We start from the raw sequence: 123,286 nt of genomic DNA on the forward strand, positions 1-123,286 counted from the left end.
CAGAAAATAAACCAGAATCAAACACTAAGGAACACTGCAACTTCTTAAATGAGTTACCATATTTAAAGTACCTACAGAGTAAGCATTCGTTAAATGCTGCTTATTATTCCCTAGATGCTAATTTTTAAGATAAACGCATTTTCTCAAACTTAAAAAATAGGTTGCAACCTCAGTATAGCGAAGTATAATCCAAGAGAATATAGAACAAATAGGAGAGAGCAATCCTTTATTTTTAGACACTTTCACAAAAGGGTTTTCAGTACGTAAAGTTTCCAACAGAGAAAAGAGAACGTGAAAATCAGCCTCCAGCCACCAGCAGCTGCTCTGCTCAGGGCCGAGGATCCTCCTTGCCCAAGTGCTGAGGTGGAGGTGTGTACTTCCCTTCCTTTATTAGCTTATCCCGCTGCCTCTTGATGGCACTCAGACGTTTCATCTGTCAAAGGAAGAAAGTATTTAAACTTGGGGGAGATATGCACTGGAAAGTGAGGGCTGGAGAAGCTGAATAAAAAATTGGTTTCATTTTTAAACTATGGAAGTCTTTCATCCCAGAGGGCCTCGGGGATAAATCCCTTCTTTAAAGAACCAATTTCCCAAGCTTTTAACAAATAAATTTCTGTTATATATAATAATATCTCCTTGAAAACTAATAACTAAAATGTTCCTATGATATACAGGAATACAGGTATTTACAAAAACAGTACAGATCCAAAGGCTTTAAGAGGTATACTTGTGCATATTAAAATCTTTTAAAATATTAAAAGCTGAGATCATCTCACAGCTTATATATTCCTGACCTCTCTATGTGAAGGTGGCACTGCTGCTGGTGACTGTTCACTGGGTATGAATGAAGCAGAAATAGCCAAACGAGGTCTCTGGACCACACTGAAAGAAAGACGTGGTATGTGCTCAGCTACTAGTCACTCGGATAGGCAGAGCCTTGAGTTCTGCCTCTTCTCCTCAGTAGGACATTCCCAATAGAGGAAAGCCATGCTATTCAAGATTGTGTGAGAACCCTAATTCATGGATTCTGTGACATGGAAAACAGACTTACTAATCCTGACTGCACTATTCCGTGGCTCAAAACCCAATGGCTGGGCTTTCCTGGTGGCGCAGTGGTTGAGAGTCTGCCTGCTGATGCAGGGGACACGGGTTCATGCCCCGGTCCGGGAAGATCCCACATGCTGTGGAGCGGCTGGGCCCGTGAGCCATGGCCGCTGAGCCTGCGCGTCCGGAGCCTGTGCTCCGCAACGGGAGAGGCCACAACAGCGAGAGGCCCGTGTACCACAAAACAAACAAAAAAAAAACCCAATGGCTTTCATCTTACTGAGAGGAAAAGCTGACTCCTTCCCTGGAATGACTTAAAAAGCCCACGTCTCTGACTTTATCTCTTAATACCCTTCCCCTGGCTCTCTGCTCCAGCTCAGAGACCCTTCCACTTGCTGTTTCCTCTGCCCGGAACATTCTTCCCTCATGTGCATGTGGTTCACTATCTCAAAGTCTCTGCTCAAATGTCTTCTATCACTGAGCTCTTTTTGTAGCACTCTATTTAAAAGAGCATACATGCCTTCTCCTGCTTCCTATCCTTCTCCTATTTTCACCACCGCACTTACCCACACCGGACACACTATCTTCCCTTGTTTGTAAATTTTCTGTATCCAATGGCTCACTGTCACCCCCACCCCTGCCCCACTGCCCTGCATATAAGCTCCATTGGGGCAGAGACTTTTGCTTACTGCTATATTTCCAGTACCTGGAATAGTTCCTGACAGAATAGGTGATCCAATAAATATTTTTTGAGTGAATGACTAGGTTTTCACAAAGGCATGAAGAGGTAGTCTGTTCAATTAAACATCCCATGAACTTTAAAGAATTAGTTAGGATGTAACTTCAGTAGGGAAAAAAAAAAAACTCTAGGTATCCTAAATACTAATATAAACAATAACCATTTTAAAAACTGTATTCTTAACATTTCTCTATTAAAGAGTCTCCCAACAGGCTAGTCATGGCTGAGCTATCACACCATCATATGTCAAATCTTTCTCCCAGCTAGAACCAATCACCACTTGGTGTTCTGGATACAAGCACAGGGTCTGGAACCAGCACTGCCAGGTTCAAATGCCATTTCCACCTCTTACTGGGCTATATGACCTTAGGTAATAGCCTTAGTATTTCCCTGCTTCAACTTGTTAATCATACAGTGGGGAAAATAAACGTAATGCATCTCACAGGAGATTATTGTGAGAAATATATACATTATTACATTCTAAGAACTTAGAACACTGCTTGATTCTAATTCCTTGATTCACTAGCTTCTTCACTTAGATGACCTCCAAAATGGTAACATATCTATTCATAAACTCACAGGATGAGGAGTGACCTTAGTGTAACACTTTATATTTCCAGATAAGGAAACCAAGACTAGAAGAGAAATGACTTGCTCAAAGTCATGAAACTAGTGGTGGCAAAACCAGCATCAAAATCAAGCTCTTCAGGGCTTCCCTGGTGGCGCAGTGGTTGAGAGTCCTCCTGCCAATGCAGGGGACACGGGTTCGTGCCCCGGTCCGGGAACATCCCACATGCTGCGGAGCGGCTGGGCCTGTGGGCCATGGCCGCTGGGCCTGCGCGTCCGGAGCCTGTGCTCCGCGACGGGAGAGGCCACAGCAGTGAGAGGCCTGTGTACCAGAAAAAAAAAAAAAAAAAATCAAGCTCTCTAAACTCCCAATCTAATGTTCTTCCCGCCTCATCACACTGTCTCTTCTTGGTGTTAATTTTCCATAATGAGTAAAGTCTTAATCTGAGCAAGGAATAAGTGGGGCCCACAGAAGACGAGACATATTATGAACTGAATAGCTGGTAGGTGGCCAACCATGACCCACTCCTTGTCCCTCAGTAATACTACAATATTACTCAATGATCAATATTCCTTTAGAGATCAATACAAAATTATTACCTGACACCCCTTCATTCCTTCCAAATTTGGCTTCACATAATCCAAATGCCAAGAGCAGATTATAAAAGACAAGAAATTTTAAAATTTTGATACAGCTAACTTTGAGAAACATCTAACTGAAAATCTAAATTGTATCCCTGAACCCCAAGGAGTTAAGAGTAATAAAAACATTTATATTTGTTATACCTGGAGCACAGAAATAGGCAAAATGATGGCCCACAGCCAAAGATTTCTTCTCTAAGGGAGAACAGGGCCCTACACGTTATGCAATTCATTCAACTCATGAGGAAGCAGACACCATGCTATTAACTTTTTTTTCCCCCTGCATTTTTGGTCAGGCTCACCTAAAGCAATCTCATTAACACCTCCATCCTCCCCAGAGTAGAAATCAATCCAGAGATTGTTTTATCAGTTTCAATGTAATAGATCTACAGGATTTTAATCTCTTCCCCAATGAGGGTTGGATATATATATTGGGTTGAAATATATTCACCCAAAGATTTTCAAGGACGAACACCCAATGCTGGTTGGTATTCTTTACTTTATAGTCTACGCAAAAATGGAAATATACACATGAAATTTCTAACCTGGTGGCTGCAGCAGGGTACAATGCTAAGGAAAATATGTGAGAACATTAGGAAGAACACTGAGGAATAAGAGGCCCTTCTCAGACCTGAAGGCTTTTAACTTCCTTGACATGGTACCTAAGTACGGAAGGAGTTTCACCACAAAAGTTTTGCCAATTCACATTGGGCAAACTAATGCCCAGTGACCAATTAAAAGTACTTAAAAGTAGCCCCAAAGAAATGAGGAAGTAATTCAGTGCCTATCTCCATCACTTCCTCACCGTCTTCTGTCGAAGTAGACACTCTACGAAATCATCAAATTCTATCTTGCACTCTTTCTCCGCGCGAATACCACCAATACCATGGGCACACTCTATCCATTCTTTTTCAAAAGCATGGCATCGACCTGGAATCTTGTGAGGCTGCTCGGCACTCTGGATTGTCATCCAGCGGTCTAAGTCAAGACCCAGTCTTTTCTGCACATCAAAGAAAGGCATGGCTGAAATGGAAGAAAAAGAAAGAAAGTATGCCGTAAAATTGCAATCAAATGAGAAACTTCTGAGAAAAATGAAATAATTTAGATACTTAGCTCTCAAGAAAGATATTTTATACTATCCTCCCAACTACTTCTCCCCAGACTTTTTCATTAGACAGGTTCTTCCAGTTTATGGTAGATGAGCGATTTCTGTGCTTTCACAAAACTCAAGGAAAAGACAACTAGAACTAAAAAACAATACATTAAAATCCTCTATATTGATAAGGTCATTTTTATCAAAAGCTAAAAAAAGTGTTTCTATTTTGACTCAGTAATGCCAATTCTTTAAGATAGATCTGAAGAAATAACTGAAATAAACAAAAAAGCACAAGCATGAAAACATTTCTTTACATTTTCCGATCCATATAATTTAGATGACACTTCTAAGAAGCCATCCTGAAATGGTTATGTCCCTCCTGTGTTAGCACAGCATCATCGACTTTTCATAGTACTTCGCACACCCCTGTAATGCACTATCTATATGAATGCCTCCCCCATTGAACAATGAGTGCCTTGAGGGCAGTGACCAGGTAGGAGCTCAGTAACTGTTGGAAAAAAAAAAAAAAAGAATTTCAAACAACTTTAAAGTGCAACAATAGAGAAATGGATAATCAAATCTGGTACCTATCTGGTAGAACATGAGGGGAAAAGAATACACATGAAATATACACTTGAATATTGAATGAAAAAAAAGGGGGGGATTACAATAATGCCCCACCAAAAAAACTGTATGCAAAAGAAGACTGGAAGGAAGCACCAAAAAGGGTCAATAGTTACCTATGAGTGGCAGATTTACAAATGAATGTAATCTAAAAATTTTCTACCCATTCTTTCAGTCATTTACTTAGTAATAACGTTCCAGACACTGGGATGAGGAGGAAAAGCAGTGCAACCTAAGCACTAAAATGGGGACACACACGTGGAATTGGGAACCCAATGGAAGAGCACAAGAGGTAGAGCTCGAAGGAGGAAGCACCAATTCTGCCCAGGAGACTGGAAAATGCCTTTGAGATGGGTTGCGCTTGCCAAGTGAAGCTCCGTGAGCACAGCATTCCAGTAGGGCACACACAGCACGAGTTACACCCGGAGGTGCTGGGTATGTCTGGGGGACAATGAGCACCCAGACGTGGCTGGAGCGCAGAGTGCATGTCGAGAAGAAGAACGAAACGAGATTAAGAGGTTGACGAGGCCCAAATCCCGCAGGGCCATGCAAGCCGGGACAAGGAGCGTGGACTTCAGGTTAAGAAACAGAAGGCCAAAGTATGAGTCCGTCACAAAGCTACGTTAACCTGGAAAGAGAGCCGAGAGAGGCGCGGTCTACAAGCTTCTATGACACTAGCTGTGTGGACCAAGGGGCCTGGAAAAGCAGAAAACACGGCCAGGGCGAACGGACACCCAGCAAGCCAAGAGGAAATCTGTTAAAGAGATCTCGGAAGGAAGCGCCTTAGGCTCAATCGCCCCGCAAACAAACGCAGCCCCTACCTTCCAGCAGCCGCGCCCTTGACTCCTTCCTGATCGCAGCTACTAGAAGATCCTCAGGCGACAACGAGGCCTGCCGCAAAGCAAGCCCGCAGCGCGACGCTTGCAGCGCGACGACGGGAGCCGACCTGCCTTCCGCAGTCGCGCCCTGGAACCATAGAAACCAAGCCTGTCGATCTGCGCCTGCGCGACTGGCTGAGTTGGCCTCCAGAGACTGCGGGTAAGCCGACCTTGCCTGGATAACTGAGTGAGAGGTGGCCCGGGGGTTAGTGATTTCTTGCTGCCTCCTCGTGCTGTACCTTGGATTCTCACGACAGCAGTGATTGGTGAGGGACTTAACCAAGGGAGCCCCCCTCATCCCCCTCCAGTAGCGGTTAAGCTCATGGAGTGTGGACCCACCCAGGGTGGGTTCCAATTCTGGCTCCGCCACTTCTGTGTCAGCCTGGCAAAGTTTCTTAACCTCACTGTGCCTCGGTTTCATCTTAAGATAAAAATATCTTAAAAGACAATAATGGTACGTACAGAGTAGGGTTGCTTTGGGGATTAAATGAGTTATATTAAAGCACTGAGGCGTTTCCTGGCACGTGGAAAGCGCTCTAAGGCAATTGCAGTTCTTTGATGTCTCAGTCTGTTTTTACTTTGCGGATTCGGGAAAGTGTCAGAGACCATGCCCCTCCTCTGTTTCAGAAACTCCAAAGGCTCCCTTTGATTACATCAGGGGCTCCGAAGTGATGGGGGGGATGGGCTGGTAGGGAGGTAACATAGGCAGTGTGTGATATGATACGTTGCAGGAGTGGGAAGAAAATACTAGAATATTTCTAATTTTTGTTTTTTAATTTCTTGTTTGTGTGTTAATGTTTATAAAAAGCATAATGTTACATTAGTTGTACATATAAATAACTTGTAAATAAATATTTATTTTGGAGGGGTTTGGGCTGAGAACTTCTTTTCCTTTTTTATTCCGCTGGAGACAGGAGGTTTTATTGATGCTTATAGGAGTAGGTGGGGCCCCCTGGAGCCCGGAGGGGGTGGGGGTGGGGCCGAGTCGGTCAGTGGATGCAAAAGGCCTGAGCACACGGGGGCGGGTGCGGGGGGTGGGTAGGTTAGGGCACATTCATCTTCTTAGGATTCTGTGGTTCCTTCTCTGGGGAAGGGAGAGAGTATCTTGAGGGGGGTGCAATTTGAAGAGCAGCAAGGGAGAGGTTAGGGATGGCTGAGAGCTCCTAACCTGAGAGAAGTCACCACAGTAGGCAGTAACATCTGTGTGGAAAGCTGGATCAACTGGTCAGTAGAGGAAAGTGGGGAGGGGGCCCTGGGTTGGCTTCTTGGGGAGGGGTCTGACCTTGGCCTGGGTGAGCTCTCGAGAATACCTAGTGTTCCCAAGCAGAGTGGGGCAGGTCCCAAAGCCCCTTTCCCTGTGGGCCTCCTTAAGGAGAAAAGGCTTTTGGGGAGCCCCCTTGGCAAGGGGTGCCAGAATTAGTCGTAAAGGCACAGCTGGGGGCAGACAAGGCACAAAGGCACAACTGGTGGGGGGCGGGGGCAGCCTCCAAGCTGAGTGCCAGCGTCACAAGAGGACACAGGACCACCCACGCTTGCTAGGCATGGGGTTGACCACGGCCTGGACAGCCTCAGCAAACAGTTCCTTGACGCCGTCCTGCTGCAGGGCCAAGTACTCGAGGTAGCGCACAGTATGGATCTGCTTGGCCAGCACCTGGCCCTGCTCCTTCGGGCGTCATAGGGGGTCAGGCTGGGCTCTCAGGTCCTTCTTGATGCCCACCAGGAGGATGGGCACATCGGGGCAGTGGTGGCACACCTCTGGATGCCACTTGTGCCACACATTCTCATAGGAGGGCGGACTGGCAATGGAGAAACAGATGACAAACATATTGGTCTGAGGGTAGGAGAGTGTGTGGAGGCGGCCCTACTCCTCCCAGCCCGCTGTGTCCCACAGGTGCAGGTTCACCATGTGCCGGCTCTGCAGGCACTATAACTGTTGAACACTGTGGGGAGGTACTCCTTGGGGAAGGCGGTGGTTGTGTAGCATATAAGCTGGCACGTCTTGCCCACAGCCCCACCGCCTACCACCCCACACTTGATGCTCTGCATGGTGGGTGCAGAAGCTGCGGTGGAGGCTATGCCTCCTTCCCCTTCTGGGCCCCTCTGGATGCAGTGACCTGGTGCCCTCCCCGCCACAGGGGAGCTGGGGGCAGCAGCAGCAGCTCGGGGCTGGAGACTTCTTTTCAAGTGATGTGCTCTCAAAACTGTTTAGAGAAGTCTGGCATTCCAACCTTGCCAGCCTCATTGTCCCAAATCCCCTGCCTAATGCTCCAACCAAGAGCTTGCTCTTCCAGTGTCTTCCAGGAAAAGTCCTGCCATCCAGTCTCTTTGATTTTTTTTTTCCTCCCTTCTCCTGGAATGACACCATTCCCCCCATCCCGTCTCCATTTTTGCATGCCAAATTCCTGCTCTGCTTCAGGACTTTTGCATAGGTTTTCCTCCAAAATGGATTAACTGTCCCCAAGCCCCGGGTTCATCCATTCTGGAGAGAATTCCTAAGGTCCCACAACGTTGTGGTTTTGTTCCAGCATTCCAATTCTCCCTTCCTTCCCCCCTCATCAGGTATACCCAACCTGAGATCAGTTTCAGTTCAACTAGAATTTCCTGGGCACCTAATGCATGCCCGGCACAATACTGGAGGATTATGGAATTGGTAACTCATGGCCCTTGCCCACAAAATACTAGAGGTAGCAAGGTAGTGATCACCACCACCCCTTCCACTTCTCCCACTTTCTTATGTTGGTGATATCATCTTCCCAGCCATTCAGGTAGGAAACTCTGAAGTTGTATTTTGCCTTTTCCTCATCTTTCAACCAATGTTTAATTACTGGCCAAACTCTTTCAAATATTCCTTCAGTAGATTTCCAATTTCTTTCTTCCTTTCTGCCTCCCGGCTCCTCACTTCAGTCTGTTTTGCACTGACTAATCTTTCTAAAATACCAATTTCATTGAATCACTCCTTGGATACCAGGCAGGATAGATTAGCACAAAGATGGGCAACTTAAACACCTCCAAGGCCAAAGAGAGCTAGCTCACTGTAAAGAAATGAAAACAAAAGCATCATGATAAATGGTAGCTGGTACTTGGCCTCAGTTTAAGGGATGAAAGGAGTGTTGGGGAATGTGACAAACTGAAGAGCATATGTCCTGTCTAAAGGGGGCAGCAGCTACTCAGCTCCATTCTGTTGCTGTCAAGAATCAGGGCCCCAAATTGTCAAGTCTTCAAATTTTTCAAGAGAAGCCAGAAATCTTTTGTTATTGTTTAAGTGTGAAACATTCCACTTTAAAAGTGTGGGGCAATTAATCTTTTTTTTTTTAAAGCGCTGACCAAACAAAACCCAGGATGGAAGTGGCCTTGAGCTGCCAGATTTCAACCCTTGGTTGGAGGGAAAACTGAAGGCTGGAAAAGCAATTTACTTTGAACTCTGATGATTTTTTACATCCAGCCTTGCTCTCTTCTTACCCTCTCTTCTTAATGTTGCTAATTGCTTTTCTAAAAACTGAAATCTGATCATTCAAAAAACACTTCCTGAGCTCTTATCACAGGGCCATGATCCTTGTTGAGCTCTTGGGATGAAGACACAGCCAGAGTGCTGTGGTAAGTGATAAAACAAAGATGAACAAAATAAGGGAGAACGCAAAGAAGGGGGTCATTCATATTGCTTGGGCTGCGTGTGAGGTGTATTCAAGAAAATGTCCAAATTCTTGGGTTTGGTATTCAAGACCATGATCTGATTTCTTCCCATTTCTAAATCATCAGATCCATTGTTCACCAACCCCTACTCAATACCCTCGTGTTCTCAGCCATCCAGAATTGCTCTCATGCTTACAAACTTTGTAGGAGCAGCTTCTTCTGCCTGTAATGATCCCACTTGCTACCTTCCCACTGTCTCCCAGGTGAATGCGTAATCCGTCCGCATCGGTTATCGCACGGTTTTCTGTGAAAGCTTCCCGAATTCCTGAGCATTTACTAGGCCTTTGTTGAGGTCCCACCAGCCCTGTTATATATTGTTTCCTATTATAGATGTTGTTAACTGTTGATACGCCGACCCCCTCCACTGGACCGTGCATTCAGCCCCGGTGTCGGCGCGGCTGTGCAAAGATGTCGGTGACAGGTCGTCTCCCCTCCCGCAAAGATGGGAAAACTACAATTCCCAGAAAACCCTACGTCAGAACAGAGCCTGCGCCGTTGCTATCCTGACAACGGACGCCCGCTTGTATTCCTGCGCTTTGCGTTACGAGTGTTGTAACTCGGACGTCAGGGGCGAGTTGCCAGCTCTTGTAACGCCCGTCATTTATCTTTTATTTTCCTTGTTCTAAGATCCTCACGTGGAAGTGTAGTTTTACAACGAAATCAAAGGGTTTTATGCGCAGAGACGCAAGCCTGAGCTGTCGCCTTCTTCATTCTGTATTCGGGAACCCGAAGCTCGGAGACCCGGTGGAACAGGACTAGGCGTTCGCCGCGGGGTCCAGCGACATGTTCTTCCGCGACAGAGCCTTGCTCCCATCTTCAAAGCATAAGAGGATGGCTCAATGTTAATTGAAGGCCCCTATTCCCACTCCTCTGAAAACTAGCCTCAGCTGCTGCGTGGACGGTCACAGGCCATTTAACGTCCCCCTGCGTCTCCATTCACTGGACTTCTGTCCTTGACCTACAGGATTTCATGTTTACACACCTCAGTCATAACCCGAGAAAAGCTTTTAACGCTACCTTTCTACAGGTAGGCCACTATAATTTAGCATATTGGGAACTTTAGGTCTGTATCTGATACCACTGTCACACAGATTTGAATAAACTGGGTAGCCCGAAGATCCTAGCACATTTGGGGAAGACAGTGAGTTTGGAAACTTACCCCACAACCTCACCCCCAAGCCAGAGCTATAGAATACTTTCAACAAAAGCAATAAGCAACGTAATCTGAAAGAAAACGTAATGGGTCCCAAGGCCTGGAATATAATGGAAATCAGAGTGACTGTTTAAGAAAGTAAAAAAGGGACTTCCCTGGCAGTCCAGTGGTTGACTCTGCGCTTCCAATGCAGGGGGTGTGGGTTCCACCCCTGGTTGGGGAACTAAGATCCCACATGCAGCGTGGTGTGGCCAAAAAAATAAAAAGTAAAATCATGCCATTTGGGGGTAGACAAAATATCAAGTCGAAGATGCAACAGAACCAGGAATCACTGAAGCAAACTGAAGTGGGGAGGAAAGCTGTGCCAGGCTTGTGGTAGGGGTAATCTGATGTTGGTAAACATTCCATCCCTAGAATTAAACTCCCCTCATTCTGATATGTGGAGCTATCTCTTGACTTCAATTAAGCTTCCCAAGTGATATGATTACATGAAGAAAACACACTAAGGCCAATGAGGCAGTCTACTGCACCTGACATATTTCTCATTATAAATTAACACACTGGAGTCTGGTTTTATAGACCAATATAGCTTTACTAGTCAGCTTTCCTGAGAACAGATCAAGGTAATTAAACTACCTGGAGGGAAGCTGCCGAGAGTGGCCTTCCCCTGGAAACACCCTAATTTCTCTGTCCAGGTGCACAGAATACTAACCAAAGCAAGTTTTATCACATTCCTGCCCAGAGACTCGGAGCCTCTCTAGGGTAAGGACGGCATCTCTCTTACCTTGGCTGCAGAGACAACCTGCAGAAGGCTTAAAGTAATTTGATCTGAGAGTTAAGGAAGAGTTTCAGGTAGTGCACTGACTACTGGAAAAGGGGAGGAGTAGCCATATAATTCATTTAGTCACTCATCATTTAAGAGCCAAGAATAGATAGATAATAGCTCAAGGTGCTACTAAGGGCTCAGTATAGTGGAAGAGTCATGTAGACCCATAAATGCATTACACGATTACCTTCCTCAGAAAGGTCTCTCTTACCACCCAATTTAGGCGTCCAGTTACTCTCTCTCATTCCCATTTTATTTTCTTCAAACACTTAAATCTTGGATGAAACAGTGTACTCGTTTGCCTTTCTTGCCTCACAACAGTGTTAAGCACCATGAGAAGGGACCTTGTCTGTTCAGCTCAGTGATATATTCCTAGTGCCCAGAACAGTACTTGGCAAACAGTAGATGCTCAATAAACATTCACCAAATGACTAAGTAACACTGCCTTTAAGAAGGGAGCAGAAAGACAACTGCCACTTGAGTAGGCCATTTGTCAAGTGAGAAGGTGTTAATTCCAGGCAGAAGAGCAGGAGCACCATGAAAAATGACAGTTTGAGAGGAAAATTTAATAATCCATGCAAGAGCTAACCAGAACCTTTAAGAATAGGTGGATTGGGCTTCCCTGGTGGTGCAGTGGTTAAGAATCTGCCTGCCAATGCAGGGGACGTGGGTTTGAGCCCTGGTCCAGGAAGATGCCACCTGCCGCGGAGCAGCTTTGCCCGTGTGCCACAACTGAGCCTGCGCTGTAGAGCCCGTGTGCCACAAGTACTGAAGCCTGCGTGCCTAGAGCCCATGCTCCACAACAAGAGAAGCCACCACAATGAGAAGCCTGTGCACTGCAATGAAGAGTAGCCCCCCACTCGCCGCAACTAGAGAAAGCCTGCGTGCAGCAACGAAGACCCAACACAGCCAATAAATAAATAAATAAATAAATAAATAAATAAATAAATAAATAAATAAATCTTAAAAAAAAAAAAACAGGTGGATTTTAGTCAATCTGTGAAAAACAAAACACAAAACACATCAACAGCAGCAGCTATGGAATTGGGCTGGATTAAATTGGGGGCACAGACAAGCCAAGCCAAAAGAAAAAGGATCTTTGGAAAATGTGCCAGTGGGAATGTGTGCCATGCTCTTAGCCAGGCAAAGCCAGAGCCATGTTTAATCATCCTTCCCAATCAATGTTCATGCCTTTGTTATCTCCAACTGGACAAAAAAAGAGGCCCTTAACTGGTCAATCTGTCTCTAGTTTGGTATTTGCCCTTCTGTACTCACCTGTTTCCCCCAAACTCTTCAGATTCCTACAGAGGAATGGTCAAACTCCTAGTAGTAAAAGCCCTTCATTATCTAGCCCCTACTACCCAGCTTCTAGCTCTTTTCCCAATTTACATGCATTTCCTACTCTGGCTGAAACAAGAATGTTGTCCCTGCACACCAGCATGATTTCCCACCACCCAGCCTTTGCTTATTTCAAGCCCCAATTACTACTTTTGCCTGAGCCCTATTCACCCTTTAAAACCTCACTCCAATGGAGAACAGGATGGAGGTTCCTTAAAAAACTAAAAATAGGGCTTCCCTGGTGGCGCAGTGGTTGAGAGTCCGCCTGCCGATGCAGGGGACACGGGTTCGTGCCCTGGTCCGGGAAGATGCCACGTGCCGCGAAGCGGCTAGGCCTGAGAGCCGTGGCCGCGGAGCCTGTGCTCCGCAAAGGGAGAGGCCACAGCGGTCAGAAGCCCGCGTACCGCAAAAAACAAAAACAAAAACAAAAACAAAAAAAAACAAAAAAAAAAACTAAAAATAGAACTACCATACGACCCAGCAATCCCACTACGGGGCATATACCCTGAGAAAGCTGTAATTCAAAAACAGTCAAGTACCACAATGTTCACTGCAGCTTTATTTACAATAGCCAGGACACGAAAGCAACCTAAGTGTCCGTCGACAGATGAATGGATAAAGATGTGGCACATATATACAATGGAATATTACTCAGCCATAAAAAGAAATGAAATTGAGCTACCTGTAGTGAGGTAGATGGACCTAGAGTCTGTCACACAGAGTGAAGTAAGTCAGAAAGTGAAAAACAACTACTGTATGCTAACATCTATGTATGGAATCTAAAAAAAAAGGTTCTGAAGAACCTAGGGGCAGGACAGGAATAAAGATGCAGATGTAGAGAATGGACTTGTGGACACAGGGAGGGGGAAGGGTAAGCTGGGATGAAGTGAGAGAGTGGCATGGACATATACACACTACCAAATGTAAAATAAATAGCTAGTGGGAAGCAGCCGCATAGCACAGGGAGATCAGCTCGGTGCTTTGTGACCACCTAGAGGGGTGGTAGAGGGGCAGGATAGGGAGAGTGGGAGGGAGATGCAAGAGGGAGGAGATATAGGAATATATGTATACATGTAGCTGATTCACTTTGTTATACAGCAGAAATTAACACAACATTGTAAAGCAATTATACTCCAATAAAGATGTTAAAAAAACAAACAAAAAAAAAACCACCTCACTCCAAGTCTACCACCCTGAATGAAGCCTTCCCTGATCACTGTTGCTTACTTAGAACCATCTACCATGTCTTCTTTTTCTTGGTCCACTACCTATACCATTTGCCCAACACTTGGCAGCTTTTACCTTGCTTGCTTACATTCTTTGCTAGATGGAGCTCCTTCTCAGCAGTCAAGATCCATCTGAGTAAGTATTTATTTATGTTAATTCCAAGTCAGATACTGGGGATACAGGACTTCCCTGGTGGCACAGTGGTTAAGAATCCATCTGCCAATGCAGGGGACACGGGTTCGAGCCCTGGTCTGGGAAGATCCCACATACTGCAGAGCAACTAAGCCCGTGCGCCACAACTACTGAACCTGACGCTCTAGAGCCACAACTACTGAGCCCACGTGCCACAACTACTGAAGCCCACACGCCTAGAACCCATGCTCCGCAACAAGAAAAGCCACTGCCAACGAGAAGCCCACCCACTGCAACGAAGAGTAGCCCCTGCTCGACGCAACTAGAGAAAGCCTGCGCCCAGCAACGAAGACCCAACGCAGCCAAAAAAACAAAAAACAAAACAAAAAAGATACTGGGGATATAAGACAGACTAGGGCTACTTAACAGAACTTGTCAGGCTTTTAAAACTCATAGGGTATTCCCTGGTGGTCCAGTGGTTACGACTCGGTGCTCTCACTGCCATGGGCCCAGGTTTGACCCCCGGTCAGGGAACTAACATCCCACAAGCTACTCACTGTGGCAGAAAAATAAACAATAAATAAATTTTAAAACACATATATCTGTCCTCCATAAATACATAACTCAGAAGACACCAGTAATGCTTGCTGAATGACTGAAAAACATTCAAAGCCAAATAAACATGTCTTTCCCTACTTTTCTCCCATTAACATGAAGGCACACTGGGTACCATGCCTCAGGAAATGCGGATCAGCCTACTGCTAAGACCAACTAGACAACAGTTGCAATATAAAGATCATTTTCTTAAAAGCATAAAAAGGCTAACTAGGTAATGAGGAATTACTGAGCCAAAATCTAGATAAGAATCCAAAGAGCCTAGAACTCAAAGCATCTCTTTCTCTTAAGGCATTTGCCAATCTGGAAAAAGCCCCTGGGTGCCTGAACTACGCTTTTAGGAGCCTCATGGACTGATAGGGACAACTGCAGCTATAGGAGACTACACATACTTTGAAGGCCTTTTCAAGGGAAGAACCACCAGGGCAGCACAGAAGTCACTGTTCCTTAACAGTATTTAACAAACTATCTTTAAACCCATGCTATCTTCTGATAAAATTCTCACTCACCTTTGTAACTAAAATTTCAAAATTAAGTATACTAAAGATAAAACAACTGCTCATTCTAAAGAGTATGCTCCCTGTCCTCTTCCAAGAGAATCATTACTCTAAAAAGTTCATTAGCTCTTTCTGTAAGATGTTCACTTTGGCAACCAGTTTACATTTGTAAGCAGAATTTTTCATCATACCTCAACCTGAGGTGTGACTCCCCCATCCATGATGCACCAAATTTGCCTTGTTTGTGAGCTTTCTCAAGTGTCTATCAATGCTACAGTGCAGGGGCCCACACACTTTTCTATAAAGGGCCAGAGAGTATTTTCAACTCTGTGGTCCATACTGTCTCTTGCTCTGGAGTTGCAGTATGAAAGCAGCCACAGATGCAAACAAATAGGCGTGGCAGTGTTCCAATATAACTTTATTTACAAAAAATAGGCCATAGTTTGCTGATCCCTGCTGAGTAACAAAATACAGATTCACTGAAAGCCATTACTGAATTCATTTGTCATTTATCTTTTATTTTTTAGTCAAACACTTAAAAAGTACAAATTCTAATAAGAGAATGTGAGATTTGGTGTTAACAAGGGGCTATTCGTTCTGGAAAGTTGAGAATCACCAAGGCAGAAAGAAAGGTTTTGGTCTTCAGATCTGATGAAGACCACTGTAAAGAAACCTGCTGTAACATTTTCAAGTGCATATTATATGCCCCAACCTGTGCTAAATATAAATACTTTCTTTACATGGACTATTTAGTTTATTTGAAAGCAAACCCCAATGATGTACATACAATTAACCCTCATTTTACAGATAAGGAAACCGTGGCTCAGAAAGTTCAGTAGCTTGGCAAGGCTCACATAGCAAATTAGTGGCAGAGCAGACTAAACTCTAGGGCTACAAACATCCAAAGGCCATTCCTTTAGCTACTAAACAACCAATCCTCCCTGGTGGGCAGAGAAGATTCACCGTGTGTGGAAGGTTGGCCCAAGTTCATGTGTCTTCTGATGTTCTTCTCCTGAGAGCTCTTGACAATTATGACTGCCTCACAATTTTAATCTCCCCTGTACTCCTCTGACCTAGGTATACATGGACACTTACTCCTTTCATTCCCCTTAAGGTGAAGACTTTACTAAAAGATAATAAATCGAATTCAAACAGAAAAAGTTTTTAACTAGCTCACTAGATACAGATCTTCTGAGACCGCAGGTCCTGGCCCATCCTTACGGTCTCTGTAGGTTGACTTCTTCCCTGGGCCTTGACCTATTTCCATGAGACAAAGACACTTCCCTACCTGGGAATGCCCCTAAGTTCAAGCCCTAGAAATCAAGGTCTAGGAAAAAACACCTTTCATTAGTCTAAGGCTTACCTTACAGGTCCCCATTTTCTGACCTAGGAGTCATCTTTTCTCTGCATAAAACATTAAACAGACATGTCCAGTCCCTTTTGAGATCCCAAAACCCAGCCATGGTGGCGTGGTCTTACTCTGTGGCCCCAAAGGGCAACCATATGATAATAAAACAGCCTAACAACACTAGGTGCAGTGAGAGGGTGTCTGTTATTTTCCTTATAGAAACCTACTCTATTTCCCACCCAGCAGCCATTTCGTAGGAATGGGGCTGACAACTGCAAGAGTGAGTGAACGTATCACACTGATTTTGTAACAAGAATACTTCAGTGACGCAGCGTTGCCCATTCCTGGCCCATCCTTCAGGGCTTCGGATGGCCCCCACAGCTAGCTGCCCTCCCCTTGTTTTGGGGTGACTATCCCACTGTAAGGCCACTCCCATTACAGCCACTGCTATTCTCCTCTTCCAGGAACAAGTAACTACCCTGGAAAAAGAGATGAAACACACTGCCCTTCAAATATGAAGTAAAAATAATTCTTTAATTATTAAAAGATCACTTCTGGGCTTTAAAAAGTCTTTAAATCTTAAATGTAATGTTGAAATAGGGAAATGGTTATAGCAGCCTCACATAAATTATTTGAATTAAACATTATCACAGTATTAAGAAGGCAAGGTAAACAAATAGCTTAAGTATTTTATTTGTTTGCAACTAAGCTTGTTAACACTATATAATGAAAATGTACAAAGAATAATGTTGCAGTTTTTGGTTAGATTTAAGTCAAAGACATTCATTAATAAGGAATCTTCGAATGTGAATATTCCAGAAACTTCTCTAAGCCATCTGATCAGGACAACTGTCTCTGAATATTACCTTACCTTGGAAGGTACTGGCATACATTTGAATTAACACAGTTTTTTTTCAAAATAAGCCTTAATTAAAAAAACTATTCTATATTCAAACTAAAACAATTTTAATAGAACTTTCCTTTCCAGAAACAATAATAAAGGAAACAAGGCATTTTGTAAAACGTGGTCCTGAACAAGTCACAGTAAAAAATAAATGTATACTTAACTTCCACCTCCTCAAAACAGAGGCTACTTTCTGTTCCTCAGCCTTGGAAATAAGGTGAAGAACAGTCTGTAAGCAACTTCGGGCAGGGGGTTGCCAAAACAAAGCTCAAGCAATTGAACATGGACATCTCTTAAAAGAATTTGGGGGAACCTGACCAAAGGATCCAAATTCTATTTCTAATAACTGATACAAAGGTGAAGTGGTGCCTCCCAAGTAGCAGTGCCTCCGGGGCATGGCCCAGCCCCAGGCTCGCCTTTGTCATGCTCCCAAGCAAAGCCTGATGCTCCTCCTCCAGAGGAGACTCTTTTCCTTCTTAGAGGTTCAGTGTCCAGGGAGCTCCTTGTGTGAATGAGGTGAGCACAGACTCCACGTGGGTATTTTAAGGCTTGGAGTCAAAGTAATGTTCTAACACAGCTAGGCAGAGTCATGTGTCAAATGGCCTGTCTCGGGTTTGTTCTAATTCCTCACCACGCATCTGTAGACCTAGGACCACAGACCTTTGCTATGTCGTCATAATCACACCTAATGTCCATCCTAACTTATGATTCATATTCTGTGCCTGGAAACAGTCCCTGTATTTAACAATAACACCTACACAGAAAACAATCCACTGTTACAACTTATATGGTCACAAAACATTAATGATCTTCTGTAGACCAAGGAAATGTTTTTAACCATAATTGTCGTGCATCAAATTCACAGCCAGAATCCCCAAGATCAAAAAAATTTGCACAATACAAATAATAACTTAAAATACACATACACACACATACACACACTCTCACACACACTTCTTACAGAACTGTGCTTGGGGAAACTCCATTTGTTGAGTGCCACTGAGGGCATATTTTGCTAAACTGCTGCTCCAGGTATTTTTGTTTGGAAAATCTATCACAGTAGGGCACAGCTGTTTATTGGATGAGCAGAAAAGAAAGATATGCTTGTGGCAACCGGAAAGTTTTAAGGTCTTTCAAGTTGTATAAAATGGACCTGCAGAAACATTTAAGTGTTCTCAGGATGCAAAGTTGGAGCTGAAATGTGATATCAAACCAGTTGCAAAAAGTGTACAGCAGCCATCTCTTGAGGTCAAACCTGGTACCCAGATATGCAAGAAAGCTTCAGGACACATCTATAAATTAGGAATAAAAAACAAACGAGTGTAAGAATACTAAAAATATAGTGTCATGCTTTTTTAATATTAACTAACGGTAAATGTGATAAACAGTAGAGGATATCAATCACCACTAAAGAAGTCCTAAATTCGCAAGAATTTAAGAAACCTGACTCAGATTCAGTTTACATATATAGCTATTTATAATTTGTTTTGAGTAACGGGTAGTTGCAAGATGTTTAGAATTAAGAGATTCTGACCACACACTTGATAAGCTAGCTTAAGGACTCAACTTCCATAAATTAACAATTGAAACCATCTTTCTGAGGGAAAAGCCAGGTATTAAACAAATTGGCACTGAAGTCAGACCACCTGGGGTTTTAATCCTGGCTGAACTACTAGCTGTATGAGCCTGGACAAATTATTTAAATTCTTTAAATGCTATCCTTACCTGTAAAATGGGACTAGGAATAGTTCCTCCCCCACAGCGTAATTGTGGATTAAATAAACTTTGTGAGGATTTAAAGGGTTTAGCACAGTGCTGGACATGTAAGTATTCTTTAAATGTTATCTATTATTTTACTTCACAGGGGCTTTCTGCTCTCAGCAGACAAGGTACTCGGTGTCAAAATCTTGCTCTTGGAAGTTGAAAAATTCAATGAAAAACTTGGCAATACTTACAGCTTGTTGGCCTTGTCCCATATCGTCGCATAATCTGATCATGTGTGAATTTCACAAAAGATTCATATTGTTCTGTGAGGGGAAAGACAGTATATACTATCCCCAGAAACTCTCACGCAGTTTTTCAAGAATCAAGGGTCAGAATCACATCTAGCTTCCCAGTTTATATTATCCACGCTCAGGCACTGCTTATAATGGTCACTCTGAGATCTGTTCCTTTCTCTTAGGTCCCAGAGCCAAATCCCTGGCTCCTAGGTTTGGTCACTGATCATCGCCAACATTTTCCTAATAATCTCACCCCTGCTGTAATTCCATCTCCTGCTAATGGCTTCCCAAGATAGACAGCTGTGCTCACTACCACAAGCCAGCAAATTTTAGTATATCTCCTATAGGACATGAAGTTTGAAGCTCTTTTCTGCACTCTATCTTTTCTATAAATTTCAACATACACACTGAGTGACAGAGGTGGAATGGCTAGAAAGCTAAGAGAAAATTCCACATTACCTAGTTGCAGACAGTTTCACAGAAGTACCTTCTGAAGGGAAACTCAGTAGAAAGACAGAAGGTAGTCTGACATCCATGAACACAGAAGTGACTTACAGCCAGCTGGTCTAAACAATTTTGGAGTGGGGGTAGAATAGGGGAATGACATACTACAGCTACTTCTTATAATACACACTGTTAGTATATTAAAGGATCAAAAAATGTTACTATAAAGAAATTCATTTAACTCTGGTGTTAAATCAACAGTTCTCAATTTAAAGCCAACCGATTAACATTCTGTGGTGTGGGCCACCACATGAGGAAACAATACTGTTACAGGAAGAAGCTGTTGCCTAAAACCTCTCTGATCACAACATCACCCTCTTTCACTAAACGGGTACTACTTCCTATTCCTGATTTAGATCCCTTCCTTTCACAAAAGGGTCTACTGGTTGCCATCACTAATCACTCTTTGTTCTAGCCTGAGCGGTGCTTTCCAGACTTTAAAGTACCTCTAAATCACAGGATGGCTGACTTCCCACATCCACAAAGTGACTCCCACCAGGAAGTCTGAATGTGTTGACTATACTCTTCCCAACCACCTGTTGGGAGGTCAGCATGATTCCTACCACCTGTTTACCCATCAGCTTGCCCGAACAACCTATTTGATGCCTTCATTCATATGGAAAATTCTGGAAAGAAAAGCTTGGCTTATCTTGTTTCAGAAATGTAAATGAAAAGTCCTTCCATATAATGTATAAATAAAATGTTTAGAATCCAAAAGAAAGCAACCAAAGAGAAAAACTTCATACTCAAAATTAATTAAACCTTCTGGAATTAAGTCTTATGCTTTTTCTAAGTTACCACTTACTTAACTGGGATTAATCCTTACAGAACCTTATTAACAATGGCATAGCCGCTGCCTCAGCCTACCTGCTAGTTTGGTATTGAGGATTTGCTCATATTCCTCCCGAATTTTATCTTCATAGTCTTTTAAGAGACGCTCACATATTATTCCAACTTGTCGGAGGGTAAAGGTGGGCTGGTCCTTCTTCATCCAGGAGGAACCTGGACAAAAGACATATCTAGTTTACATAATACATTCTAGCTCTAGGGTTCTGAATTAGTAACTATGCAGAGTCCTAGGATATAAAAATTGTTTAGAAAAATGATATTTTCCACTACTTTACATGGAATAGTTTCATGAAATTCTGACATTCATTCTACAAGGCAAGGCTGAAGGTAAATTAAGAAGTAGGAGGGGGCTTCCCTGGTGGCGCAGTGGTTGAGAGTCCGCCTGCCGATGCAGGGGACACGGGTTCGTGCCCCGGTCCGGGAGGATCCCACATGCCGCAGAGCGGCTGGGCCCGTGAGCCATGGCCGCTGAGCCTGCGCGTCCGGAGCCTGTGCTCCGCAACGGGAGAGGCCACAGCAGTGAGAGGCCCGCGTACCGCAAAAAAAAAAAAAAAAAAAAAAGAAGTAGGAGGAAAGTATATTCAGGTGTGCTAAATGATCTGCACAGAAAAATAGTTCTGATGCCATAACGATCCGAGCCCATACAGAATGCTCACTTGGTAAAGAACAAGAACAAAAAGGTTAAAGCTGATATAAAGCCTCTAGTCTGAATTAGAGAAAGTAGATTCACAATATAAGAGCTATCCAGATCCTTGGAGATCATCTACACCTATGTTTAATCATGGTGGTGCATCGTAATTATCTGCAGAATTAACAACAAAAAAGATACATATGCCGATTTAATTCTGGGGTAGGGCTTAGGCATCTTTTAAGTTCCACAGGTGATTCTGATAAGTAATGGCTGACTTGCCCAATATAAAAAACTGTTAGCTAAGTCACTGACGAATGACGAAAGGAGATGATTAGGCACTACACATCTCATCCTTGATCCCTTTTGAAACTAGGTTGAGAAAAATGAAATGTTCATGAGATTGCAGCTGGAAACCAAAATTTCCCCTGGGATGCCAGATGGAAATTGGCTTCCTGATCATGATAAAAGCAGCAGCTCTGTTGGCAGCCTGGTTCTGAGTTTTCCTCAAAGCTCAGCCTGGATTCTGTTTCTTCAGCCCTCTTAGTCTATAAACCAGTTAACGTCTTGAAACAAATCGTTTTTTTGCTTAAACCAAAATTTTTTCTCTACAAATAAAACCTGCAAAACATCTAGTCAGTAATTATTTATAATTGTTTCTCTACCCGTAACATATTTTATTACTTCAAAATGATATTACTAAAATCCGAAGAGAATATTAAGGAGAGACGTGCTAGCTACAAACACTGAAAGATCTATCACTCGTGTATGGGCAAGAGCAATTAATTGGAAAGGGTGTTGTTTGAGGGTCAAGACCTTTGGGTTATAAGAGGACAATATTTTTTTAATGTATTTATTTTTTATTTATTTATTTTTGGCTGCATTGGGTCTTTGTTGCTGTGCGTGGGCTTTCTCTAGTTGCGGCGAGCGGGGGCTACTCTTTGTTGTGGTGCATGGGCTTCCCACTGTGGTGGCTTCTCAGGTTGTGGAGCATGGGCTCTAGGCACACGGGCTTCAGTAGTTGTGGCACGCAGGCTCAGCAGTTGTGGCTCGTGGGATCTAGAGCGCAGGCTCAGTAGCTGTGGCGCAGAGGCTTAGTTGCTCCACGGCATGTGGGATCTTCCTGGACCAGGGATCGAACCTGTGTCCCCTGCGTTGGCAGGCGGATTCCCAACCACCAGGCCACAAGGGAAGTCCCAAGATGACAATTTTTTAAAAAATTATTTGAGGTGAAATTCACATAAAATGAACCATTTTAAAACTGAACAATTCAGTGGCATTTAGTATAGTCATAATTTGTACAACCACGACCCCTATCTAGTTTCAAAATATCTCCACCACTCCCAATAACACCCCTTACCCATTAAGCAGTTTGTCCCCATCCCCCGCTCCCCCTATCTCCTGGCCAACATCAATCTGTGTTCTGTAAGGAGACAAGTTTTTTTTTTTTTTTTTTTTTTTTTTTTTTCTTTTTGCGGTATGCGGGCCTCTCACTGTTGTGGCCTCTCCCGTTGCGGAGCACAGGCTCCGGACGCGCAGGCCCAGCGGCCATGGCTCACGGGCCCAGCCGCTCCGCGGCATATGGGATCCTCCCAGACCGGGGCACGAACCTGTATCCCCTGCATCGGCAGGCGGACTCTCAACCACTGCGCCACCAGGGAGGCCCATGGAGACAAGTTTTAATCAAGGTAATTTTTAATAACTCTCAGAACTGTTATAAAGTAGAATATTCTGTGGGGAAACAAACTCCTCTACTGTTAAAGTAGGCAGAGTCCACCACCAGTGGTGATGTTTGGGCCCTGGCCTGTTGACTATTTACAGGGATATGGCAGGCAAGACTCATGGCTGAACTATGTGACCATGACAGTTCCCTCCAACGCTGAGATTCTATTTTTGAGCCATCCTCTCTGACCACCTGTCAATGTTACAGAGCAGTGCGGTCACACAACTTTCTGCAGTTACGGAAATGTTCTGTAGTGCTGTCTAATACAACAGCTACACGTGGCTACTAAGTACTTGAAATATGGCTACCACAGCAAGAAACTGATTTTAAATTTTAGGTAATTTAAAATTAAACAGCTACCATGTGGCTACTGGCTATGGTATTATATGCTGCAGTTATAGAGGGTACTCTTGAATTGGGTGGAAGGAAGCCCAGTCAAATTAATCTAAGGTCTTTTGCAATTTCATGACTCCATGGTTTTAAAAGTATTTATAAGTATTAATACAATGAATACTTTACCAATTTTATTACTTTAGAAGAAATCAATTCTGGTTTAGGAAACCATCATTTTAATTACCACTTACAAACTTATATGGATGGTGCACACTAAAACGCGCTTACCTGGCGAACTAGGTGCTGTGAGTGCTGAGGAGTGAGGCTGACTTTCCGAAGTACAAGCTTCACTCTGATTAAGAACAACTTCTAAATGTCTCCACCTCTGATAACGACTATATTCTTGTTTTATGTTCTGAAAAATTTGCTCTAATAAAAAAGAAACACACTTGAGCATTCACTTTACTGTTACTTCTTCAAGCTTCTTGTCCCTCCTCCCATGTTATATTAACAAATGTGTTTATACCAGATAAAGCACTCCTCCTATAATCCCCAAAGTGTTTCCTCTTGTTGCCATTATTTCAGTAATACATAGGATAGCAGCTATTTTGGCATAAACCACCCAGGTAGTTCCCTCTGCTTCTTTTCCTGTGACAATGAAGACCAGATCTGCTGTTTGCTGTAGGATTAAGTAGGACAACTTACAGCAACAAACAAACAAAACAAAACCATCCTTAGCTCCTTCACCTAAGAAGCTATTTTTGATCTCCTCTGAGTTGCACAACTTCACAAACAAGGGTATTAGGAACGAGTCTCTTATACCAAGGCCTTCTAACAATGAAACTCTTGTCCTGTTTGGGATTCAAGATCTTTGGGGAAGAGGAGAGCAGAAACCATTATGTTCACAGCCTGGACACTGACTAAGAGAAGACCTGAGGTTACTGCTTGCAACTGATGTCAGAGCTTAGAAAATAATTTTCTGATCCTATAAGAGGCAATATTTGGTAGGATTCAGATTACTATTCTGTGTCAAGGTAATCATAAACTAATTTGTTAACGCTATTAAACGGAGTCCAGGACACACAAATCACTAACCACCTTGAAGGCCACTCCTAGAGACAACACAGAATCTGGAAAGATGTGGTTTTCAACAAGTTTTTTTGGGTTTTTTGATAGAATATGTATTCACTTTCCAGATCATAAAGACTCCTTATAAAAAAAAACCAGGAAATTATATCACCCCCCCACTCACATTATTCTAATAGATACTTTGCTATAACAATTTTTTTTAAATGGGGGGTAAGCGTTAATAATGCCATTTTGCTTCTTCCTATGTGACTATGACCTTGGGAAATCATTCAGGATCTTCAGCCTAGTACTTCAAAACAAATGTTAAATGCCTACCCAATAAAGTTGTGAGAATCAACACCAAAGACATTAACAATGCCATAACAAGTGATGGTACAGTCCAGGGACTGACATGAACTCAAAGTAGCTCCACACGTAGCTAAACTCCAGAACTCTCAAGCCTGAACACTGGAACAATGCAGGATTAGCAAAGCTTTCCTTTCAGAATGCTATGAAGTTCATATTTTAGATCCCTGAATTTATGAAGTCTTTGTTTCATCTTTAAAATGCATTATTCTCCAAGCACATACTTGCCAGAATCAATACAAAGATGTAAGGAACTTCAAAGAATTGAAACAAGAAAGGACAAGTATGAGGACAATGCTCATGAGAACAGAAGGTCTTTGATAAACTTCTAACTGCCTCCTGTACAGCAAAGTGAACAAATGGAAAGATACATTAAGGCTGGTAGAAGGACTGGGAAGTCCAAGAATCTAAACATGGTATGCACAGGAGAAAAAGAAGTAGCTGTGACTTTCTTCCCAAGCAGGCCAAGGCATTTTTTTTAAAAAAAGAAAAATGCAAATTTCTTTTTAACAGTGGATAATAATTTAAATTCTTGCCTGTTATTATTTGAGGTTGTGCTTCCAGCTTATATCAGACTAAGCCCATCTTCAAATTTTACAATGACTCCTAGTTACTACAGACCAAATTCAAACTCTTGAACGTGGCATTCCATGCCTTCCAAGACTTGGCCCCAAATTATTTTTCCAGTTCCACTACAACCGAGCTGCATTAAACTATCCTTCCCTTAACCTGTGGGTTTTCTAGCCTTTGCTCTAGCAGTTTTCCTTTGCTTGAACTGGGGCGATCTCTCCCCCTCAACATTATTCAAGACCCAGCTAAAATGCTACCTCTTTCTGGAAGTTATTCTCCAACCCTCAAGTCATGATCAATTAACTGCTTTGCATCTAGACTCCCTCCATGTTTACAAACATTTCCTGGAGGTCAGCAAACCCCTTCCATGTCTGGTATCCATCTAGCTGCTTTAAGCAATGAAAGGCTTAATTTTATAGGCTCCTTCCATAAAAAAGTGCTATGATACGTATCTTTTTTTTTTTTTTAAGTTTAGTAAGAACATAGTTTCTTGACTATTTCTGAGAGAACTTCTGAGTTAACGAGTAGGATATTTTGATATGAAATCACTGATTTTTAAATTCACTTTTCTATTAGTTGGCTTTATTCTTTCTTTTTGTATAGCAATTAATATTTCCTCCCCCATTCTTCCTTTTTAATCCAGAAGGCATCTTTCACTTCAGCCAAAGAACCAAATTATTCAGTTTCTTTCATGACAGAACCATAACTGATCTATCTTTACAAATGAGTATTTTTAATAAAATATTTTAACACAAAAAGATCAAGAAATCTATGCAAAAATTAAATTTTAAGATTAAAAAAACGACGCCATTACAGCACCCTGCCATATTTAGGCTTCCAAACACATTGAACAGTCACTTAGTAAGCATTTGCTATATTATGAACTACCATAAAATTAATCTAGAGGGTAGTATTGGGAGAAATAAAACATTTACATAAATTCCACTGAGACAGATAGGGCAAGTACTAATTCTATTTTGCAGAAGAGAGATCCAGAAAGATTATACGACTATCCTTGGGTATCTGTATGAGCAGTGGAAGAAAAAAATATCACTTCAAGAGGACATCTATGTACCCCGCTTTTGTAAACATTATTTCATTCAGTACATAAGGCTTTGCAACAATAAGTGATCAGGGAATTTAAAGTAGAATAGAGTTTCTTATGGAGCAGGGTTAGTCAGGTAATGATGGAAGACTTGAAGAAATGACTGTATTTGGATTAGCAAACAAGGTGAAAACACATGATGGAAGACAGGATACAGGCACAGCCAAGTGGGTCTGGGGGAAAAGAGCAAAGGCACAGTTTGGGGAAAAAATGTATAAAAGACTGACTAGGTAAGAAATGGTTAGAGTTGATAAATCCTTTGAATGCCAGGACAAAGAAGAGATAAGGTGAACACGAGTAAGGATACAGTGCCTAGGAGAGCCTGGCTGGCAACTGCTGGGAGCTCGGTGTGAGACGATGAGGGCCTCAAATCTGCATCGTGGATACACAGAAGGAGGAGGAAATAATGGCTAACGACACTGATAACTGAAAAGGGGCAAGAAAAGAATGATTTTAAGGCAACCGTAAGGTTTTGACAACGCTTGAGGAATAGAAAAACCCACACAAAGAAATGACTTGCCAAAGTCCAGTTTTGAGGCACCCCCCGCCCCGCATTTCCGGGAGCCCTTTAAAACTGCTAACTATTCATTCTGATGCACTTTCCCCTCTACTCCTGCGCAATGGTTAGGGGTTCGGGTTTTTTTTTCTTCTTTTTTTTTTTTTTAACTTTATTGTCACACCAGTTCTCCCTCTTTCCTTGGCCTATGTGGAATCCCTATTGAAGGAGAATCTCTCTGTTACGGATGGTTGAATTCCTGCTTCCGGAACCTCTGTATGTTTAAGGATTCTCAAATTCTAGCTAACGACCTACCGATTTCAAGCCATATATGGTACAGGACCACAGCCATACAATAAAAGAACAGGGCCGGTCTCTTAGAAACAGATTGAAATCGGATTCCACGCCTTCGACGGCGGCCTGAAGTCCCTAAAGACTTCTGGAAATCAGGTCTCCCTACAAGCCACAGCACGCACTCAGGCCCCCTCCCAGCAACCCGCCCCCAGCCCCACACCCTCAAGGCCGGGTTCGTGAGCGGAATCCAATTTTCCATGGCCCACTGCATCTGCAGGGTGGCTCATGCAGGCGCGGGCAGCGGACGCAGGAAGGGCTACGGGGGCTTGCGAGGGCCCCGAGCGGCCGGGGGGATATTCCCATCTTCCTCCCGCTGCCCACCCGTCTAGGCTCTCCAGCTCCAAGAAAACCGAAAACCGACACTGTGGCCCCCCTACGCCTCCCGGATGTCTCCCATCCCCGGAAGCGACCAGGCCCAGGGACACCCCAGTTCCCTTTTCTCAGGGCAAAGAAGGGGTCCGCGAGTGGATTAGCCTAGCGTTCATGAGCTTCCCTCCCCCACCCCCTTCAAAAAAAAATGCCTGGGCCTGGCTTCCTGCCAAGCCTGCAGCGTAGGTTACCCGGGGTTGGAAGGCGCCGCTCGCTGCCGGGCGGGGCGGGCTGCTGCAGAGTCGGCGGTGGGGTCTGCATCTGAAGCAGCGGCGGCGGCTCGGCGTCCGGGGGCCTGAGGCCCGGAGTGGGGCCGGGCAGAGGGGCGCAGCGCCGCCGCTTCGGGGAGCCAGGGCTCAGCAGCGCCGCCTCGAACTCCATGGGCCGCTTCAACGTCGCCCCGCACGCCATGCCGCTGAAGGGCCAGGGACCAGGAGCCGACGCGACTTTAACTGCGGCCCAACCTCCCGCTCCTCAGCGGAGCCCGCAACCCAAGCCGGCTCCAATGGCGGCTCCAGCACCGGCAAAGGCGCTGGCCCCGCCTCCTGGGACGTCACGGGCCCACGCCACCGCCCAGAACAGGGGGTGGAAGCCGGAAGGGCCGCTCTGGGAGGTCGGTCAGCACGTTCCGGCCCGCGGCGCCCTCTGCTGAGGAAATGGAAAGGCCTGGGCGGAGAGCTTGGTCACCAAGCAAGATCGGGAAGGCCCCAGCCACTGCCTCTCCCAGGGTCCCATCGTCCCCCCATCTTCCTGAGCAGGCGCGCCGGGGTGGCATCTTAGGTTTTCGCACCTGCGCGAACGGGCATGGGGGAGGGGAGAGTTGGCGGGGCTTGTCCAGAGGCCGCGGGGTTCTGTTGTCTCCCGGTACGTTGTCTAACCGTTGTCTAACTGTTGTCTAACCTCGTTCCATCCAGAACGCTCTAGGCCCTGTGATGAGAGAGGGTTATTCTAAAGGGTCTGCAGGGGCATCCCCCGAGTCCAGGAAAGTCTTCACTTAAACATAACCCAAAGTATGAGGTGGACTTCAGGAAGTCCACCAACCCTATGAAATTGTGTGCAAAATAGCATGTGTGTGTGGACGTATTTTGGGATAGATGACCCATATGTTCGTCAGCTCATCACAGGGGTCTGTTACTCCAAACAGTTAAAGAACAAACAGAAAACAACCCACTGGCTTAAATCGTCCAAAAATGGTGTCAGAGGGTTAAGAACTTCAGCTGATAACTGATTTGCCAGTCTCCCTGTCTCACCTGGCAGCCCAGATGCTTCTTCAGGTCTGTCCGAATTCTTCAAAGCAGTGCCAGCTATAAAGTGCTTTTGATATTCTGGAAAGATAATAGTTAACAGGAGGGTTCTGCTTTCGGGAACCGTATGTGCATGTCTAGTACTGGGAAGCAGGTTCAATACTTTCAAGAGATCATCAAAGGGATCTGTGATCCAAAAAAGGCTAAAACCTTTCTATAACTATTCATATACATATATATATATATATGTATGTATGTATATATATATATATATATGTAAAATAATGGCCATGCCTCCTGGGATCTGTCCACCTAACCACATCTCTGGGGTTTTCCAAAACAGTCCAAATTTCAGATACTCTCTTTTACTAGACCTTATGCCAGATCAACGTGCCCCAGTATTTGAGTTGGAGAATATGAGCGATACTACCTCAGTCCCATTCTTTGTCCCTTTTCTGTTGCTCTTCTCTGTCCTCCCCAATTTCTCCAAATTTTATTAAGTTCCAAACATAGGTTAAGTTTTCTTGCATTTATCTTTGACAAATAGCAGAAATAACTCTAAAATGACTAAGCATACCAAATGTTAAATTTATTTTATCCCATTTCTTTTCCATAAGAACATAAAGGTTTACAATAGGCAAAAACAAACAAACGACAGCTAGAAATAGAACATTAGGGCCAAAGAAAAAGGAGATCACAATTATCCTGGGGTTAAACATGACTGTGACTGAATTTGGTATTTTAGTTCTCAGTTTTCTGGCTGCCAGGGCAAAAATTAAAACAGAGTACATGTTGAATAGATTTTGTCATCTGAAAAGTCAGTTCATCAGAGGAGACAGACCGTAGATTTTTTTTCATAACACTAAATTTTAAAGGTAGTTTCTCATGTGACTTTATTAGAAACCAATAAATGATGTAATAAAGCAGTTAAGAAGATTTGAACAACAAATGCAAAGGAAAAATTAAATCGATATTTCTTGTTATGTCCAATAAAAGCCAAGGACATAAAACCAACCTAGGGATGGTTATTTTTTTTATTTTTTTTTATTTTTTTCTTTTTGCGGTATGTGGGCCTCTCACTGCTGTGGCCTCTCCCGTTGCGGAGCACAGGCTCCGGACGCGCAGGCCCAGCGGCCATGGCTCACGGGCCCAGCCGCTCCGCGGCATATGGGATCCTCCCAGACCGGGGCACGAACCCGCATCCCCTGCATCGGCAGGCGGACTCCCAACCACTGCGCCACCAGGGAGGCCCAAGGGATGGTTATTTTTTAAGAGGCTTGTCTAATGTGGTCCAAGCAGATTGCTTTCTTGTGGTCTGAACTGGTCCAAAGTTAGAGCTTAGAAGGTTTGAAAAGTGTGTCCCCTGGGTCATCATTCTAAATAGCATCTCTTCTAGCTAGGGTTTTGCTAAATGCTTTGACAGACTCTACTCTGTGATCCTTTAAAACTTTGAGAGTGCCTTATAATATTAGTGTTTTAAAATAGGAAGTTATAATTTGTTTACACATCTGACTGTGCTTCAAAACTATAAATTCCTTGAGAATAATACCCAGGCCTTATTCATCTGTGTTTCCCCATGCCCAGTACAATGTTTGAATACAGGAGGGGTAGGCACAGAATAAATATTGTTCGAATGAATAAATAGTTATTATTTCAAGGTTGTTCTCTGTCCCTGAAAGCTGATAGTCCACATTGCTGAATGAGGGTGGATTCAGATGATTCAGAAACCAAACAAGTAGGTGGCATATCCTATTATAAGCTGCAGTTGACAGTGGCCCAACCAGAGGGATGTCCTTGAGGGAAGCAGATGGGCTGCTCTGACAGCTTCTCAGTGTGATTTCTCCTTATGAGGTCACCACAGTCCGGGTCTGCTTTGCTTTGTGTATTCAGACACTTGACCAGTTACAGACATACACACACATTACTAATTACCTTTCATGTGCTGGGCACTATGCTAACATGGGTGAACATACTATAAAAAGAGATATGGTTCCTGCCCTCCTAAGGCTTCCAGTCTATTAGAGATGGCAGACATTAATCAAATTGTAATGACAACAACTGCATAATCACAAACTGTGACAAGTGCTATGAAGGAAAAGGACAGGATATTACAAGAGAGTGCAGCGGAGGTCTTAACGTGTCTTGGAGAGCAATGAAGACTTCTCTGGAGAAGTGACATTTGAGCTAGGAATTAACTAAACAAAAAGAGAATGAGAACACCCCAAGCGGAGGGGACAGCATGTCCAAAGTCCAGTGATAGAAGAGATATAATGTGTTGGAAGAGTCAAAAGAAGTCTCAAGTGGCTGTGGTACAGAGCGCAAATGCAGAGTCAGAGGAGAAAAAACTGATGCAGAAGTCTGGAGCTTGAGCATTTAATGCCTGTAGGCTTCAAGATTTTTTACCTTTATCTTAAGAGCAGTGGGAAGCCACTTCAGGGATTACAATAGTTTTAAAATGATTTACATTTGAAAAGATTCCTGCCTGTTGTTTGGGGAACAGGTTGGAGGTGAGCAGGGGTAGATGGAGGATATGCATGCCTTGTAGCATTAGTTTTATAGTATTACAAGGAACCTCCCACCTCCCCGCACACACAAATTCTTTCATATCCCCACCTGGGGTGTTTCTATGATATTTCATTCACCCTGTGGATGCTCAGCAATAGGTCTGAGGCTCTGTTTACAGGTGCCAGCAATTGTCTGACCCAGGAGCATGGCTGGGCTAAAGTTGGGGCTGGGAATGCAAGGAGAGAAGGATATCATCTTCCAAAATCTTCTGGGATTCTTTGCGCAGATTTCTCAAAAGAGTTATCTATAGTGGCTATCTCCCACCCACCATCTATCAACCCACACCAGTCTGATTTCACCCCTCCCATTCCACTAAAGCACCAATGATCTCCAAGCTATGGAGGGAAGTGGACAGACATGAGGAAAGTTTAGAAGATGAAATGAACAGATCTTGGTGAGGATTAAGTATGAAGGTAAGAGAGATGAAAGATTCAAGTGTGATTCCTAGGCTTCTGGCTTTCTCAGCACCATTTTCTGAGAAAGATTTCATTGGACAAGAATCAGACTAGGAAGAAGATATGAGCGTGGTTTTGGAAATGTTGTATTGGAGGTTCCTTTAAAGCACTACTTGGGATTCTCAAGTGTGGAGTGTGTAAGTGTGTATGTGTAAATCTGTGGGTCTGGAATTCAGGACAAGCATGGACTGGAGAAAAAAAATGACAGTCATTACTGTAGAAATGGTCATTGAAGTTGTAGGGGCAGCTGGGATTGTCTAGAGCAAGCATTCTTTTTTTTTTTTTTTTTGGCTGCATTGGGTCTTCGTTGCTGTACATGCGCTTTCTCTAGTTGTGGCGAGTGGGGGCTGCTCTTCATTGCGGTGCACCGGCTTCTCATTGTGGTGGCTTCTCTTGCTGCAAAGCACGGGATCTAGGTGCATGGGTGTCAGTAGTTGTAGCTCACAGGCTCTGGAGCGCAGTCTCAGTAGTTGTGGTGCATGGGCTTTGTTGCTCTGCGGCATATGGGATCTTCCCAGATCAGGGCTCCAACCCGTGTCCCCTGCATTGGCAGGCGAATTCTTTTTTTTTTTTTCTTTTTTACAACTTTATTAGAGTATAATTGCTTCACAATGGTGTATTAGTTTCTGCTTTATAACAAAGTGAATCAGTTATACATATACATCTGTTCCCATATCCCTTCCCTCTTGCGTCTCCCTCTCTTCCACCCTCCCTATCCCACCCCTCCAGTGGGTCACAAAGCACCGAGCTGATCTCCCTGTGCTATGCAGCTGCTTCCCACTAGCTATCTAGTGGGAAGTGTATATATGTCCATGCCTCTCTCTCTCTTTGTCACAGCTTACCCTTCGCCCTCCCCATATCCTCAAGTCCATTCTCAAGTAGGTCTGTGTCTTTATTCCTGTTTTACCCCTAGGTTCTTCATGACATTTTTTTTTCTTAAATTCCATATATATGCGTTAGCATACGGTATTTGTCTTTCTCTTTCTGACTTACTTCACTCTGTATGACAGACTCTAGGTCTATCCACCTCATTACAAATAGCTCAATTTCATTTCTTTTTATGGCTGAGTAATATTCCATTGTATATATGTGCCACATCTTCTTTACCCATTCATCCGATGATGCACACTTAGGTTGTTTCCATCTCCGGGCTATTGTAAATAGAGCTGCAATGAACATTTTGGTACATGACTCTTTTTGAATTATGGTTTTCTCAGGGTATATGCCCAGTAGTGGGATTGCTGGGTCATATGGTAGTTCTATTTTAGTTTTTTAAGGAACCTGCATACTGTTCTCCATAGTGGCTGTACCAATTCACATTCCCACCAGCAGTGCAAGAGTGTTCCCTTTTCTCCACACCCTCTCCAGCATTTATTTTTATTTTTTTTTTTTCCATTTTTTTTAAGTTTATTTATTTATTTTTTTAATTAGTTTCTGCTTTATAACAAAGTGAATCAGTCATACATATACATCTGTTCCCACATCCCTTCCCTCATGCATCTCCCTCCCTCCCACCCTCCCCATCCCACCCCTCCAGGCGGTCACAAAGCACCGAGCTGATCTCCCTGTGCTCTGCGGCTGCTTCCCACTATCTATCTACCTTACGTTTGGTAGTGTATACACGTCCATGCCTCTCTTTCGCCTTGTCACAGCCCACCCTTCCCCCTCCCCATATCCTCAAGTCCATTCTCAAGTAGGTCTGCGTCTTCATTCCCGTTTTGCCCCTAGGTTCTTCATGACATTTTTTTTTTAAATTCCGTATATATGTGTTAGCATACGGTATTTGTCTTTCTCTTTCTGACTAACTTCACTCTGTATGACAGACTCTAGGTCTATCCACCTCATTACAAATAGCTCAGTTTCGTTTCTTTTTATGGCTGAGTAATATTCCATTGTATATATGTGCCACATCTTCTTTATCCATTCATCCGATGATGGACACTTAGGTTGTTTCCAGCTCCGGGCTATTGTGAATAGAGCTGCAATGAACATTTTGGTACATGACTCTTTTTGAATTATGGTTTTCTCAGGGTATATGCCCAGTAGTGGGATTGCTGGGTCATATGGTAGTTCTATTTTAGTTTTTTAAGGAACCTGCATACTGTTCTCCATAGTGGCTGTACCAATTCACATTCCCACCAGCAGTGCAAGAGTGTTCCCTTTTCTCCACACCCTCTCCAGCATTTATTGTTCCTAGATTTTTTGATGATGGCCATTCTGATTGGTGTGAGATGATATCTCATTGTAGTTTTGATTTGCATTTCTCTAATGATTAATGATGTTGAGCATTCTTTCATGTGTTTGTTGGCAGTCTGTATATCTTCTGTGGAGAAATGTCTATTTAGGTCTTCTGCCCATTTTTGGATTGGGTTGTTTGTTTTTTTGCTATTGAGCTGCATGAGCTGCTTATAAATTTTGGAGATTAATCCTTTGTCAGTTGCTTCATTGGCAAATAGTTTCTCCCATTCTAAGGGTTGTCTTTTGGCCTTGTTTATGGTTTCCTTTGCTGTGCAAAAGCTTTTAAGTTTCATTAGGTCCCATGTGTTTATTTTTGTCTTTATTTCCATTTCTCTAGGAGGTGGGTCAAAAAGGATCTTGCTGTGATTTATGTCATAGAGTGTTCTGCCTATGTTTTCCTCTAAGAGTTTGATAGTGTCTGGCCTTACATTTAGGTCTTTAATCCATTTTGAGCTTATTTTTGTGTATGGTGTTAGGGAGTGATCTAATCTCATACTTTTACATGTGCTTGTCCAGTTTTCCCAGCACCACTTATTGAAGAGGCTGTCCTTTCTCCTCTATACATTCCTGCCTCCTTTATCAAAGATAAGATGACCATATGTGCATGGGTTTATCTCTGGGCTTTCTATCCTGTTCCATTGATCTATCTTTCTGTTTTTGTGCCAGTACCATACTGTCTTGATTACTGTAGCTTTGTAGTATAGTATGAAGTCAGGGAGCCTGATTCCTCCACCTCTGTTTTTCGTTCTCAAGATTGCTTTGGCTATTCGGGGTCTTTTGTGTTTCCATACAAATTGTGAAATTTTTTGTTCTACTTCTGTGAAAAATGCCAGTGTTAGTTTGATAGGGGTTGTATTGAATCTGTAGATTGCTTTGGGTAGTAGAGTCATTTTCACAATGTTGATTCTTCCAATCCAGGAACATGGTATATCTCTCCATCTATTTGTATCATCTTTAATTTCTTTCATCAGTGTCTTATAATTTTCTGCATACAGGTCTTTTGTCTCCTTAGGTAGGTTTATTCCTAGATATTTTATGGCAGGCGAATTCTTAACCACTGCACCACCAGGGAAGCCCTAGAGCAAGCATTCTTACCTTTTTTGTGTGTGCTATAAAATCCTTCTCTGAATGTTTTTAAATGTATACAATAAAATTCATATGATTACAAAGGAAACCTCGTATATTTCTTTAGATTCATTTTCAGATAGTCTATCAATATCCATTGAATATCCGTTGGATACTGATAGACTACCTAAATATATAATATATATTCATTGGATATTAATAAACTCTCTGGAACTGTATAATATGAAGGCTAAAAAAATTATTAAGATGAAATAGAAGAGGGAATTACCTGGTGATCCAGTGGTTAGGACTCCACACTTACACTGCCGAGGGCCAGGTTCAATCCCTGGCCGGGGAACTAAGATCAAGGGTGGGGGAGTAAGGAGAGGAGTGGTAAAACCCATCCAAAGGTTTAATGAGGGTGGAGAATGGGGAAATAAAAGTAATCAAAAATATCTTATCTTTTGAGGGGAAGGGAAAGAAGTAGGGGAAGAAAGCATCTCTATATGGCAAATAGTTGATATTTTTTTACATGACAGTAGAAAAATATGTGTGCATCAATAAGCATAGGGAAAGGAAAAGAAATCATAAGTAAAATGGAAAAATATAGTAGAACTCAACAAATAACAAGAAAAAGGGGGAATGAATGGTAATTTGATAAAACCAGAGGAATCAGCAAAATTAAATAAATAAAAAACATAGTATCAGTTAAGTGAGTGTTATCAATTGCCATTAAGTGTAAATAAACTGAATGATCCCATTGAAAAACTGACTGTCAGACTGAGTTAAAAAACAAACCCAACTGTGTACCGCATATAAGAAACAGATTTAAAACAAAGTGATAAAGAAAAGTTGAAAATAAGAGAGTGGGCAAGTCATCCCTGGTGATGTTAAGTAAAGTAGAAGAGGCAACATTAATATCAGGAGGAATCTAAAGAAAAGCATCGGGCTTCCCTGGTGGCGCAGTGGTTGAGAGTCCGCCTGCCGATGCAGGGGACACGGGTTCGTGCCCCGGTCCGGGAAGATCCCACATGCCATGGAGCGGCTAGGCCCGTGAGCCATGACCACTGAGCCTGCACATCCGGAGCCTGTGCCCCGCAACGGGAGAGGCCATAACAGTGAGAGGCCTGCGTACCGCAAAAAAAAAAAAAAAAAAAAAAAAAAAGTCAGGGAGAACTTGATAGAAATACAATCATACTGTGATTAAACAGATTTAGTACAGAATAGGCAAAATTTAGAGGAACCGAATAATTGAATTAATGAATTTGATTTAGTAGTCATTTATGGAACCTAACATACATTGCATATAAATATCCTTTTTTTCATATGTGCGTGAATCATTTACAAAATTAGACCATATACTTGGTTCACAAAGAAAACATTTACACATCTCTAAAAAAAGTTTATAGGGCATACTCTAATCGTAATCCAATAAAATTACAAATGCATAATAAAAAGGTGATTAGAAAACCTTTGAATGCCTGGAAATTAAACAGACTTCTAGATAACAGTGAAGTCAAAGAGGACATAAAAACTAAAATTATAAACTATCTAGAAAGGAATGAAAAAGAGAACACTTCAGATTATAACACATAAAACACACATAACACATATAATTATAGAACACAGTAAATTCTTCCTTTTGTAGCCAGGGGAAATTTTATAACCTTACTATCTTTATTACTGAAAATGAAATACTAAAAATATACATGAACTTAAAACTCGTCTTAAGAAATTAGATGGAATTCCCTGGTAGTCTAGTGGTTAGGATTACGGGCTTTCACTGCCGTGGCCCAGGTTCAATCCCTGCTCAGGGAACTGAGATCCCACAAGCCATGCAGCACCGCCAAAAAACAAAACACACACAAAAAAACCCGGAAATGAAAAAAGAGAAGGAAAGCTATAATATAACAATCATCATAAAAGAGAACTAAAGGTGATTAGACATCTACCATGTAATAAAAGAATCAGAACCTGATAGTTTCCCAACTCAGTTCCATCTAACCTTTAAAGAATACGCAATTCCACTGTAATTTGATCTACTAGTCTGGCCAAAATTTGGAAAGCTCCCCAATTCATTTTATAAAGCTGACATAATTTTAAAACCAAATTCTGGTAAAGATAGTTCCAAAAAAAAAAAACTATGGCCCACCTTTACTAGTGAATAGAGGCAAAAATTCCAAATAAAATATTAGCAAATGAAATTTAGCACACGAGAATAATACACTGTAACCAAATTGGGTAATTTCAAATATTTGAAGGTGGTTAGAATTTCAGGAAATGTATCAATGTAGTCCATAAACTTCCTGAATCAAAGAAGAAAAGTCTTAAGATGATATCAGTAGATGCTGAAAGGCTTTAATAAAATTCAATAGCCATTCTTTTTTTAAAAAAATATTTATTTATTTATTTGGCTGCTCTGGGTCTTAGTTGTAACACACAGGATCTTCATTGAGACATGCAGGGTCTTTTAGTTGCGGCATGCAGACCCCCTTCTTCTTTTTTTTTTTTTTTGGCTGAGTTGGGTCTTTGTTGCTGCATGGGGGCTTTCTCTAGTTGCAGCTAACAGGGGCTACTCTTTTTTTTTTAATAAATTTATTTATTTTATTTATTTATTTTTGGCTGCGTTGGTTCTTTGTTGCTGCATGCGGGCTTTCTCTAGCTGCGGAGATGGGGGCTACTCTTCATTGTGGTGCACAAGCTTCTCATTGCGGTGGCTTCTCTTGTTGCGGAGCATGGGCTCTAGGTGCACGGGCTTCTGTAGGTGTGGCACAGGGGCTCAGTAGTTATGGCACATGGGCTCAGTAGTTGTGGTGCACGGGCTTAGTTGCTCCGTGGCATGTAGGATCTTCCTGGACCAGGGCTCGAACCTGTGTCCTCTGCATTGGCAGGCAGAATCTTAACCACTGTGCCACCAGGGAAGCCCAGACATATTTTATCATGTATAAATTAAGCTCTTTTTAAAAAATAAATTTATTTATTTTATTTATTTATGTTTTTTGGCTGCATTGGATCTTCGTTGCTGTGCATGGGATTTTCTCTAGTTGTGGCGAGCAGGGGCTACTGTTCATTGTGGTGTGTGGGCTTCTCAATGTGGTGGCCTCTCTTGTTGCGGAGCACAGGCTATAAGCATGCGGGATTCAGTAGTTGCGGCACATGGGCTCAATAATTGTGGCTCGCGGGTTCTAGAGCACAGGCTCATTAGTTGTGGCACAAGGGCTTAGCTGCTCCACGGCATATAGGATCTTCCCGGACCAGGACTCAAATACGTGTCCCCTGCATTGGCAGGTGGATTCTTAACCACTGTGCCACCAAGGAAGCCCTTAAGCTCTTTTGTATGCTTAAAAAATTGTAAACAGATTAATTGATGAGAAATAGGTTAGAAAAATACATATTTTCAATTTGGGGCTTATGCATAGGGAATTAATATTTATAATATAAAGATCTCACTAACTGATAAGAAAAGAAAAGAATAATCCACTTAAAATGAGCAAAAGACAGGAAGAGATAATTCACAGAGGTGCAAATCTTAATGACCTACAGCCATTTGAAAAGATGTTCAAACTGACATGTTAGAGAAATGTAAATTAAAGTTCAATGAAATACTACTTTAGACCCATTGGACCAGTAAATATTAAAAATCAGGGCTTCCCTGGTGGCGCAATGGTTAAGAGTCCGCCTGCCGATGCAGGGGACACGGGTTCATGCCCCGATCCCGGAGGATCCCACATGCCGCGGAGCGGCTGGGCCCGCGAGCCATGGCCGCGGAGCCTGTGTGTCCGGAGCCTGTGCTCCGCAACGGGAGAGGCCACAGCAGTGAGAGGCCCGCGTACAGCAAAAAAAAAAAAAAAAAAAAAAAAAAAAAAATCAATAGCACCTATTACTGGAGGGGTTTTGAGGAAAAAGTAACCCTCATATATTGCTGTCGTAAACGTAAATTTTTTTAGTTCTTTTTGGAAAGCCGCCTGGCAGCATCTTCTATAATTAAAAATATGCAACCATCGATCCAACTCCTGCAAAATCTATTCTATACAAATAAAAGCACTCATATATAAAGACAAATGTATAATAATGGGTGTATTCGTTTGCTTGGACTGCTATAACGAAATACCACAGACTGGGTGACTTAAACAACAGAAATTTATTTTCTCACAGTTCTGGAGGGTGGAAGTCCAAGATCAAGATGCTGGCAGGTTTGGTTTCTCCTGAAGCCTCTCTTGGTTTGGCTTGTATTTGACCACCTTCTGGCTGTGTCCTCACATGGCCTTTCTTGTGCACTGCAACCCTGCTGTCATTTCCTCTTCTTGTAAGGACACTAGTCCATTGGATTAGGGCCCCACCCCTATGACCTCACTTAACCTGAATTACCTCTTTAAAGATCCCATCTACAAATAAAGTCACATTGGGGTTAGGACTTCAACATAATGAGTTTTGGGATGGGACACAATTCAGTCCATAACAAGATGTTTACAATGAAATTGTTCATGGTGATAAAATACTAAAAATAAAAAGAATGTTTATCAAGCATAAGAAGTAATATTAAAAGTCTCTTTGTAGCTGCTAATGTGTTTTGTCCCCCCATTCCAAGTCTTTCCTCTACATCAGAATGGCCACTATCTTGATTTTTTTCATTTTTTCCTACTTATCTTTATAGTTATTTTTTTAAATTAATTTTTATTGGAGTATAGTTGATTTATGGTGTCGTGCTAGTTTCTGCTGTACAGCAATGTGAATCAGTTATAAATATACATATACCCACTCTTTCTTAGATTCTTTTCCCATACAGGTCATTACAGGGTATTGAGTAGAGTTCCCTGTGCTATACAGTAGGTTCTTATTAATTATCTATTTTATATATAATAGTGGGTATATGTCAATCCCAATCTCCCAATTTATCCCTCCCGCTCACCCGCTTCCCACTTGGTAACCATAAATTTGTTTTCTACATCTGTGACTCTATTTCTGTTTTGTAAATAGGTTCATTTGTACCTTTTTTTTAACTTCTATTTTAAAATTTTATTTATTTATTTATTTATTTATTTATTTATTTGGCTGTGTCGGGTCTTAGCTGTGACATGCAGGATCTTTGTTGCAGCCTGTGGGATCTTTCCTTGCAGCACACGGGCTTCTCTAGTTGCGGTGTACGGGCTTCTCTCTAGTTGTGGCATGAGGGCTCCAGAGTGCACGGGCTCAGCAGCTGCAGCGTGAAGGCTTAGTTCCCCTGTGGCATGTGGGATCTTAGTTCCCCAACCAGGGATCAAACCTGCATCCCCTGTATTGGAAGGTGGATTCTTAACCACGGGACCACCAGGGAAGTCCCTGTACCATTTTTTTTAGATTCCACATATAAGCAATATCATATGATTTTAGTCTTTTTCTGTCTGACTTACTTTGCTCAGTATGACAATCTCTAGGTCCATCCATGTCATGTAGTTGTTTTATAAATAAAAATAACTAAAAAATATATATGTATATGAATGTATAGTTGACTCGTGAAAAACTCAGGTTTGAACTTCCAGGATCCACTTATACAGATAAGGAAGGCTGGCTAAGTTATATGCTGATTAACCCCCTCCTTGTTCAAGAGTCAGCTGTAGATATAGATATAGATATCTGTGTATGTATAAATATGTGTGTATATATAAAATCTAAACAGTATTTTGGAAAATATTGTTAGATTTGTCCTAGGTACTTTATAGTTTTCAAAAATATAGTTAATGATATATTCTTAAAATATTATAATGATATCATTTAAAGGTCTTTATATTAATTGCTGAAATGTAGCAATTGAATTGGCTTTTGAATATTGATCATAAAGCTGGTAAACTTCCTAAATTATTAATTCAAATAAATTGCATGTAGTTTTTTTTTTGGGGGGGGGTTCTATATAAGTAAGCATATTACCTGCATGTAGTTTGTTTTGTTTTTTACGTTCCAATTCTTCAAAAAGAAAAAGTTTTCTTTTTTTACTTTTTCTTTTTCTTTGCCCATGAATGCCATGCAGCTTACGGGATCTTAGTTCCCCAACCAGGGATTGAACCTGGGACCAGCAGTGAAAGCACTGGGTCCTAACCACTGGACCACCAGGGAATTTCTCTTTTTCTTTTTTTAATGTATAGTCTATCACCTCCAGCATAATATTGAGTAGAAATGGTGATGATGGGCATTCTTGTCTTATTTCTGATTCTAAAGAAAAAATGCTTTTAATATTTCACTATTTGTAGTAGTGGGCCCCTAAGGTGGCCCTCAAGGGTCATTACCACTTAAGATTCACACCCTTGAGTAGTTTCCTCCCTCAGTGAATCAGGGCTGGTTTCTATGATGGTAGAAGTGATGAAGTGTGACTTTGACGCTAGATGATAAAGGGCATTGTGGCTTCCACCTAAGTACATTGGATTGTTTGCTTTGGGGTAAGTCAGCCACCATGCTGTATGAACTCAAGCAGACCTGTGCAGGGGTCCACAAGGAGAGGAATGAAGGCTTCCTGCTAACAGCCTGCACCAACTTGCCGACAGTATGAGTGAGACACCTTAAAGTGCATCCTCTAGCCCCAGTCAAGCCTTTGGATGACTGCCACCTCATTAGAGTTTCTGAGCCAGGACCATCCAACCAAGATGCTCTTGAATTTCTATCCCACAGAAAGTATAAGAGATAATAAATGTCTGTTGCTAAAACTAAATCACTAAGTTTTGGGGTAATCATTTATATAGCAATAGATCTTTAATGCACTATTTAAGTATATTATTTCTCTATAAGTACTACTTTTGCTGCATGCCGAAAATTTTGGCCTGTAATAGTTTGGTTTTAAGTGTATTCTTTTTTCTTTAATTTATTTTTTATTGAAGTATAGTCAATTTACAATATTGTGAAGTATTTTCTAATTTTCATGATGATTTCTTTTTGACCATTGGTCATTTGGAAATATGTATTTTAAATTTCCAGATATATTTTTTGTTTTGTTTTTATTTATCTTTTTGGGGTTTTTCTTAAATGTTTTATTCTGATAAAATATACATGCCATGAAATTTGCCATTTGAAGCATTTTTAAATGTACAATTCAGTGGCATTAATTATATTCACAATGTTGTAAAACCATCACCACTAGCTATTTCCAAAACTTTTTCATCACCCCAAACAGAAGCTCTATAACCATTAAGCAATAACTCCATGTCTTCCCCACCCCCCAGCCCCACCCCTGGTAACCTCTATTCTATTTTCTGTCTCTATGAATTTTCCTTTTCTAGATATTTCATTTAAGTCGATTTTTTGTTATTAATCTTTAGCTTAGTTATACTGTGATAAGAAAATGTGATTTGTATGATATGATTTCTCTGAAATGTTTTGAGACTTGCTTTATTACTTAATATAAGTCAATTTTTTTTTTTTTTTTGCGGTAGGCGGGCCTCTCACTGTTGTGGCCTCTCCCCCTGCAGAGCACAGGCTCCGGACGCGCAGGCTCAGCAGCCATGGCTCACGGGCCTAGCCGCTCCGCGGCATGTGGGATCTTCCCAGACCGGGGCACGAACCCGTGTCCCCTGCATCGGCAGGCGGACTCTCAACCACTGCGTCACCAGGGAAGCCCAATATAAGTCAATTTTTATAAATATTTTTATGTTCCTGGGATGATAGGTACAGTGTTTTATTTAAGTCCATTAGATCAATCTTGCTAATTATGTTATTTAAGTTGTTTGGATAAGTGTAGGGATATAAGAAGTTAATAAATGTGTTATTATAGTAAGATATTTTAACATACTCCTCACAATCATTAATATGTAAATATTCAATTAAATTTATCAAAACTAATCAAACAGACTTGAAAAGGAATCCAATAAAATGTACAGAAAGAAAAAATGTAATAACCGACATTAGAAATCCATTGTATGGGTTAAATCACAGATTAAAAATGAAAGAAAGATTTAGTGAATTAGAAGCTGTGCGTGAAGAAGTTATGCAGAATACAACACAGAAACCAAGAGAGAGAAAATATAAAACAGAAGTTTAAAGACAACGAGTGGACAGTAAGAAGATCCAATGTCCATCTAATCAGAATTCCATCCAGAAGGAAATAACAGAGACTGAAGGAGAGACGCTCTTCAAAAAGGTCATTGTAAGAATATTCCAGAACTGATAAATAATATCAACTCATAATCAGGAATCCAAATGAATACAAGCAGAGTAAATAAATAGAAAGTCATAATAGTGAAACTTTAAAACATCAAAAACAAAGAGAAGGCTTAAAAAGCAATGAGAGTCCACTGAGATGTACGCTTAAAGATGGTTACAGTGGTAAATTTTATGTTATGTATATTTTATCACAAAAAAGTTCTGAGAAACTTACAAAGATCAGCAGTTCTAAATTAAAACCTTCAGCAATCTCTGTAACCTGTGGCATGGTGAACTTCAATACTGTGATCTCAGCCAGGCAGCATGCCCCATATTTTAATCCTTCCATTTACCCAACTGTTGGTTTTCTGGCAGTTCAAGGGTTCTTAAATTTCTCTAGTGAAATTAAACAAGGGAAAATATCGAGGATTTTTAGAATGTCTTGTTATTTGTCTAGACTTATTGTCATTGCTATTTACTTTTTCTTGGTTGTACTTTTAATTCCCTCTTTAATTTATTTCAACATATTAAACATAATAAAATTATAGTTTATAGCTGATAATAGCAGTATCTGTGACCTTTTTTTTTTTTTTTTTTTGCGGTACGCGGGCCTCTCACTGTTGTGGCCCCTCCCATTGCGGAGCACAGGCTCCAGACACGCAGGCTCAGCGGCCATGGCTGACGGGCCCAGCCGCTCCGTGGCATGTGGGATCTTCCTGGACCGGGGCACAAACCCGTGTCCCCTGCATTGGCATGGACTGTCAACCACTGCGCCACCAGCGAAGCCCATATCTGTGATCTTTATGGGTATAATTCTCTAGTTGTTGCTTCTGCTTGTAGGCATTTGTTTCTTTGTGTAGTTAGAGACTTCTTAAAAAAATTGTGAGTCATGTTGAAACTTTGTGGGAAAATGTTTGAGGCTTGGAGTTAATGATATTCTTCAAGAGGAAGTTTGGGTTTGCTTCTCCCAGATGTCTGTCTGTCCTACCAATCCAGAAACACTTTAAATTTTCATCTTGGAGTGTTTTGGGTCACACAGCTAAAGTGCGTAAGTCCCTAGGTAAATATATATGAGTGGAGGTATGGGATAGAGAATTCTTGGGATAGAGAATTCTCAGGAGAGAGAGTTTTTTGTTTGTTTATTTTTTACTTTACGCTGATCCAAGTTAAGGTAGACCTGCATCCCCACCACCCCCCGTTTTTGTTTTTTGTTTTTAGTTTACCCACTGCCCACGAGGATATTAGTGGTTTGGGGATTGGAGAGGCTCAGCCTTATCCTCTGATTTTACTTTCTGCTCTCCTTAGACTCAGGCTTCCTTACCTCAATAACCCATGAAAACACAGATGCTGGATCACTAGGAATCTGTATATGCCACTGGGGCAAATACGATTATCACAATTACTTACTCCTATTTTCTCTTAGGGATTCCTCACATCCAGTCAAGGTCAGTCATGCATTAAAAAAAGATTTCTTTACATTTTATCTAGTTTTTGTTTATTTTTGTTTTGTTTTTAAGTTCTGCTGTATTGGGTTTTCTGTGAATGGTATGTCTTTTTTCATAAACAAATATCTTTTTAACAACTTATTTTTCCTTTAGGCATAGAATGCTAAAAACCATAAGGAAGGGACTTCCCTGGCAGTTCAGTGGTTAAGACTTCGCCTTCTAATGCAGAGGGTGCGGGTTTGATCCCTGGTCTGGGAGCTAAGATCCCACTACATGACTAGTGGCCAAAAAACCAAAATGTAAAACAGAAGTAATATTGTAACAAATTCAATAAAGACTTTAAAAATGGTCCACCTCAAAACAAAAAAACCCAAAACAAAACCATAAGGAAAGCTAATTTATTGGGAGGCTTATGTTTGCAGTTCATTTGACACATTGAGGAAAGAACTCAGCATTTGGGGAACATGCTCCACACAATCTGGAAGAATACAACGAGTAACTTGTTGCAGCCTACTTTAAATTGCTTCCTGTTAGAGCCTGACACACTAGGGCCTCAGAGCTGTCCAGGTGGTCACTCTGCATACCTCTAGTGACTCACCTGTACTTTTACCACTCACTATGGATCAGACAAGTAGCTTGGTGGCCAGAAGCCACAGAGACATGTCCTGACACCTGCTAGTGGCTGAGGGAGCCTTCCCCTGGAAAAGGTGGGAACCTCATTTATGTTGCCTAGTTTGAAAGTTCAACAAACATTCATTGTTTCATACTTTGTGTCAGATTTGGGGGATAATTGCATGGATACAATGATGAAACAGTGAAGGTTACTGTTCTTGAAGCATAGTCTCATGCCCTTTAGCAGGGAAAGAGAAAGACACACACTCAGGTACTTTAAATACATTGTGGTAGGTGTTATGATGTGTGTGAGATAATAGAACATATGTGTTGGTCTCTGCACCCAGTTCCTGGCACAGAGCTGCTAAAACCCTTGTAATTTCCTAAGTGATAAGAGCATTTATCTTTCTTTCTAATGGGGTGACTCTGAGTGGGCTCCTGGATGGGGGCTGGTCACCAGAAGAAACAAGCCATGATTAGAAGCTTGGAATTTTCAGCCCTACCTCCCCACCCCCACTTCTCTAGTAAGGGTAGAGGGATTGGAAATGAAGTTAATAATTGATCATGCCTACATAAGTAAGCCTCTTTAAAATGCCAATAACATGGGGTTCTGAGAGCTTTCAGGTTGGTGAATACATCCATGTACTGGGAGAGAATGCACCCTAACTCCATGGAGACAGAAGCTCCTGCTCTTGGGACCCTCCCACACCTCGTCTTATATGTCCTCACCTGCCTGTTCATCTGTATCCTTTATCATATTTTTTAACAAACTGGTAAATATAAGTGTTTCCCTGAGTTCTGTGATCCACTCTAGCAAATTAATCAAACCCTAGTAGGGGAACGTGGGAACCTGCAATTTGTAACCAAGTGGATAGAAGTTATGGGTAAAAATGTAAAATGGATGGCTAGTGGGAAGCTGCTGCATAGCACAGGGAGATCAACTCGAAGCTTTGTGACCACCTAGAGGGGTGGGATAGGGAGGGTGGGAAGGAGGCTCAAGAGGGAGGGGATACAGGGATATATGTATACACAGATTCACTTTGTTGTACAGCAGAAACTAACACAACAATGTAAAGCAATTATCCAATAAATATATTTAAAAAAAAAAGAAGTTGTGGGTAACCTGGGGACCCACTACTTGGGACTGGCTGTCATCTGAAGTGGGGATAGTCTCGTGGGACTGAGCCCTTCACCTGTGGGATCTGACACTCTCTTCAGGGCGATAGTGTCAGAACTGAGTTAAATTGTAGGACACCCAGCTGGTGTCACAGAAAATTGCTTGGTGGTCACACATTTGATGACCGGAAGTGTCAGAAGTCAAGTGTTCTCTATGAGTAGAAGAGGAGACACACGGGGGGAAAGACTGGAATTTTCTCCATACACTGTGGCAAGCTCAGAGTTCCAAGAAAATATTTCTTTACCCCGCATCTCCACACAAGGAGCTCTCTGCAGCTCCCAGGTTAACTTCTTTTAGTTACAGCTATAAGAAGAGACAGAGTAGAGTCTCTCTTCCCCTATGGCCAATTTTTAGGAAAAGGAAACGAACTGGCCCAGCCTGAGTCAAATGTCCTCCTTCTGTGGTCCAATCACTGAGACCAAGCTGAGCATGGGTTACATATATGACAGCCAAAGTCTTGAGGGACGGGGTGGGGAGGGGCTGGGTGTGGTGAGCTGGAAAGATACTTGGCCCTTGTCTTCCTGTAGCACCCAAACCCAAATCAGTCTTACCACCCTACTATGTTCTTTGCCAGAGCAGCTAATAGCTGTAGGAGGGGGGGAAAAAAGCCACACAAACAGTTGTAGAAATTTCAAATGCAAAATCTAAATGGGAAAAGATACTTTTTTTTTTGGCTGTGAGGCTTGTGGGATCTTAGTTGCCTGTTCAGGGATCGAACCCAGGCCCCTGAAGAGGAAGCACAGAGTCCTAACCACTGTACTGCAAGGGAATTCCCAGGGAAAAGATATTCTAGGTCTCATGATATTGGTTGGGTGAGGAGGGATGGTGCTAGGTGTGGTGCTTTACAAAGAAGACTAGTTCACTGACCCCACTGGGCCATGATCTTTATATACAATGGAATGCTACTCAGCCATAAAAAAGAATGAAATAATGCCATTTGCAGCAACATGACCTACAGATTATCATACTAAGTGTAGTAAGTCAGAAAGAGAAAGACAGGACTTCCCTGGTGGCGCAGTGGTTAAGAATCCGCCTGCCAATGCAGGGGACACGGGTTCAAGCCCTGGTCTGGGAAGATCCCACATGCCGCGGAGCAACTAAGCCCGTGCACCACAACTACTGAGCCTGTGCTCTAGAGCCCGCGAGCCACAACTACTGAGGCTGCGTGCCACAACTACTGAAGCCTGTGCGCCTAGAGCCCGTGCTCTGCAACAGGAAAAGCCATTGCAATGAGAACCCCGTGCACTGCAACATAGAGTAATCCCCGCTAGCTGCAACTAGAGAAAGCCTGCACACAGCAACAAAGACCCAACACAGCCAAAAATAAAAATAAAAATAAATAAATAAATATATTAAAAAAAGAAAGAAAAAGACAAATACCATATGATATCACTTATATGTGGAATCTAAAATATGACACAAATGAACTTATTTACAAAACAGAAACAGACTCACAGACATAGAGAACAGACTTGCAGTTGTCAAGGGGGAGGGTGGTGGGGGAGGAATGGGATTGGGAGTTTGGGATTAGCAGATACAAAGTATTTTATATAGGATGGTTAAACAACAAGGTCCTACTCTATAGCACAGGGAACTATAATAAATATCCTGTGATAAACCATAATGGAAAAGAATATGAAAAAGTGTATGTGTATAACTGAATCAGTTTGCTGTACAACAGAAATTAACACAACATTGTAAGTCAACTATACTTCAATAAAATAAATTTTTAAAAGTGGGGGTATGACCCTGGCGTTCACCACAGTCCAAGGTCAGGCTCTGAATTTTTCAAGCTTAGAAACATGAGCTTGTCAATATTTCAGAACTGAAGTGATTTGTAGGTACTGATCCACATGAATGAGATCATAAGCAATCAATGTACAAACCCTGAATGAGAATTTATTAATTTACAAAATGTATTTAAGGGTATATCAGCCCTCCCCAGATCTGTTTTTCAAATACCTTTTTGAACCCCAACTCAATGCCGAACCCTGTGCTGGGTGCTGGGGACACAGAGATACATTAGATACAGGCTTTGCTCTCTGAGAGCTCCCTAACTTACGTGTGTGTTGGGTGTGGGCAGACACCTCTGCTCTCTGAAATCACACGTTGGGAAGCCAAATCACAATCAGGAAGCAGCTTGTTGAGGGTGAAGGAAGAACAAGGGAGGTTGGTTGGAGGGTTGGACTGCTCAGTGAGTGGTGTCTTCGGCAGCCTGGGTCCTGCTTTACTTGGTGGGGAGAACTGGGTACTGGAGTTGACCAGGCACAGCCGCTGTCCCTGTGCAGTTCTGCGACCCAGCACTGCCACTGTTGGCCTCAGATGCTCTTTGCACTTTTATGGCTTCCCTCGGTCCTTTTGAGCAGGACCTTCTTTCTGTAGACAGTTCCCATCTTATGGGAAAACTCCCTCCAGTCCTGGGAGCCTATGGTGTTGGTGGCATTCCCCATGAGTCTTGTCCATTTCGCAATGATCTTAATGTCATATCACTCAGGACAGTATCTGCTTTCCCTGGTTTCTCACTCCCTGAGGGCCGCTCACTCTTGTCTCTTTGTTAATCTATGTCACTCTTTTTTTTTTTTTTTTTTTGTGGTACACGGGCCTCTCACTGTTGTGGACTCTCCCGTTGCGGAGCACAGGCTCTGGACACGCAGGCTCAGCGGCCATGGCTCACGGGTCCAGCCGCTCCACGGCATGTGGGATCCTTCTGGACCGGGGCACGAACCCGTGTCCCCTGCATCGGCAGGCGGACTCTCAACCACTGCGCCACCAGGGAAGCCCCCAAATCTGTGTCATTCTGATTGGGTTCTCACCACCCCTCTGTGAGCCTCTACATTACTTTGGTCATGCTTCTCTCGTCCTAACCATTTTTTCAAACATTTGACAATTTCCTTCAATCTTTGATTGAACCTCTTTCCCTCTAACTCCAAACAGGTGACCTTGCCACCTACTTTAGTTAGAAAATAGGGATGGGGTGCAACTCCCTTAAGCTCCTGACAAAAGGCTCTAGTGTTTTGGGGCATCTCCAAGTGCCACCCCTCCCCCTTTCAGCCTACGTGCTCTGTTCCTTCCAGTTCTCATCTGCTTCTATGGCCTTCCTGCTCAATCCCCATCGTGGACAGGATGCCTGGCGCTATAGACTGAATTGTGTTCCCTCTCCCTCCCCTTCATGTGTTGAAGCCCTAAGCCCCCCGTGTGATGGTGTTGGACATGGAGCCTCTGGCGGGTAATTAGGTTATGAGGGTGGAGCCCTCATGAGGGGATTAGAGCCCTTCTAGGAAGAGACAACAGAGAGCTTGCTTCCTCTCTCTGCTTTCCACCATGTGAGGATATGGCGAGAAGGTGGCCATCTGCAAACCAGGAAGAGGGCTCTCACCAGACACTGATCTGTCAGCACCTTGGTCTTGGTCTCCCCAGCATCCAGAACTGTGAAAAATGACTGTTTGTTGTTTAAGCCACCCAGTCTGTAGTTTGTTATAGCAGCTCGAACTGACTCGAACCCTTGGTTCTCACTAGTGGCCTTTCCTCTTTCTTTCCCCTGCTCCATGCTCTGCACGTCCCTTGGTGTTTCCCAGAGTCCTGTCCTAGATTTCCTTTTCTCCTTTCTCTGGTTTCTCTCCCTGAGTGATCTCACCCACTCCCAGGGCTTCAGTTGCTATTTCTGTGCAACTCCTAAATATCTTTTTTCCAGCTGTTTGCTTCCCCTCTGTGAGATACTAGAAAATACATGTATTGGTCTCTGTCCCCGGTTCCTGGCACCGAACTCCTAAAACTCTTGTAATTTCCTAAGTGATAAGAGCGCTGCAAGCATCTTTTTGTTGTAATATTTGGTCTTTGACTCTGTCCCTGACACAGGGCTCTTAAAACCCTTGTAAACTCCTAAGTCCAGATAAGAGCACAAGGAGCATCTTTTGTTCTAACAAGGCCACTCTGTGTGGGCTCCTGCATGGGAGCTGGTCACTAGGAAAACCAAGCCAGTATTAGAACATTGGAATTTTCAACCCGGTTCCCTCCACTCCTTTAGAGAGGATAGAGGGGCTGGAAATGGAGTTAATAATCGATCATGCCTACATGAGGAAGCCTCCATAAAATCCCAATAGTAGGGGGTTCGGGGACCTTCCAGGTTGGTAAACACATCCACCTAGCGACAGGGTGGTACATCCCAACTCCACGGGGACAGAAACTCCTGTGCTTGGGACTCTCCCAGACCTCGCCCTATATATCTCAGGAAGGGAACACGAGAACCTCTGATTTGTAGCTAAATTGGACAGAAGTTGTGGGCAAGCTGGGGACCTACTTCTTGCAATTGGCTTCTGAAATGGAGGGCAGTCTGAGCCCTTCACCTGTGGGATGTGACACTCTCTTCAGGTAGGTCATGTCAGAACTGAGATAAATTGTAGGACACCCAGCTGCTGTTGCAGAATTGTTTGGTGTGGGGAAAACCCACACATCTGGTGTCAGAAGTGTTGTGTGGTAGTCCTACGTGAGTAACGGAGAAACACAGGAGGGAAGACTGTTTTTTTTTTTTTCCTTAGTCACCCTTCCGCCATCCATTCTCTCTACCAGGCTCTGCCTTGCTGTGTGTCTTGGGGCGCTGACCCCTGCGGATGGCATCAATAAGCTCTCCTGCCCTCCGGCTTCTTGTTGAGTTGAGCCAGTGAGAAGAATCAGGAAATAGGAATGCGGGAAAAGAAAGAAGCCCTCCTGCTGAGGTCTTTCCCCAGAGGAGAGCTAAGAATGCCGGGCAGGAGACCCAGGAGGGTAGGACTTGGAAGAGGATTGGAGTTCAGGGCCTCGGCCAACTAGAAAGAGCCAAGGGGCGGTCACAGGCTCTCTGGCTCAGACCCAGGCAGGCGGAGCGAGAGGACTCATTCATCCAGGGCCAGCCCAGGGCTGAGACTGCCGAGCTGGCTGGACCGGCCCAGGCCCGTCTCAGGGCAGGGAGGGGATTTCCTAGGACTCCCTCCCCCGGGGGCTGGGCCGGAGGGAACCAGGGACCTAGGAGTGCCTGGCAGGGCGGGAACTTCAGGGCAGCTGAGGCAGTCCCTTGGCCTGGAACTCAGGGAGCAGCCTGTCCTGCCTGGAACGACCCTTGGCCTCCCCGAGGTAAGCTGCGAGAGCTGGTAGCTGGTGGACCGGGTCCCTCTGTCTGGCGGGTGGGGGGAGAGCCCGAGGCCCAGAGCCAAACGTGGGGTGCTCCCTTGGCAGCCTCCTTCCGCAGTAGACTTCATGAGTGGCCGCTTGGGATCCTGCTACTTTCATTTTAAAAGTTGGCAGCACGTTGGGCCAGGAGTCAGGGGGCTGGCTCTGACTCACCCCCTCCCCCATGGCCGGAGGACCAGGTAATGCCATTGCCCCTCCCAGCGCTGGTCAATCACTGGCCTTCTTTCTCTCCCTTCATCCCATTCTCCTCAGTGACTTGCCTCCCAGTTTTTCCTCCCTCCAGCTGAGCCAGATCTAGTCCTCCTGTGCTGCCTGACCTCTGCCCCAGAGACCACAGCCAGGGGAGACATCTCTGGCTTCTTCCTACACAGCAAGTCTCCAAGGTTATTTGTTTCCTCCTTCCTGGTACGGGTGTCTGAGCGATTCTGTTCACTCCTTCATCTGTTACTATTCATTTGTTTATTCATCGTTCTTTGAGCAAGTGGCTGGATTCTCTCTGGTGGGTAGGGCTGGGGTTGGGTAGGGGTGGGGTTAGTTTGGGGTGGGACACACAATTTCCACTCTTCCTGGGAATAAGAAAACTGAAATTTATTTCACAAATGTGTAGTGATCACCTATAATCTGGTGGCCAGCGTGGCAGAGTGGAAACTAATTTTGGAGTCATAGACACACTTGGATTTATATCCCACCTCTTCCTGAGCCTCAGTTTCTGTATCTCTAAATAGTATTGTTATGAAGATGACATGAGACGATACATGTCAAGCACAAGCCGAATGCCAGGCACACAGTGGGACCTCAAGAAACATCTCTACTCTTCTTCTTTGGCCCCCTTCCTGCCATGCCCCTCCCTAACTGCCACCTTCTTTATCTTGTAAAGATGTGTCAGACGCCCGTGGCCTTGAAGGCACTTGGGCAGACCTGGAAACACTGAGCTGGGAGTGAAGAAGGAGGTGGTGAAGGGAGGGGCTGAATAGGGAAAGCACCTCCTGCCGGTTTGAGGTAAGAACACCGACCAGGGCTGGAACCTCTAGTTGGAAGGAAAGGAAGGCTCTCCTGCTGTGTTTCTGAATTTGCATACTCACACCCGAGCCAAAGATAGGAACTACCAGTTCCTAAAACCAACTCTGCCTGGCCTCAAGGTACAGGCTTTTAAATGCGTAATCTCATTTAATCATAACCCTGTGACATTATTAACAGCCCCATTTTACAGATGAGGAAATGAAGATACAAACAGACAAAGGGATTTGCCTAAGGTCACATGGCTAATAAGTAGTGCATCCAGAATTCAAATCTAGCTCAGACACAAGACTCCATGGGCTTTGTTTAACTCCTTGCTGTCCTTCAAGCTTCTGTGTACCAGAAAGAACAAAAGGACATCAGCATTCCCCCAACTTCCTAGACACTGGCTTCTCACTTCCTCTACATCTCCTGCTCTGGGCTGCTTCATCCAAGTGGGAAAGAGCACACTCCTTCCCTGATTCGTTTATTAATTCACTCATTCATATTTCATTCGTTTAGTCAAGTGCTCTGTTAGTCCCAAGAGGGCAGGGGCAGTGTCTGTGTTCACAGTTTATAACAAGCACCCTATATGTCCCTGATAGAGAAATGTTCAATGAATCCTTTGTGAGTAAATGAATTCAACAAACGTTAATTGATGCATTCTGTGGGCTCCATAATAGGGATTCAAAGATGAAGAATCCCTATTAAGAATCTATCTTCAGGGCTTTCACAGCCTTGTGGAGGAGACAGTGATAATGCAAAGAAGACAACCGTACCTTAGACAGGAGCAGAGGTTGCTGAGGGGACTAAGAGGGGCATTTAATTTTACCATGTCTGCTTTGTTCGCTACTGCATCCAGTGCCTAGCACCATGGCATGCACATGGTAGATGCTTAATAAGGCTTTGCAGAGGAGGTTTAGGACAGTCTTGAAGAGAGCGTTAGGACTTTGCCAGAACAAATTAGAAAGAGAAGATATTCTAGCAGATGGAGATGCTCCTGAAAAGGCCTAGTGGAGGGTGGGAGCTGGAATTGTAAGAGGCTTAGTAAGGGTGAAACTAAGGGTTACCAGTGGGGAGAGGGGAGGGGGAGGGGGAGGGGGAAGGGCAAGATAGGGGTAGGAGATTGAGAGTTTCAGGCTACTCTGTGAAAAATAAGCTGCAAGGATATATTGTGTAGCACAGGGAATATAGCCAATATTTTATAATAACTTTAAATGGATATAATCTATAAAAATTTTGAATCACTATGTTGTACACCTGAAACTAACATAATATTGCAAGTCAACTATACCTCAATAAAAAATCAATTAATTAAAGGCAACAAGAAAAAAAATGAAGGTGGATTCTCTCATAGACAGAAAATTATTCTGGTTTGACTCACTGGCTTGACAGTGAGGACTTTTTTTGACAATTGGATTGTATGGTAGACATTTTCCATAAACTGAACAGGCTAAATCTGTAGCTCCAAGGCTTGGATGAAGATATATCTAAAGCGTGTCTCTAATAAAGACTATGCCAGAAAATTCTGTCTTGGAACCAATTTTAATTTGTGAGAAATAATTTTAGTTGTTGACTTAAAAATGTATGAGAGTAACATAGCTTGTCCAAAATTCTTATGGGGATTCATGAGCAAAAAACATGAAGACTACAGGTGTATGGCATAAATAACATCACCGGCCAGGCGCATCGTGGTGGGGATCCTGATCAGGTGAGGTGAAGTGGCTTGCTTGGAGGTATGCAGGGAGCAGAAGCGGAGCAAGAACCAGGGTTTTCTGAGTGCGGTAATTGTAGCGCTCTTTCTATGACCCCAAACTTCCTCCTTCCTTCCTTCTTCCACTTACTTGATGGTTTATTCAGCAAACACTTAGTAAGGACCTTTAGATGGTGTAAAAAAAAGAAACATTTCCTACCTTCCTGGAGCTTACAGACAACAAATAAACAAACCAGATATTTTTAGATAGTGGTAAGTACTAGAAGTGAGTTAGCAGGGGGATATGATAGCGAATGTGGGGTGGGCGGAGGTTGGCCTGCCACTTCAGAGAGGCCCGAAAAGGAGCTAGCCTTGAGGCCGGAGAGAGCTTGGTGTGTGCCTGAGACAGGAAGACACCCCGTGGCTGCAGCACAGAGATGTTGGGGGAGTGGTAGAAGGCTACAAAGAAGGCAGGAGCTAGGTCACGCAGCATTTATCAGCCATAGTAAGGATCCTGTATTTATCTTGAAGACAATGGGAAACTGCTGAAGGATTTTTTTTTGTTTTTTTGCGGTTCGCGGGCCTCTCACTGTTGTGGCCTCTCCCGTTGCGGAGCACAGGCTCTGGACACGCAGGCTCAGCGGCCATGGCTCACGGGCCCAGCCACTCCGCGGCATGTGGGATCTTCCCGGACCGGGGCATGAACCTGTGTCCCCTGCATCGGCAGGTGGACTCTCAACCACTGCGCCACCAGGGAAGCCCCTGCTGAAGGATTTTTAAGCAGAGAGTTGATGTACTCTGATTTATGGTTTGGTTTTGTTTTGGAAGGGGGGCAGGAGCAGAAGCAGAGATGGAGACTATCTGGGAGGCTCATGCAGGTGAGACACCTGCAGTCTACTCTGCTGAGGGGTATGAAGATGAACAGTGTTAATGGGAAGGCAGAATGGTCTGGGATGTCATGTCGTCTTCTAGTTCTCCTGAGGAGTGCTGGTAGCTATTGCTGTATAACAAATCACCACGAAACGTAGTAGCTTCCAACAACAGCCATTTGATTTTGTCATGATTCTGTGGGTCTGGAATTTGAGTTCAGCTGAGCAGTTCTGCTGCATGTGGTGTCAACTGGGGTCATTCCCTTGGCTGTATTCAGTTGGTGGCTGAGCTGGGCTGGAAGGTCCAAGAAGGCTTCACTCATAGGTCTGGCACCTTGGTGCTCTTCTATGTGGTCTCTCTCTCCATGTGAGTGGCTTGGGCTTCCTCAAGGCATGGTGGCCTCAGTGTAGGTTGACCTTCTTATATGGTGTCAAGCTTCAAAGAGGGAGCATTCTAAGAAGAACAAAAGTGGGACTGCAGATCTCTTCAGGCCCGGCCTTGGGAGGTACCCAACACTACCTCTGCTGTGCATTATCAGTCAAAACCAGTCACAGGACTGGCCCAGATTCAAAGTGGGGAAACAAACCAACCTTTTAGTGGAGGAATGGCAAGTAATATGCTCCATCTCTAATCTGCCACACTGGGCTTCTGGAAACTGAATAACCGCAACTACCCTGATGATGTTGACCCACTTTTAAATCTAAACCACAGTTTAGTAGTCTCGCCCTCTTACCTGCGGTTTTGCTTTCCCCTGGTTTCACTTACCTGAGGTAACCTTGGTTTGAAAATATTAAATGGAAAATTCCAGAAATGAACAATTCATAAGTTTTAAATTCTGCATTGTTCTGAATAGCTTGATGAAATCTTGAGCTGTCCTGCTCCATCTGGCCCAGGACGTGAATCATCTCTTTGTCCAGTGTATCCTGCCTGTTCACCCAGTAGCAGTCTTGGTTATCAGTTGAGGTATCGCAGCGCTTATGCTGAAGTCACCCTTATTTTACTTAATAATGGCCCCAAAGCACAAGAGTAGTAATGCTGGCAATTTGGATGTGCCACAGAGAAGCCATAAAGTGCTTCCTTTAAGTGAAAAGGTAAAAGTTCTCCACTTAATAAGGAAAGAAAAATGGGGACTTCCTTGGCAGTCCAGTAGTTAGGACTCTGTGCTTCCATTGCAGGGGCACGAGTTCTATCGCTGGTAGGGGAGCTAAGGTCCCACAAGCTGCATGGAGTGGCCAAAAAAGTAAACAAGGAAAGAAAAAAAATCGTATGCTGAGGTTGCTAAGATCTATGTTACAAATGAATCTTCTGTCTGTGAAATTGTGAAGGAAAAAGAACTTCGTGCTAGTTTTGCTGTCTCACCTCCAACTGCAAAAGTTACAGCCACAGAGCGTGATAAGTGCTTAATTAAGATGGAAAAGGCATTAAATTTGTACAATAAGGTATTTGGAGAGAGACTGCATTCACATAACTTTTATTACAGTATATTGTTTTAATTATTCTATTTTATTATTAGTTATTATTGTTAATGTTTAATTTATAAATTAAACTTTATCATAGGTATGTACCTATAGGAAAAAAAACATTGCATGTCTAGGATTTGGTGCTATCCGCAGTTTCAGGCATCCACTGAGGGACTTGGAATGTATCTCTGTGGATAAGGGGGGACTACTGTATACTGTGTTGGAACAATTTATAGTCTTTATTCCCCACTGGATAGGGAGGGCCTGGGGAACAGGAAGTGGTTTTGTTTTTGTTTTTTTCTTTGTGTTTCCAGAGCCTAACATATACAAGGCATTCAAGGTATGTTGTCCAATGAAGTCACACATCACATAAGAATTCATTAGTTATCAAACCATAGTGTATATGAGAATCCCCAGGGAAGCTGTTAAAGAGACAGGCAGATTCCTGGGCAAGACCCCAGCCCAGAATCCAAATCTCTAGGGCAGGGGGTTTGAGTCTTGGCAGCACATTAAAAAATCCCAGTGCCCAGGCCCTAGCTCCAGAGGCCCTAATTCCACTAATCGGGGTGAGCTCAGACATCAACACTGTTTTACAGTCTCCTCAGACAATACTGATGTGTATCCAGGGTTAAGAACTACTGCCCTAGGATTAGAACCAGCCATCTTCACCTGACTTCTCCAGATGATTCTGAGGTAGATGGTGACCAGCTGTCCTTGGTGTGCCCAGGACTATCCTGATTTTAGCACCCTAAGTCCCATATCCCAAGAAATCCCTAGTCCTGTGCAGATCAGCACAGTTGGTCATTATCAACGGACCACTGTAGATGAGGCAGTGAAAGCCTTTTTGAAAAATACCTGGAAATATCTAATGAAAGCAATGATTCTGCCTCCTTACTTAAGGGACTGAAAGAGTATCATAATGTTATCAAACAGAGACAACTCCCTGAATTAAGGAGGGTTGTTGCAGAGCACTGTGCTCTGGTGGGCTGGGTCATTAACCTAGTTAAATAGTGTGTCTGTCTTTGGGAATTCTTCCAGACTCTATTCCTTAGTGTACATGAGGCAGCTTTGAAAGCCTGACCACAATGAATAAGAATGATGTGTTGAGGATAGTATCAGATACAAGATGAAGTTTTTGTCTCTACACCAGTACGTATTATTATTACTATTATTCATATTATAATAGAGTACACAAATATATGTAATATCTTAAATAGCTCTGTAGGGTGGCAGTGGGGTATAGTAGAGCAGATCAGGATCTAGCCTCAGAAGAATGGGATTTTGCTCTGGCTTTGCTATGACTAGTTGTGCAATCATGGGTGCCTCTTTTTGCCTTAGTCGTTCATCTGTAAAATGGGAATAAAAATGGTGTCTTCTTCACAAGGCAGCTGGGAGGCTTCATCAAAATAACATGAGCGGGGGCTTCCCTGGTGGCGCAGTGGTTGGGCGTCTGCCTGCCGATGCAGGGGACTCAGGTTTGTGCCCCGGTCCGGGAGGATCCCACATGCCGCGGAGTGGCTAGGCCTGTGAGCCATGGCTGCTGAGCCTGCACATCCAGAGCCTGTGCTCCGAAACGGGAGAGGCCACAACAGTGAGAGGCCTGCGTACAGCAAACAAACAAACAAACACAAAAAAAACATGAGTGGGATTTCCCTGGGGGTCCAGTGGTTAAGACTTCACTTTCCAATGCAGGGGGTACGGGTTCGATCCCTGGTCGGGGAGCTAGGATCCCACATGCCTCGTGGCCAAAAAACCAAAACATAAAACAGAAGCAATATTGTAACAAATTCGATAAAGACTTTAAAAATGGTCCACATCAAAAAGAAAAATCTTAAAAAACAAACAAACAAACAAGTGATGGGAATTCCCTGGCAGTCCAGTGGTTAGGACTCAGCACTTTCACTGCCGTAGGCCCAAGTTCGATCCCTGGTTGGGGAACTAAGATCCTGCAAGCTGCATGGCATGGCCGAAAATTAAAAAAACAAACAAAAAACAAGCCAACCAACAAACAAATCCCCACAAGTGAAAGTGGTTCTGTGAGTTGGGAAGGGGAGGTATTGTGACTGTCTTTGAATGGGAGAGACACAAAGAAGTTATTCCACTGAGAGGTCTTGAACGTGACCAAGGTCCTGGTGCCCCGCCCTGTGCAACCGCAGCCACAGCTGTGGGATTCCCTACCTTAGCTGCCCTCACAATTGAGGGCAAGTTTGCTTTGCTTCAGGAAGAAGGAAAACTTTTGGAAAAGGCGGTTTGCGAAGGCATTTTTTTCTTTTTGTGTTTTAAAATCCTTTGCCTATTTGTTTCAAGTGTATCCTCAGAGATGTAGCGAAAAGAAAACAACCACAACCACAAACCCATACATTTGAAAAGCTGTATCTTAATTTCTGGAGCTAAAAAAGCACTTTTTCAGGCTATAACCACAGAGCGATTGCTTCAGGCCTCTGGGATGGGGCATAATAATGGTTTGCAGTGTGATGAAGGAGGCTGTTAGTTTCTGTGGCCCCTAGGCCAATGTGGCCTCTCCAATTACCAGGTTGCCTAGCAACACCACCGAAAGTCTCCCCATTAGGCCCAGCTGGGCAGCAGTTGGGTATACCCAGCCTAGTCTGTCGCCCAGCCTCCTGGGCACCCTGGCCACATCAAGGCTGGACTCGGCCTCTGCAAGGGCCCCCCTGGTACCAAAGAGTGGGTGGGCCAGCTGTTTAAAAAAAAAACAGTTCAGATGTTTGAAACCTACTTGTTTGAATGCAGCTGGGAAACAGCACAAGTGAATGATCGAAAGCCTCTTCTGCCAAAGAGGAGTTGTCCTAAGATTGGTGCCCTTGGCAGCGCTCTCTTGGGTGAGGTTAAGAAGGGAAGGTGAGCCTGACTTAGTCCTCGGGTTCTCAGAGAATCAAATCATTTTCCTTTCCTGGACGCCTGTCTCCATCTTGATTCCCTGTGTCAGTAATGGGAGTGGTGGGGATTCCCAGCCCTGCCTGCCAGTTCTTCTGTAGCTCCCATCTGGGAACTCTCAGGGTCTAGTCTGGGCCTGTTTGGGGAGCTGGAAGAAGAAGAGGGAGGTTAGGGAAGGGGGAAGGATGGGATGAAAATAATCAAAATAAATATGCACACTTCTTTTTTTTTTTTTTTTTTTTTAATACACGGGCCTCTCACTGCTGTGGCCTCTCCCGTTGCAGAGCACAGGCTCCGGACGTGCAGGCTCAGCGGCCATGGCTCACGGGCCCAGCTGCTCCGCGGCATGTGGGATCCTCCCGGACCAGGGCATGAACCCATGTCCCCTGCATCGGCAGGCAGACTCTCAACCACTGCACCACCAGGGAAGCCCTATGCACACTTCTTGAACACTCGTTACCTAGAGATCACAGGGCAGAGCAACACACGGGGTCTTTGGAGTCAGACACCTTCAAAGGCTCCTATCTTAGCCTTCTCCTCACTAGCTGTATGACCTTGAGCAAGTTACTCTGGAAGCCTGAGTTTCTTTTTCTTTATCTATAAAATGGGGATGTTATTATCCCACCTTACAAGGTTGTCGTAAGCAGCAATGAAGAGAGCGCTCGTAAAGTGTTTAGCATAGAACCCGGCACACAGTAGGTGCTCACTATTATGGCAACTCTTTCATTTGATTCTTTGGGGTTTTTTTGGGGTTTTTTTGCGGTACGTGGGCCTCTCACTGTTGTGGCCTCTCCCGTTGCGGAGCACAGGCTCCAGATGCGCAGGCTCAGCGGCCATGGCTCACAGGCCCAGCCACTCCGCGGCATGTGGGATCTTCCCAGACCGGGGCACGAACCCGTGTCCCCTGCATCGTCAGGCTGACTCTCAACCACTGCACCACCAGGGAAGCCCTATGGCAACTCTTTCATTTGATGCTTACAATAATTCTGTAAGATATTGAGCGAAGTAGAATTCGGGTCTTCACAGTGCCAAGCACAAGGACTGGTGCTCCTCAAAGACAGGTGACAGTCCCTTTTGTAACCCCTACGGCATGGTGGCTCTGCAGGTCTCCTCTGACAGCTCAGTGATGGCAGAATGATGATGGCGGGCGGGGGTGTGTGGGGGGGAGGGTGTGTGCAGAGGAAAAGTGTGAGGGGAGGTACTTTTCAATATAAAGTAACACAAAACTCTTAGTTAACGTGTACGTGGAATTCCTTTCTCCTTCCCTTCTTCCTTCCAGTATTCTTTTAAATAAACTTCATATTTTGGAACAATTTTAGATTTACATAAAAGTTGCAGAGAGTTTGTTTACCTTTTACTCAGATACAAGTATTTTCTGAACACCTGTGCACCAGGAACTTTCTGGGCATGAGGAATACAGCAATAAAACGGTATCTGCCTTCCATTGGAAGATCACAGAGATTGTGAGATGGAGTGGACCTTGGAGAGCCTTGTCTATGGTTCTCAAAGGTGCTGAGGCCTCCACTTTACTGGTATAAGTGTCAGAAATTTGCTAAATCTTATTAAATTAGTTTCTTCAGGACTGGGGCCCAGGAATCTGTATAAAAGCAAATGTTGAAAAACAAAGGCCTGAGGGGATTCTAAGGCATAGCCAGTGTGGGGAACTGCTGGTCTAGTCCAAAGTGTTCCCTGTGCAGGTGAGAGGACTGTGGCTCAGAGCTGGGAAGGGGCTTGCTCCAGGTCACACAGCCAGGAAGTGGCAGAGTGAGACCGAAAAACAGATCCCCTAGTTCTGTGCTGTCCTTACACTGTGTCTCCCAGACACAGAGCAAGAAGTGAGTTTAGCTTGCAATAGGAAGACCCCAGATAGAGTTTAGAAGAATTCCTTGGCTATTTAGGTATAGTAGTTAGGTTCTTGGTTGTAAGGGATTCTGATTCTGATTCTGGCTGATTACACCAGTAAATGAATTTTATTGAATGCCCATTGGGTAGTAAAATTTAAAAAATCTATTTTGCTCATCGTACTCACATTTCTGGCACCAAATGTGTGGGTTTTCCATGCCATACAATTCTTTTTTTTTGCGGTACGCGGGCCTCTGACTGTTGTGGCCTCTCCCGTTGCAGAGCACAGGCTCCGGACGCGCAGGCTCAGCGGCCATGGCTCACAGGCCTAGCCGCTCCGCGGCATGTGGGATCTTCCCGGACCAGGGCACGAACCCGTGTCCCCTGCATTGGCAGGCGGATTCTCAACCACTGCGCCACCAGGGAAGCCCCACACCATGCAATTCTGACACTGGCTATCCCACAGATTAAGGGCTCTGTCCCATAAGACTGCTTCCTACTTCAGATGCCAACTGCAAGCCTGGGCTTCCGGTGCTTCTGACCAAATGGCCATAAATTCGGGGTTTCTGTGACCTCCCCCCCGCTTGTGTTCTATAATTTGCCAGAATAGCTCACAGAACTCAGGAGAGGGCATTACCTACTATTATCAGTTTAGTATAAAGATTACAACGCAGGAGCAGCCAAATGGAAGAGGTGCATAGGGCAAGGGGAAGGGATGCAAAGCTTCCGCACCCTCTCTGGGTGCATTACCCTCCCAGCACCTTGATCTGTTCTCCAAACTGGAAGCTCTCCAAACCCATTTGTTTAGGATTTTTATGGAAGTTCCATCACACAGGGATGATTGATTAAATTATTGACCACTGGTCGTTAAACTCAATCTCGAGCCCTTTTCCCCATCCCACAGGTGGGGACTGAAAGTTCCAACCCTCTAATCACATGGTTGTTTCCTCTGGCAACCAGGTCCCACCCTCTAAGAATCACTTCATTAGCATAAACTCAGGTACAGTTGAAAAAAATTTACTATGAATAACAAAAGATACTCCTCTCACCCCTATCACTCAGGAAATTCCAAGGGTTTTAGATCAGTGCCTGGAACTGGGGATGAAGACCGAATATGTACTTCTTAGTATATCACAATATCATGTTAGGTTACAAAATCACTGGAAGGAAGCAAAGTTTGGGAAATAAGCAGAAACACACGGAGACCAGGCACCTACAAGTACACCAAAATCACAGAGCCAGGTAGGCCCCCTTGTCGCTGCTGCATGCTCGTTGCTTCAGCCTGCATCAAAGACACAGATGGCATTGGATTCTGGGTGCCACACTGACTCCAATGGCAAGGCTGGATGGACACCAGATAGCGCTGCCACCGCTTTAAAGTACACTGCTGTAAGAATCTTCCCAATCCCCAGCTCCAGTCCCCAAAATTCTAAGCAAATGCAGCTGATTGTTCAAGCCTAGGTCACATACCTGAGCTCTAGCTGCCTAAGGACCTGGAAAAGTGAGTACTGAGCATTTTTAGCTTTTGTACTGGGAAGTGGTCCCTGCTGCCCACCCAGATTCATGAGATGAGGAATTCGCCGAGAAAACTGACAAATGACCATTACATGTGTTATCAAAGGAATACAGTGGAAGTGTTATACAGCCAAACCTGGGTTGACTCGCCTACACGCTAAAGTCAATCTACTGACACCAGGTTTTGGTGAAGGAAAGTGCAGTGTTTACTGCAGGGCACCAAGCAAGGAGTCCGGGGCAGCAAGTGCTCAAAACACCTGAATTCCCTGATGAGTTTCAGCAAAGCATTTTTTTTTTTTTTTTTTTTTTTTTTTTTTGTGGTACGCGGGCCTCTCACTGTTGTGGCCTCTCCTGTTGTGGAGCACAGGCTCCGGACATGCAGGCTCAGCGGCCATGGCTCACGGGCCCAGCCGCTCTGCGGCATGTGGGATCTTCCCAGACCGGGGCACGAACCCGTGTCCCCTGCATCGGCAGGCGGACTCTCAACCACTGCGCCACCAGGGAAGCCCAGCAAAGCATTTTTTAAAGGCAAGGTGAGGGAGGGGTGACCCAAGGTATGTGATCAGCTGGTGTACACTTCTCTGATGGTGAGGTAACAGGGTGGTGTCACAGGAGTTAACATTATCAATCCTTAGGCTCCAGGAGGCCTGGGGACTATGTGGTCATGATCATCAGGTAGTTAACGTCTTCCATTTGGTGGGTGGTTTAGCATCTGCAAAACAACTCAGGAAATGTGCATCAGATACTATTACCTAGGTATGTCAGAGAGGAGCTAAAGCAGAGGATATGAGGGAGAGGTCTGTCCCGGGAAGGCCCCATAGGGTCCTGCTTTGTTATGGATGTCACTGACTTAAAATTTTCTGGCTATAATTTATAACAATTTTGGGAGACACTATGTGGTATTGAAACTGCTAAGTGGCATTTCAGGGGGCTCTGAGGACCTCCAGTCCTTTATGTCTCAGCACATTAAGAATTCAGCGAGAGGCAAAGTGATAGATAAGAAGTGATTTATTAGAATAGGACGCTTGTGATGCTTACAGTCGGGCAGGTGAGAAGGTGCCGTGCCGGAAGAACTTAGTGAGCTACAGTTTTATAATCAAAGGAAAAGTGGGGAGGGGGGAAAGACCACCTTCCTCATTTTTGAGTAGACGTCACGCTTCCATCATCAGCTCCTCCTCTATGTTGGGGCGGGGAGTTTTCTTGTCCCTATGTGGTCAAGCCAGGACTGTCATGGCACTATGGAAACATTATTTCAGGTCTCAGTACAATGAGGGTCTTTCACTTTGAAATGTCACCTTTCCATAAATTATTGTTTTTTTATGTGTGCAGAGAGCATGTCCTAAGGGTCGTTAACTTACTGAGCTCACTGGACAGCATGTGGGTCTCATGCCACCATTGTATTATTGTTTGGGGGCATGTCTCATGCTTCTGTAGCATGGTTTCACTGCTAAGCAAGCCTGCTTGGTTTTATGGTTAAGCAAACCTGCTTTCTTGAGTGATCATTAACTTACAGGGGTCTCCCATAATTTTTTCTTTACTTACAATCCTCTGGTGGAAATAACTATTTATCTACTTTGTCCCTTTACTCTGTCCATATCAGTATATAGTGAATGAGGGCACCTAAAAGGTCTTTGGAAAAATCCCTTGCCAATGTCGAGTCTCCTGGGTAAATCTTTTTTTTTGGCCACACCACATGGCATGCGGGATCTTAGTTCCCCCACCAGGGACCGAACCCACACCCCCTGCGGTGGAAGCACAGAGTCTTAACCACTGGACTGCCAGGGGAGTCCTAAATCTTCTTATGGAAATCTCTTTCTCTACAGATTTTTTTTTTTTTAGAGGTAGATGATTGTTCTGGATAAATGAGCACAGCCTGCTCTTTCCAATCCTTGGCCAACACACTGGCTACATGACTCGTAACACGAGCAATGCTTATACCAGGTAAGGTCAGGAAGTAGGAAAGTTCTTTCCACTTTTCCTCTTCTTAAGAATAATTGCTAACTTGAAGGGAAGGTCTTTGGTTCTTGAACGTCTCCATTTTTAACCAGAAGGCTATGAGTCTTTTCTACTCTTCCAACATTCTTTTTAACAATCCACCCCCAGTTGTTCCCTAAGGGTAGGATGAGAACATTTCACGGCAGGGCCACCCACTTTTGATCTGAATGTGTGTGTGTGTGTGTGTGTGTATTTCAACAAAGAGTTGGCAGCCACTTGCTACAGATAAAAGGTAGGAGGTGAGGCATAATATCAAGTCAACATTAAAGAAAGCTCAAGAAACCTGCATGATCTTTGCTTAATGAGTAAGGAAGCACAGTCAGTATAGTAAACAGTTTCACTCAATGAGTAACACTATGACGAGAGTGACCAAGTAAATAATTTGATAGCTGTGGATGTTTTTATATTTCTGTGAGACTGTAATGTGTTATAATCTTTGCTGGCTTGTTTTGAGGCTCTTGTGCTGTCAAACTGAGCCTCTGAAAATTCTGGTAATCTAGAAAATTCAGATATTCTATCCCAACTATGACCTATAGAACCCATGGAGTATACAGGCCACACCTACACAATTAATGACATGATCTTCGATTAGACTTGCTTTGTGAAGCCCTAGGGAGGGAAACCTTTGACCCAGGAGCAGAAGGTCTGGTGAGCAGATTTCAGCACAGTATAAGGATGAACTACCTAAGAAGTAGAACTATCAGAAAATACAACAAGCCAATTAAAGTACGTTCAGGTTCTTTGTAAGTTTTCACTACTCTGAATAGTTCTGCACTGGGCATCTTTGAAAGATAGCCTTGAGTATTCGCTCAAATACATTTGTAGCATAGATTTCTAGAAGTAGAAAGGTTCTGTTGAAAGGTATATGCATTTCATATTTTATAGATACTGCCCAATTGCCTTGTGAAAAGGCTGAATCAATTTATATCTCATAAATTGCACCCATTTCCACACAGCCTTGTAAGTATGAATCAGTCTTTTTCATTGTTGCCAATCTGGTCAGTAATGTTTCCAATGTGGTGAAGTGTGCTCAGAAACTCAGGTGTGGATGCAGAAGATAAATAGGAATGGCAGGGACGGGGAATGTCAGACTAGAAGCAGCACCTGTGAGCATCAAGCACTAGATGCTGGAGATGAGATGAACCAGAGAGAGGCCTCTGTCCCAAGGAACAGGCACACAGAGAGGTACAGAAGTCAAAGTGTGACAGTGTCTGACCGAGAAGAGAGGTCAAAACAAAATGCCACTATCACTACCAACATGTTCATCTGTTTCTGGAATCTACAGTAGGTAGGTCTAGATGTCAGATCCCTTTACTGCACGTGCCAAGGAAGAAAGCAGACACACAGTGAGTCTTAGCTAAACTGAATGGGTCAGATACCTTTGCAGCACAGGAAACATATTTCACTAAAATATCTAAAATGATGGGCTTGCACTCTCACCACTCTTATTCAACATAGTTTTGGAAGTTTTAGCCACAGCAATCAGAGAAGAAAAGGAAATAAAAGGAATCCAAATTGGAAAAGAAGAAGTAAAGCTGTCACTGTTTGCAGATGACATGATACTATACATAGAGAATCCTAAAGATGCTACCGAAAAACTACTAGAGCTAATCAATGAATTTGGTAAAGTAGCAGGATATAAAATTAATGTACAGAAATCTCTGGCATTCCTGTACACTAATGATGAAAAATCTGAAAATGAAATCAAGAAAACACTCCCATTTACCATTGCAACAAAAAGAATAAAATATCTAGGAATAAACCTACCTAAGGAGACAAAAGACCTGTATGCAGAAAACTATAAGACACTGATGAAAGAAATTAAAGATGATACAAATAGATGGAGAGATATACCATGCTCCTGGATTGGAAGAATCAATATTGTGAAAATGACTCTACTACCGAAAGCAATCTACAGATTCAATGCAATCCCTATCAAACTACCAATGGCATTTTTCACAGAACTAGAACAAAAAATTTCAAAATTTGTTTGGAAAAACAAAAGGCCCCGAATAACTAAAGCAATCTTGAGAACGAAAAACGGAGCTGGAGGAATCAGGCTCCCTGACTTCAGACTATACTACAAAGCTACAGTAATTAAGACAGTCTGGTACTGGCATAAAAACAGAAAGATAGATCAGTGGATCAGGATAGAAAGCCCAGAGATAAACCCACGCACATATGGCCAACTTATCTTTGATAAAGGAGGCAGGAATGTACAGTGGAGAAAGGACAGCCTCTTCAATAAGTGGTGCTGGGAAAACTGGACAGGGACATGTAAAAGTTTGAGATTAGATCATTCCCTAGCACCATACACAAAAATAAGCTCAAAATGGATTAAAGACTTAAATGTAAGGCCAGAAACTATCAAACTCTTAGAGGAAAACATAGGTAGAACACTCTATGACATAAATCACAGCAAGATCCTTTTGGACCCACCTCCTAGAGAAATGGAAATAAAAACAAAGATAAACAAATGGGACCTAATGAAACTTCAAAGCTTTTGCACAGCAAAGGAAACCATAAAGAAGACCAAAAGACAACCCTCAGAATGGGAGAAAATATTTGCAAATGAAGCAACTGACAAAGGATTAATCTCCAAAATTTATAAACAGCTCATGCAGCTCAATAGCAAAAAAACAGACAACCCAATCCAAAAATGGGCAGAAGACTTAAATAGGCATTTCTCCAAAGAAGATATACAGACTGCCAACAAACACATGAAAGAATGCTCAACATCATTAATCATTAGAGAAATGCAAATCAAAACTACAATGAGATATCATCTCACACCAGTCAGAATGGCCATCATCAAGAAATCTAGAAACAATAAATGCTGGAGAGGGTGTGGAGAAAAGGGAACACTCTTGCACTGCTGGTGGGAATGTGAATTGGTACAGCCACTATGGAGAACGGTATGGAGGTTCCTTAAAAAACTACAAATAGAACTACCATATGACTCAGCAATCCCACTACTGGGCATATACCCTGAGAAAACCATAATTCAAAAAGAGACATGTACCAAAATGTTCATTGCAGCTCTATTCACAATAGCCCGGAGCTGGAAACAACCTAAGTGTCCATCATCAGATGAATGGATAAAGAAGATGTGGCACATATATTCAATGGAATATTACTCAGCCATAAAAAGAAACGAAACTGAGCTATTTGTAATGAGGTGGATAGACCTAGAGTCTGTCATACAGAGTGAAGTTAGTCAGAAAGAGAAAGACAAATACCGTATGCTAACACATATATACGGAATTTAAAAAAAAAAAAAGTCATGAAGAACCTAGGGGCAAAACGGGAATGAAGACGCAGACCTACTTGAGAATGGACTTGAGGATATGGGGAGGGGGAAGGGTGGACTGTGACAAGGCGAAAGAGAGGCATGGACGTGTATACACTACCAAACGTAAGGTAGATAGATAGTGGGAAGCAGCCGCAGAGCACAGGGAGATCAGCTCGGTGCTTTGTGACCGCCTGGAGGGGTGGGATGGGGAGGGTGGGAGGGAGGGAGATGCATGAGGGAAGGGATGTGGGAACAGATGTATATGTATGACTGATTCACTTTGTTATAAAGCAGAAACTAATTAAAAAAATAAATAAATAAACTTTAAAAAATAAAAAATAAAAAAAAAAATAAAATGATGGGCTTGAAGTCGTAACATTTCTGGAAATTTTGAAATCTGGAAAAAAGAAAAATTGTGGGAAAATGTAATCCTTGTTTTTCTAGCTCCTTTTATAGATATAAAGTTGTGTTATTCACAATGTGGAACTTTCCTCATGAAATGATCATGTACGATATTTAAATTTACAATAGGGCTTATTAACACAATGTTAATCACTCCTAATTGAACTTATTTTTTAAAATGCCTTAATATTTGTGTTTAAGAGCTGCTGATCTTAAATCCATACTCGTTTTGCTATTTATGAGACATGAAAGAAACTATAAATAACCATCAATATGCAAGGAAAATTAATAAAATAGTTATCTCTACAGACTTAATGTCTGACCCTGGGAGGCTGGGTGAGTGGGAGGTAAGAAGCCTTTATTTTCAGCAAAGTTACTGGGGAAAAATAAATAAAAGGGGAATTCTCTTTTCCTTAAATTTATTGGATATAACCTACTGTAATGTGGGACCTTGCCTAATGGAATACATTTGAAAATGAATTGTGACCTGATTCCTAGTAACTTGCAGCGTGAAAATAGACCCCAGACTCAGCCCCATCCCTTCCGTCTGTCCATCCATCCATCCACATACCCACTCATCCATCCATACATAGCCAGTAATAACTAATAATTATGGAGTGTTTACTATGTGCCAGAAACTGTTCTAAGTGCTTTACATACATTGTCTCAAATAATTTTCCCCATAATGCTATGAGGTAAGTGCTATCATGATCCCGACTTTAAAATGGGATCTGAAGATTTTCCAATAAATTAAACATAGAATTACCATATGACCCAGAGATTCGACTCTTAGGTATATACTTAAAAGAATTGAAAACAGGTATTCAAATAAAAACTTGTATGGGAATGTTCATAGCAGCTCTATTCACAGTAGCCAAAAGGTGGAAACGATCCAAATGCCCTTCAACAGATGAATGGATAAACAATATGGTTTTGTTTGTATATCTATCTATACAATGTAATATTATTCAGCCATAAAAAGGAATGATGTACTGATACATGCTACAACACAGATGAACCTTGAAGACTTTTCTAAGTAAAAGAAGCCAGACTCAAAAGGCCACATATTTTATGATTCCATTTATATGAAATATCTAAAATAGGTAAATCCATAGAGACAGAAAGCAAATTAGTGGGTGCCAGGGGCTGGAGGGAGGGGGCAATGGGGAGTGACTGCTTAATGGGTATGGGGGTTTTGTCTGGGGTGATGAAAAAGTTCTGGAACTACATAGTCATGATGGTTGCACAACACTGCAAATGTATTTAATGTTACCGGATTGTACACTTTTAAATGGTTAATTTTATATTTATTTTACCACAATTCTTAAAAAATGTAATTTGAGGCTCAGAGAATTTAAGTGACTTACTTAAGGTTACTTTACAGCTGATAGGTTGTAGAGCTGTGTTTTAATCCCAGTCATCTGGCTCTATGGCTCATGACTTTAAAAAAAATTCCAGTGAAAAACTTTATTTTGGGCCATTTAGGAAGTGTAGATACACTGGACTAAGCTGAAGATATCAGTAGTATTGGATACCGTTGATTAAGCCCATGCTGGTGACAAACAGTATATTCTATCTAGTCTTCACAGTGACTTTGAAAATTTAATATTATTGTTTAGTTTGTGTGTGTGGTAAAATATACATGACATAAAATTTACCATTTTTACCATTTTTAAGTGTACAATTCATGGCATTCACTGCATTTACACTGTTGTACAGCCATCACTATCATCCATCTCCAGAACTTTTTCATCTTCCCAAACTGAAACTCTGTATAGTACCAATTAAACATATAACTCCCCATTCCCCCTGTCCCCCAGCCCCTGGCAACCCCCATTCTATGGCTCAGGGTCCCAGGTCCAGGGCTATTGTCTGGGGTTGCACATAAAAATAAGACATGACCACTTTCCAGGTCTGTCTAGCCTGTGTACCTGCCCTCTAGTGACCTTGACACTGTGTCTTTCTCCACCACGTTAGAGAAGTCCAGTTGCAGGATGACAGGTTGTTGAAGTGTGCAGAGGATCCTCTGTGGCCTGTGGCTGGGGAGTGGGAGAAGGAAGCCAGGAGATGGAATATGGTTGGGATGAAAGGCAGGGATGAAGGGATTGCAACAGGAAGCTCTGTGAGGAAGGGTGAAGATGAGAATTGGGAAGATACTGCTTGTCTTCTTTCTTCCCGGATTGTTCGGAGGAGTACGTGAGAATTTGCATGAGGATGTGCTTTGAAGAGACTGGGGAGCTCTGCACACTTCCTTAGGACTCACATCATGACTGAAGTGGACTTGTTTTAAGGGCAGAACTCAGCAGAGCAGTTTCAGTGGGGGATGCAGATGATAAGATGTTTAGTGGATACTAACTCCTCCTTCAAGACACCAGGCCACAAGGGGAGGGAAGAAATAGTACAGTGCTTGAGACTTTAGGGTCCAGCAAAGGTCTCATAGATATGACTTTGTTTTTATTATATCTTATTTTCTTTAAGTTTAAGGTGTACAGCATAATGATTTGACGTACATATATCACGAAATGATTACCGCAGTAGGTTTAGTGAACATCTGTCAACTCATATAGACACAACATTAAAGAAATAGAAACAATTTTTTTTCCTTGTGATGAGAACTCTTGGGATTTACCATCTTAACAACTTTCATTTATAATGTACAGCAGTGTTCATTATCTTTATCATGTTGTACATTACATCCCTAGTACTGTTACCTTATAACTAGGAGTTTGTACCCTTTGACTACCTTCATCGAATTCCCCCTCCCACCCACCCCTTTGGTAGCCACAAATCTGATCTCTTTTTGTATGAGTTTGTTTTCGAAGCATAATTGACCTACAACACTGTTAGTTCCTGGTGTACAACACAGTGATTCGTTATTTCTGTACATTTCAAAATGATCACCATGAAAAGTCTAGTTGTCATCTGTCACCATACAAAGCTATTACATAATTATTGACTGTATTCCTCACACTGTACATTTCATATCTGTGACATTTATTTTGTAACTGAAAGTTTGTACCTCTTAATCTCCCACCTTTTTCTCACCTCCTCCCACCACCACCCCTCTGGCAAACACCTGCATGTTCTCTGTATCTATGACTCTGTTTCCGTTTGGTTGTGTTTGTTCACTTGTTTTGTTTTTTATTTTACTTTTTAATTTTTATTTATTTATTTTGCTTGTGCTGGGTCTTAGTTGTGGTATGAGGGATCTTTAGTTGCGGCATGCAGACTCTTAGCTGTGGCATGCAAGTGGGATCTAGTTCCCCAACCAGGGATTGAACCTAGGTCCGCTGCATTGGGAGCTTGGAGTCTTACCCACCGGACCACCAGGGAAGTCCCTGTTTTGATTTTAGATTACAAATATAATTGAAATCATACAGTATTTGTCTTTCTCTGTCTGATTCATTTCTTTTAGCATAATACCCTCTAGGTCCATCCATGTTGCTGCAAATGGCAAGATTTCATTCTTTTTCATGGCTGAGAAATATTCCTGTGTGTGTGTGTATGCACACACACACACCACATCTTTATCCATTCATCTACTGATGGGCACTTAGGTTGCTTCCATATCATGGCTGTTGTATATGATGCTGCAATGAACATAGGGGGGCATATATCTGTTCTAGTGTTCTCTTTGGATAAATGCCCAGAAGTGGAATTGTTGGTTCACATGGTAGTTCTTTTTTAAATTTTTTGAGGAACCTCCATACTGGTTTCCATAGTGGCTGCACCAATTTACATTTCTACCAACAGTGAAGGAGGGTTCTCTTTTCTCCACATTCTGGCCAACACTTGTTATGTTGACTTTTTGATAAGAGCCATTCTGAAAGGTGTGAAGTGATTAGCAATTGTGGTTTTCTTGGTTCTTGGTGGGGGTGCCCGCACCTCACGCCTTTTGGGATCTTAGTTCCCAGACCAGGGACTGAACCCTCGGCCATGTCAGTGAAAGTGTGGAGTCCTAACCAATGGACTGCCAGGAAATTTCCCTCATTGTGGTTTTCATTGCCTTTCCCTGATGATTAGTGGTGTTGAGCATCTTTTCATGTGCCTGTTGACCATCTGTATGTCTTCTTTGGAAAAATGTCTATTCAGGTCCTCTGGCCGTTTTTCGTTTCTTTTCTTTTTTTGAATTTTTGAATTTTATTTTATTTATTTTTTTATACAGCAGGTTCTTATTAATTATCCATTTTATACATATTAGTGTATATATGTCAATCCCAATCTCCCAATTCATCCCACCACCACCACACCCAGCCCTGCTTTACCCCCTTGGTGTCCATACATTTGTTCTCTACATCTGTGTCTCTATTTCTGCCCTGCAAACCAGTTCATCTGTACCATTTTTCTAGGTTCCACATATATGCGTTAATATACAATATTTGTTTTTCTCTTTCTGACTTACTTCACTCTGTATGACAGTCTCTAGATCCATCTACGACTCTACAAATGACCCAATTTCGTTCCTTTTTACGGTTGAGTAATATTCCATTGCATATATGTACCACATCTTCTTTTTTTTTTCTTTTTTTCTTTTTTTTTCGATACGTGGGCGTCTCACTGTTGTGGCCTCTCCCGTTGCGGAGCACAGGCTCCGGACACGCAGGCTCAGCGGCCATGGCTCACGGGACCAGCTGCTCTGCTGCATGTGGGATCTTCCCGAACCGGGGCATGAACCCGTGTCCCCTGCATCGGCAGGCGGACTCTCAACCACTGCGCCACCAGGGAAGCCCCCACATCTTCTTTATCCATTCATCTGTTGATGGGCATTTAGGTTGCTTCCATGACATGGCTATTGTAAATAGTGCTGCAATGAACATTGGGGTGCATGTGTCTTTTTGAATTATGGTTTTATCTGGGTATATGCCCAGTAGTGTGATTGCTGGGTCATATGGTAATTCTATTTTTAGTTTTTTAAGGAACCTCCATACTGTTCTCCATAGTGACTGTATCAATTTGCATTCCCACCAACAGTGCAAGAGGGTTCCCTCTTCTCCACACCCTCTCCAGCATTTGTTGTTTGTAGATTTTCTTATGATGCCCATTCTAACTGGTGTGAGGTGATACCTCATCATAGTTTTGATTTACATTTCTCTAATGATTAGTGACGTTGAGCATCTTTTCTTATGTTTGTTGGCCATCTGTATGCTTTGGAGAAATGTCTGTTTAGGTCTTCTGCCCATTTTTGGATTGGGTTTTTGTTTTTGTAATATTGAGCTGCATGAGCTGTTTATATATTTTGGAGATTAATCCTTTGTCTGTTGATTTGTTTGCAAATATTTTCTCCCATTCTGAGGGTTGTCTTTTCATCTTGTTTATGGTTTCCTTTGCTGTGCAAAAGCTTTTAATTTTCATTAGGTCCCATTTGTTTATTTTCCATTTCTCTAGGAGGTGGATCAAAAAGGATCTTGCTGTGATTTATGTCATAGAGTGTTCTTCCTATGTTTTCCTCTAAGAGTTTTATAGTGTCCGGTCTGACATTTAGGTCTCTAATCCATTTTGAGTTTATTTTTGTGTATGGTGTTAGGTAGTGTTCTAATTTCATTCTTTTACATGTAGCTGTCCAGTTTTCCCAGCACCACTTATTGAAGAGATTGTCTTTTCTCCACTGTATATCCTTACCTCCTTTGTCACAGATTAGTTGATCATAAGTGTGTGGGTTTATCTCTGGGCTTTCTATCCTGTTCCATTGATCTATATTCTGTTTTTGTGCCAGTACCATATTGTTTTGATCACTGTAGCTTTGTAGTATAGTCTGAAGTCAGGGAGTCTGATTCCTCCAGCTCCATTTTTTTTCCCTCAAGACTGCTTTGGCTATTTGGGGTCTTTTGTGTTTGCATATAAATTTTAAGATTTTTTGTTCTAGTTCTGTAAAAAATGCCATTGGTAATTTGATAGAGATTGCATTGAATCTGTAGATTTCTTTGGGTAGTAGAGTCATTTTCACAATATTGATTCTTCCAATCCAAGAACATGGTATATCTCTCCATCTGTTTGTATCATCTTTAATTTCTTTCATCACTGTCTTATAGTTTTCTGCATACAGGTCTTTTGTCTCCCTAGGTAGGTTTATTCCTAGGTATTTTATTCTTTTTGTTGCAATGGTAAATGGGAATGTTTCCTTAATTTCTCTTTCAGATTTTTCATCATTAGTGTATCAGAATGCAAGAGATTCCTTTGCATTAATTTTGTATCCTGCTACTTTACCAAATTCATTGATTAGCTCTAGTAGTTTTCTGGTAGCATCTTTAGGATTCTCTATGTATAATATCATGTCATCTGCAAACAGTGACAGTTTACTTCTTTTTTACCAATTTGTATTCCTTTTATTTCTTTTTCTTCTCTGATTTCCATGGCTAGGGCTTCCAAAACTATGTTGAATAATAGTGGTGAGAGTGGGCATCCTTGTTTTGTTCCTGATCTTAGAGGGAATGCTTTCTGTTTTTCACCATTGAGAATGATGTTTGCAGTGGGTTTGTTGTATATGGCCTTTATTATGTTGAGGTAGGTTCCCTCGATGCCCACTTTCTGGAGAATTTTTATCATAAATGGGTGTTGAATTTTGTCAAAAACTTTTTCTGCATCTATTGAGATGATCATACGGTTTTTCTTCTTCAGTGTGTTAATACGGTGTAGCACATTGTTTGATTTGTGTATATTGAAGAATCCTTGCATCCCTGGGATAAATCCCACTTGATCATGGTGTATGATCCTTTTAATGTGTTGTTGGATTCTCTTTGCTAGTATTTTGTTGAGGATTTTTGCATCTATATTCATGAGTGATATTGGTCTGTAATTTTCTTTTTTTGTAGTATCTTTGTCTGGTTTTGGTATCAGGGTGATGGTGGCCTCATAGAATGAGTTTGGGAGTGTTCCTTCCTCTGCAATTTTTTGGAAGAGTTTGAGAAGGATGGTATTAGCTCTTCTCTAAATATTTGATAGAATTCGCCTGTGAAGCCATCTGGTCTTGGACTTTTGTTTGTTGGAAGATTTTTTTTCATCACAGTTTCAATCTCATTACTTGTGATTGGTCTGTTCATATTTTCTGTTGCTTCCTGGTTCAGTCTTGGAAGTTTATACCTTGCTAAAAATTTGTCCATTTCTTCCAGGTTGTCCATTTTAGTGGCATAGAGTTGCTTGTAGTAGTCTCTTAGGATGCTTTGTATTTCTGTGGTGTCTGTTGTAACTTCTCCTTTTTCATTTCTAATTTTATTGATTTGAGTCTGCTCCCTCCTTTTCTTGATGAGTTTGGCTAAATGGTTTATCAATTTTATTTATCTTCTCAAAGAAACAGCTTTTAGTTTTATTGATCTTTGTTATTGTTTTCTTTGTTTCTATTTCATTTCTTTCTGCTCTGATCTTGATGATTTCTTTCCTTCTGCCAACTTTGGGTTTTGTTTGTTCTTCTTTCTCTAGTTCCTTTAGGTGTAAGGTTAGATTGTTTATTTGAGATTTTTCTTGTTTCTTGAGGTAGGCTTGTATTGCTGTAAACTGCTTTTGCTGCATCCCACAGGTTTTGGATCGTCATGTTTTCATTGTCATTTGTCTCTAGGTATTTTTGGTTTCCTCTTTGATTTCTTCAGTGATCTCTTGGTTATTTAGTAACATATTGTTTATCCTCCACGTGTTTGTGTTTTTTACGTTTTTTTTCCCCTGTAATTGATTTCTAATCTCATAGTGTTGTGGTCGGAAACGATGCTTGATATCATTTCAATTTTCTTAAATTTACTGAGGCTTGATTTTTTTTTAATTAATTTTTTTTAAATTTATTTTTATTATTAATTAATTAATTAATTATTTGTGCTGTGTTGGGTCTTCGTTTCTGTGCGAGGGCTTTCTCTAGTTGCGGCAAGTGGGGGCCACTCCTCATCACGGTGCGCGGGCCTCTCACTATCGCGGCCGCTCTTGTTGTGGAGCACAGGCTCCAGACACGCAGGCTCAGTAATTGTGGCTCACGGGACTAGTTGCTCCGCGGCATGTGGGATCTTCCCAGACCAGGGCTCGAACCCGTGTCTCCTGCATTGGCAGGCAGTTTCTCAACCACTGCACCACCAGGGAAGCCCTGAGGCTTGATTTTTGACCCAAGATGTGATATATCCTGGAGAATGTTCCATGCACACTTGAGAAGAAAGTGTAATCTGCTGTTTTTGGATAGAATGTCCTATAAATATCAGTTAAATCTATCTGGTCTATTGTGTCATTTAAAGCTTGTGTTTCCTTATTAATTTTCTGTTTGGATGATCTGTCCACTGGTGTAAGTGAGGTGTTAAAGTCCCCCACTATTATTGTGTTACTGTCAATTTCCTCTTTTATATCTGTTAGCAGTTGCCTTATGTATTGAGGTGCTCCTATGTTGGATGCTTATATATTTATAATTGTTTATCTTTTTCTTGGATTGATCCCTTGATCATTACGTAGTGCCCTTCCTTGTCTCTTGTAACATTCTTTATTTTAAAGTCTTTTTTATCTGACATGAATATTGCTACTCCAGCTTTCTTTTGATTTCCATTTGCATGGAATATCTTTTTCCATCCCCTCACTTTCAGTCTGTATGTGTCCCTAGGTCTGAAGTGGGTCTCTTGTAAGCAGCATATATATGGGTCTTGTTTTTGTATCCATTCAGTGAGCCTGTGTCTTTTGGTTGGAGCATTTAATCCATTCACGTTTAAGGTAATTGTTGATATGTATGTTCCTATGACCATTTTCCTAATTGTTTTAGGTTTGTTTTTGTAGGTCCTTTTCTTCTTTTGTGTTTCCCACTTAGAGAAGTTCCTTTAGCATTTGTTGTAGAGCTGGTTTGGTGGTGCTGAATTCTCTTAGCTTTTGCTTGTCTGTAAAGCTTTTGATTTCTCCATCGAATCTGAATGAGATCCTTGCTGGGTAGGGTAATCTTGGTTGTAGATTCTTCCCTTTCATCACTTTAAGTATATCATGCCACTCCTTTCTGGCTTGTAACGTTTCTGCTGAGAAATCAGCTGTTAACCTTATGGGAGTTCCCTTGTATGTTATTTCTCATTTTTTCCCTTACTGCTTTCAATAAGTTTTCTTTGTCTTTAATTTTTGCCAGTTTGATTACTATGTGTCTCAGCATGTTTCTCCTTAGGTTTATCCTGTATGGGACTCTCTGCACTTCCTGGACTTGGGTAACTATTTCCTTTCCCCTGTTCGGGAAGTTTTCAACTATAATCTCTTCAAATATTTTCTTGATACTTTCTCTCTCTCTTCTCCTTCTGGGACCCCTATGATGCAAATGTTGTTACGTTTAATATTCTCCCAGAGGTCTCTTAGGCTGTCTTCATTTCTTTTCATTCCTTTTTCTTTATTCTGTTCCACAGCAGTGAATTCCACCATTCTGTCTTCCAGGTCACTTATCCGTTCTTCTGCCTCAGTTATTCTGCTATTGATTTCTTCTAGTGTATTTTTCATTTCAGTTGTTGTACTGTTCATCTCTGTTTGTTTGATCTTTAATTCTTCTAGGTGTTTGTTCTTTAATTCTTCTAGGTCTTTGTTAAACATTTCTTGCATCTTCTCGATCTTTGCCTTCATTCTTTTTCCAAGGTCCTGGATCATCTTCACTATCACTATTCTGAATTCTTTTTCTGGAAGGTTGCCTATCTCCACTTCATTTACTTGTTTTTCTGGGGTTTTATCTTGTTCCTTCATCTGGTATATAGCCCTCTGCCTTTTAATCTTGTCTATCTTTCTGTGAATGTGGTTTTTGCTCCACAGGCTGCAGGATTGTCCTTCTTCTTGCTTCTGCTGTCTGCCCTCTGGTGGTTGAGGCTATCTAAGAGGCTTGTGAAAGTTTCCTGATGGGAGGGACTGGTGGTGGGTAGAGCTGGGTGTTGCTCTGGTGGGCAGAACTCAGTAAAACTTTAATCTGCTTGTCTGCTGATGGGTGGGGCAGGGTTCCCTCCCTGTTGGTTGTTTGGCCTGAGGCAACCCAGCACTGGATAGTACCAGGCTCTTTGGTTGGGCTAATGGCAGACTCTGGGAGGGCTCACGCCAAGGAGTACTTCCCAGAACTTCTGCTGCCAGTGTCCTTGTCCTCATGGTGAGACACAGCCACACGCTGCCTCTGCAGGAGACCCTCCAACACTAGCAGGTAGGTCTGGTTCAGTCTCCTATGGGGTCACTGCTCCTTCCCCTGGGTCCCGATATGCACGCTACTTTGCGTGTGCCCTCCAAGAGTGGAATCTCTGTTCCCCCCCCCCACCCCCGTCCTGTCGAAGTCCTGTAATCAAATCCTGCTAGCTTTCAAAGTCTGATTCTGTAGGAATTCCTCCTCCCTTTGCTGGACCCCCAGGTTGGGAAGCCTGACATGGGGCTCAGAACCTTCACTCCAGTGGGTGGACTTCTGTGGTATAAGTGTTCTCCAGTTTGTGAGTCACCCACCCAGCAGTTATGGGATTTGATTTTATTGTGATTGTGCCCCTCCTACCATCTCATTGTGGCTTCTTTGTCTTTGGATGTGGGGTATCTTTTTTGGTGAGTTCCAGTGTCTTCTTGTTGATAATTGTTCAGCAGTCACTTTTGATCCCTGTGCTCTCGCAAGAGGGAGTGAGAGCATGTCCTTCTACCCCGCCATCTTGAACCAATCTCTCCCTATGGCCGTTTTTCAATCCAGTTGTTTGTTTTCTTGATGTTGAATTGTATGAGTTCTTCGTATATTTTGGATATCAATCCCTTGTCAGATATATCATTTGAAAACATCTTTTTCCATTCAGCAGGTGGCCTTTTCCTTTGCTGATAGTTTTCTTTGCTGTGCAAAAGCTTTTTAGTTCGATGTAGTCTCGTTTGTTTATTTTTGCTTTTGTTTACCTTGCCTGAGGAGACATATCCAAAAAAATATTGCTAAGACTGATATTAAATAGCAGACTCCCTGTGTTTTCTTCTAGAAGTTTTATGGTTTCAGGTCTTACATTTTAGTCTTTAATCCATTTTGAGTTTATTTTTGTATGTGGTGTGAGGACGTCTTTTCCCCATTGTATATTCTTGCCTCTTTTGTTGTAGATTAATTGCCTGTATAAGTATGAGTTCATTTCTGGGCTCCTTATTCAGTTCCATTTATCTACGTGTCTGTCTGTTTCTGTGCCGGTACCATACTGTTTTGATTACTGTGGATTTTTATATAGTTTGAAATCAGAGAGTGTGATACCTCCTGTTTTGTTCTTCTTTTTTAGGATTGTTTTGGCTGGATTACTTGTGAAACTAATAAAGCTTAATCTTCAGACTTCTACTTGCATGGGTTCCTTCTAAAGCAGTGTATGTACATTTATAATTTTTTTATTTTGTAATTTTAATTTTACATTATTTTTTCCAAAGAACCCCCCCTCCCTAATTGTTTAAGCTTCAGGGTACACAAAATCTGTACCTACTCCTGCATAGAGGACAAAAACCTAGTGAAATCCTATCATGCAGATATAATCATGGTTAATTCTCCAGATGTTTTCCTGTGTCACAATATATTACTGTTTACAAAAATTGGATTGTATTCTTTTTTTTTTTTTTACATCTTTATTGGAGTATAATTTCTTAACAATGGTGTGTTAGTTTCGGCTTTATAACAAATTTAATCAGTTATACATATACATATGTTCCCATATCCCCTCCCTTTTGCGTCTCCCTCCCACCATCCCTATCCCACCCCTCCAGGCGGTCACAAAGCACCGAGCTGATCTCCCTGTGCTATGCAGCTGCTTCCCACTAGCTATCTACCTTACATTTGGTAGTGTATATATGTCCATGCCTCTCTTTTGCTTTGTCACAGCTTACCGTTCCCCCTCCCCATATCCTCAAGTCCATTCTCTAGTAGTTCTCTGTCTTTATTCCTGTCTTACCCCTATGTTCTTCATGACATTTTTTTTCTTAAATTCCATATATATGTGTCAGCATACAGTATTTGTCTTTCTCTTTCTGACTTACTTCACTCTGTATGACAGACTCTAGGTCCATCCACCTCATTACAAATAGCTCAACTTCGTTTCTTTTTATGGCTGAGTAATATTCCATTGTATATATGTGCCACATCTTCTTTACCCATTCATCCGATGATGGACACTTAGGTTGTTTCCATCTCCGGGCTACTGTAAATAGGGCTGCTATGAACATTTTGGTACATGTCTCTTTTTGAATTATGGTTTTCTCAGGGTATATGCCCAGTAGTGGGATTGCTGGGTCATATGGTAGTTCTATTTTAGTTTTTTAAGGAACCTGCATACTGTTCTCCATAGTGGCTGTACCAATTCACATTCCCACCAGCAGTGCAAGAGTGTTCCCTTTTCTCCACACCCTCTCCAGCATTTATTGTTTCTAGATTTTTTGATGATGGCCATTCTGACTGGTGTGAGACGATATCTCATTGTAGTTTTGATTTGCATTTCTCTAATGATTAAAGATGTTGAGCATTCTTTCATGTGTTTGTTGGCAGTCTGTATATCTTCTGTGGAGAAATGTCTATTTAGGTCTTCTGCCCATTTTTGGATTGGGTTGTTTGTTTTTTTGTTATTGAGCTGCCAGAGCTGCTTATAAATTTTGGAGATTAATCCTTTGTCAGTTGCTTCATTTGCAAATATTTTCTCCCATTCTGAGGGTTGTCTTTTGGTCTTATTTATGGTTTCCTTTGCTGTGCAAAAGCTTTTAAGTTTCATTAGGTCCCATGTGTTTATTTTTGTCTTTATTTCCATTTCTCTAGGAGGTGGGTCAAAAAGGATCTTGCTGTGATTTATGTCACAGAGTGTTCTGCCTATGTTTTCCTCTAAGAGTTTGATAGTGTCTGGCCTTACATTTAGGTCTTTAATCCATTTTGAGCTTATTTTTGTGTATGGTGTTAGGGAGTGATCTAATCTCATACTTTTACATGTCCCTGTTCAGTTTTCCCAGCACCACTTATTGAAGAGACTGTCCTTTCTCCACTGTACATTCCTGCCTCCTTTATCAAAGATAAGGTGACCATATGTGCGTGGGTTTATCTCTGGGCTTTCTATCCTGTTCCATTGATCTATCTTTCTGTTTTTGTGCCAGTACCATACTGTCTTGATTACTGTAGCTTTGTAGCATAGTCTGAAGTCAGGGAGCCTGATTCCTCCAGCTCCATTTTTCGTTCTCAAGATTGCTTTGGCTATTCGGGGTCTTTTGTGTTTGCATACAAATTTTAAGATTTTTTGTTCTAGTTCTGTGAATAATGCCAGTGACAGTTTGATAGGGATTGCATTGAATCTGTAGATTGCTTTGGGTAGTAGAGTCATTTTCACAATGTTGATTCTTCCAATCCAAGAACATGGTACATCTCTCCATCTATTTGTATCATCTTTAATTTCTTTCATCAGTGTCTTATAATTTTCTGCATACAGGTCTTTTGTCTCCTTAGGTAGGTTTATTCCTAGATATTTTATTCTTTTTGTTGCAATGGTAAATGGGAGTGTTTCCTTGATTTCACTTTCAGATTTTTCATCATTAGTGTATAGGAATGCCAGAGATTTCTGTGCATTAATTTTGTATCCTGCTACTTTACCAAATTCATTGATTAGCTCTAATAGTTTTCTGGTAGCATCTTTAGGATTCTCTATGTATAGTATCATGTCATCTGCAAACAGTGACAACTTTACTTCTTCTTTTCCGATTTGGATTCCTTTTATTTCCTTTTCTTCTCTGATTGCTGTGGCTAAAACTTCCAAAACTATGTTGAATAAGAGTGGTGAGAGTGGGCAACCTTGTCTTGTTCCTGATCTTAGAGGAAATGGTTTCAGTTTTTCACCATTGAGGACGATGTTGGCTGTGGGTTTGTCATATATGGCCTTTATTATGTTGAGGAAAGTTCCCTCTATGCCTACTTTCTGCAGGGTTTTTATCATAAATAGGTGTTGAATTTTGTCGAAAGCTTTCTCTGCATCTATTGAGATGATCATATGGTTTTTCTCCTTCAATTTGTTAATATGGTGTATCACGTTGATTGATTTGCGTATATTGAAGAACCTTTGCATTCCTGGAATAAACCCCACTTGATCATGGTGTATGATCCTTTTAATGTGCTGTTGGATTCTGTTTGCTAGTATTTTGTTGAGGATTTTTGCATCTATGTTCATCAGTGATATTGGCCTGTAGTTTTCTTTCTTTGTGACATCTTTGTCTGGTTTTGGTATCAAGGTGATGGTGGCCTCGTAGAATGAGTTTGGGAGTGTTCCTCCCTCTGCTATATTTTGGAAGAGTTTGAGAAGGATAGGTGTTAGCTCTTCTCTAAATGTTTGATAGAATTCGCCTGTGAAGCCATCTGGTCCTGGGCTTTTGTTTGTGGGAACATTTTTTATCACAGTTTCAATTTCAGTGCTTGTGATTGGTCTGTTCATATTTTCTATTTCTTCCTGATTCAGTCTTGGCAGGTTGTGCATTTCTAAGAATTTGTCCATTTCTTCCAGGTTGTCCATTTTATTGGCATAGAGTTGCTTGTAGTAATCTCTCATGATCTTTTGTATTTCTGCAGTGTCAGTTGTTACTTCTCCTTTTTCATTTCTAATTCTATTGATTTGAGTCTTCTCCCTTTTTTTCTTGATGAGTCTGGCTAATGGTTTATTAATTTTGTTTATCTTCTCAAAGAACCAGCTTTTAGTTTTATTGATCTTTGCTATTATTTCCTTCATTTCTTTTTCATTTATTTCTGATCTGATTTTTATGATTTCTTTCCTTCTGCTAACTTTGGGATGTTTTTGTTCTTCTTTCTCTAATTGCTTTAGGTGCAAGGTTAGGTTGTTTATTCGAGATGTTTCCTGTTTCTTGAGGTAGGATTGTATTGCTCTAAACTTCCCTCTTAGAACTGTTTTTGCTGCATCCTATAGGTTTTGGGTCATCGTGTCTCCATTGTTATTTGTTTCTAGGTATTTTTTAACTTCCTCTTTGATTTCTTCAGTGATCACTTCGTTATTAAGTAGTTTATTGTTTAGCCTCCATGTGTTTGTATTTTTTATGATCTTTTCCTGTAATTGATATCTAGTCTCATAGCATTGTGGTCGGAAAAGATGCCTGATACAATTTCAATTTTCTTAAATTTACCAAGGCTTGATTTGTGACCCAAGATATCATCTATCCTGGAGAACGTTCCATGAGCACTTGAGAAAAATGTGTATTCTGTTGTTTTTGGATGGAATGTCCTATAAATATCAATTAAGTCCATCTTGTTTAATGTGTCATTTAAAGCTTGTGTTTTCTTATTTATTTTCATTTTGGATGATCTGTCCATTGGTGAAAGTGGGGTGTTAAAGTCCCCTACTATGATTGTGTTACTGTCGATTTTTCCTTTTATGGCTGTTAGTATTTGCCTTATGTATTGAGGTGCTCCTATGTTGGGTGCATAAATATTTACAATTGTTATATCTTCTTCTTGGATCGATCCCTTGATCATTATGTAGTGTCCTTCTTTGTCTCTTCTAGTAGTCTTTATTTTAAAGTCTATTTTGTCTGATATGAGAATTGCTACTCCAGCTTTCTTTTGGTTTCCATTTGCATGGAATATCTTTTTCCATCCCCTTACTTTCAGTCTGTATGTGTCTCTAGGTCTGCAGTGGGTCTCTTGTAGACAGCATATATATGGGTCTTGTTTTTGTATCCATTCAGCCAGTCTGTGTCTTTTGGTCAGAGCATTTAGTCCATTTACATTTAAGGTAATTATCGATATGTATGTTCCTATTCCCATTTTCTTAATTGTTTTGGGTTCATTATTGTAGGTCTTTTCCTTCTGTTGTGTTTCTTGCCTAGAGAAGTTCCTTTAGCATTTGTTGTAAAGCTGGTTTGGTGGTGCTGAACTCTCTCAGCTTTTGCTTGTCTGTAAACGTTTTAATTTCTCCATCAAGTCTGAATGAGATCATTGCTGGGTAGAGTAATCTTGGTTGCAGGTTTTTCTCCTTCATCACTTTAAATATGTCCTGCCAGTCCCTTCTGGCTTGCAGAGTTTCTGCTGAAAGGTCAGCTGTTAACCTTATGGGGATTCCCTTGTGTGTTATTTGTTGTTTTTCCCTTGCTGCTTTTAATATGTTTTCTTTGTATTTAATTTTTCACAGTTTGATTAATATGTGTCTTGGCGTATTTCTCCTTGGATTTATCCTGTATGGGACTCTCTGTGCCTCCTGGACTTGACTATTTCCTTTCCCATATTAGGGATGTTTTCAATTATAATCTCTTCAAATATTTTCTCAGTCCTTTTCTTTTTCTCTTCTTCTTCTGGAACCCCTATAATGCGAATGTTGGTGCATTTAATGTTGTCCCAGAGGTCTCTGAGACTGTCCTCTGTTCTTTTCATTCTTTTTTCTTTCTTCTGCTCTGCAGTAGTTATTTCCACTATTTTATCTTCCACATCACTTATCCGTTCTTCTGCCTCAGTTATTCTGCTATTGATCGCATCTAGAGTATTTTTCATTTCACTTATTGTGTTTTAAATCATTGCTTGATTCATCTTTAGTTCTTCTAGGTCCTTGTTAACTGTTTCTTGCATTTTGTCTATTCTATTTCCAAGATTTTGGATCATCTTTACTGTCATTATTCTGAATTCTTTTTCAGGTAGACTGCCTATTTCCTCTTCATTTGTTAGGTCTGGTGGGTTTTTATCTTGCTCCTTCTCCTACTGTGTGTTTTTCTGTCTTCTCATTTTGCTTATCTTACTGTGTTTGGGGTCTCCTTTTAGCAGGCTGCAGCTTCGTAGTTCCCATTGTTTTTGGTGTCTGTCCCCAGTGGCTAAGGTTGGTTTAGTGGGTTGTGTAGGCTTCCTGGTGGAGGGGACTAGTGCCTGTGTTCTGGTGGATGGGGCTGGATCTTGTCTTTCTGGTGGGCAGGTCCACATCTGGTGGTGTGTTTTGGGGTGTCTGCGGACTTTTTATGATTTTAGGCCACCTCTCTGCTAATGGGTGGGGTTGTGTTCCTGTCTTGCTAGTTGTTTGGCATAGGGTGTCCAGCACTGTAGCTTGCTGGTCGTTGAGTGAAGCTGGGTGCTGGTGTTGAGATGGAGATCTCTGGAAGATTTTCGCCGTTTGATATTATGTGGGACTCGGAGGTCTCTTGTGGACCAGTGTCCTGAAGTTGGCTCTCCCACCTCAGAGGCACAGCACTGACTCCTGGCTCCTCAATTTGGGATGATTTGTTGTCTATTCATGTATTCCACAGATGCAGGGTACATCAAGTTGATTGTGGAGCTTTAATCCGCTGCTTCTGAAGCTGCTGGGAGAGATTTCCCTTTCTCTTCTTTGTTCTCAGAGCTCCCCGGTCTCAGCTTTGGATTTGGCCCCGCCTCTGCGTGTAGGTCGCCGGAGGGTGTCTGTTCTTCGCTCAGACAGGACAGGGTTAAAGGAGCAGCCGCTTCGGGGACTCTGGCTCACTCAGGCCACGGGGGAGGGAGGGGCACGGAGTGCGGGGCGAGCCTGCAGCGGCAGAGGCCGGCGTGACGTTGCACCAGCCTGAGGCGCGCTGTGCGTTCTCCCAGGGAAGCCGTCCCTGTATCCTGGGACCCCGGCAGTGGCGGGCTGCACAGGCTCCCTGGAAGGGGGGCGTGGACAGTGACCTGCGCTCGCACACAGGCCTCTTGGCGGCGGCAGCAGCAGCCCCAGCGTCCCACGCCCGTCTCTGGGCTCCGCGGTTTCAGCCGCGGCTCGCACCCGTCTGTGGAGCTCCTTTAAGCAGCGCTCTTAATCCCCTCTCCTCGCGCACCAGGAAACAAAGAGGGAAGAAAAAGTCTCTTGCCTCTTCGGCAGCTCCAGAGTTTTCCCGGACCCCCTCCCGGCTAGCTGTGGCACATTAGCCCCCTTCAGGCTGAGTTCTCGCCACCAGCCCCAGTCCTCTCCCTGCGCTCTGACCGAAGCCGGAGCCTCAGCTTCCAGCGCCGCCCGCCCTGGCGGGCGAGCAGACAAGCCTCTCGGGCTGGTGAGTGCCAGTCGGCACCGATCCTCTGTGCGGGAATCTCTCCGCTTTGCTACCCAGGTACGTGGGGAGTTTCTTGCCTTTTGGGAGGTCTGAGGTCTTCTGCCAGCGTTCAGTAGGTGTTCTGTAGGAGTTGTTCCACGTGTAGCTGTATTTCTGGTGTATCTGGATTGTATTCTTTGTAGTATCTGGCAACATTATTTTTTTCCCTTAATATATTTGAGCCTCCCCCACCCCTTTTTTTGACCTAAAAACATTTGATTGAAAGATTTAAATAGTTCAACCAGAAGTGAAATATAACAGAACTAAACCAAAAGGAGAAGGACAGTACAGCTAGCACCATGACACAGGGAGAGGAAAGAGTATGTAGAGCAGGCCTCACTGTTACAGACATGCTGCCTCAGTAACCTATGTATCTGCTTGGTATCACCTAACACAGCTGTAACTGTACAATTACTTGTGTAATTTTTATTGACCTCAGCCTCCTGCATGACATTTTAAACACTTTGGGATAGTGATGGTGGCCTGATACAGAGTAGGTGTTCAACAGATATCTGTTGAATAAATCCTTGAGTGTTTGGATGTTGAGGATTGAGTTCAAGGGAATACTGGATGTGGAAATTAGTAGGAACTCAGCCAAGAGTGTCAGATGTCAGAGAATTGTTGGGAAGATGTGTTTTAGCGAGGGTGTTAATGTTGTATCTGGAGAACCAGTAAGGAAGGGTCTAACTTAACTCCCAAGTGCTACAGAATGGGCAGGGTGGCATTTTAGAAAGGACACTGATAATTTAGAAGGAGAAGATGTGGATTTAAATCAGTTTTGAGCAGGGAATGGGAAGCAAAATTTTTAACCTATAATGGGGCCCCTAGCATAGTACCTGATATATAGTCAATGCTCAGTAAATCATTTTTTATTCTGAATCTGAAGCTAGAGATCTGCGTTTGGCCTGGGAGCAGAAGCAAGATGAAACTAAGAAGGGAAAGGAGATTATTTACTTAAGCTGGACAAAACTGAGTTCAGTTATGCAGTGAGCGTGGTTTGGGCTCTGAGATACTTCACCTCGTGGCAAAGCTACTTCTTACACTAATGGTTGCTTTGAGAGTCAGTGGCAGAGGGGAAGGAATTGGTATATGAGGTAGAGTTGCCATCCCAAAGTTCCAGTCCATCCTTTGGGTGGTGTCAATAGGTGAATCCATAAATGACTTCTGGGGAGTCCTCTCCCTCAGTTGGGGAGACTCTAGTACTTTTTCACCATTACACACTGGTGACGAGGGTATGGATATTATGTGTATTTGGGCACCAGATCTTCAGCTGCCTTCTATTAACACATAGGAAAGGCATTGGAAACCAATGGTTGTGCCAGAGAGCCCAGGAAAGAGCCATGGCCCAAAAACTATAGGGTCATCTGTTTTTCCCTGACATTCATGTCCCTTTCAGGTGGAGGGTGGACCCAGGACAATGGCTGCTGTTCATAATTTGGAGATGGAAGAGGATGTGAATCTGAATAGGGATAGAGAGATGAAAGAAATGCTGGAAGAGGAGAAAATGAGAGAGGACAGGGCAGGTAAAGATCCCTTCAAGCTTAAAAAGGTCCACAGGACTGTCTCAAAATGGATGCTTCCTGAACCGGTGCGAAGAACATACCTGGAAAGAGCTAACTGCCTCCCGCCCCCTGTGTTCATCATCTCCATCAGCATTGCTGAGGTAAGCATTGGGGGTGGTGGGCACTGGTGCAAGGACCCCTGGGGGGTTGCACACACACTGCGGCTTTAGATCAGGTCTAGATAAGAGACTGGAAAACGTAAGAGGAGAGCTTGGCGATGGCAAGTACAGCACACACAGAACTCGACCTCACCCTCTCCAGAGTTCCCTTCCCAGCTTTTTCTTATGTTCCCAGTCACTTTTAGCCAAGGGTTGAGTTTTATTTTTCAAACAACTCCCCTGCCCATCAGTGACCACAGTTTTAGTGGTTTCGTTTCATTTTAGTTTGTGGGGACTTTAGAAATCAAATAATTTTGGGGTTGCAAATTGGTTTGATCTCATGAACCAACTTTGATTGATTGGTAAGGTCTATCAGGAGCCATATGTTTAGAAGAATTATAAGTTGCCTCCAGATTTCAGTAGGAAAAAAATGGGATCCTCTAATGATGTCTAATATGGGCAGCATGTAGTGGGTTTCAGACTCTGGTCTAGTCAGCCCTCTTGTTTTCCAGAAAAGAGTGCAAGGCCCAGAGACGTGGGGCGATTTGCCCAAGGCCACATACTTAGTTATTTGGCCAGGAGTGGGCTTCTCCTGAGCCTCATCTCACCCAGCTTTTTCTCCCACACCATGATGCCTCATAAAGGAATTGACAGAGGATGGCTGCCTGTGGGGTGTGACTTTAGGGCCATTAGGAAGTCATCCTCTTAATTCCCACTGATGCCTCAACTTCCTTATCAGGGACTGTATTAGTCAGGATTCTTTAAAGAAGCAGAACCAATAGGATGTATACACCCTCACACACACACACATTATCTATCTATCTATCTATCATCTATCTACATACACATGTATATGGAGAGAGAGAGATTGATTTATTTTAAGGAATTGACTCATGTAATTGTGGAGGCTTGGCAAGTTTAAAATCTACAGGGTAGGCCAGGACTGGAGACCTGGGGGTAAGACTTATAGTTGAAGGCCAAAGGCCATTTTAAAAATATATATATTTTATTTATTTAATTAATTTTTTTGGCCGCGTTGGGTCTTAGTTGCAGCACGCAAGGTCTTTTTTTTTGTTGCACCATGCGGGCTTCTCTCTAGTTGTGGTGCACGGGCTTAGTTGCCCCGCGGCATGTGGGATCTTAGTTCCCCAACCAGGGATCAAACCCGCGTCTCCTGCATTGGAAGGTGGATTCTTTACCACTGGACCACCAGAGAATTCCCTAATTAAAAATTTTTAAACAAATTTGGGAATCCCCTTGCAGTCCAGTGGTTAGGACTCAAAACTTTCACTGCCAGGGGCCTGGGTTTGATCCCTGGTTGGGGAACTAAGATCCCACAAGCCATATGGCATGGCCAAAAAAAAAATATATATTCTTTTTTAAAACAAATTTTTTATTTTGGAATAATTTTAGCTTTATAGAAAATTTGCAGAGATAGTACAGAGAGTTCCTGTATACCCCTCACACAATTTCTCCCATTGCTAATATCTTATATTTCCATAGTACATTTGTCAAAACTAAGAAACTCATATTAGTATATTAGTATTAACTAAACTACAGGCTTAATTTGGCTTTTACCAATTTTTCCATTAGTGTCCTCTTTCTGTCCCTCTTGTACCCTCGAACCCAGGGTATCATGCTGCATTTAATTTTCACATTCCCCCCAGTTTACTCTGATCTGTGACAGTGTCTCAGTCTTTTTTTTTCTTTAAAATATGTTGTTTATTTTTTCTCCAATTATAAAAATAATACATTGTCCAAACAGATAGTTTAGAAAACACAAAAATCCACCCAGGAAAATGACAACAAAAGCCCTTTCATTCCACCAGCCAGAGATGAGCGCTGCTGGTGTCTCTACGAAGGCACATCTGAGGCCGTGTGCCCAGCCCAGGGCTCTGCAGAACTGAGGTTGGGACTGCAGGCCGTGAACCTACAGCGAGACACACATAAGAAAGTCAAGCAGGATAAAGGCGGAGTCTTGTCCTCCAACAACTAGAAACCGTTTCTCCCTCCTCGGCACATGGTGAGGGCCAGCGTCCCAGGCCCCGCAGAGACACCCCAGCAGCTGCCTGGGGAGCACAGTCTACCCAGACGCTCTGGAATGATTTTGAAATCTGGAGCGGATTCACGGCTACCTGTGTGCTAATTTCACTCACGTCTTCCAAATCTGCTGCTCCCTGGGCCAGTAGCGGGTGGGGAGAGGGCTCTGGCCGGGGTGCCCGAGGGGCCTGGACACGGGCCATCACTTGCAGAGAAACGCCCGGGAGCCACGCATCTCACAGGGGACTGGCCTGCCGGGACCTCACCACGTATAGACGATGCCTTTAAGTCCGGGCAGAAGACAGAGAACTCACACTAAAAGGAAGGCTGCAGTAAGGCTCCAAAGTTTCTGCACATAGAGCGGTGGCCTTAAAATCTCCTCCCCTTGACCTTTTTTTTTTTTTTTTTTTTTTGCGGTACGCGGGCCTCTCACTGTTGTGGCCTCTCCTGTTGCGGAGCACAGGCTCCGGACGCGCAGGCTCAGCGGTCATGGCTCACGGGCCCACCCGCTCCGCGGCATGTGGGATCTTCCCAGACCGGGGCACAAACTCGTGTCCCCTGCCTCGGCAGGCGGACTCTCAACCACTGCGCCACCAGGGAACCCCGCCTTGACCATTTTTGATGCTGCAGAGCCCCATCCACCCGGGGACACAGGAAGAGCATGTCTGGGCTCCCTGGGGACAGGGCTGGCCTTTCCTCCTCTCAGCCAGATGCCCACGTCCATGGCCACAGGCAACGCCCCAGGGCTCCACGGGGCACAGCGGGGATCTGCGGGCAGGGACTCCGAGCCTGTGGATGCGACCGCGGGTTCCAGAGCGGGGACCAGGAGATGGGAGTTGGATTCCCAACTCTGCCGCCCGCCGCCCTTGGACCAGGCAGTCTCTTGGGCCTCCGTTTCCTCGACTATAAAACAGGAATAACGCCCACCTCAGGGGCTACTGAAGGGACTAAATAAAACATGAGAAGCAGGTCACAGCACTGGCGCATCTCAAGGGTCAATAAATGTCACAGTACCCATCACTCTTTCCCATTAACCTGCTTCGTGTCAACCCTGTGGCTCTCATTTTTTAAAAAATTGTCCCTCTGAGCACTGACCAAAGCCTGGGGGGTAAATGGGGGTAAATGGGAGGTTTATCCTATCCAGAGCCAACCTGAGTTTATATCCAGCCAGGCCTGCCAGGTGGCGAGAACCCATGAGCCAATGGCCTGGATCCTGGATCAGAGAATAATACATTGTTTTTTAAGCTTTATAGAAAATTTGCAGAGATAGTACCGAGAGTTCCTGTATACCCCTGTATACCCCAGAGTTCCTGTATACCCCAGATAGTACAGAGAGTTCCTGTATACACCAGAGTTCCTGTATACCCCTCACACAATTTCTCCTATTGCTAATATCTTATATTTCCATAGTACATTTGTCAAAACTAAGAAACTCATGTGCAACCCAGTGAGGGCTCTGCCAGGGCTGCGTTCAGACTGGAGAGCAGACAGGGCCCAACAAAGGACAGGCTTGTGCGGAGGGGCCCTGTGGGGGGCACCGAGGCGATGCAGGCAGACCTCAGGGGAAGGAAGCCCTTTCACCGGCCAAGCTGGAACCCTCCCTGCAAAACAATGAATCCCCCATCATTGTTTTGCCTTTAATCATATTTTAAACACTTAACATACGAACATCTGTTCCTTGATGTTTTGTCTGTTCGTCTGTCATCAAAATGAAAGTCCAGAACCTTCCGTACTAATTTTAAAGTCGGGCTGAACATTTAGTAATGAACAAAGCTGCTTAAATTTCCCTTTAATTTTGTCTAAGTCTTCGTGAAGTTTATCATAAGTAGGGTCATCATAAGGGAATTTCTGAATCATTGCAATCAACGATTCTAAGACCTTCATCTACTTGCTATCTTTCTCAGTGGAGCAACCGTGCAGGACACATCTCCAAGCAAAAGCGAAACCTTGGTAGCACCTGATCTCAGATCCGATTTTAGCTCCATGAAACGTGCCATGCTGCCTTCCTTCAATCATACCCAAACTACTTCCTTCTTCATAGCCTTCCTGATACCCTTCCCTGTGAAACCTCTCATCCACCATCACGATGGCGTCGAATGTGTCCTGACTTCCGGCCGTGGCGGCAGCCGCCCCTGCCCCTGCCCCTGCCTCTGCCTTTACCCCTCGTAAGGGCAGACCTTATGAGGTCTGCCGCCGCAGACCCGCGAGGCTTGTGCACAGATGCACCAGTCCTGGGGAGGTGAAGTCCACTTCCCAGTTTCAGTCTTTGCTTTCCATGGTTTTGATAGTCTTGAGGAGTACTGGCCAGGTATCCTGTAGAATGTCCCCCAGTCTGGGATGTCTGATGTTTTTCTCATGATTAGACTGAAGTTATGGGTTTGAGGGAGGAAGACCACAGAAGTGAAGTACGCTTCTCATCAGATCACATCAGGAAGCAGAGGATAGGGGACATCCACATGACATCCCTGTGACATTAACTTTCATTACTTGGTTAAGGTCATATTTTCCAGGTTTCTCCACTGCAAAGTTACTATTTTTCCCTTTTCCTCCTCTATTCTTCAGAAGCCAGCAGTGACTTAATTTCATATTAAGTTGTAAATGAATGACCAAATAGTGAGTGTGGGAAGATGATGGCAGTGGGTATTTAAGAGGGGAAAGTGGGTTCGAAAGATTCTTCTTTGAAGTTTGGTCTACGGCTGCTCCTAATCGCTGGAGGAAGTGCCTACAGTTGTATGGTCAGATATATGGCAGGGAATTGAATTCCTGTCATCTTCTGAGCACATGCTAGGGAGTGGCCCTCTTGAGAGCTAACTGTTTGAAACAGAGGTAGTGCCCGTGGGCTTTAATGGGGCCTCTCTCTGCAGAAGGTGTGGTTAACGTCTGTGTCTGCCCCTCCCTGTCAGCTGGCAGTGTTCATTTACTATGCTGTGTGGAAGCCGCAGAAACAGTGGATCACCTTGGACACTGGCATCTTGGAGAGTCCCTTTATCTACAGTCCTGAGAAGAGGGAGGAAGCCTGGAGGTTTATCTCATACATGCTGGTGCATGCTGGGTAAGGACTGACAGTTAAGTCACTGATGTCAGAGGTGACTATAAGTCATTGTAACCCCGAGCATTTGTTCGGTGCTTTATTACTGATCAGGAACTTTCACGTCCATAATCTTGTTTGATCCTCATGGCAACCCCAGGAGGCATGTATTACTCCTGCTGTTTCGTGTCTGAGGCTTACGGGATGTAGACTCTTGCTCCGTGTCCCACAGCTAAGTTGTAGAGTGAGGATCTCAACCCATTAGTGCTAACTCTAGGTCCAGTGTACTTTGTATTGAATCGTAACTGCCTAATATTGGTATGTATGTAGGAATATTAATGAGAAGAGAAATCGTTACCAAACCAAAAGTGTGTTCTTCAAGCTGTGTGATGTTGTTAAATGTTCCTTTGAACATGTGAATCATCAGTGCCATCCTCCCCACCTCTGCCAAACACTCAAAAAATTAATTCATGAGCATTTCGATGAGTGTATAATAATGTTCATTTAGAATAATACAAGCAATAGGTGCGGCGAGCAGGGGCTACTCTTCGTTGTGGTGTGCAGGCTTCTCATTGCTGTGGCTTCTCTTGTTGAGGAGCACGGGCTCTAGGCACGCAGGCTTCAGTAGTTGTGGCTCACAGGCTCAGTAGTTGTGGCTTGCGGGCTCTAGAGCTCAGGCTCAGTAGTTGTGGTGCATGGGCTTAGTTGCTCCATGGCATGTGGGATCTTCCCGGACCAGGGCTTGAACCCTGTCCCCTGCATTGGCAGGCAGATTCTTAACCACTGCGCCACCAGAGAAGTCCCTGCTTACAGTTTCTTAAATGCTAATAGCCTTCTGACCTTGCTCAGAATCCGTGATTCACCATGCCCACTGCAGTGAGCAGCTCGCTGCTGGCCCCTCCTCTCTGGTGGACTCCTGGGGTTTCAGATGAGGCCAACTTCATGTATGCAACCTACCCAGCCCTGGATCTTGAAAGATAACTCTGGCCAGTGGCTAAATAGGAGTCCATGGCAGGACACAGGGCTCAGAGGCTTGACAAGTTAGGGACAAAATCACCAATTGCCCCATTTCTGTGGATACTTCCACACTTTAGTTTTTCCATTTAACAAGTATGTTCGAAGCAAATGTGGCTTCTGCACTCAAAGACTTTAAAATTATAAGGGGGAACAGTCAGTTAAATAGTAATGCAAGGCAGTATAGTATTACAGTATACTGTAGTTATTTAACGTCTTTGTGCCTCAGTTTCCACATCTCTAAAATGGGGTAATAGTACCTACCTCATAAGGTTGCTGTGATTAAATGAGACAATGGTTTTAACAATTTTTACAGTGTCTGACACATATAGTAAGGTGCTCAAAAAGAATTCGCAAGGCTGTGTAGGACATGTCACATATGGGGTTGTATAAATTAGGGATGCTTTTGGATGCAAGTGACAAGAAAATGTAACAGGGGCCTAAACGAATGTAGGTAAATCTTTTGCCCATATAAGAAGCCCAGCAGTAGCTGGTTGGTTCATCTGTTTAATGAAGCCAGGACTCTTGATCCTGTGCTGACATCTCTGCTTTTCCCTTCACCTTTCTGTCATGGTTGCAAGTTGGCTGCTGTAGCTCTGCATTCAAAGCAGGAAGGGGGAAGAGGTAGTACCAGGTACTGGTGACATCCATCCCTTTTGTTTAGATAGAGGCTCTCTTAAAAGTCTCCTAGCAGTGTTCTTACCTGTGTCTCATTGGCCAGGACTACGTGACCTGGCTACCCCTAGCTAAGAGAGGTTGGGAAAATCAATACCAGCTCTTCTACCCTCACTAGAGGAGGTAGACAAGGGATAAAGAAATGGATGTTGGATTAACTACATAAATATAAACAGAAAAAGGGGATGATCAGGATGGGGATGGCTTCACAGATGACATGGATTCAAGTTGGACCTTGAAGGGTGCATAGAATTTGGATGAAAAAAATTAGTATTTCTCTTCTGGGTAAATGACAGGATCTCAGCATTATGCCACTTCTACTCTAGCTGTTGAGCAGCGGAAAGAGTGCTTGGGGTGATTCTTTGGGGTTTTGTGCTATTAGTCACTTTGTCCTCACACTGTTCCCAGAGGACGGGATGGGATAGCTTTCTTTGAACTTCTTGTTCCAATTCACACGGTGCACATATTTCAAAAACCTGTTTATGTCTGAGGTCTCCATAAGATTGGTGTAACTGTCCTGGCTAGGCTGTTCTGTGCTGAATTATGTGTTACCTCTCACGTCTTTGAAGATGGCTTGTACAGTGAGAGTTGTGGCTGGATGCACATGTGGCCTAAAGGTAAGTTATCTGTTCTGTAGGGTTTGCCCAGAGAACCTCTTCAGCAGTCTGCTGGATATCTGTTAAGTAAATTAGAATTCAAAAACATAATCCCTAAAACTACTATGAAAGTGGCTGCACTTTGTGAAAGATTCAACACCTGTGTTATTTTTTAACTTTTTGGTTTAACCCAAAATCTCTTAAAAAAAAATAAAGCATTGTGCTACATGGCAAGTAAATTAAGGATTACTGTAATGTGGTAATTTGCTAAATTACATTCAGAGATTCTCCAGAGATGCTTGTGGGGTTTGACAAGTAAAATAACGTGAATTTCACTTAAAAATATTTTTCCCTATTTAAAAAGTATAATAAAAAGCATCTGTACTCAAAAATGTTATATGCCAAATTATGGTACATGGGAGATACCAACTTTAGCTATTGTTACTAGGTAACTTCTTTTTTTTTTCATTCTGGTGAACTTAAAAAAAAAAAACCTTTTTAATGTAGAACTGGGAATGAAGTTTCTCTTCCCATCTCTGTTTCATTAAAGACTATCCTGAACTTGCAAGACAGGTTGTTTAAAAATCTATTGAAATTTCGGGGCTTCCCTGGTGGCTCAGTGGTTAAGAATCCGCCTGCAAACTCAGGGGACACGGGTTTGAGCCCTGGTCCAGGAAGATCCCACATGCCGCGGAGCAACTAAGGCCATGCACCACAACTACTTTGCCTGCGCTCTAGAGCCCGCGAGCCACAACTACTGAAGCCCGCGAACCTAGAGCCCGTGCTCTGCAACAAGCGGGGTCAAGGAAGAGTAGCCCCTGCTCCCCCCAACTACAGAAAGCCCGCGCTCAGCAACAAAGACCCAATGCAGCCAAAAAAAAAAAAAATCGATTGAAATTTGACTCTACATGAGTGAATTAGTATTTTCTCAGTACTACTATGCAACCAAAACAAAAGCATATGCTGAAGCTGACGTATGATGGCAGTTGTCATCTAAACCCCGTAACTGCAAGCTTATTTCCTTAAAGAAGCCTCATTGCTGTTTGTTTGACATTATCAGTAATTGTTGTAAAACAGAGCTTATAAAATAAATGTATACTTCTGGGACTTCCCTGGCGGTGCAGCGTTTGAGACTCCGCACTTCCACTGCAGGGGACACAGGTTCGATCCCTAATCCGGGAACTAAGATCCCGCATGCCGCACAGTGTGGCCAAAACAAAAAACAAAAGTGTACTTCTAAAATGTCCTTTTATCTGCTTTACATATTGAGGCTTCATGTAAGATTTTATTTTTTAAGAAAGTCGCCTAAAAAAATTGGAAAGTGGAATTCAAGTTAAGCAAATTCTTAACTAAAAACAACACATCAATGCCTGTTAATCTCCCAAGGAAATAACTGCCTGGGCTAGTCATAATATTTGACAACTGTGTTTGTCTCTGCAGAGTTCAGCACATCCTGGGGAATCTTGTTATGCAGCTCGTTTTGGGTATCCCCTTGGAAATGGTCCACAAAGGCCTCCGCGTGGGGCTGGTGTACCTGGCAGGAGTGATTGCAGGTTAGTGTTCTGAATGCAACACAGAATCAACACCTTTGGACTCTTAGGAGGTAATAAACAAAGGTAATAAACATTTTTAAAAAAATAAATTTTATTTATTTATTTTGGCTGCGTTGGATCTTCGTTGCTGCTCACGGGCTTTCTATAGTTGCGGGAGCAGGGGCTTCTCACTGCGGTGGCTTCTCTTGCTGTGGAGCACGGGCTCTAGGCACGCTGGCTCAGTAGTTGTGGCTCACGGGCTTAGTTGCTCCGCGGTATGTGGGATGTTCCCAGATCAGGGCTTGAACCCATGTCCCCTGCATTGGCAGGCAGATTCTTAACCTCTGCGCCACCAGGGAAGCCTGGTAATAAACATTTAAATCAAGATTTATTGCATTCCTCATATGTGCTAGGGTACCTGATAAGTTTAGAAATACGTTGATTAGAGATAAGATAAGCGTATAGAGAGGTCTTTGTGCCCATTCTCAGGTACCTCACAGTCAGACAGGGTTTTGCGCCATTGGAAACTGAGTAGTTTGGTGTTCAGGTGTATATATTGGATAAAGGACTAAAGCCAGAAGGTCCTTATTTGTCAAGACTAATGATTTCGGGAAATAAGGTGATCAGGATTGCATTTAAGGAAGATAACTTCAAGAGAATGTTGAGAATAGCTAAAGGGACCCAAAGACTGGGTAGGGGCTATCATCCTGGGACTAGCAGCATATGCCAATGATCTCTCATATTGGGTGTGCCAAAGATGATTCATTAGGGTGTGAGCAGAAAATATTAGAACTCCTATCTATCCATTTATTTCTTAGAAACTTTACAAAATTAAACTTTTTATTTTGAGATAATTATAGATTTACACTGTAAGAAATTAAGTACCTAAAGGTCCCATGTACCCTTTAACCAGTTACCCACAATGGTAACAGCTTGCAAAACTATAATACAGTATCCTAATCAGGACATCTACACTGACACAAAGTACAAAATATTTCCAACACACAAAGATTCCTCACAGTTGCATTTTTACAGCCATACCCTCTTCTCTCCCACCCCTTACATGTTCCTTTACCCCTGGCAACCACTAATCTGTTGTGTCTATCATTTTCTCACTTCAAGAATGTTATATAAATAGAATAATACAGTATATAGCCATTTAGGATTAGCCTTCTTCACTCAGCATAAGTCTCTGGAAATTCGTGTAGGTTGTTGCATGTTTCAATAGTTCATTTTTATTGCTGAGTAGTATTCCATGGTGTGGATGGAAAACCACAAGTTTAATCCTTCACTCATTGGAGGACATTCCAGTTTTGGGCTATTACAAATAAAGTTGCTATAAACATTTGTGTACAGGTTTTTGCAAACATAAGTACAGTTTTGTGAACATGAGTTTTCATTTCTCTAGGATAAATGTCCAAGAGCAAGTTGGTTGTGTTGTATGGTAACTGTATATTCAGTTTTTTAAGAACCAGCCAAAATGTTTTTCAGAATAGCTGTTTCATTTTACTTTCCTCCCAGGTTTGTATAAGTGATTCAGTTTTCTGCATCCTCACCAGCATTTGTCACTATTTTTAATTAATTAATTAATTAATTAATTAATTAATTAATATTTTTGGCTGTGTTGGGTCTTTGTTGCTGCTTGCAGGCTTTCTCTAGTTGCCGCGAGTGGGGGCTACTCTTTGTTGTGGTGTGCAGGCTTCTCATTGCGGCGGCTTCTCTTGTTGCGGAGCACGGGCTGTAGGCATGCGGGCTTCAGTAGTTGTGGCACACGGACTCAGTAGTTGTGGTGCATGGGCTTAGTTGTTCCACGGCATGTGGGATCTTCCCGGACCATGGCTCGAACCCATGTCTGCTGCATTGGCAGGCAGATTCTTAACCACTGCACCACCAGTGAAGTCCCTGTCACTATTTTTAATTTTAGCTGTGCTCACACATGCGTGATCTCATCATGGTCTTAATTTGCATTTCTCTAATGGCTAATGATGTTGAACATCTCTTCATGGGCTTATTTGCCATCTGTGTATCCTCTTCAGTGAAATGTCTGTTCATGTCTTTTGCCCACTAACTAAATAATTAGGTTTTTTTTAACTGTTGAATTTTGAGAGTTCTTCATATATTCCAGATCCCAGTCCTTTATCAAATATGTAGTTTACAGATATTCTCTTTCAGTCTGTAGCTTGTGTTTTCATTGTCTTAACAGGGTCTTTCACAGAGCAAAAGTTTTTAATTTTGATGAAGTCCAGTTTATCAGTTTTTCCTTTTATGAATCAAGCTTTTGGTGTCATGTCTAAGAACTCTTCACCGAGCCCTAAGTTTTGAATATTTTCTCCTATGTTATCTTCTAAAGTTATGGTTTGCACTTTACATTTAAGTATGTGATCCATTTGAGTTGGTTAGTTTTTGTATAAAGTGTGATGTTTAGATTTTCTTTTTGTTTGTTTATTTGCCTATGGATATCCAAATATTCTGAAATAATCTGTTGAAAAGACTATTCTTCCTTCACTGAGTTGCTTTTATACCTTTGTCAAAAATCAGTTGGCTGTAGTGGTTTTTTTTTAATAAATGTATTTATTTATTTTTGGCTGCGTTGGGTCCTCATTGCTGTGCACAGGCTTTCTTTAGTTGTGGCGAGCGGGGGGCTACTCTTTGTTGTGGTGTGCGGGCTTCTCATTGCGGTGGCTTTTCTTGTTGTGGAGCACAGGCTCTAGGTGCACGGGCTTCAGTAGTTGTGGCTCGCGGGCTCTAGAGTGCAGGCTCAGTAGTTGTGGCGCACGGGCTTAGGTGCTCCGTGGCACATGGGATCTTCCTGGACCAGGGCTTGAACCCGTGTCCCCTGCATTGGCAGGCAGATTCTTAACCACTGCGCCACCAGGGAAGCCTTGGCTGTAGTTTTTTGGAACAATTTCTGGTTTCTCCTTTTTGTTTCATTGATCAATATGTCTACCCCTCCACCAACACCACATAGTCAGTACCACTGTAGCTATATAGTAAGTCCTGAAATCAGTGAGAGGGATTCCTCTCATTTTTTGCTCATTTTAAAGATTACTTTATGCATTTTTCTTTTACATAAAGATGGGTGTCTAATTTTCTTTTTTTCTGTGATAACAAAAAGCTTTCAGTAGTAAGCTATTTAACAGATGTTGCTAAAAAGACAAACACAAAATATGTCTCTTCAAAGACACAATAGTATATTTCTCTTAAGGAGTGATGATGTAACTACTTTTCCAAAGATACTCATGCTATGAAAGGGGCATTTTGAAAACTGGTCAATGGAAATCATTCCATCATTATGTGATTTTGCTCCTGAAGAAGATGCAATAACTCTCACAAGTTCACATTTAAAAAGCCAGGAAACAATTTTCTCAACTGATTTAAAATTTCTCAGTGAAGAGTTTTAGCGGGTTTTAAACTTGTTGACTGTAACACTTTCTGATTAGTTTGCAAGAACACATGACTGATGTTAGGGAAGGTGGGAATTAATAGCCACATGACAACAAAATTTTTGCATAATTGGAATAAATATAGGCAATGATGCAATTCTTCCATTTGAAACTGGACATTGTTTTCAAATTTTATATTTTGGTAACGACAGTGATTAAGAGAAAACTTCCATGGAAAGTAATTGAACTTAGAAGTACATCTTTGCATTTCTGCGTCATGATATTTAACCAGGATTTTTAAAAATAATGAAGCTTATTTAATAACGCTGCTCATTGAAAGATTTTCTTTTTAAAGACTATTTTTTAGAGCAGTTTGGGGTTCACAGCAAAACTGAGAGGATGCTACCGAGATTTCCTATTCATCCCCTGCCCCAACACAGGCACAGCCTTCTCCATTATCGACAGAATGGTACACTCGTTACAACTGATTAACCTGCATTGATGTATCACAATCAACCAAAGTCCATGAAAACTAGGGTTCACCCTTGGTATTGTACAGTCTATGGTTTTGGACAAATGCAAATGATGGACATGTATCCATCGTCACAGTATCATACAGAGTAACTTCACTGTCCTAAAAATCCTCTATGATCCACCCATTCATCCTTCCCCATCCCCCAACCCCTGGCAACCACTGATCTTTTTACTGTCTCCATCGTTTTCCTTTTCCAGAATGTCATATAATTGGAATGTCATATAATTGGAATCATACAGTATGTAGCCTTTTCAGATTGGTTTCACTTAGTAATATGCATTTAAGCTTTCTCCATGTCTTCTTATTGCTTGATAAGAATTTTTTATATCATTAATGAAGTAAAAATAATTTTAAAATATTGTGTAACCAATATAGCCCATCCTTTAAAATTCTGTTTTTGTGTTTTTAAACACATATACATGTAGTGGAACATATACATGTAATTTATAAGTGAATATACCTATACTGCAGTGGTACATATACATGTCATTTGTAAGTGAATTTACCTATACTGCAGTGGATAGTTGTATTAGTTTCCTAGGGCTGCCACAGACTGGATGGCTTAAAACAGTAGAACTGCATTGTCTCACAGTTCTGGAGGCTAGAAGTCTGAATCCAGGTGTCAAGGGCCATGCTCCCTCCGGAACCTACGTGGGAGAACCTGTCCTTGCCTCTGCCTGGCTTCTGGTGGTGGCCATCAATCTTTGGAGTTCCTTGCCTTGCAGCTGCAGCATTTCAACCTCTGCCTCCATTGTCAGATGGCGTTCTCCCTTCATGTGTCCCTGTCTCCTCCTCTTATAAGGACACAGTCATGTTGGTTTAGGGGCCCACCATACTCCAATATGACCTCGTCTTAACCAGTCACATCTGCAACAATCCTATTTCTACATAAGGTCACATTCCGAGGTGCTGGGGGGTTAGGAGTTCAACATATTTTGCGGGGCGGGGAACACCATCTGACCCATGGTGGTGCTCAAAATTTTACCCATCACAACTGTGCCTGCTTCCCAGAGCAGGGGGGACAGAGAGCAGGAAACCATCATGAGACATGGTAAAGAGATGGGCTTGGCCAGGTTTAGTGATGCAGCTCCGCATCCTACCTCCCTCCTACCTCCGTGGATCATGTTCTCCCACCTCCTCCTTCTGTGCCTGCACACACCCGTATTTCCTGGCTCCAGCACCTATACCTGCTTATCCCACAGCTCTGCCCCAGTTTCAGAGTGGAGAGAGAGGAGAGAATGTGAGTAACCTGTTCACATCCTTTGCCCATTTTTTTTTGTTTGTGTGTGGTATGCGGGCCTCTCACTGCTGTGGCCTCTCCCGTTGCGGAGCACAGGCTCCGGACGCGCAGGCTCAGCAGCCATGGCTCACGGGCCCAGCCGCTCCGCGGCATGTGGGATCTTCCCGGACCGGGGTGTGAACCTGCGTCCCCTACATCGGCAGGTGGACTCTCAAACACTGCGTCACCAGGGAAGCCCCCTCTGCCCATTTTTGCAATAAGTTTTGGCAGGTATCTCTTTGCCATGCCAGTCTCTCCTTCACGCTGCAGCTGGTCACCTTCCTCAAACACAGATCAGATCATATTACACCCTTGCTAAAACATTTACAGTGGCCAATAGAAAGCCGAAATGTCCAAGATTGCTCTGCGTTACCCTCCACTGTCTGGCCCCACTGCCTTTCATTCTTTTCTTCTCCTCCTTCTCCTTCTTCTTTTTTAAGGAAGAATAAACTTCTTTATTATGTTTTAAAAAAAGAAATTATATATGAAGAGGTTAGAGGGAGATGAGGTAAAACTTTTTTAAAATTACTTTTGAGGTGTGATTGACATACAAAATTTTGTACATATTTAATGTATACAACTTGATGCATTTGGACGTAAGTATACACCCGTGAACTCATCACCACATTCTATGCTGCAAACATATCTATCACCTCTGGAAGTTTCTTCCTGCTCAGTGTCTTTCTTGCTTTGCTTTTTTTTTTTTTTAATGAGGGAAGCAGTGATACTTTATTTTTACCTTTTGACCCCTTTCATCCATTTCTCCCATTGCTTTGCTTTTTTCCTAGATTCCTTCATATGTAACATCATTTTAGTTTCCCTGCCCTTGCTCCTGGCAAAGTGTGGTCTTGAATTAGCAGTATTGGTATCAACTGGGACCTTGTTAAAATGCAGAATTTTGAGCCCCACACCAGACCTACTAACTTGCATGTGAACAAATCCACAGGTGATTAGTAAAGATTGAGGAGCGCTGGCCTGCACTCCGCTCAGGGTCCCCCAACCTGACTGACGGTCAGAAGCACCTGGAGAGCTTGTTACAACTTAAGTTATTCAGATCCCACCCAGATCTACTGAATCAGACTCTCTGAGAACATGGCCCTAGGATCTGTGTTCTTTTGTTTTTCTGTTTAGTGAGGTATAATTGACATATAATAACTGCTGATGTTTTGATATGTGTATATAACCATGAAACTATCACCACAGTCAAGGTAGTGAATGTTACTCCCCCCCACAGTTTCCGGTAACCTGCTGGAATCTCACCTTCCTGCCTCTCCCTGTCCTTCCCTCACCTTCCCCTGGCAACCACTGATTATCATAGGTTCAGTTGTATTTTCTAGAATTTTATATAAATGGAATCATGGAGTATTCTTTTTTTTTGTCACTTCTGTTATTCAGCATAATTATTCTGAGGTTTGTCTATGTTGTTGTGTGTATGAATAGTTGATTCCTTTTTGTTGCTGAGTAGTATTTCATGGTGGGAATATACAGCAATTTGTTTATCCATTCTCCTGTTGATGGACATTTGGGTTGTTTCCAGTTTGGGGCTATTACAGATGAAGCTACTATGAACACTGGTGTACAGTCTTCGTGTGGATAAATGTTTTCAGTTCTCTTGGGTAAATACCTAGGAATAGAACGGCTGGATTCTATCATGGGGTTACATTTAACTTTTAAGAAACTACCAAACTTTTAAAATGGCTTTACTGTGATATAATTCATATACCATACAGTTCACCCATTTAAACTGTATAATTCAATGTTTTTAAATTAATTTACAGGGTTATGCACCCTTTATCACAATCTAAATGTAGAATATTTTTGTGCCCCAAAGAAACCCTGCGCCCATTAGCAGTCACTCCCCACTCTTCACCCCAAATCCCTTCCCCAGCCTTAGACAACCACTAATCACTTTCTGTCTCTTTAGGTTTACCCATTCTGCAGATTTCATATAAATGGAATAATAAAATGTGATCTTTTTTGACTTTTTTTTCCACTTAGCATAATGTTTTCATCCTTCATCCATGTTGGAGCATGTATAAGTACTTCATTCCTTTTTATTGCTTGACACATTCCATTGTATGGATAAACCATATTTTCTTTATCCATTCACCATTTGGTGGACATCTGGGTTGTTTTCACTTTTTGCGTATTATGAATAATACTGCTATAAACATTTGTGTACACGTTTTTGTGTGGATCTCTTGTGTATATACCTATGAGTGGAATTACTAGGTCGCATGGTAAAAAAGTGGTACCATTTTACATCCCCACCATAAGTTCCAGTTCCTCCATATACTCATCAACACTTGGTATGGTCAGTCTTTTAATTTTAGCCAATCTGTTGGGTATATAAAGGTACCTCATTGGGTTTAAATTTGCATTTTCTAATGAGAATGATGGTGAACATCTTTTAACGTGCTCAGTTGCTATCCATATATCTTCTTCAGTAAAGTATCTGTTTAAATCTTTTGCCCATTTAAAAATTGAATTATGGGGACTTCCTGGTGGTGCAGTGGTTAAGACTCTGCGCTCCCAATGCAGGGGGCCTGGGTTCGATCCCTGGTCAGAGGACTAGGTCCCACATGTATGCCGCAACTAGGGGTTTGCCTGCCACAACTAAGGAAGCCCACATGCTTCAACTAAGGAGCCCGCCTCCTGCAACTAAGACCCAGCGCAACCAAATAAAAAAGAATTGTATTCCTTTACATTCCTTATTATATAGTATATATTATTATTACAATTTCTTTTTTTTTTTTTTTTTGGCTGTGTTGGGTCTTCACTGCTGCATGTGGGCTTTCTCTAGTTGCGGCGAGCAGGGGGATACTCTTCATTGCAGTACGCGGGCTTCTCATTGTGGTCGCTTCTCTTCTTGCAGAACATGGGCTCTAGGCACTTGGTCTTCAGTAGTTGCAGCATGCGGGCTCAGTAGTTGTGGCATGCAGGCCCTAGAGTACGTGGGCTTCAGTAGTTGTGGCACGTGGGCTCATGGGCTCTAGAGCACAGGCTCAGTAGTTGTGGCACATGGGCTCTAGAGCACAGGCTCAGTAGTTGTGGCACATGGGCTTAGTTGCTTTGCGGCATGTGGGATCTTCCCGGACCAGGAATTGAACCCTTGTCCCCTGCATTGTCAGGTGGATTCTTAGCCACTGTGCCACCAGGGAAGTCCCTATTAGAAGTTCTTTATCACATATGTGACTTACAAATATTGCCTTCTAGTCTGCTGCTTGTCTTTTCATTCTCTTAACAGCATCTTCTGAAGAGTCAAATTTTCGAATTTTGATTAAGTATAATTTATCAGTTTTTAAATTTTAGGAATTATGCTTTTAGTGTCATATTTAAGAAATTTTGCCTAGCCCAAGGTCACAAAGATTTTCTCTGTGTTTTGTTCTAGAAGTATTATAATCTTAGGCTTTACATCTAGGTATATGATCCATTTTTATACATGGTGCAAGGTATGGATTGAAGTGTCACTTTTTTTAATGTAAATGTCTAACTGTTCCAGCATCATTGGTTGAGAAGACAATCCTTTCTTTACTGAATTGCCTTTGCATCTTGTCAAAATCAGTTGTCCATATATATGTGGGTTTATTTCTGGACTTTCTCTTGTGTTTCCCTCATATATTTGTATATCTTTACACCAATACCATACTGTCTTGATTACTGTAGTTTTCTATTAAGTCTTGAAATTGGGATGTGTCAGTGCTCCAACTCTGCTCTTTTTCAAAGTTGGTTTGGTTATTCTAGGTCCTTTGCACTTCCATGTGAACTTTAGAATCAGTTTGTCAATTTCTACAAAAAAGTCCACTGGGATTTTGATTTGGATTGCAATGAATCTTTAGATCAACTTGGGGAGAATTGACATTTTAACAATATCGGAGTCTTCCAACCCATGAACAAGGTATAGATTTCTATTTATTTAGGTCTTTCAAAATTCCTTTCAACATCTTTTTTAGTTTTCAGTGTTTAGGTTTTGCACATTTTTTGGGTCAGATGTATTTCTATATTTCATATTTTTGATGTACTGTAAATGGTACTATTTTTTAAATTTCTACTTCTGATTTTTCATTGCTATTACATAGAAATACAGTTGATTTTTTGTATATTGATCTTGTATCCTCCAACCTTGATAAGTTCACTTATTATTCCTAGTAGTTAGTCTAATAGTTTAACTGTTAAACAATGAACTTCTAAAGAGATTTAAATAATAACAAAATCTTGTATATTTGCCCACATCCTTACCATTTCTAATGCTCTTCATTCCTTTGTGTAGCTCCATATTTCCATCTGATATCTTTGTCTTCCTGAGGATTTCCTTTAACATTTCTTTTAGCATGGGTCTGTTAGTCATCAATTCTTCCAGCCTCTGTATGTCTGAAAAAAAAATCTTTATTTTGCCTTCATTTTTGTAATATATTTTATTAGGTTTGGAATTCTAGCTTGACAGTATTTTTCTTTCAGTACTTTGAAATGTTGCTCTAGTGTTGTTTTCTCATTTGCGTTGTTTCCAATGAGAAATCTGTTGTCATCCTTACCTTTGTTTCTCAGTATGGAGCATGTCTTTTTGTTCTGGATGCTTTTAAGACTTTTAACTGTTTTGCGAATGTGATTTTGTTATGCCTTGGTGTGCTTTTCTTCACGTCTCTTGTGTTTGGGATTTGTTGAGGTTCGTGGATCTGTGGGTTTATTGTTTTCATAAAACTTTGGAAAAACTTTAGCCATAATTTCTTCAAGTATTTTTTTCTGTATCTGCTTTCATTCCTCTTTTCTGGGGACTCCAATTATGTATTTATTATTATACATATCAGAAGACTGCTTGAAATTGACCTATAGCTCATTAATGCTGTATGCATTTAAAAAAATATTCTTCTCTGTGTGTTTTATTTTGGATAGTTTTATTGCCATGTCTTCATGTTCACTAATCTTTTCTTCTGCAATGTCTAATCAGCCAATCAACTGAACAAGTTTATGCTTTCATTTTAGACATTGTAGTTTTCATCTTTAGAAGTTTGATTTGAGCCTGTTTCATTTCTTATATAGTGCTATTTAACTTTTGAACATATAGAATATAGTTGTAATAATTATTTATTGCCCTTACTTGCTAAATCTTACACCTGTAGCAGTTTTGGTAGTTTTTTTTTTTTAATTTAATTAATTAATTTATTTATGGCTGTGTTGGGTCTTCGTTTCTGTGCGAGGGCTTTCTCTAGTTGCAGCAAGCGGGGGCCACTCCTCATCGCGGTGCACGGGCCTCTCACAATCGTGGCCTCTCCTGTTGAGGAGCACAGGCTCCAGACGCGCAGGCTCAGTAATTGTGGCTCACGGGGCTAGTTGCTCCGTGGCATGTGGGATCTTCCCAGACCTGGGCTCGAACCCGTGTCCCCTGCATTGGCAGGCAGATTCTCAACCACTGCGCCACCAGGGAAGCCTGGTTTTTTCTTTTTAATTGAAGTATAGTTGATTTACAATATTGTGTTAGTTTCAGGTGTACAGCAAAGTGATTCAGATATATATATATATATATATTCCAGATTCTTTTCCCTTATAGGTTACTACTAGATATTGAGTATATTTCCCTGTGCTATACAGTAGGTCCTTGTTGGTTATCTATTTTATATATAATAGTATGTATATGTTAATCTCAAACTCCTAATTTATCCCTCCCCTCTTCCCTTTTGATAACCATAAATTTGTTTTCTATTCCTGTGCGTCTATTTCTCTATTGAAAATAAGTTCATTTGTATCATTTTTTAAAGATTCCATATAAAGCAGAAACTAACACACCATTGTAAAGCAATTATACTCCAATAAAGATGTTAAAAAAAAGATTCCACATATAAGTGATACCATATTGTATTTGTCTTTCTGTCTAGCTTACTTCACGTAGTATGATAATCTCTATGTCCATCCATGTTGCTGCAAATGGATTGTTTTCATTCTTTTTTATGGCTGAGTACTATTCCATTGTGTATGTATACCACTTTTTTTTTTTTTACCTCATCTTCTTTATCCATTCATCTGTTGATGGACATTTAGGTTGCTTCCATGTCTTGGCTATTGTAACTAGTGCTGCAGTGAACATTGCAGTGCATGTATGTTTTCAAGTTATAGTTTTCTCCGGGTATTTGCCTAGGAATGGGATTGCTGGATCATATATGGTAACTCTTCTTTTAGTTTTGGTAGGTCTTTTTGTCTGTTTTTGTTTTTTTGTTTTCTGGCTGTGCCACATGGCTTATGGGATCTTAGTTCCCCAACCAGGGATTGAACCCAGGCCCTCAGCAGTGAGAGCTTGGAGTTCTAACCACTGGACTGCTAGGGAATTCTCAGTTTTGTTAGGTTTTAATTGATTTTTTTCTCTTCATTATGGGTCATATTTTCCTGCTTCTTTGCATCTCTGACAATTTTTGTCTGGATGCTAGACATTTTATCTTTGGATGGTGGACATTATTATATTCCTATAAACATTCCTTAGATTTGTTCTGTAACTCAGTTAAGTTACTTGGAAGCAGTGTGAACTCTAGCTGCCTGGATCTATATGGACCTAGACTCTATCTCATCAACTTAAAATTTACTGTGATCTGCCTAGGTTCCCCCTTCATGTACTGCAGCCTACAGTCTCTCTCAAGGCAGTAAGCTGGGCAATTAGTCAACTCATCTTATTTATTTCTTGTTTCTCAGGATTCTCTGTCCTTTGTTATCTGATGTCCAGTATCTTGAAGACCATTGTTTCGTGTATTTTGTCCACTACTTTCAGCTGTTTCAAGCAGGAGGAAAAATTTTATCCTTGTTACTTCATTGTGGCCAGAAGTGGACATCTGTATTTTAAAAATAAATTTCTTATGATTAAGACACAACCACCCCAGCCCTAGTTTGTAGGTTAACATTTGAAAACCACTGCTTTAATCCTAATGGACTACTTCTCACTGATCTTCACTCATCCATATAACTTTGTTTCTATGTCTTTGCTATTCCAGATCCCCAAGTCCTGACCTTCTTCCCCCTTGTTTTCCCTGTCCAATCTTAAAGGGTCTGCAGAGTTTAATCAAAATGCTGTCTCCCTCCTCTCAGAGTAGCAGGGCTTCCACCTCTCTGCTGAGAAAGTCGTTCTTCCCTAAATGCTTCCATAGCAAATTTATTACATTAAAATAATCATAGTAGTTGTTATATTCTGCATTTTAGGATAACCGTTTGCTCATCCATTTGTAAGATTCCTAAGGTCAGACACTTTATCTTTTTTGCATAAAGTAGGTATTGTATTGTGTTGTATCCTAAGGAACGAAGGAGGGCCTTGAAGGCAAGAGAATGAGTAATAGAACTAAGCAGTACAGAGAGAACACCTCAGAGTTTCATAAGGTGGTTCTAAAGTCTTGTTTTGGTTCAGGCAATATAAGATTGGGTTAGCAATAGGTTTCATCTTGCCTGGTGAATGTGACTGAATAGTATGTTAAGAAGGTTTCTGAGACCACATCTTGACTCCATGAGAAAGTAAGCCTTTAGATAATAAAATGTTGGAATGTCTCAGGTATTTTGATAGTTTTGGCTGAACATGTAGGATATTTTGAAACAATGGCTAACAAGTATAAAATACATGTCACAGAGTGTTCTAAGCATGATGCACATATAAACTCATTTACTTCTCCTGACAACCCATTGAGGTAAGTTCTATTAATACCCCCATTTTGTAAACAGGGATACTAAGGCACAGAGACATTAAGAAACTTGCTCAAGTCACAGTTGGTTATTCTGGCTCCAGAGCCTGTGTCTTTATCACCGTTATACTGTCTTCATATTGAACATTTAATGTTTCATAAAAATTGAGGGAGTTAGCCCACATAGCTATACTTTTCTAGTATGGAAGGGACAACGTGAATTTGTTGTTTGTTAATATAATTGTCTAAGCTTCCCCAACTTTTACCTTAGATTAGAAAGATTTATCCTTCATGATTTTTATAGTCATATCTGATTCTTTGTGTTTTATTTCTTTAGGATCTCTTGCCAGCTCCATCTTTGACCCACTCAAATCTCTTGTGGGTGCTTCAGGAGGAGTCTATGCTCTGATGGGAGGCTATTTTATGAATGTTCTAGTGGTAAGAACTTTGGGAATCTATGGACCTTAAATTTGTTTTTTTTAAAACAATTACTGGTATTTGGTTCAGGGGATCTTCATTTATCAATATTTACTAAGAACACATCTTCCATTTGGTCACAAGAGTTTTCCTTTCATATTTTATCTTTATTTTTTCTCCCAATCTCAAAAATAATGAATATTAAATAAAATTCAAAATTGAAAAATAGGAAGTCAAAGTTCCCAATTTAGTATCTGTTAACAGTTTAATATACATCCTTTCAGACATTTTCTATGTGTATTCAAAATTCTACCAATAGTAATGTTACAAAAATGGAACTACCCTTATATTGTTCTGCATCTTAACATAAAGTATCCTATCTACTCATGGCAGTACACAGAAATCCAGCTCAGTCTTTTCAGGTGCTCCACATCACGCTCTATATAGCTGTATTCCGACATTTAATCCTTAATTGAAAAGAAATCTCGGGTGATTACAGCTTTTCACATTTCAAAATAATGCTGTAAGGAATGTTCTTTCACACCTATCTTTTTGCATTTCTGTGATTCTTTTTGCAGGTAAATTCTTAGAAGTGGATTTACTGGGTGAAGGCTTTACATTTTCATTGATAAATGCCTCCAAAGTTGCATACCATTTTACACGCCCATGATATAGTATGTGAGATGCCAACCACTTTTTAAAACAGGCTAAAATCCTGACTAAATTAACCCTTTAACCACATAGGTGTGCTTTAAAGATACTCTAGGAGGAAGAGATATGAATCAATTAAAAAACTGTTCAAAAAGTAGAAGTCATTTAGAAAAATGTTTTTCAAACTTTGGATGGCAACCCATTTAGTGGTTGTGAACGCAGCTGAAGGGATTGTGAAAATCCCTTTACAAACAAAAATTTCAGTACACATCACGTGTAATAAGGATAAGTACTATTTGATGTATGTGTGTTATGTAAATTATTTCTTACTGTAGGTCATGGTCACAACAATTTGAAAATAATTGATTTAGAGTAAACACAGCTATTTCAGCATCTCTACTCTCTGGGAAGAGAGTTAACTTGAAAGGGAAGGGAGAGGTAACTTGGGCTGAAGTGGGAGTATCTTTCTGAGTCTGCTGTGTCCCCTAGTAACACACGAGGGTACTGCAAGCTGGTGTGAGATTTTTCAAAGCTAAAATCCAACTGGGTTGTTTTTGGACCGACATTTAAAAATTTTTGAAATTATCTAAAAAAATAAAGGTAATACTCCAATTTTAGTTGTCTTTGCTAACTCCTACTTAGAAAGAGGGTAAAGATGTATCAAATGAACATTAACCAAAAAACTTGGAAATATTTCATCAGATTTAGTTTGACAACATGCATTAACTATCTATGACATATTAAGTGTTGATTTTTTATTACTTATATTTAGATTATTTCCTGCTAATAAAATTGTGTCTACTTTATATCAAGGAATTTCATATCATGTTTCATTTTCACTCCAAAGTGCACCAGCATTGTGCTTCCCAAATACATTTGAAAACTGGGCTGTTACACCGATGCTTTGTTTTGCAAATACTTGACACTCACACTTTATTTTAAATGATAAAGCAGATGAAGGGGGAGGACAGTTGAAGTTTCATTTGCCAATAGATAGCTTATATTATTATTTATCTCTTTGCAAGAATTTTCGAGAAATGATTCCTGCCTTTGGAATTGTCAGACTACTCATCATCGTCCTTATAAGTAAGTGTGTTTTGTGAACATTTCACACCTTCAATTTTATGGGTTCAACCTTCAGAAGACCTTCTCACATTTCCCAGACTAACAAGTAGGATGACCATAAGCCTAGAGTCAGAAAGAATGGTTCGGCTTCATAGCCCTAAGTAGAAAGGTGTGAAAGGAGTTTTCACAGATCCTGGTGGGTGGTTCTTAGAGGTGCCTCTGTTTCTTTCTGGAGTGTGGGGAGTCAAGAGAGTAGGGCTCGAGGCACTCTGTCCACTTCAACCACAATACCATCGTTTATGGATTAAAAAAAAAAAATATATATATATATATTTAAAAATATTTATTTATTTATTTATCTTTGGCTGTGTTGGGTCTTTGTTGTTGCACGCAGGCTTTTCTCTAGTTGTGGCGAGCGGGGGCTACTCTTTGTTGCAGTGTGTGGGCTTCTCATTGCGGTGGCTTCTCTTGTGGAGCACGGGCTCTAGGTGAGCGGGCTTCAGTAGTTGTGGCGCATAGGCTTAGTTGCTCTGCGGCATGTGGGATCTTCCCGGACCAGGCCTTGAACCCATGTCCCCTGCATTGGCAGGCAGATTCTTAACCACTGTGGCACCAGGGAAGCCCCTGGATTTTAAAAATTTTTTATTAAAAAATTTTTTTTATTGGAGTATAGTTGATTTAAACTGTTGTGTTACTTTCTGCTGTCATTTATGTTTTATCTACTGGATTTTTCTTGTTCATACATTAGATTCTGCGTATGATTTTGTCAGAAAGGGAAAGCTTGAAAACCATTCATATAATCCATTTTCTTCCTCAATTTCAGATAAAAAAAAAAACTGATCTAGGATATAAGCATGGAGTGGTGGCTGAGGATTGAAGATGAGAGCAGAGGTGAAGGGAGAGAGGGGTCAGGGAAGTAGGAGCATGACTGATGTGGCTTTGGAAATCTCCAGGAATGATAGTCTGGAATTACATGCTGAAAGAATTTAGGAAGTACGTTCAATCTGGAGAAGAGGTGGAATTTTAGGTGGGTCTGAAAGTCAGGATTTTGGACGGGGGGCAGGCCATACAGAGTAGAAGCAAACAAGAGTGAAGGCAGGGCTGGTAACTTGTATTTCTGGATCTGCATGGAGGGTGCGGGGAGAAGGCTGACCCTGGGGCCAGACTGTTGGCTCAGACTTGAAGGCCAAGACAGAAGTGACACTTGATACAGGCTAAGCTTTTGGCTGTCCACATAGTAGGAAAAAATCATTCTGCAAATTGGTATCAAGAGTTCAAAAAAGACACTAAATTAAGTTTATGAACGGTTTAACTGTAAAAACAATATTTCATCCCAAGAGAAAAGAAGTGACTTGTTTCTAGTTTATACCATACCATATATACTGTTTTTCTCCATAAGAAATCCAAAAAGTGAGGGAAACTAGTCAGCACAGAAAGGAGGAGAGATGTCTGGGAGTTAGTTAGGAGAGTTGCTGTGCAGGCAGAGCCGTCTGAGTCACAACCAGAACCAAGGGACAAGTCCTTAGACAGAAAAATATTCTTCCACAAGTTACCTGGGTCATCAGTCAATCTGTTTCTTTCAGGTAATTATGAATGACTTTTGTAAAATAAGCCTCAAACCCTCAATGAGGAAAAGGTTTTAATACTCTAATACCCTTTAATGTTGGAGTAAAAGCCCTTTCCTCATGCACAGGGTTATCTCCAAATATAGTTTATGTAACATTCTGTCATTCTTTCTCTTCTTTTTTTTAATTGGGGTATAGTTGCTTTAAACATTCTGTCATTCTTGAGGTAAGTAATACAATCACTGAATGATGTGCTTTTATTATATCCTACAATCATAGGTAGGACACACTAACATCAACCTTCCCCACAGGCCATTTCTAAAAGTTCTTTGGCCTGGTTTACCTACTATTGAAAATGAGAGAAGTTAGAACAAACTCCGGATTAATGAAATACAAGTACATTTTAATTTTAAACATGTTTCCTTGGGAAAATGTATAGTTTCTTTTTTTTTTAAATGGTAAATATTATTCCTAATTGTGAAGGACAGTTGGCCCAGGACCTTCCTTCATTAAGCATTATTTGTTGGATCTGTTTTCTAACAAAGCAACTGAGCTTCCCCGGAAAAAGTTCAGGAAATCTCACATTTTCATCCTTCAAAAAAATCCATATAAAGGCAGCTCCCTTAAAATGAGTGTCAAATTTTATTTAAGACAATGATTTGGTTTATTGGAATGAGGGCTTCTTTTCAGGTGGGAAGACAGGTCTCGGTTTAGAGACTGCAGCAGCTTAGAAGTAAACTCCCCTGGGAAGCAGAAAGGGCCAGGCAGGTGTAAGTCAGAAGGGTCCAAGAGAGAAATTGAATGGAGAAATTGACATGCTAAGGGTTACAAAGAGTTTTTGAAAGGAGGTCTCCTACTGTGGAAGACTAGACCAAAGTAACTGTTTCCAGTAAGTCAACCCTGTTTTCCAGCAGTGGTTTTCTTATACCTTCCTAGTCCTATCTCTGTTATTTACACTGGATCAGGAATTGCAAATGATCGAAAAAACAGTATAGCCACATTTATCCAGCATTTTGTGTGACAGTCATTTACAATTAGATTAACATTGAGTACTTCTCCTTGACCTCAATTTCTATCCAGTGACTTCAGTGTCAATACTGTATTGAAAGGGAAACTAGCCAGAACACATGGTCCTGATGCTGTTTTCCCAAAGGCAAGGACTAGGTCTTTCTGTCTCCTAGGACATTCACTAAGTAGAGCACAGGGAATTGGGGGATGGGTGTGGAATGTGACAGCTGCAGGAGATGTTTCCAAGTGCACATGTAGGGCAGAGTTCTTCTGAGCCAAGAAACCTGGAAGCTCTTTTAGCATCAGAGGTCTGACTTATTTGAGGAATGTCTAAGTTCTGGCTCTCACTGTTCCATTAGAAAATGTGGACTTATTTCCTTTTTTGGCCCATCTTCTGTTCTCCTGTTGGTAAGCAGAGGCGATTAGTGTGGTGGGTGAGTGAAGCCTCCCACAGTCAGGCTGCTTAAGGTCCAAATCCCACTACTGCCTCTGAGATGGGCGGCCTTGGGCAAGTACTAAACTCTGTGTTTTGGTTTCTTTATGTATAAGACGCCACCCTCATTCCTCACTTGGGTTGCTGCAGTAGTAGTAATTAGCTTGTCTGCTTGCTCCTGTCTTTGCTTCCTTAGAGTATGTTTCCTATACAGCAGCCAGAATCATCTTTTAAAAACACGTCAGACATGTCACTCCTGTGCTCAAAAGCTTCAAAGTGTAAAAGTCAAAGTCCTTACAATGGTCCATAAGGGCCCTACATGATCTGCATCTGCTTCTGTTTGATCTCATCACCTACTACTTTGTCCCTAACTTTAGTCCAGAATCACCCAAAAGTCTTGTTAAAACACAGACTGCTGAGCCCTACCTTTAGAGTTTATGGTTCAGTAAGTCTGGGGTGGGCCTGAGAATTTTCATTTCTAGTAAGTTCCCAGTGATGCTGGGATCCCAGTGGGGCAGGGAACCATCCTTTGAAAACCACCTATGCGACCAGATCAACTGCTTTGGTATTCCTCAAACACACTAGGGGGATGGTCCTGCCTTAGGGACTTTGCACTTCCCTCTGCCTAAAGGACTCTTACTTCAAAGGTCAGCATGGCTTGCTCCCTTATCTCTATCAAATGCCATATTCTCCTTGAGATCCTCCCTGACTCTCCAGTTAAAAATCACACCCTACTCTCAGCATTCCCAATTCTCCTTCTTCTCTTTGTGTGTTCTCCATAGCACTAAGCACCATTTGACAATACTGTATGTTTTACTTATTCATTTGCCTTCCCCAACTAGACTTTCAGTGCCATGAGGCAGTCTGATTTGTTCACGGCAGTATCTCCACCATCTAGAATAGTGCCTGGCACATGGGAGATAATCAATAAATACTCGTTGGATCAATACATCTATAAAATGGGATAATGATAGTACCTATTTCATGGGGTTGTTGTGAGGATTAATGATGCAGGTTAGTACATGTAAAACTCTTAGAACTGTACCTAGCACAGAGTAAGTCTCAATAAACGTTGCTACAATTGCTAGAGGGGAACCAAAAATAACTGGCGCACTATTTTGGAGATCGTGGGGCTTCACTGGGCTGTTTTCCCTTCTAGTTGTGTCGGACATGGGATTTGCTCTCTACAGAAGGTTCTTTGTCCCTGCAAATGGGTCCCCGGTGAGTTCAGTTTATTATTTTTTAAATTACCTATCATAGCAATAGCTAAAAAGGGTCACCAAATAGGGGCAACAATTCTGAGATTTAGGGCAGTTAGTTTTACACTTGGAAGTTAAGAAAATTCCTGAGGAAATCAGTCTTTTGGATTGTCCTTTTCACTTCTCTCTCTCATAGCCCTGACAATGGGCTCTAGTTCTCTGCACCTGTTATACTGATAGCTATTCCAAAAAACAGGAGTGAAGGGACTTCACAGAGAATAAAATGCAGATTGGAAAGCAGCAATAATTTGGGTCCAGATGAATTTACAATAAAAAGAAAACTGACAAAGATTTCCAGTTTTATTGAAATTGGTCTTTGAATTTGGTAGTTTCCGTTTGACTATCTGTGTGAATTTTTTAATTTAGACATTCCATTTATGTGGGATCAGATTATGCTCCTGTAGAGATCCCTCATGGCACCTCAACTCTTACTCTCTTGGTTGGCCTAATATAGAACCATCCTAAACGCAATGATGACCAAGAATAAGGAGAAATGATGGCTCTGTCTTGTGTACTCAGAGTCAGTGAACTGATATTTTTTTTAGCTTTGCATGATTTGGAATATCTCCTCTCTGTGCACATGGAGTTTTTCTGTCTCTTTTGTCTCACCACCTTGCTGTTCAGACTTTTAAGACTCTTTGACTGGGATGGTATTTGTTTTTTAAACAGCTGAAATATGCAATTAACATTTTCTTCACTTATTCCCATTTTTTCCCCTTTTTTCTCAAGGTGTCTTTTGCAGCTCACATTGCAGGTGGATTTGCTGGAATGTCCATTGGTTATACCGTGTTCAGCTGCTTTGATAAGGCACTGCTGAAAGATCCAAGGTTTTGGGTAGCAATTGCAGCTTATTTAGCTTGCGTCTTATTTGCTGTGTTTTTCAACATTTTCCTATCCCCAGCGAACTGACTTGCCCCTAACACAAACCAATTAATAAAAAGAGCCATCTGGGAAAAAACTGGAGAACTCTCTATGAAGAAACAGAGAAGTCCCAGCAAATGCTAATAATTTTATAAAGAGGACAAAACACCCTTGAAGTCGTCAGTTTCAAAGACTGCTTACAAAAGGAGTTAGGGTTTAAGGAAGGGGCTCTTCTGTGCATGAGGGGGAAGAGGAAGAAAGAAAACAGAAGGGAAGTGAGAACCAAAGATTGGCTCTTTCCCAGGCGTGTTGCATGAGGGTATGTATCCTCTAAAAGAGACTTGCTCTCCTAGGAGGGTATACTATAGAGATTGCTTGATAGAATCCACAAATAATGTTCTATGCTGAAAATAAAAACTTTTCACATCTGTCAGCCTATTGATTATCACTTTCTATCACTGTTTGAGTAGATAAGTCACTGTTTGGGGTGCTTTATATGCGTTATTGCTCATCTTTTTAACAACCCAGAAAGGCAGCTATTACTCTGTTTAGAGAGGAGGATATGGGAACTCTTAAAAAAAATCAAGTAACTTGTCTAAGAGGGAGCAGGATTTAAAGGTTGGTAATGACTTGACAGCCCATATTCTCCTGCCCTCCTGGTCTATCAGTGCTGTGTTCCCCAAATACCAAAATTTATTGTATCATGGCGGGGTTTTCCTGGTGGTGCAGTGGTTAAGAATCCGCCTGCCAATACAGGGGACATGGGTTCGAGCCCTGGTCCAGGAAGATCCCACATGCCGCAGAGCAACTAACCCTGTGCGCCACAACTACTGAGCCTGCTCTCTAGAGCCTGAGAGCCACAACTACTGAGTCCACACGCCACAACTACTGAAGCCCGCACGCCTAGAGCCTGTGCTCCGCAACAAAAGAAGCCACCGCAATGAGAAGCCCGCTCACCGCAATGAAGAGTAGCTCCCACTCACCGCAACTAGAGAAAGCCCGTGCACAGCAACAAAGACCCAACACAGCCAAAATAAATAAACAAATAAATAAATTTATTAAAAAAAAGTATCATGGGAGTATGGGAAGAAACATTTCTGAGGGTGTACCAAGAATGGTAGAAATACCTTATAGAAGAATTCTCTGGATTGCTAGTTTAAGATTCAAATAGTGTGAGCAACTAAGCCCGTGTGCCACAACCACTGAGCCCGCGTGCTGCGACTACTGAAGCCCGCTTGCCTAGAGCCCATGCTCCGCAACGAGAAGCCACTGCAATGAGTAGTCCCACTCGCTGCAACTAGAGAAAGCCCATGTGCAGCAACAAAGACCCAACGCAGCCAAACAAAACAAAAAAAAAGATTTGAATAGTGTGTCTAGGATCCCAAGGAACCTGGAACTATCTTTCTCACGCACACTATGTACCTGGACTCTTTTTTTGGAGTCTCATCTATGACATGATTCTCATCCTTTACGTGGCTAGTGGCTCTTCTATGAGTGGGTATTTACAAAAGGTAAAATGTCGTATCTGAAAGCTGGGATGCCTGTGTCGTTTTCTTGTATGGAACCCAGATTGCTGGCTATTCTTTTTCCAAAATAGTAGTTTTAGGTCACCTGAATGCAGGAAATACAATTTTTTCTTCTTTTATCATAAGCATGTTTTATTTAAAACCCACCTAAACATGTTGCTGTATTCTGAAAGGAGGATACATCCTTAATTATAGTGAGAAAAGTAGTATTTTAGCATTTTGAGAAAAGCTGATCTGGGATTTGTTTCAGAATTCTTTAAAATTTGAGTATGAGAATACAGTTATGTTCTTGGTTAAAAAAAGAACTTAAAAGAAACTCTTTTACCTTTCCACCCCAAACCTGCTCTTTTCCCTTGTGATGACCATTGTCAACAGTTGGGTGTGTATTCTCCTAGACCTTTTTTGACTCAGGATGAGCAGAAAGGGAAATGGCTTTCAGTTGATGACTGACTCACTCATTGCACTGAACTGCACTGAATCTGCTCTTTAACCCCCAAGGGATAAATTCAGAGAACAAGTTGAAGATGACTTTGGTATAACTTCTCAAAGCATGATTTGCTTCTCAGATTTACCTAAACTAAGAAAGGTTTGGGTTAATCTCGCTGTTTTAGCTATTTAAATGTACATATGAAATGAAGGTTTTTAACAAGGTAAGGTTTTTAACAATACTACATGTATTATTCTGTAACTTGTTTTATGATATGAATTAGGGATCTTTCTGTTAGTTCCTAGAGATCTTTATTCTCTGAATTGCTAATGATAAAGATGTAATAGTTTATTTAACTATTCCTCTACTGAACACTTAAGTTGTTGCTGATTTTGTACTATTATCAACAGTGCTATGTGAACATCCTAGTATATGCAGTGTGTCTTTGAGAATGAATGAATGAATGAATGAATGAATGAATGGATATTTCAAGCATCCAGAAGCAGAAATGCTATGTTAATTTTGATAGATTTAAACTACCTTTTTTTTTTTTGGCCGTGCCACGTGGCTTGTGGGATCTTAGTTCCCCGACCAAGGATTGAATGCGGGCCATGGCAGTGAAAGCTCCAAGTCTTAACCACTGGACCACCAGGGAATTCCCTAAATTACCTTTTTTAAAAAAAATTAATTAATTAATTTTTGGCTCAGTTGGGTCTTTGTTGCTGGGGCTTTCTCTAGTTGTGGCGAGTGGGGGCTACTCTTTGTTGCGGTGTGGAGGCTTCTCGTTGCAGTGGCTTCTCCTGTTGAGAGCATGCGGGCTTCAGTAATTGTGGCACATGGGCTCAGTAGTTGTGGCTCGCGGGCTCTAGAGCGCAGGCTCAGTAGTTGTGGTGCACGGGCTTAGTTGCTCTGCGGCATGTGGGATCTTCCCAGACCAGGGCTCGAACCCGTGTCCTCTGCATTGGTAGGCGGATTCTTAACCACTGTGCCATGAGGGCAGCCCCTGAATTACCTTTTAAATAGCTGTATACATTTATATTCTTACTGATAGCATATGAGAGTAACAGTTTCCTCATACTTTTGCCAAAAGCAGGTATTATAAATCTTGAAAAAATTTACATTTTGATAGTAAATTTATTAAATAAATTTAGTAAATTTATTAAATTTATTAAATAAATAAGTAAAGTATTATTAAAAAATAATACTTTACGGGGGCCTCCCTGGCGGCGCAGTGGTTGGGAGTCCGCCTGTCAATGCAGGGGACACGGGTTTGAGCCCTGGCCAGGGAGGATCCCACGTGCTGCGGAGCAGCTGGGTCCGTGCGCCACAACTACTGATCCTGCGCTCTGGAGCCCGCGAGCCACAACTACCGAGCCCACGTGCCACAACTGCTGAAGCCCGCATGCCTAGAGCCTGTGCTCTGCAGCGGGAGAGGCCGCTGCGGTGAGGGGCCCATGCACCTCGGCGAGGAGTGGCCCCCGATCGCCACAGCTGGAGAGAGCCGCGCGCAGCAACGAAGAACCAAAGCAGCCAAAAATAAATAAATTAAATAAATAAATTTATAAAAAAAATAATACTTTATTTTAATTTGTATTTCTCTGACTACTAATGAAGCTTAGTGTTTTTTAAGTTTACTAACAATTTATAATTTATATATTACACATAATATATAATTTATATAATACATAATATACAAATATGAATATATATATATATTTTCCTGATGAAAGGGTTGCATTTAATTTGAAAATTAGCTATAGTTGGCAAAGAAGCCCAGGGAAGAAATATTTATCTGCCATTGCCAACCCACTAGGTCACTAGCTCTGAAGAGAGATCTTTAACGACCTAAAGTGCAATGTAATTGTTAATAATAGAAAACTAGACAGAGAAACAGGATTCATCTAACTATGAAATCGGACATGACCCATTGATTATTAAGACTGATGACTAAGAAGTTACTATCTAGTTAGATTATTTTGGTACTAGAAACATCGCTCACATTACCAAAAACTGTGATGTCTTTCTAGGTTCCCCGGGGGGCAAAGTTACCATTAAAAAAGCACACAAACATCTGGTGTTTTAAATATGACATCTCTGAATTATAGAGGGGCCATTTATTCAGCTTAATTTGGGGCTCATAATTTTAGTCTCCTAAACTGTGCTGTAGTATTAGAAATGTTGGAAATATTCTTTATGTGTGCTGCCCAATAAGGTAGCCACTAAGCACATGTAGCTATTTACATTTAATTAAAATTAAATAAAATTAAAAACTCAGTGCCTCTGTTACACAAGCCACGTTGCAAGTGCTCAATAGCTATGTGTTTCTAGTGGCCATCTTATTGGACAGTGCAGATAGTCTATTCCAACATTGTTGCAAAAAGTTCCACCGGATTTAAAAAAAAAAAGTTCCATTGGGTAGTGCTGTTTTAGAAGCAGGAATGAAGACAGGGAGATGGATTTTAGCTGATGCCTGACTCACTCACTGCACTGAACCAAACTGAATCTGCTCTACATCTGCAAAGGGACACATTCAGAGATTAAGCTGAAGATGGCTGTGGTATAACTTTTAAACATGATCTGCTTCAGATTTACCTAAACTGAGAAAGGTCTGTGTTAATCTCTCTGTCTTAGCTAATTAAGAGTTATTTGAAATTTTTTTTCTTTTGAACTCTATAGTACTGTATCTGTGTATATTAGTATTTGTGTCATTTGCTATGAAAGCTTTAGGACCTAAGATTTGAAGCTAAATAATAGTACTTCTTCTTTCAGGAAATACCATGCACTTGTCCTTTAAGGGAGAAAAAAACTTTAATTTCTTCCGGTGATTTTAATAGTAAAGTGCTCATGGTAAAAGAAAAAATTAAAATATATATAATTATAAAAAATTAAGTCAGTTGTAATCACACTACCCAGAGATAATCATAGTTAATATTTTGATGAATATCCTAGGCTTTATTGGATGCATCTCTACATATAAATAAATTTACAATAATGGGGCCATATTATTCTATATTTTATAATGTGAATGTTACTGAAACGATATATCAATGTCTTTTTATGTTAGTATATATTTATTATTTCTATTGGTTGCACAGTACCACACTGTGGATGTACTATTATATTTATATATACAACACAGTCTTTCTTGTATTGATAATTATTTTGGATATTTTCAAGTTATGATTATTATAAACAACAAGAATAATATCTTTGCTTACACTTTAAAATGCTTTGGATTGTTGCGTCAAAGAGTATAGTACTATTAACGTAATAAAGTCAAATAGAAAGTTTCTCTATCTCAGGAATACAACTCAATTTTAGAAGTTTGATGCTTCTGCAAGTCTTTTGAACTATATAAAGCGTTCAGAAAGGAACTAAAGACTCTAGAACCTGTTATTTAAAAAGTCAAAACTTTCACAATTTGACATACCTAATTTAAATAATTAAACTTGTAAGAGAAAACAGATGATTTCTTAATATCTCTTTCATGAAAATTTCAAGTGTGTTTAGAGAGGAAAAATAGTTTAGTAAAACAGTTAAGAGCTGACTTTAGAGCCACAGTGATTGAGTTTGAATACCAGTTCTAACTGTGTAATCTTGGGTAATTTAAGGTGTGCCCCAGTTTCCTGATCTGTAAAATGGGGGAACAACATACCTACCTCATAGGATTTTTGTGATGAACATATCTTGTAGCTATAATATCCCAGTATGTTGTTTGACTGTGTAACATTTCCCTTTCTATAAGGGATATAGGACATACATTTATATGTTAAATGAAAGTGAATGAAAACATTCACTCTTTTTTTCTTTCCTTTGGGATATATTTTCTCTTAGATATCCTAGGGTATCAACTCTAATATGGAACCTACTGGCTCATAATCCAAGCATCTATATTATAACTTGCCCCACTGCTCTCTCCACAAAGCAAGCTACATGTCTTAGAAGGGTCAAATACTGTTATAATGAAAATTTCTATAATACTACCATCATACCAATGATCCATTTATTTCAAGCAATATCTAATCCTGGTAGTACAAAAT

General features: G+C 42.0%; 3 protein-coding genes and 2 pseudogenes across 7 annotated transcripts; 1 reads left to right on the top strand and 4 right to left on the bottom strand.

The window, feature by feature from the left end:
• Nucleotides 1-209: 209 nt before the first annotated feature.
• On the bottom strand, nucleotides 210-5,630 carry NDUFS5 (NADH:ubiquinone oxidoreductase subunit S5). The gene is made up of 3 exons (XM_081258884.1): nucleotides 5,534-5,630; nucleotides 3,798-4,015; nucleotides 210-433 (listed from the first exon to the last, which is right to left on the bottom strand). The coding sequence occupies exons 2-3, from the start codon at nucleotides 4,011-4,013 to the stop codon at nucleotides 329-331; spliced, it is 321 nt and encodes a 106-aa protein (XP_081115010.1). The 5' UTR covers nucleotides 4,014-4,015; nucleotides 5,534-5,630; the 3' UTR covers nucleotides 210-328.
• Nucleotides 5,631-7,094: 1,464 nt separating this feature from the next.
• Nucleotides 7,095-7,731, bottom strand: LOC308612990 (rho-related GTP-binding protein RhoG-like; annotated as a pseudogene). Its single transcript has one exon. The product of its transcript is annotated as a rho-related GTP-binding protein RhoG-like (transcript).
• A 7,793-nt stretch (nucleotides 7,732-15,524) lies between these two features.
• AKIRIN1 (akirin 1) lies at nucleotides 15,525-28,218 on the bottom strand. 2 transcript variants are annotated; one of them, XM_081225257.1, is made up of 5 exons: nucleotides 27,877-28,218; nucleotides 23,646-23,786; nucleotides 20,692-20,826; nucleotides 19,276-19,347; nucleotides 15,525-18,612 (listed from the first exon to the last, which is right to left on the bottom strand). In XM_081225257.1, exons 1-5 carry the CDS (start codon nucleotides 28,094-28,096, stop codon nucleotides 18,602-18,604), a joined length of 579 nt encoding a protein of 192 aa, XP_081081383.1. In that variant the 5' UTR covers nucleotides 28,097-28,218; the 3' UTR covers nucleotides 15,525-18,601. The 2 variants fall into 2 exon arrangements, with proteins under 2 accessions (XP_081081383.1, XP_081081382.1); XM_081225256.1 differs by lacking the exon at nucleotides 15,525-18,612 and having other exon boundaries at nucleotides 19,235-19,347.
• A 23,242-nt stretch (nucleotides 28,219-51,460) lies between these two features.
• On the top strand, nucleotides 51,461-117,721 carry RHBDL2 (rhomboid like 2). Of its 2 annotated transcripts, XM_081225823.1 has the most exons (9): nucleotides 51,631-51,695; nucleotides 64,863-64,964; nucleotides 88,043-88,309; nucleotides 93,250-93,398; nucleotides 97,100-97,212; nucleotides 110,372-110,472; nucleotides 112,128-112,188; nucleotides 116,333-116,394; nucleotides 117,162-117,721. In XM_081225823.1, the coding sequence occupies exons 3-9, from the start codon at nucleotides 88,064-88,066 to the stop codon at nucleotides 117,339-117,341; spliced, it is 912 nt and encodes a 303-aa protein (XP_081081949.1). In that variant the 5' UTR covers nucleotides 51,631-51,695; nucleotides 64,863-64,964; nucleotides 88,043-88,063; the 3' UTR covers nucleotides 117,342-117,721. The 2 variants fall into 2 exon arrangements, with proteins under 2 accessions (XP_081081950.1, XP_081081949.1); XM_081225824.1 differs by lacking the exon at nucleotides 64,863-64,964 and having other exon boundaries at nucleotides 51,461-51,695.
• On the bottom strand, nucleotides 91,976-92,932 carry LOC308612671 (protein LTO1 homolog; annotated as a pseudogene). Its single transcript has 2 exons — nucleotides 92,834-92,932; nucleotides 91,976-92,500 (listed from the first exon to the last, which is right to left on the bottom strand). The product of its transcript is annotated as a protein LTO1 homolog (transcript).
• Nucleotides 117,722-123,286: the final 5,565 nt, after the last annotated feature.

The sequence above is a fragment of the Mesoplodon bidens genome (genome assembly GCF_964165515.1).
Source record: "Mesoplodon bidens genome assembly, chromosome: 2".
Classification (NCBI taxonomy): Eukaryota; Metazoa; Chordata; class Mammalia; order Artiodactyla; family Ziphiidae; genus Mesoplodon; species Mesoplodon bidens.

Bases quoted from the DNA above. Each gene is read 5' to 3' on its own strand.
- RHBDL2 (XM_081225824.1), top strand. From the start codon at position 88,064: ATGGCTGCTGTTCATAATTTGGAGATGGAAGAGGATGTGAATCTGAAT. The intron at 88,310-93,249 runs GTAAGCATTGGG...CCTCCCTGTCAG, and splicing joins TCTCCATCAGCATTGCTGAG to CTGGCAGTGTTCATTTACTA. The intron at 93,399-97,099 runs GTAAGGACTGAC...TTGTCTCTGCAG, and splicing joins TACATGCTGGTGCATGCTGG to AGTTCAGCACATCCTGGGGA.
- NDUFS5 (XM_081258884.1), bottom strand. From the start codon at position 4,013: ATGCCTTTCTTTGATGTGCAGAAAAGACTGGGTCTTGACTTAGACCGC. The intron at 434-3,797 runs GTGAGGAAGTGA...TTCCTTTGACAG, and splicing joins GTCTACTTCGACAGAAGACG to ATGAAACGTCTGAGTGCCAT.
- AKIRIN1 (XM_081225256.1), bottom strand. From the start codon at position 28,096: ATGGCGTGCGGGGCGACGTTGAAGCGGCCCATGGAGTTCGAGGCGGCG. The intron at 23,787-27,876 runs GTAACCTACGCT...CTTTTTTATTAG, and splicing joins GCGGCGCCTTCCAACCCCGG to AGCAAATTTTTCAGAACATA. The intron at 20,827-23,645 runs GTAAGCGCGTTT...TCTTTTGTCCAG, and splicing joins CACAGCACCTAGTTCGCCAG to GTTCCTCCTGGATGAAGAAG.